Source organism: Scardinius erythrophthalmus, assembly GCF_964197995.2.
Source record: "Scardinius erythrophthalmus genome assembly, chromosome: 22".
In the NCBI taxonomy this organism is placed as follows: domain Eukaryota; kingdom Metazoa; phylum Chordata; class Actinopteri; order Cypriniformes; family Leuciscidae; genus Scardinius; species Scardinius erythrophthalmus.
In genome coordinates, this window is record NC_138242.1 from 26,701,213 (window position 1) to 26,808,735 (window position 107,523).

A 107,523-nucleotide genomic window follows, 5' to 3' on the forward strand; every position below is an offset into this window, starting at 1 on the left:
TTTGAATACTCTTTGCTTAGTTCATTGTGTATGTACCGAATGATTATTTTGGATTAGCCTTAGCAGCATACCGTTAGACCTAGCTTTACTGCTCCACTAACGTTACCAACGTTCTTTCGTGGCTAACGTTACTGTTCTCATCAACGACAACGCATATATTCACGGCGAACTATAGCTTGCAGTCTTAAATACAACTTATATGAAAAGCATTAAGATATAGGGGTGTATAATCATTGTAAAACAAATCTTACCTTGACGTTGTCTTACCGAGACACACCGTTCTCTTCAGGTTGGGTTGTAGACTGTACTAGACTCATGGATTTGGCTTCGAACTGACGCGACGCCGGTTCAACGAATAACGTGATTGGCCAAATCTATTCAACAAGGTAACAACACAAGCGTTGATTGGATCTCACTCCGGCCAATGTTTGTGATCAGCTAGCGAAATGAAATCTATTTTTATACTTTAATGTGCAACAATTGGCGTTTGAAACAATCGTTAATCTTTTTGTGAATTATTCATACAGACAAAAATGAGCCACACAGCTGCTGAGTAACTGTCAAATCAAAAACTAAACGAGATAGACGGACTTGGCCCACCACCTAAGAAGCCATTTTGAGGTCTCAACCAACTGGCAGAACTCCACCCACCTCGCTCTAGCGCTCGCGCCCGCGCCCGCACTTCATGTGATTGGCTTACAAGTAAACAATCCCCAACGTGGGGTGCGTTCTTGTGATTGGCTAAAACAAGGGAGGTATCTGATTGGTCACAGGTCATTCCCTGTTTAAAAAAAGGCATTTGTGTGTCGAGCCAAGTCAGGGGAGTCTCAAAATTCACACACAAATGCAGTGAAGTTCACAGACCGCAAGCAGTTTGTAAATCAAGATATATTTGTGTGTGCATCAGAAATACATTTCTGAATCTTGTCCTGAGCATTTGTGAATCTTGTGTGCATTTGTACATTTTGTTTTCATTTATTCATTTATTTATGAATTTTGTGTGCATTTCTGAATTTTGTATGCATTTGTGAATCTTCTGTGCTTTTTAAATTCTGTGTGTGCATTTGTGAATTTTGTGCACATTTGTGTATCCTGTGTGTGTATTTATGAATCATGTGTGTGCATTTGTGTATCCTGTGTGTGCATATGTGAATGCAGTTTGTGCATTTATCTTTATTGAGACTCTTTTAGCTCCATAGATGTGGGCCCTTAAGAGCAACATACCATAAAAATTTCTTCATCCTCGGTGCCACGGTTCAGGTAGTTATGTAGGAAAAACTGCATTTTTGGGGTTTGGGGGGCCCCAGCTCGGGGGGGGGGGGGGAGTGGCCCCTGGGGACCAAACGAAATTTTTCCGTAAAAGTCTAGTGGGGCTACATGCCCACCAAATTTCATGTTCCCCGGTGCTTCGGTGTCCCTGGTATCGTTGACGGAAAATTCAGTAGGTGACGAAAAAAAAAAAAAAAAAAACTTTGACAATCCCTATATGACCGCTTTCGCTAGCTACGCTAGCGGCGGTCATAATTACCTCAGAGTATTTCATTACTGTAATAGTGTTTGTTAAAGGACTACTTTTAAAGATAATTCAGATAATATTATCCCTCTACTGCACACATTTTGATGGCACATTATAAAAATTATTCCACATCATTTCTTGGCTCATATGTGAAAATTTAATTGATAATTCCCCCCACCCCGAAATATTTTTGCGTTCCCGTTGTGCAACAATGGTGCAGAATCATTGAGAAAATTACCATAATACAATGCTCAGAGAGCAATACAAAAATCATAAAATCTTTTTCAAAAATGTCAAGAAATCATTAGGCTAAGTAAACAGGGAAAAACACTTAAAACTGCTGCGAAACAGAGGTGTACTTACACTTTTTTGCACATCACGTTGGGTGTTCATATGCTCCAGGAAGTAACCCTGCATCTTCATTTCTTATCACACATTATTTGCCAGCGTGAGGTAGGCTACTGTACAAGACATCCTTGAAAAGCTACCCTTAGTTATCACACAATGTTGCCCTGGGGCAACAAAAAGAAAAATTACATTTCTGAACATGCAAAATAAAATAATAACTTCATAAAACCTGCCAAAAGGCTTCTCTACACCTTCATACACACACATATTTTTATATACAGTTCATGTAATTTTTAATAAGATTTCTAAAGCAAAGATTTCTTCTTCATAAAAACATTGAGCTTAGGGCTTTGCCTGAGGGTTAAAAAATAATTTCAACTCAAATCAACATTTCATGTCCACAGGCTTTTACTGTCCTATATGTTGAGCTCTCTTAATATGAAGAAAGTTGTTGTTTAATGTAAGAAGTCATATAAGCACACATATAAGCATTGTGGCATATTGCCCATTAGACTATAAAAAAAATCATGATTTCCCATTAGAAGATATATGGCGCTTGTTTAACCATGGAACATGACATATCAGTCTCAGACAACAGGGAATAACATTTTCATAACAATTAGAGGAAGTCAGACACTTGATGAGGCAACTGTAAGCACGTAATTCCTGAAAGTTTCAACTACTTCCACAATAACTTCAGGAGCTGGTGTGTTTTTGGAACTTTCCCCTTCACTTATACGCATTCTGTCACTCTGTAATGTTCCATGCGTGAATCAATTTCCCAGATGACAGCAAGTTCAGTGTTTTTACAAATGGTCTGACAAACTAAATAACAAGCCCGTGCACAATGAGAATGTATTGCAGTATGTTATATTATTGTGACCCATCACTGATATTCATATCAAAATGATACCTCGATCATAATAATTCTATATATATATCAATAAAAAGCCATAATTAAAATCAGTAAGGCCTTATATTTTTAGTTTCCCCTTTATTAACAATAAAATATTACAAATTCCATAGTTTAAAGTTATAAAGTTTTGAAGTGAAATAAGCTATTTCAATTATGCTCTTCCATCAAAAACAGAACTCTTATTGATATTTGCAGTGAAAAAACTAAGATTTTCGCATTTCTACGTGTGCACTGAAAACTTGTGTGTGCGAACGTGTCACATTTATGGCTGTCTAGTTTGCATGTGCAAACACACAAATTTTCCGGTGGGTGCTTGAACTATTTACTAACATATACATTTTTTCTCACTTTGAAGCTTATGATACACAATGATTTTAATGTAAATGCATTCAAATAATAACTAATAAACAGTAATAAAAATAGCTAGCGTTAATCCTAGGTCACAAATATTGCTATTTCCTGATCAATCTGCCCATTCATATAATTAAGAGATTATGAAGAGAGCAAGATATGAATCTTCTCAGTAGTTGTATAACATCCAGGCAGTGAGCCATGAGACACATGGGAAGGCGTCTTCCTCCAATTAGAAAATAAGAGACTCAGAGGGCCACTTAAGCCAGAGGTTTGTACTCCAGGCCTGATCTTACTCTGCATGCTTGGGGTTTCGGGAGTTACGACATATTTACACATCTCTAAGAGGTGAACATGATACATCCTGAAACCTTTTAGAGGTCAGCGCTGTTGAGTCAGAGAGTTGATTTGTCACCTCGTAAATTCTCAATAAAGTCTCTGGTTCAAAAACACGGGCGCTAACATCAAGGTAGCAACTTTGAACCCAACAAGACCTGCGATTTATCACTATTACAGCCAGCTAACAGGGAACGTTCTCAGAACTTTAGCTAGCGTTGTGGCAAGGTTCTCTCAAAGTTATGAAAAAGCATTCTGTCAGTAATGTAAATAAAACATTCATTCAAATTAATCTGGTCTTCAAATTTTTTTTCAAAAAGTCATTCATGGAATATGTGTTTACACTGTAAAAAATTATTCTGTGGCTTAGTAAATATTACAGAAATTTTTAACTTTATTAACTTAAAATCTCTGTATATCGTTTACTTGATTGTTTGAGTTAAACATACCAAAATAATTGAGTAAAAATCCAACAGTTAATTTTAGCTAAAATTTACAGATATATTTAAGTTTTTTTCAATAAAATAATTTAGTATTTGACTAACCAATTATTTCTTTATAATATACTTAATATATTATGTGAAATTTCTATCAAAATATTTGAGAATGTTTAATTAAACTGATCTGTTTCAAGAAACAAAAAAATTGCTTAATTCAAATCAATATTATTAATATATTTAACACGCTCTTAAAATTGAGTAAGTTTACTCAATTAAAACAATGCCCCCCCCCCTCCACCACCCTCTGACGTGACGAAAACTCGACGGTTGGAGTGAGCGTGGCGGTTTGAACTCTCCAGTCTCCAGAACAACAGCTCTCTTCTCAGCGTCGCAGATTTGGTGCATTTTCACTGTGAAATTCAGGTTGGTGTATGTTTTATTTTATCTATAAAATCATTACTGTGCTTTAAATCATATTTAATGCAAAACAACATAGCCTACAGAGGCGTAATTCGACACCTAAACGAGAGCCGCGTTTGTCTTTTTGCGTGATTGAAACGCTTTGCATAAACACATCACATGACTGACTTTCATAATGATAATGAATATAATTATTATCATTTGGATGATAAAATGTCCTCAGAACTATCACTTTTTGTTTATTGGCAGGTTATGTCAGTCGCTCGCAGTATCTTTCGGCTGTGCCTCAGACAGTGACTGTGAGTGAAACGCAGGACGGCGGTATGAAGTTCAAAGTTCACCCGCAGAGCGCGAGTCTGTCTCCGGCACGAGGACCAGCGCAGATTCGGTGGATATTGGATAACAGAGTGGTTGATTACACTTGAATTAGGCTACCTGAATGTTTAAATATTTCATTTTTACTTGTTAAATCAGTTTAAATGCAGGCAATATTGTATACATGAAAAAACAGTCTAAAATGTGCTGTATTGCTGTACTCATTGAAAATAAAGGCCAATGTAATGTATAATGGTGGTTGTCTGGAGTACTATTTTACAAAGGTTTAGAGAAAATAAAAAAGTTAATATTACTCATTAATAAAAACAGTTAATATTACTCATAAATATTGTTTTTTTAATGTTTAAATGTTAAATTATTTCTACTCAATTTTATTTGTTAATGTACTAGATGCAGTTACTCAGATTTACTTATTTTTTTTACTTGCATTTACTCAATTCATACAGTATATTTCATTGATTTCACAGCTTTAAAATTTACTCAATTTTTTTGAGTGTAAAAATGTTTCACCAATAAAATTGAGTAAATAATAGTTAAACTTTTTACAGTGTACTTGAAATGTTTAGTTGGATGTTCGTATAATGTTATTTAAATGTTACTGTTCAGAGAACACTCAAAAGTAACAATTCCATTATGTTTCCAAAATGACAAAATGGAATGTTCCCTAAACATCAAGGTCGGTCAGAAATCTTGGAGTAATATTGGATGCAGCTGACCTTCACAGACCACATTTCAAAGACAGCTCGATCATGCAGGTTTGCACTGCACAACATCAGGAACTGAGCATGTAACACAACTTCACGTCCAGGCCCTGGTCATCTCTAGGCTTGACAACTGCAATGCTCTTCTGGCTGGACTTCCATCGTGTGCAACTAAACCTCTACAAATGATTCAGAACGCTGCAGCTTGTCTTGTCTCCAACGAGCCCACGTCACTTCTCTGTTCATCTCTTTGAACTGGCTACCACTCCCTGCTCGCATCAAGTTCAAGGCATTGACGCTTGCTTACAGATCTATCACAGGCTCAGCTCCCTCCTACTTTCACTCCCTACCAGAAGCCTACGATCGGTCAATGAGCGACGGCTCGTGGTTCCATCACAGAGAGCCACAATATCACTTTCCAGAACATTCTCATTCACGGATCCATGCTGGTGGAATGCTCTCCCCACCCTCATCCGGAATGCAGAATCCCTGACAACTTTCAAAAGCTGAAAACCCATCTCTTCCGTGAGCACTTAACCTAAAAAAAAAAAAAAATTCCTTTTTCTTTAATCCTCCCTTATCGGGCTTATGCTACTCTGAACAATGCCTGAACTTCGTATTTTGAGCACTTCTTGCGTTGTTTTTGCCTCTTCACGATGACTCGCTTAATTAAGTCCTAATTTGTAAGTCGCTTTGGCCAAAAGCGTCTGCTAAATGACTAAATGTAAATGTAAACTTTTACATAAACAAGAAAGAAAAAAACTAGGCAGAGGAAATTAAAAACAATTTTTTTTTAACTTAATGGGAATGTTAGCAAAACATATTTTTGCTATATTTTGCATGTTCTCAGTCTGATCAGACAGAGCAGATAAATGTCTGTGCAACAAGGCCGTCTGTTCCCACACACATAATGCAATCGCATTATATTTCAACATTTAGCTGTAATGCATTGTCATTTAGCAAGAAAGTTCAGGGGAAGGCCCACATTATAGCTGCATGTTGAATCTCGTCTGTTTTTGTATAGTGAATCAGATTAACCTCCGCAAGGAACAATCATACCTGCATATTTTCCTGATGTCTGCAATAAGTAAATGAGTGCATTCCTTATCAAGTGTGTCCTGCATGCTTCAGCGTGTTCTGAGAGAACAGATTGTGACATTAAAGCCGTTCTGATCTACTGTATCATGCAGAGTACATGACTGTATCAGTCATTGTAAAAGAATGTGTTTTTTTAATTTGCTTTAGGCTTCCCACGGTTATGTTCATAGTTCATATCTTTAAAGAAACAGTTCATCCAAAAATGAAATGTAAAAAAAAATCACCCCCCTCATGGGGACTTCTGACTTAGCTCTCAACATGAGAGAATTGCTGATGTCCGACTTGTGAAGCAGTCGATTCTTGTCAGTGAATTGGTTGATCCAGTTCACAAAACTGAATGATTTGTGAACAGATTGAACCAGTCAATCTGATTCTCACCTAGTGGTTTTATAACTTCAGAAGGTACTGAATTGTGCATGTGTGTGTGTGTGTGTGTATTGCGCGGCTTCATTACTTGATTCTGGTCAATCGTGCCATCCAGATGTTATTCCCCGAAAAACTGATAACACATGCTCATCTGGGTAACTGAAGCCGGCACTACATGCTTGCTAGGAACGTTTCTTCGTGGAGGTTTTGCGTTTGGCGAGCTAATAAAATATTAAAACTTTAATCAATATTTTGTGTACAATTATTTAATTTTGCCATCCGGATATCGCGGATTCGCTCTCGTTTCATACAAACACCATTTTTTTTCACACCATAATAAACAAAGGAAGTCAAATACAGTTGTTTATACCCTACATCTCACTAAGTAGGCTATTTTAGGTAGGTTACTTTCCACTCATATAGAATTCAAGCATTTGCATATTGTGGCATTACTTTAAAAGAAAGCAAAATAAGATTATTTTTAAAATAGGCAAATAGCAATATCAATATCCAAAACAATAGCTCAACTATCCCTTTAATTTTAATGCATATTAGTGCATGGGAACAAACAAAAGTCATCAGATTTCAGTAAAACTTGAGTCACATCTTATGGGTGTGAATTAGCATAATTCTAATTTGTTCATGATAATGACTCCTCATCTTCTATTTCATGTTTTTTTATTTTCCAAGCAGCTGCACTATATGGTTATCTTTATATGTTTGGTGGAGGAAGCTTTGCCATTTGATCATTTGTTGTGATATAGTCTTGCACAGTCAGCCTTTTTGGATAACATCTGGTTTAGTTTGCAGCTTATCAATAACCAATGTGTGATATACAGTATGGAAAATACTCAATTGCACAGCAGCGTCGATCACTCACTAGACACAATTAACCGTAAACCACTATACACTCTCAGAAAAAAAGGTACAAAAGGTGTCACTGGGACAGTACCCTTCAAAAGGGTTCTAATATGTACCATTTAGGTACTAATATGCACACGTTTGGTACCAATATGTACCTTTGAGGGACTTATACGCACTCTTTAGGTACAAAGGCATACCTTTTGTAAAGGTACCGCCACAATGACAGCTTTTGTACCTTTTTTTCTGAGAGTGTAGTGTGAACACCCACAACATCTACATTGCTCATATAGTCTATCTGTAAATGTTCATTTAGCTGTGTTTTTTCTTTCGCTCTCTATAAACCTTTCTTTGTAATTGGCACCCTAGAGGGAACACGCTAAGGTCTGAAATCTGGAGTTTTAACTTCTCTCCAGGATGCCTGTTTGATAAGGAAAGAAAGGTAAACAAATAACAGTGGATTTATCTCGCTCATTGGCTCAAGTTCAGTCACATGGCCTGGAAATGTGGACGTACCGGTAATTCGGAGCGCTTTGCATTCTGCTCAGCTAACAGATGTTCCTCATGTTGTTTTGTCTTTGTTGCATTTGGTCAGTACAGAATCCTTTCTGATTGAGGATATTCACTAGCTGTAGAAAAAGTCCTGCAGGGGATCAGACAAATATAGTATAGCATTTACTTTTAAAATTCGAAGGATTCTCTCCAAGTCCTTCGATTTGAAATATGTGTATGATTTCAGCTAAGAAAAAGCTATGTAAAAGGTTTTCCTTCATTTTTTTTTAATTCTATGAACACTGTTTTTTGCAGTGTTTACCACCATCTTTAATGGCAGCAATGTAATTGCTCTTGCTCATAAACCAAAGTCCTCTAAAGTGTACAAATCAGTCTGCCACAAGTCTAGCCACATGTAAAAGCATGTGGTTGGTACAGATGTTAGTTTTCTGGAGGGACCCTTGAAGGGGGGCCTGTTTTGTTTCTGATCAGCCACTTACAGAGAAGGGAGTACAGAAAAACAGCCTGGCTTTTATACCAACAAACAAAAGAGTTAATGTAGTGTGGGGAAAATGCGTCTGGACCTTCTGATATTAACAAAAGCAGCTCTTTACATTTAAATACATGTTTCAGACGTGCAAAACTCACCGCTACAATGCTATACTGTGTTGTGTGTGTTTGCCAGGGTGTTGCAGTTGATAGAACTTTCCTATGCCACATCTTTGCTTCATTATTAAATAAATTATATTATTGAAATTATGTCATTTAATCAGTTTAACATATTTGACCTTTATTGTTTTTACCTAAAATTTAGCTTGAACTATAATTCGGTCATATGCATCCAAACATAAGATATATTGATGTCAATGAACATATCATGAAGTAAGAACAATTAAACACAATCTTTTTTTAAATCCCAGAATAGGAAACATTTATCCTCCCAAAAAAATGGGTTATTCTCTCCATCATTTGATCATGTTTAAATCCATTCCACAAAAAAAAATGGCTGACTTTTGCATGGATAGTTTAGATATTCCTGGGCCTTGCAATAACAAAGCAATGTTGCATGCAATGCCATGAACTAATAAATCAACATCTAAGGCATTTCAGTTACTCATCAACTACAGTGAGAACAGGGCACAGATTCAAACGAAACTAAATATCTTTCTTGCTAATGTTGTTTTTGTTCTGATTTCAAGAGCATGCCAGTAAGATTATGCCAGTCTGCCAAGAATGATAATGGCAGGACCACATTCTTGCTTTTATGTTTAGTTCTCTTATACGCCTTAAGTTTAATAAGTTTCGTCCACTAACTTGAAAGAGTTAATATGCTGTTTAAAACGTTTGAATGCCAGTTTGTTTATTCATTTTAAACCAAGCATTTCTGAATAAATAAACTGTATTCTCTGTTTATGCAAACTATTGGGCGCTGAAAGACACTTTCTGAGAGTTATACATGAAGCTGAACATTGTTTTTGTTTTTTTTTATGCGGTATGCAGTAAAAACAGTAATTATGGTGAAATCTTATAACTAATCTTAAATAACTGTTTTCTATTTTAATATACTTCAAATTGTATTTTATTCCTGTGATGCAAAGCTGAATTTTCAGCATCATTACTCCAGTCTCTTTAGAGTCACACGATGCTTCAGAAATCTGATCAAGAAACATTTTATCATTAATATCATCAATGTTGAAAACAGTTTTTGCTGCTTAATATATGAGTGATAACCTTAATACCCTAAACTTTGGGGTTAGTAAGATTAAAATAATAATAAAAAGAAAGAAAGAAATATTTTATTCAGCGAGGATGCATTAAATTGATCAAAAGTGTCTGTAAAACATTTATAAGTTTACAATTTTTTTTACCATTTTCATACAAAACATTTTTTTTTTTTTTTGCAGATTATACCGTAACTTTAGTGCATTTGGAACACCTTCATCTGATAGTAGAAAGAATGTAAATCAACTGTTCACTTGTTATCTGACATCTGTCTTAAGTCTGAAGATAAGAACAGAGCTGCTGTTCGCTGTTTGACTCTGACTGCAGTTTGAAAGGAGTGAGTAATGTCTGTTCACATGTGCACCGATCCCGATAATTAACATAATTGTGAAAAAAAATGCAGCTCTTGCTTTTTGTCACAGGAACTCCAGCCTCTATTTGGACTAACAGCATAAAGTTGATAGATGAGACCCAGAGTTAAACAGGAAGTTGCTTCCAGACCTGCTATAATGGTGCGAGTGATTATACAAGAGTCAAGACATGCCGTGTGAACCTGATGTGGAATTTCTGGAAGTGCGTATATGGTTGGCGTATATGACTCCATTCGTACCGTCAATATGGAATTATATATTCATTGGCTGCGTATGCGTCTGGTGTTTCAGGTTATCAGGTGTTTTTACTACTTGTTACTGTAAAAGCCTGTCAGAAGTCAATAATAAAGTTTCAGGTTGTCTTCATCATGTCCTTATCAGAACGGCACGGAAGTCTGATTCAGGATGACACACATAAATAAAGTGTACCAACGTTTGGAGTAAATCAAGTGCAGCCTGGAGACCGTCTGTAAAAACATAGGGGTTAAACTCACGGATATGTGCTTGTCTTCACTTTCTCAGTCAAGAAAACACAAAACAGATTTAATGAGTAAAATGACCTCATGTGCCCACAAGAGTCTGTTTAGCTGTCATGAAAAAAAAGATGTTAATGTTGTGTTCTAAGATACTGCGAAGTTTTGCTTCACTCCTAAAATGTATAAAACACTAAATTCTTTGAATAGGTTTGAATAGGAACCTGAGAAAAGGATGAGGGTGCAAGCCAACATGCACAAAAACTTTGTCCTGGAATTTTGAAAGTATAATAACAAATCTGTCATCGGCCCAAGAGACTTTCCATTGATGCAGAATTTATTGATCCTTAAATTAGGATGTTGTTTCCAATTCAGAGAGCAATAATGCCATGGAAATACAGGAACATGCAGGAACAATTTGGTTAAGCATGCAGTAAGTTGGCCTAATTTTCCAGCATGACTTTTGTTAAAGGAATACTTTACTCAAAAATCAAAATACGCAGTCATCATTTACTCATGTTGTATCATCGTTCACAAAATCATGTTGTTCCAAACCTGTATGCTGTTATTTTTTAAAATTTTCCATGTTACTTTTCTTTTTCATACGAAGATGTTTCTCCAAGTCCTTCAAGATCTGAGGAGACAATTATGCATATAAAGTCATTATACAAATATCACCCTTCCCTAATATTTTATATATTTAACTGGTGGTCATTCTCCCTATTTTCATATAAAGACAGTCAAATAAAATTAAACGTTTAGCAAAGTATTCATTTAATACAAATTGATCATCTTCAAAACATATGTATTTTTCATTGCATTTCCATTGTTTTGATGCCACTTTTTAGTATTTTATCATAGAAACTAATAATTGAGGTTTTTAATATTAATAATTATTCATTTGTAGTCCTTTTTCCAGTAGTCCACTGCAGCCTAAAAGGAAACACTTGCAGAAAGGTTAATATGTCACTTCCTGAATCTCTAACTCTTGAAAGGTCAAACAAACTAAAGCAGTTTTTGTGTTAATGTTTCTTGATAGATGTTTTCCTAAACCAATCATTTTTACAGTATAGGCTCAAATGTTTTCTTAAGTTTTTTTTTTTACAGAGTGTAAATGAGTTCAGCCAAACACACTCTGCCTATTGTTTCAGACCTCATATCCTCTCACAGGTTTCTCCAGGAGCATTTGTGATTATCTGGGTAATCTGAGAGGTCAGGAAAACCCCCAGAGGAGTAACGCTCACTGCAGAGGATCCTTTCTATTGTAGAACAAAAATGGATGATGACTTCATTCACATGAGGACTACATGTGTGATAATCACATTTCTGTTTTCTGTTTATCCAAAGCGACTTACATTGCATTCAATGTATTAATAATAATTCTATCAGTACATGCATGCCTGGGAGTTGAACCCATGACCTTGCCATTGTTAGAGTCATGCTCAACTAGTTGATGATGCAAGTGCATTATTCATGACTCATTATCTCTGGATATTTGGAGAAGTCTTGCATTCAAGTATGTTTCATTTACCATTAGAGTAATAATCTAAAGACTTTAAAAAAGGTATTATTATTCTGCATACTATGAACAAACCCATAACCTTAAAGTCCCCATGAAATCAACATTTTTTGGTTCTTTGAATATGTTAGCCTTACTGTTATCTATAAGCTAGCTTCAAAACAATGACAAAATTCACATTTAGAAGATATAAGCATTCAAACCTTACAGTCTCTCACTTCTGTTCAATATGAATCAGTGATTTTGATGACGTCACGGTGCACTTCGGCTTTTCTGTCCAATCAAATGCTCAAATGCCCCCTACATTAAAGACGCAGAAGCTGCAGCGTCTCAAAATGTGCAGAAATGTGTTTTTCTGACACTAAGAAAAGATTTTTTTTAATCTTGATTGATCATTTTAAAATTGTAGTCAATTGAATGGGGGGGGGGGGGGTGTATTTCAATGGTCCACTTAGACACTACTAATTATAAGTAACTTTGCAACCATGTCAATTAACTCTCATTAGAGTAGTAGTATACTGTCTGCTTAATATCTGCTAACACTTTATTTTGATGATCCATCAACAAACATTCTACTGACTATAAGTTGAAACTACGTCAACTTGTCTACTAACCCGAACCCTAACACCGACCTAACCCTAACCTAACAGTCTATACTCTAATGAGAGTTAGTTTACATGTAGTTGCAAAGTTATAGTTAATAGAATGTCTAAAGTGGACCATTGAAATAAAGTGTCATATAGCCTAATTATATTGAAGGAGGACCTGAGACTTGCAAAACATCCGCCACTCAGCTCAAAGATGTTAATTTATGACTTTATTGTTTAAATTAATTCATTAAATTCATGTTTAGGCATTGAAATTCCCTGCACACTTGAAAAGGGTGACAGACAACTGCCTAAAAAAGATTCTCAAACAGTAAGGTATGATGAGACTTACAAGAAAACCTGCATTTTCCAGTCTGATCTTGTCTCTTTGTGGTTTTGTGTGAGTTTCTCTGGAAGCGCTGAGTCCAGTGAGTGTTTTAACATGCAAAGCCATGCGAGAGTGAGGTACCAGCGGCTCATTAGCATAAGGATCTGAATGGGCAAAAGATCCCTGCTGGCATTCAGCGCTTTAGGTGCCAGCGTCACACACCGCTTGAAACTGGGACAGAAATGAAGTCATACTTCCCGAAATACCAAGTCATTAGCATGTCATGAGCAGAGCCGGATTAACCCAAAGGCAAACTAGGCACGTGCCTAGGGCCCGATTGGCGGGATGGGGCCCAGACAGAGGGACAAAAAAAAATTGTACATATGTCCTATCTACAATTTATTTCAATATTTATTAATTAACTAAAAATAGTGACGATGTTTATCTTAACCATAGACTGTTACATTACTGCAGTTAAACCAATTAATGTGTCCGTTACAAAGCGGGTGCCGGCTTCTGAAAGTATAACGAACGCATCCATCAGGTGCTGCGAGGCAAAAGCCTAATAAGCACACAAAGAAGCACAGCTCATAATGCAGGTGTGTGAGTTGTCGTCATCTATTTTGGAGTGATTATGTATTCTAAATATAAACTTGTAGCCTACTGTAGATCAGCGTCATTTCTGGAAAAATCATTCACCGCTTTATTACGAGTTTAAAAGAGCGCGAGCGTCATTAACGTGCCCAGACGCGACGCTTTGAATTTGCGCGTACAATGAATAACATCGTGTCGGGAGCTGACTAGTAAAAAAGCTACAAAATTAAAAGACAAGACGTGTGTATTCTAAGTTAAAAAGCCAACACAGTACAACATTTTTAAATGTTTCTAATAGGCTAAAGGATCTCATATCTATGGGCTTCTAAATTCTGCTGATGATTAGACATCTCCTGACATTACGCCAATAATATCAGTTTATATATTTTTTTTCTGCTCAGTAGCGATCGTGTCTTTCTCTTCCACTTGATTTGTGTAAAGCATATTTAAGGTAGCAATGCAATATAAAAGCACTTAGTGGGATTCTGGAACTGTGAATAAATTGAATAAAACAGCAAAATAACAACAACAACAACAACAATAACAATAACATCTTCATTAAACAAAAAAGACATTACCTTAGATAAAGTTTGATTAATATGTACATACAGTACCGGTAAAAGTCTGGACCCATTACTATTTTTAATGTTTTTGAAAGAAGTTTATTATTATGCTCTACAAGCCTGCATTTATTTGATCAAAAATACAGGAAAAAACAGGAATATACTGTACTTTTTTAAAAACAACTTTTTAATAATCAAAAATCCTGAAAAAAAGTATCAGGTTATAAAATAAATATTAAGCACCATTTCTAACATTTGATAATAAATCAGAATATTATAAAGTTTTCTGAAGGATCACGTGACACTAAATTCAGCTTTGCATCACATAAATATAAAGTATAGTAAAATAGAAAACCATTATTTAAAATTTTAATAATATTTCACTATATTATTTTTCTTTATTTTTGATCAAATAAATCCAGGCTTGATGAGCATAAGAGACTTCTTTCAAAAACATTACAAATAGTAATGTGTCCAAACTTATGTACTGTGTAAGTAAAAATATACTGCTTTTAAAATTAAATGTTGTATAAATAAAAAGGTTAGGAATCATATTTGTTTTCAAGTGTTTTTTTATGGGGGGTGGCGGGTGGGGGGCCTCCAACATGAATTTTGCCTAGGGCCTCCTAATGTCTAGAACCGGCCCTGGTCATGAGTAATTTTCTTGTGTTGTCATGGTGGTCAGCGGAGGGGCATATGCCCATAATGAGTTGAGAGCCTTTTTACGTGACACAATGCATGATTACATCATGGTGTCTTGTTTGTGTCTCATCACTTCATGACTTTTGTCATTCAGAAGTGTTTTTTTTGCTGAACTAATTTATTAATTAAATCAGATTTCTTTTTAATGAGATATGAGGTTGTGTTGCTCTCAGATGTAACATTTGAAATGGTTTGCCTATGATTGTTGTTTTTACATAACCTGCAGAAAAGCTGATGCTGTAATCGAGGGGTTGCTTTGATATAAGGAAAGGAAATTAATTTAAAAATTCTTCATAAAATCTTGTGAATTCATCCATTTCTAAATATTCTGTTATTGATGAAACTTGTTCATTTTGTGGTTTTGTTGAAGAAACAACTGTCCATTTATTTTGTGATTTTAGTATAACCAATACATTTAGGGTTGTTCTTATGTTGTTAGCCCTACAAATGTGACCACACTTCATCCTCACAGAGGTTATCTTAAATTATGAATATTTTTTCATTCACAAGCAAAAAAGTCTCCTTTATGTTTTCCATGATATTTATGCTTTCTTTTTTTGTTGTTATGATTGTTCATTGTATGTATAAGTTATGCAATAATAATAATCCTAATATACATGGGAGATATAATAAGTTGACTTTTTGTTTTTGAGAAATCTATTTTGGTGACTAAACACATCAAATGATGTACTGATCAAATTGAGTTTACATGTGTTGGAAATGTTCAATATTTATTTATTTCCAGCAATTTGATATAAGTGTCTATATAGAAATGGACTTTAAAAAAGAAACCAAACTAAATAAATATTTTTTTCTCTTGGGGTCAATTTCAAAACTGCATAGGTAATTAATAAACTAAACTAAAAATAGTTAAAAACAAATAAATACATATTATTTTATAATTACGAAATATATGCATTTCCTTTTAAACGTGCGTTATTTAAACGCTAATGCTCTTTGGTCATTTTGTGTCAATACGGAAATCCATAAATGGTCAAATGCATAAGCGGACAGACTTCTTCTGGGCGGGGCTTAATTAGTCTCACTCGAATCCCAACTGGTCTGACTGACTGGGTTTGTTGCGCTCACACACTAATCAGGAGGACTTTATAAACCACTTGGGAGCTGGATACACTATCATATTTTTATCCTACCTGGTTAAAGGAGTTTTATTTTGTCATCGTACTGTAGTTGGATTAGTACTGTCACCTTGGGACAACATGGAAAGCAACAGGCAAATGAAATTTCGCATTTTTGTATTGGTCCTGGTTTCATTTTTCACGAAGGTTTGCGCCTCAGGTGAGTCTCTTACCTATGACGATGATTGTATGCGTGTTATTCATTTTTTTAACCAGCTATTTAAAACAATTTATATCGTTTTATTTTAGTTAATGTGTTATTTAAAACAATCTAATTGATTAATTTGCTTTGCTCTTTTTATAGACATCTTTCCAAAAGCACAGAACGTAACCTGGTCCTCTTTCAATTTTAAATCCATGTTAACATGGAGTCCAAAACCAACGAATTATTCCTACACTGTTGAATTTTCAGAGTAAGTTATGTTTTTATTACAATGGTAGTTTGATATACATTCATTGTTCTGAATGCAGTATAGCTATCCAGAAATGTGCAGGAATTAGGCCTAGCTAAACATCAAAAGATATAGTCAGAAAACAATAGTGAAAATGGTCTAAATCTTTTACACCCTCACCAAGTTTAATATAAAAGTGAAATGCACACATATAGAGCTTTATATGTAGCATATGTATGTATTATTACAACTGGTATTGCAGTTATCTAATATTACTTTGATCATATTGATTTTGACCAATCAAGTCATAATTCATTGATTATCTCAAAAGGTTTCTCACTGTGTAATCTCAACATGGTCATAAACCAATAAAAGCATATGGTGTATAGGCAATAAAAGTGTATATTATGGATTTTCTAATTTGTTACCATCTATTTAACATGAGTATAGCCATTTATACTAAATTTTCTACTAGTGCTCACCACTAATTTAATCAAAAGTGGACAAAAAAGTGCATTGGATTTAACTCTCCAGGTTGTAACTTTGGAACCACTTTTTAAGGCAGCGATTAAACTTACAATTTAAATTTTAGACGCCTTTTTATTAATGTGTAACCCATAAAAACCTTTATGAACAAAAAAATGCTCTCACATGTGTAAATTTGGCAACTCTAGCATAGTTCCACACCCATGGCTTGTTACAGCAGGCACCAACCTGTCACTGATTCTCATGTAATGTAATTTATTATTTCCAAAAGTTGTCTTTACATTCTAAATGTCTGTGTAAATGTTTGTAGACTGGGCAGGGACAGAGAACGAACGCCACACTGCATCAGGACCATGGAAACTGAATGCGACCTGACTGCGGCGTTAAAAAACCTGAAGGCCAGTTACAACGCCGACGTCCTGTCTGAACCCAAGCTGGGCGTCTCCTCGGATTTGGTTGAGTTTCCTCATGTCACTTCTGAGAGATTCTCCCCTTATTATGACAGTCAGTATTCTCAACAACCAACTTTACACTCCATTTAATGACATGAAGATTTTGAAGCATTATTAAGATCTTCTGCTTTGATTGTCTTTCAGCTGTCATTGGCAGACCAGAGTTTAAAATAGAAGTAAACAAAGACGAGAGGAAGACGACGCTGCTTGTAACGGATGTCCCCACTGCTCTCTTTAATAATCATAATGAGAGACTGAACATTCGGGATGTTTTTGGGGATGACCTGTTTTATAAGGTTATCTACAAGAAAGCCAAGAGCACAGGAAAGGTTAGTGTTGTCTGTAAAATGTATTATTTCTTTTCTGAGCGCTTTTGCCACTTTGTAAATTTCAATCCGGATTTATACCATGTTACACCAAGTAATTTAACCGTTTTAGCACCTTGCATTTATTAAATGATTAGATATTAAATGAAAATGAACCATCCACATTTTCTTCAGTTAGAGACTAAAAGCTTCCTCCACAAAAAAAAGAAAAAAGAAAAGCACAACTGTTTTCAACTTGATGATAATAATAAATGTTTCTTGAGCTGTAAATCATCATATTAGAATGATTTCTGAAGGATCATGTGACACTGAAGAACATGTGCTGGAAATTTAGCTTTGCATCACAGGAATAAATTACATTTTAAATTGTTATTTTAAAATAAAAATAATATTTCACAGTATTATTGTACTGTGATTATATATATATGATTATATATATATATATATATATTATACTCTATCTTGTATATCAAATGAATGCAGCCTTATTTCAAACACTTTTTAATTTGTTAACATTAGTTCTACATGAGTTAACTTGACGTTACAATGATCTTATGAACTAACGTTAACAAAGGTTAGTAAATACTGTAACAAATGTATTGCTAAAGTTAAAACCTTAAGTAATGGGACCTTATTACACTTTATTTTAAGGTGTCCACTGTAAAGTAAAGTGTTACCTATATGATACATTAAACGTATTATACATAATTTTATGTGTTTGCCTCTTCAGAAAGAGAAGACTAGTAAAAGCAGCATCATTGAGCTGACGGATTTGGACCAAGGAGAGAGTTACTGTTTCAACATTCAGGTCTACATCCCCTCCCGCGTGCCGGAGAAACAATACGGGGAGCTCAGCCACATCCAGTGCTCTCCGGAAGATGGCACATCTATCTTTGAAGGTAACGCTTTCACTTTAAATAACAAGACTTTAACTTGGTCTGTCAGGGATTTTCAGCACAACGATCCCAGGAAAAGCAAACGTTGCGAATTTTGTCTGATAGGGAATGAATCATTTTCCCAAAATAGACTCACTCCCCTGATCTGGACTCTCGCTGGAACTCATCCATTTATGAAGTGTCGGATAGCTGATATAGTATCATATGAGAGGATTATATATATGACTCTATGATTGTGTGATTCACAGCGCTCAGACATTTAATGCAACTAATAATTGATAAGAAATGTGTCTGTTGTGCGGTTTATGATAGCAACTCGTCAATGAATCATATCAGCGTCTAGGGACCAATAGAACTGCAAAATTCCTGTGGTGTCCAATCAAACTCATCATTTAATCAAGTGTTTGTGTGACCATAATGACGATTATGTAATGTTTTTGCAGAGTACGGCGTGGGTGTCATCGCCGGAGCCTTTTTTATTATCATTCTGGCAATAACAGCAATCATCATTGTCATCGTGATGTGCTGCAGGCGAATAAAGACAAAGAAAGACGCAGGAAAAGAGGGATTACCATTGAACGGTGTATGAGGAATGCAGATGCTCTTTTTGGTACGTTTAAATTAGACTCTCCCTTATGAAGGGAGGATGGGGTGCCGTTTTTCTACAAAAAAAAATAGTGTTTCTGTGAAACCTCAAAATGTAGATATGTTAGACATATAATTTAGCAAGACAAGACCTTTATACTGTCAGGTGGTGGGTTCTTTAGTCTGGCACTGAAGTGTACTGTATAATAATTTTTATAAGCACTGCCTAATTTTATCTACTTGCTAACAAATGGAAATACTGTATGATTTAAGAGAGGTTTTTTGTACGCACTTGGGAGAATCAAAATCAGATCATATTTTATGAAACGAAAGAACTAATTTATTTTTTAGCTAATATTGTAAACTGTATTCGTTTTTTTTTAAATATTTTTTGTTGTAATAGTGAAACGCTCTTTTAATTTCAGTTTTATCACATTGCAACTGTACATGGCTAACCATTAATCAAAAAATAATGTTATATCTGGTGTATTGTTGACATTTTGGTGCAGAAACTTTATCATTACACTTCAGACCTGTGAATCCAGTGAGAATGGTACTGATGTGGATTTAAAACACACACACACACACACACACACACACACACACACACACACACACACACACACACACACACACACACACACACACACACACACACACACACACACACACACACACACAAATAAATAAATATACAAAAATACACATGTGGACTAATCAGCATTCAGATCTTTGCCTTTATATTTTCTAACTTCAAAGAACATGTTATATATTGCCTTATTATATGCCTTATTATTCAGTTAGAAAGATCAAACTCAGATATAAAGATGTTAAATAGCTCAATGGCGCCACCAATTGTAAGTTAGTAGAGTTACATTAAATGTGAATCAACTATGAAATATTTAGAGGTCCAAGTTATATATACCTATATATAAATGTTCTTTAAATGTAATATATACATTTAAAGAATATATGTGTGTGTGTGCGTGTGTATATATATATATATATATATATATATATGTTTTATTTATTTTTAAGTTGTATTATTTAAAATAATAAAAAAATATGTTACATTTCAATAAGTGAGTCAGGAGTTCATTCAGTCACAGCTCTGATAGATTTTTTTTACTAAAAAGAACCAGTTCATAAGAGTCATTAATCAGACTACACTGGTTGTGCTGCATGTTCTTGAAACCGAATTGGCTCATAAGAGTTATTTGCTAGTGAATCAGGCAACATTGGTCGCATTGTATGCACAACCTGATAGGACAACTCGTTAAAAAGTTTCTTGCTAAGAAACTGGTCTTTTGCATAACATCCAATACAGACTGCAAACTCACATTCGCAACTCTGATAAAATACGATTTTATACACATAAAAAGAAAAAAAAAAGTATTTTTGCAATAATCTCAGCAAACCACTTTTTATGAAATATAAATGTTTTATTTTGTTCACCGCAAACTGAACAGGAATTTAACTAAAAACAACAATAAAATATACAACAGAATTATTAGTGCAATTAAAAAAGGACTTTCGCCAAAGTGACTGTTGTGTTTCTTATAGCCCTAATGATGTCAAAGTTGGACTTTGCGTTTAGGGACGGACGCCTGGTACACACACTTCCCGTCCGGCTGGATGTAACTTATCAGCATCTCATTCATGTCGACCTCAAAGTACACAAACGCTCCTGTCGTCTGATTCACAATGTTGGAGAATAGTTGCCAAGAGGATGGGAAGCTGTTATTGTGGCCAGTGTAAATATCCTCTTCAACTCCAGTTCCGCTGACAACATACGAACTTCCATCGTCTTCTCTGATAAACTGATGAAACAGAAATGCTGATTGGTCAATACAGTAACAGCCATAATGTAAAACACTTAGAAGTCACGTTAATACATTTGCTTAATTAAAAAGCTGCTTGATTTCCCGTTCAAGATACCGACCTGTAGACTGTGGTCATGACCACACAGATATAAAGAGACTCTGTACTTCTTCAAAAGGGGTCTGAGTTTCGATACCAGGCACTTAGTCGGCCCATGATGGCCAATGGACCAGACCGGATAATGACCGGCCACAATGACAAAATCTGACCTGAGGATTAGAAACCAAAAGATGCGTTTATTATAAAAGCATTTGATGAATGTCAACTTTGTTTGACTTTCTGATGTGGAAAACAGCTGTGAGTGTTATTCTCGGGGGGGATTTTGACTGTATTTTCCCCTTGACTTTAGTTTTATCTGGCTGCTAACAGTTTCTATATTAAACACAATCCTCTCAGGCACTTAACCTTTCGTCCCTTTTCAAGATCAGTTTACAAGTATTCACTCGTAAGAATTGTGTTTTCAATTCATAAAACTGGGCAATTAAAAAAGGTTTGATGTACGTTTATTAGTACTATAAACTGTCCTTGTATGGAAAAGAGTCAGAGCTGTAAGATTATTTAACCATGTAAAGCCTGAAATATGAAATAATCGTCAGAAAAAACCTTCAGACAAAATATAAGAGAAAAAAAAAAAAAAAAATTTGCATATCATATTTGATACATCAGGCTTTTATGGCCCATAGGCCTATAGTATGACAGTGAGAGTATCAATATTATTCAATTTTATTCAGAGGCCTAAATTTTATACCTAGCAAAAATATGTAGTATAGATGTTATTTATATGGCCAAAAAGTAAGAAATTCTGATAGCTTGAAATAAAAATCAGTAAGATTATCAGAACATTATAAATACAGAGCATCTAAAGGGACATGGTGGAGGAATAAAGAAGAGATGGAGGAAAAATTTTGCGTTCCCCATAGAAACTTTAAAAAAAAAAAATTGCAAGAGAATGCAAAAAATATTGGCGTATAATTTTCCCTCAGAACTATTTTTTCCCCCTTCATTATTATTTCTCTTTAGGGGCTCCATAGTATAACCGACTACTTACATAAAATGCATATTACTATCAGTTGTCACTCTATATCTGTTTTAATAAGATGATATTTAACTGCTTATATTTATGATCAAAGCTCTGTAGTTTTAATTGTGGGGGCAAAATATAAAATGCAATGCAATGAAGATTGAGAGATGTACAAATGAATATTCATCAAAAACCTATATTTGATACATTTTAGTATGATCTTTCTCAGAAAACATATGTAAGTTGTTTCTGTTCAGTAAATATTCATTAATAACAATATGAAAGTTATTCTTACCTTTACTTATAAAAATCATATATTTCTCAGCAAAAAGTCACGTACCACAATGTTTTACTAAAGTACTAAAAGGCCTTTTGCTTGCAAAAAAGTATAAACTACCAAACACAGATGACAGAACACATACAGAATATTATATTTTTCAGTTTTGATCGTATTAATGATAATTAAGAGGCCTCAGAAATTCATGTATGAAATATAATACAGTAGGAATTTATAGGGTTAAACGTTTCTTCTTACAGAAGCAATTGCAGCAATTGTTGGGTGAACTTTGTCTTAAAGACTTGGTCATATTTTTAGAAATGAATGCCAGGAATGTTTTCCAGGTCCTATCTGGGATTTAAGAGAACGTGAGGGTGGATCTGAGGAGGTGAAAGAGTGAGAGAGAATAAGTGAAGGAATGTGACAATGGAGGAGTGAAAGGAGTGTGACAGGCCAGGGGCTTTAAAACATGCCCTAAAATTCCTGTTACAGGACTAATGTTTGCTCAGTAAAAAACAAAACACTGGATTTCAGTGTTGTTTGTTCACCTATATATTAGATATTGGGCCGCTTGTGCAAGTGTTTGCATTTGGCTGTTAATTAACTACTGTTGTTGTACTAATATCTCACCTGGTATTTTGAAGTTTCTGCTCGATCCACTTTAGCTGTTGGTTAGCAGCAACGTAGTCCTCGGGACCCACCGGGTCAGCGCCGTCGTACGTGTTGCCGCACAAAACCACTGTGTCGATCATCAGGACTGTGATGGACGTGTTGCTGTGAGGAACCTTGAAGTTCAGCTCATAATAGAGGTCGGGGTAGATCCTGCCAGACATTAACAGCAGCTCACTGTGGTCACCAATGCTCATGTTTACATTCTTTAATGCACAGATGTTGACCTTTGACCTCGGACTCACCATCTTTCAGATCTGTTTGAGTAGGCGATCTGGGCTGACACGTTTCCACGGTGATCGTGATTTCCTGCTACCAGGTACCATGGCACGTTCATCAGCGCGGGATGAGAGAACACACTCTCATAGGTAGACTGAAGAATTTATTAGAGCCTCGTTAGAACATCATTTAAAAAAATTATATATTATACATTATAAATATTAAATTATTTATATATATATATATATATATATATATATACATATATTTAAATGTCTGTGTGTATGTATACATACACACACACACACACACACACATTTTATATATAATTTATATAGAATTGCATATACAAATATAAAGTATTATATATTATATTGTATTATATATATATATATATATACATATATATATATATATATATATATATATATATATATATATATATACACACACACACACCTATATATTAGTTAAATAAAATTACATTTATATATACATATATATATTGAAATAATTTTAAACATTTTAAAATATTCAATATTGTAAATAAATACAAGTAATCATTATTAATAAAAATTATTGTTTATTTATAAAAGTACATTATGCTATTTACGTAAATGTTAGTCATTTTTCATTTTTGTAAGAGATGTAAATGGTTTGTGCAGATGGTATCATTCAGTACCATGGTAGAGAATATATGAAAGCACTATGGTATTACCATCTGGAACCTCACTGTACCATGGTACTTTATTTTATTATTGTATTTTATTTTATAGTTTTTAAATTTGTTTAGGCTTCAGTTAACAATTACTTTATTTACACTGATGTAAATATGGCCAACCAGTTTTAATTATGCTTACTTTGATCCTAATACAAATGCAACTAGTAAACCAAAAGAAATACCATATGGTATCATTCAGAACTTTATCACAGAATATATCAAAGGACAATGGCATTACCATCTGAAACCTCACTGTACCAAGGCACTTTTTGGTAATATTTTTATTTTATAGTTTCTACATGTGTTTAGGTTACTAATAACAATTACCGTAGTTGCATCTATCTAAATATGGTGACAAGGAGCCATCCAGTTTTATTTGTGGTAAAACTATTATTACTATGCACAAACTACGGTAAAGAAGCTTCTGTTCCTCTACCACTAGAGGGACCTATTTGTCTTTCACACACACTATATCACATGTCCTGTGTAAAGACAGTTCACTGAGCTAAAGTACCCTGGACCATAGATATCATATAATAAAGGCTAGATGTCTTATGGCGGAGTGACTTCCGGCATCACCGGCGGCCATCTTGCCACAGGGAAGCTGTGAATTAAGATGAGTGATCAGCACGCACACAAATCGTTTTATCTCGCTGAAATCTTGACGGATTTACAAACGGTTTGGTTTCTTACAAACGTTATTAACGTGGCTATAATTCTGAATGCTTAAACATGTTGAACATAATTATTCATATGTATGCGGTGTCATAGCTACATCTCTGACGTTTATAACAAACCAAACCATTTGAAAATCGGTAGAAAATTGAGCAAGTTATGGTTATTTAAAAGTACATGCACCATGTTACGAGTGAGCGAGCACCTTGGTAAGATGGCCGCCGTGTGTGAACGTCAACCTCCATTGGCCAGCAGCGCGGACGAGACATCTAGCCTTTATTATATGATATCTATGCCCTGGACAAGGTCCCACTGTCTGTTCTCCAACCTGTCTCATCCTAGTTACATCATCAACACCAGACATCAAACCTTAGCATGAGGGCGGGGCAACCTGTCACTCACATGAGATCGACCAATAGCAAACCACAACCATCCAATCAATTCCCAATAGACAAAATTAAGTCCAGCCCTACATTTTCACTAAGATTTGCGTCACAATAGGAACGAAAAGACTATCACCGTTCCCTTTCATGGCGACTTTAATAAATAAATGCAGGAGAAGAAACTTGATCACCTTAAAGCGGGTGTCATCTACATCCCTGACCCCACTGAAGTAGAAATGGTCTCCAAGACTGAGGACAAAATCCAGACCTGAGCTCTCAGCAATTCTGCCCAGCTCGTTCGCTGTGTCAAACTCATGTGGCGTGTAGTAGGGGTATGAAGGACGTCCACCCCAATCTCCAATCCCAACAAACCTTAGAAAAGCTGGAGAGACAGCAAAGCACATTCAACAGACCCATGCTAGATCACATGGAAAATTCTTACTGAACCGGTTTGTCTGCACATCATGTGGCCAGGTATATGATTACACCTCCTCAGGTTTTCAAATTTGTATCATACAGATCATGAAGAAAATACATCAGAAATACTCTACCTTGTTCATTCGCTTGACATGGGCTGAATATCTGAAGGCAGGAGATAAGAAGGAAGGCCAACCACGCCATTTCATGCCTTCAGATGGCTGATCTGATCCTGGAAACGGTCACAGTGTAAAGAGTCACACAGACACTGACAAGCCACAAACAGCTTAAGACTCTATTCTCTGCAGCTAAAGGGAAACTAGATGTGGTTTATGACAAGCTTCCTGTATTGAGCTCCGCATGAAAGAGTGAAGCACATGATGCAGAGGACAATGTTCACCAGTTTACACTGTAAACAAATGCATTTTATTATCAGCTATCAGAAAAAAAAGTGCTTAGAAATACAATAGCAATATTAGTAAAACTACTTATAATATATTAATTGTTGCTGGTAATAAGAATAATTTTATACGAGTTATTTTTAATTGTAATATCATTTATAATTATTACATTTTTTAATAACAAGATCAGCTGCCAAAAGTGTATACTAATAATTAAAAATAAAAATTATTATTATTTGTAACTGTAAAAATAATAACTGTATAGTATTTTTATATTTTATTTTTATCATCATTTAAAATTATATTTAATATAATGATCTTTTTATTTACAACAAGAGTGCTTAATCATAACTACTATTAGTATTATTATATATTAAATTAGTAATCATATCAAATATATTTTTAATTCTAATTTAAAATAAATAAGAATATTAAACATTTTACTGCACTTACAACAGTGTCATATATATATGTATATGTATATATATATGTATAAATATGTATATGTATATATATGTGTGTGTGTAAAATAATATTTTCTTATTAATAATTGTATATTTTAATTAGTTAAATTATATTTATAATAATCGTATTAACAATTACAAACAAGAGTGCTTAATAATAATACAATAAATCATTAAATTATTATATATTATAAAATGAATAATATCTACTTTTCTATATTATTTTAATTGTAATTTTAAATACATCAGAAATAATAATAATCACAATATTTTTACAAATTCTTTTTAAAAGTTCTCTATGAAATAAATTGTTCAGTGTGTTACTATGACAACCACAGTTATTCTAAAATTCTGTTTAGTGATCCATTTGTAATATACCAACCTTTCATATCATATCAAGCAGATTTGTGTTTTGCAAGGTACTGGTTAGAGTTTACAGTAGAAGCTATCCAGCAGATCTCATAAATCATTAACATACACTGAATAGCAAGTCATGCACAGGCTACATTACAAAACCATTGCAGTCTTCCATGCGGTACCATGGTAAAGTGCTTGTACCAAATGGTAATGCCACGGTACTAAAAAGCATAATAATGCAAAAACTTTAAAACCAATAAAATAAGATAGATTGTGGTTTCAAATATCAAACAGCACAATTCCTTAGTATCACTTTTGCCCAATAAGATGTCTGAGTTTGTGTTTTACCACCTTTGGCCAAGAACAGGCGACTATATGTAAAAATACATTGTCATGTGGAGGGTGAAAGGTCAAAGGAGCGTCTAATCTAAATGACCTTTCACTTACATTTGATGCATGTTAAAGGTCAACATTCGTCTTTTCAAAGATTTCCTAAAGTAACCAGCCTCATAATGTGCAATAAACCAGATCAACGGAATTGACACACTCTTGAAATCAGCAACACAATCTACAACCGTTTCTTCAAGACAAAAATAAATTGCAGACTTCATAGTATCAATCTTTTTTAATGAAAACATACAGCAAAGTGGTTCATTTGCTTAATGCGTGAAGTGCTACGACAATGACGTTTCTTACAGTTCTTACGTACAACAACCGTTCTGCAGAGAATGATTCCTTTCACATCAAGAAATGCCAACAAAGCTGGAGTAAACAAGTGCATATGCGAACAGTTGTTCTTCACACGGATTCCTGGTTTTTCAAATCACCATGCCAGGTAAAGTGCACCAAAAAGCAACTCGCACACATCCAAAACGCCCAACCATGCTGCAGTGAACACTAAGGCCACTTAGTAGCTAAAAGAATTCATAATGAAAGTTTAGCTAATGAGAAAAAGGCAATAATAGTTCATTATCCTGCTTCTAACATACAGTATTAAACGTTCGGTACAGTCCGCTGGCATTGATTTGTTTGACCCTATACAGACACATTTCATTTATTAAACAATTTAGTGCACAGACACAAGACGTATTTCCATGGCATACGTTCCCATGCGTACTTAACGGATGTCCTTTAAATTGGACTACTTAAATTACAAAATTATGTACAATCGTTGAGGACAAAAGTAGTGTTAATACATTTCTAAACACATTTTCATCCCATTAAGGTTATTGATGATTAAAAACAAACTCCTAGATTAGGTTGGCATGTGACTCCGTCAGAAGTAAATAGCTAGGGCCCCTAACTAGGGCCGCTGATAGTATAGTGCTGTCGCTCCTCTTTAAGAGCCGAACTCCACAGTTTCAGGGGTGATGAGTTTGAATTCATAGTTTCCTCTGCCGTCCATATGGAGGTAGTGCTGTATAGAAAAAGGACAATTTGTGCTTAAAGTGTAAGTTTGGTAATCTTCAACTCGCTTTGTATCGTTACAATGTTGGTAGTATATGATAATAAACAATGTTTATGAGAAATTCATGTTTATTTGTCAGCAAAAGTCAGCCGGATGATGTAAAACGCACTTCAGGGTTATTTCGAACAATACAAGTCGACAGCATTGTGACTAAAAGTTTGCTAAGAAGTATTTCCTACTCAAACAAGGCACTATTTGAGTGGCCTTGGATGGCAACATGCCCAGTGCATAATGGGTGTTGAAGTTTTCCTAACTATTTTAGCATAAAAGGGAGAACAACATCCCTTTTATCGTTTTTTTTCTAGTAAAGTAGCACCAACTTAAAATATTTTCACCTATCTACTTAATTGACAGCCAAGTTGTGTTGAAAGCTCATTTTGTCAGCTGTGAAGCATATGGTGAACGTCAATAAATATTGCTCATGGAGCAGCACCACTGATCTTACCTCATGATGCTTCCATAGGGACTTTCTGTGTGAGACTGTGAAAAGGGTGATGCCAACCTGCCAATTAAAAAGAATAAAGCACACAAGCAGGGACATTTCAGCAAAATGTACTGAAATATGAAGAGGAAATTTCTTTAGGATAGAGAAATCGGGAGCATGTCTATGTTCCCACAGCCCTAACCCTAACCCTAACATACCTAAACCTACCCCTCACAGGAGGGAGACTTGTCTGGGATGTTATTGGGCTATCCCTGTACCAGTACAAGCACTAAAACCTACCCTTCGTGGGGGAATTAGGCTTGATTGTTTGACATACCTAAAACCTACCCCTCACAGGAGGGAGACTTGTCTGGGATGTAATTGGGCTATCCCTGTACCAGCACAAGCACTAAAACCTACCCTTCATAGGGGACATAGTTAAGTGAGAGAACATAGGACTGTGGGAACATAGGGCTGTGGGAACATATGGTTGTGGGAACATAGGGCCTAATTTTCAAAATTTTCAGTAAAAAAAAATTCTTAGAAATGTAGGAGCATAGGGCCGTGGGAACATAGGGCTGTGGGAACATAGGGCTGACCCCGAGAAATCTCTTCAATGCAGATGTGATGCGATGTCCGGTACCTTTCTGCAGTGACTGTAGATGTAATCCTCCACGTCTACGCTCACGGCACTGGTGCACTCATCCAGGATGGCAAACTGGGGCTTATGGTAGAAGAGCCTGGCCATCTATGGAAAAAACGTAATTTTATAAACCTTAAAACATCTCTAAATTCTCATTTATAAACATACAAATCTAATTTACTAACCGCAAAAAAAACGGTACTACCGTTTTTAAACTTCAGACAAACTAGATTTCAGTGTGGGCGGGGCAAGTTGAGAACTCTTTAAGAAAGATGTTATAAAAACTCACTTGGCTGCCATTATAACATATTTAAATTAATGTGAAATGAAATAAATAGAAGCTTCCTGAGTCATTGGAGGAGTACAGCTTAGTGTAAAATCTCTAATTCATTACCTCAAGGTAATTCTGACAGGATGTGCTCAGTCTAAGGGTGGTAGTGTAATAGTATTAAAACATCTGGGCTTTAACGCAAATTCTTGTGCAGTGGTTCAAAAACAGGATGTTAATGAGGTGAAAAAGTCAGTATACAATATCAGTATTGTTCCTTTGACTTCTGTCCCTGCAGCTGCTCTAAGTCACTTTGTTGAAAAAGTTTGTTTACCGCCATTCTCTGCTTCTCTCCTCCACTGAGCACATCCATCCAGTCCTGAACCATGTCCCATGATCCCTCTCTCTCCAAAATGTGTCCTAACTGGACATTATCCAGGTACTCCTTCAGCACCTGCCACAAAAAAACAGGACGATTGAATGAAAATGTTAAAAACTAGACATGGATCATTCTAAACTTTTAGATCGTAAAAACTCGTTTACAGTACCTGGTCAGAGATGCCTTTTCTCTTTTGGTCCTCATGGGTGTCTGGGTAGATCACCTGATCCCTAAGTGAGCCAAGGGTCATGTAAGGCCTCTGAAAGCAGACAAAAAAGGGAAGTTATTCAGCTGTTGTGGTCCATTCAGATGTTCTGCTGTGAGAAAGGAGGGTTTTCTTTCACCTGAGGGACGTAGAAGAGCTTCCCCCTCTCTGGTTTCGTCAAACTCCCACCGAACAGTGGCCACAACTAGAGAGAGACAGACAACCCAACATTTAGAAGACAAAATGGAAGAGTTTTCACAGAGAGCCAAGAACAAGGGCAGAATTCCAGTCTGAGTACCACAGAAGTGCTCACCTCTCCAAGAACCCGGAAAAGTGAACTCTTTCCACACCCATTGGGACCACACACCAAAACGTTGGCTCCGGATTTCACCTTTTAAGAGCAATACAAAATGAGATGAGCACGAGCACACACATGCACTGTACCACTGTACAAACATCACTCTGACAGAGATGGAAGCCAGTTTGCAACCAGACTAAAAACTAAACTAAAAGGTAATTGTTTAATTAAGTCTACAAATAAAGTCACAATTATGAAAAAAGTTGCAAATGCAAGAAACTGTTGCAATTCCAAAAAAGTCACACTTGTGAGACATGGTTATAATTAAAGTTGCAATTACAAAAAAGTTGCAAATGTAAGATATGAAATCATCTTGTGAAAATAATGAAAAACAGTCGCAATTACAAGAAAAAGTCGCAGTTACGGGAAAAGATGCAAATGTGAGATGAAATCACACTCTGAGAAACAAAGTTGCAATAGGGGAAACAGTCACAATTGCAAAAATCTAAGTAGCAATTACAAGAAACAGTCACAATTGTGAGACAGTGATAATTAAAATTGCAATTATGAGAAAAGTTGCAAATGTGAGATGAAATCACATTGCGAGAAACAAAGTTACACTCGCAATTACAAGAAAATATATATTACATGAAATACAGTGATAATTTAAGGTGCAATTACGAAAAAACGTTACAAATGCGAGATCATTAATCATCGCGTGAAAGTCACAACTGCGAAAATCTAAGTAGCAGTTATGAAAAACAGTCACAATTACAAGAAACAGGTCACAATTGTGAAATGTAAAGAAATGTAAAACTGATATCAAGATATCAAGGTCAAAATTGTGAGAGAAAAGTCATGAGCTGACAAAAATCAGCTAAACTATAAAATCAAACGCACCTCAAAGTTCAGATCTCGGATCAGAATGTCTCCATTAGGAGTCGCCAGGGGTGTGTGTTCGAACCTGATGAGAGATCGCATATTAAATTTATCATAGCTGGTTCTCCTGATGATTGAGAGGACTGAGGGAAGCTGCTCTTACTTGATGATATGGTCTACGTTGATGATTCTTCCACTTCCAGGGATCAGTGTGAGCTTTTCTGAAGTGTCTGTTCATGAAAATCATGAACAAACAGTTAAAGATCAACTCTGTATCTCTCTAAAAAGAGTGTTTTGGAGCTTGAGAGTTTCAGAAGCTTACCTTTCTCTGAATGAGACACCATGGTGCGTTCGTATTTCCCAGAATTCAACTCTTTCAGGACCCTCATGAGCTCAGTGATGCGAGCTGTGAAGCTGAAGGGAAAGACAAACTCGTTTTATAGCATCAAATGTGTTGTTAAAAGTTTTTAATTAAATGGCAAGCGATCAAATAACTTGATTAAACATGCTGATGCACTGTGATGAGGATGTGTGAACTTTTACCCTGACAGACGTGTCATTTCTCTGCCTGCAAGGACGATTCTGCCCAACGCCTGCGACATACGCAGCAGCATACGGCCACTCTGGTAGTAGTCCTGCAAGAGAACATGGATAATCAAGCCCCGTACATCATTATTTCGGAAATAGCGTGCATTGTGAATGCAATCAAGGGCTACAAACTACTGTAGGAATAATCACAATGTCAGGAGTGAAGTTTTACCTCCAGCAGTTCAGCATGGGTGCTGGTCAGGTGTCGAGGGTGAGACAAATCAAGGAATGGACGACTCACCACTAAATACCCAACAACTGTAGCAAAATCTGGAACAAGAGAGAACAACATTCATCTTTTACAGTCCATGTTCATGTGTATATATGTTATCTTTGCAAGATAATGAAACTTCCTCTTACACTTGGCGATAATGCTGTCCACCATACCCATGGAGAAACGGAAGAAGATGAAATTGTGCAGATGATCGACCTGCAAACAAACTCAGTTCAGCCAATAAACTCAGATATCAAGATGAACCATGCCATGCAAACGGTAACATACAGATTATAGGCCGATATTAGAGTATTATATATATATTTAATTGTGGATGCTCATTTCATCGATTTTTACATTCAGATTACCTTTTTATGATCACAAAGGTAAATGCTAAAAAAACACTTATAATGTAATAACACTGTTAAATGTAAACAAAAAGAATTTAATAAAAGATTTTTCATAATGTACATTAGAATGTCGTGAATCCTAAATTCACTTGCATCATTTAAAACATCTGATTTTAGTTATAAGTAGTGCTGTCAAATCGATTAATCATGATTAATCGCACCTAACATAAAAGTTTGTAAATACTGTATATAATATGTATACACACACACAAATCGATTAACATAAATGCATGTACTGTTAACATAAATGCATATCATGAAAATATGGACATTAGTAATGTTGTACAATCTGTAAAACAGTGTTTCTCATCTGATTTTGTTTCAGGAAATAATCCTAAAGAGTTTGATTGGAAACAAAGCCGCAATAGCCGTAATATTTTAATTAAATAATAATAAAATTCTAATAAAACCAATTAATAAATAAAATATAAATAAACAAATAAAACATGCATATGTAGTCCTATCAAATCGATTAATCGTGATTATTACAACTCAGATTCATATGGTCACATACTCACCAGTTTCTTGAAGGTTGAATGAATGGTCTGTTTCTCCCTGACATTTCCATTGTAGAAGGCAATCTCCTCACTGTAATTCAAGTGTGCATCACAATTTGAGAAAAAAAAAAAAACATTTATTGTAGACAAAACTATACAGTTAGATAGACACAGCTAGGAAAGCTCACCTGTTTGTGATGAGACGAGAGTTGACGTATCGGTATTCTCCTTCGTACTTCTGTTCGGTCACTGTCATCTTACCGATCGGCCTGCGCAGACGGGTCAGGAAGAGGCCGGAGATGAGTAGGTAAGCCATCATAGACGCGGGACCCTGTGCGAAGAGACCAACAGATCTTCCAAATATCCTGTGGCATTTATCCAAAGAAGAATTTCACATCGTCTTTCCAAAACTCACCTGAGCTCCGATTGCTGTTGTCAATTTGAATATGTACAAGCCGATATCCAACAGTGGCTGGAGAGGGGTGGGGGAAGTAAAAATAAATCGTTGCAAACACAGTTCATCTAAATAAAAGAAACTGCTCTTAATGGGAAAGTAAAACTGGTATTTTAGACAAAAGCGTGTTGAACCTTGCTGAGGTTGGAGTAAAGCTCCACAACACTGTTACAGAACCTTTCCACATCCTGCGTCAGCAGCTGATCAGCATTAGCAATGCGGTTATCCAGGTTTCCCATTTTGTAGTACGTATATCCCCTAAGAACCCAAAGATAGTGACATTAGTAATTAGATTCTTAATTTCTTCAGAGAATCATCAGTCCTATCACTCACTGAGATAAAAGCTGACTCTCCTCAACAATCTGGTGTCCTTATATTTCCACCATATCGGTTATTGGCTGATATTAAGTTTAGTTACTTTTAAGTATTTTTCATGCATGTTTACATTTACATTACCTTTGTACATAGTGGTCAGTTAATATTTTTAAGAATTAAAAATTAAAGCATTATATACTAAATATTTTTTCACAAAAATTTATATTTACACAAAATAATTCAGAATTTTTGTCAATGCATCCATTTTAATAAATCATAATTTAGTACATTACAACAAACTCATAATCCAGTATGAGCAAATATAATAAAAATGCATTGCTTGCGAAAATAGCATTATGCAGTTTTTCATTTTTGTAAAGAATATTTAAGTTGGAACATTAGCGCCTTTCACACATACAATCTTAATTGGTAAATTACTGTAAAGAGATAATATGTGAACAACTGGACCTTTTCAAAAATGCCGGTAAATCAGTTCTGGCAATTTCCTGGTATGAGAAGTTGTAACATTACCGGTATGATGCTGTGTGTGAACAAAGAATGAAGATTATAAGGTCTGAACATGCTGACGTAAGAAGTTTGCTTTGAGGAAATCATAAAGCTCTGTCTGAGCTATTTACGGTATGTTCCACTGCTTTTATATGTTTTTCTATAAACATGTGCTAGACGAACATGGTATCTTACCGGTGAAAAGACAAACTGCCATTGCATGTGTGTACAGCAAGTTTGTGTGTTTACCGAAAAAGTCGTTCTGGAAATTGTATGGTAATTTACCGGCATTTCTGTGTGAAAGGGGCAAATGTCACGGCAGTGATGGGTCTTACTTCAGGTACTCATCGTAGAGATGTTTGGTAAGCCTCACACGAAAGCACAGCTTCAGTTCATTCAAGCCCAACTTCAGGAAGTTGTTCACCAAGGCAATCTGAAAGATTGAAATGCAACCATTTACACCATGTTTCTATACCAACAAACTCATACAATTCTTGCATGCAGCTCTCTTACTGATATTAAACAAATGCATTCTAGCCTCAAAGATGTCATAAAAGTGCTGATGTCAACAGGAAGTACATATTAATGTTATTATTGGGAAGCAGTTTTAGTGTGGAATTCATAGATTAGACTGTTAATATTCTCAGAACTCCTCTGACTATTAACAATTACTACCGACTCTGATAAAAAGCAGAAACTTACAATTGGCATGGCCGTGATAAAGTTGAATAAGTACTTCTTGAAACCTTCAGTGGATCGACCAATGATCGCACTGCAAACCACAATGTGCACACAAACACATGCAGACATGGTCAGAGTTAATGCAGAAGGAAATAAACACACATCCTTCCATTCTTTCCTTCATGTGCATGAAAAACAAAATTAATGCAAATTCTCTTTAAGGAGGCACACATTCATGACTGCATTTGTAGACCAGAGGAGATCTGAAAAGTGAGCATGTGAGGAAACACAATGGACAGGTTCAGTGATGTAAATTACATGATGCCACCACAACTGTAACAATACATTAGTTTTCACAGCACATGAAGGTACAGTAAATTACCCCAGGAATGACAGTCAGGTAGGAATAAAAGTGCCTCTTGAACAATTTGATATCTCTGCTAATGATTCCACTGTCAAAGATTTAAAAAATAAAATAAAATACAATCAAATCGCATTAAAGCAATATTTAGCTGGGTGCCTGGTGTCTTCACAAAGTGAAATAGTGATATATTTGACAGCACTAACAAATTTGAAGTCTAGATCCACGTAGTACCTTTCAATCATAGTGCCGTTCTGAATCATCCAGACGTCGCAATAGGTCCGAGTCACAAGCATCACAGCGATCAGGAACAGGTACCATGTCTGTGACAAACACACACACACACACACACACACACACACACACACACACACACACACACACACACACACACACACACACACACACACACACACACACACACACACACACACACACACACACACACACACACACACACACACAAATAAATAAGTAAATAAAGTGAAAAACAATAATGAACTGAAATCATTTACTTATATTTAGCAGATTTACACAATATTATTTAAAAGTTTGGAGTTGGTCAATTTTTCTGGGAAAGAAGTCTCTTCTGCTCACCAAGGCTATATTTATTTGATAAAAAAATACAGTAAGAACAGTAATATTATTAAATATTATTAATATTTAATACATTTATTCCTGTGATGAAAAGCTGAATTTTCAGCATCATTGCTCTAGTCTTCAGTGTCACATGATCCTTCAAATCCGATATGCTGATTTGCTGCTCAAGAAACAGCAAACCCAACTTCCAGTTTCAGTAACAACTGTCGTAGGTTACAACTCTCACCTCTTTACACAACAATCTCGGCACCATAATCCTGAGGATCCGTGCAATCCGGATGAAAAAAAGCCTGTCCACAGCGGCTCTCTCTTTCTTGCCATCTTTCTGTAGGTTTAAAACACAACAAGTGTTGATAGTCAAAGGAAACTCATGGAATATAGTCTCACACAGCCAGACCTTGAACTAAAGATCATGATTGCCACTTATTAAGTAATAATATGGATAGTGAAAATGTGTAGAAACTGCAGAAAAAAAGTACAGACTATCAGACAGTTCTGTTCAAGGACATTCAGTACCTTGATTAAAACTCTGAATAACAGATTACTAAAGCAGCAAACCCAGTAAAAGACTTATATTATATATACTATACACATAGTTCTCTCACCTCACTGTTCAGATCATTGGGAGAACTCTTCTTCCTGTTGAGAATGATGAAATAGATCAAAAAATAATAATAGCACCACCAGTAAACAATAGTAGTTGATTAGGTCTAATCATATTGAATATAAAGCGCTATATAAATATAGTGCATTTATTTTTTGGGTGCAAAGTATGCTTAATCCTCAGAAATCAAGTGAGTTCAAGGTGCAAGCATGAATCATTTTTGACTATTTCAACCACTAAAAACTACTGTAGATATTTTTTATTATTATGAAAACTGTGGCAACATTTGTCCAACGAACACTGTCCTTTATGAAAGAGTCCTTTGTTGGACAGTGAGACTGCAACAATTAATACTCATGTTCAATAAACTTCATCTGGATTTAAATGATTGTATTTCAAAGGTCATGGTATAGGCTGCGTCTTAAAACCTAGAGAGCTGCCTACCTAGACAGCACATTTGGAGCATCGCAGGATATTAGGTTTTTTGACACATGGCCATCAAACTAGACTAAATTTGCTGGGGTCACTCTGACACTGAACTTCAGTCCTTATCTGAATTCATGCATTAGACACTTAATGTGCGTTTTTACATACCTGTTAAGTCCAGCGGATCTTCGTCTCTGCTTTAGGAAGTATAAAACGAGTAGGACACCGCCGGCTACAGCGGAGTTCTTCGCTGTCAAGTACTTACTGACGGCCGCCATGTTTCCTACTGAGACGGTCAGGAGAACAGCGACACACACAAGCCCGGAAGAGAGAGAGAGAGCGAGAGAGAGCGAGAGAGGCTACCGTACTCATGATGACCTCATCATCACACCATCATCATGAACCTGCTCCGTGTTTAACCCTTTTACAGTCTATGGTTTAACCCTATAGAAAACCGGACTCACCATGTTGAAGTAACACAGGTCTTACTCGGAAATTACAGATTCTTATTCACTTTAGTAGATTATAACTTTTATTAGCATGTTTTCCATTTCAAGAGTTTCAATTACTATGGAAATATTTTCTTATGCTTTAACAACATAGCAACACAGCCAGGGGGTTAAAAGAACGGGCTTATTTTATATGTAATAATTGAAATATATAGATAAGTCGATCCACAAATGAACACTAGGCCTACCTTAGTATTAAACAAAACACATTAAAAAGACAGCGATCTTGATAGCTTTCCTAGTGCTAAACTGAATAACATAGTTTTCTATTTCTGATAGCTATACAAAGCAAATTGTTGTATGTTGTTGGAAAAATGTAAACATTTTAATTTTTTTAACGGGCCTGCCGTTATCAGGCTTTAAATAACCAAAGTTGACATTTTCAAAAAACAAAAACTTATGAAGATAATCAAATGCACAGTTGTCGTTTTTGCAATAATATATATATATATATATATATATATATATATATATATATATATATATATATATATATTATTGCAAAAACGACAACTGTGCATTTGATTATAAGGACAAGGGGGGGGGGGGATATCTTACATATATTACAAAACATGCATATATATATATATATAACACAAGGTAAAACTGGAGTAAAATTGACCCACAACGTAAACACATGATTACACATTTTAAACATATAGTGCCTATTTCATAGCATGCGATTTTATTTAATAATACCAACCATTCAGAACAAATCTAGACATAAAAATTTGGTAATTACATATTTTAAAAAAAAAAAACTCGACTTGTATTCCCGATTGGATTTGAATACGTTCTTCCGCTTTGTACCAGATGCGGAAGTGACGCATCGTGCTGCCAGGGCTCCGTTGCTGTGCGTAGCGTTCGCATCCGACGTAAGAGCGCGAGACAGACAACATCATCAGACGCAAGCGAAATACTGGATTAATTCGCAAGCTACAAAAACAACCAGCGACCGTACGTACCCACAGTCACTATCCGATTAATATACATGGCTTTAGCTGCCCACTTGTGCGGGATTTTTTGGGGGAAAAATAAGCGGATGGATTGAGGACTGGGACATGTAACGTTAGTGAATTGGGATAAAGTGGGATGCGAGATGCTGCTGTTGGCCTGTAACACCGAGCCGCTGCGCTGCATCCTGCGTGCACAATGTCACGTCTATTATCATGATGTGTTTGCGCATAAAAGCACGGTCGTCATATGCATTGATGCTAAAAGCTATCCTTTTATCCTTGCATGTAAAATATTAATTGGCCGACCGGTAGAGTCATTTTACAATCGGGACTTCAGGCTAATTGAAAACCACACTTGTGTTTCAGAAGAGGCACTGAGGCAGATGCATCGAATCCGATGCGTTATGCACATTGGCTTTGGATCAGATATATATGTATATTTTTCAATTACATTTTGGTGTATGTTTTGAATCTCATATCTCGGATGCACTCAACCAACTCACTCGACGTTGACACCAGCACGCGGTTAACACGCTCCTTTTCATAATCTCGACAATTTCTTGATAGATCATTGAGTAACACAGGATCTGTCTTTTTACACGAGCATTTACATTTACTGAACTCATGCAATGCATTAAAAATCTGCCAAAATATATGTGGCTTTTTGTTTCCAGGCATCAAATTTGATTGACAGGTCTAGAGAGGATGACTTGTGGTTATAGAGAAACTGAATTCATTAAAATACCCGTTACACATGATAATGGCAAAGCTTTTTTTTCTTTTCTTTGTCCTTACCAATATTGATATGTATTATTTTGTGTCCTATAGCCAGTATGGAGAACCATTTTAATCATTTCTTAAACAGCCATGTATGAGACACATCATGGCCATATTCCAGGATGACAATGTCAAGATTTGTCAGGCTCAAATTGTGAAAGAATGGTTAGGAGAGAGCATGAAGAATCATTTTCACACAGTTCACTCTGAGTCCAGACTTTAAATGCATTGAAAGTCTTTGGGATGTGCTGGAGGAGACTTTACAGAGTGCTGGACTCTTGCATTGTCAATACAAGATATTGACCAAAAAATGTATGCACCGCATGATGGAAATAACATCACAACATTTATTTCCATCAAGAGGTGCATACATTTTTGGCCTGTCATTTTTCCAAAGAAAAGTGATGCACAATACAACTGTCTAGTAATAGTTCATTGTTTGGTTGTATGTAATGTCTTGTGCTGCCTTCCTCTTTAAAGGTGCAGAAAGATAAACATCATGAACCCTGTTTATAACCCTGCGTCATCAGGGGTTCCTTATGCCAACCCTAAAGGAATAGGATACCCAGGTAACCAGAGATGAGCTCTGTCTCACTTGCGCATGCAATCGATATGAAGTGTTTGGAGTTTTCACACTATACAATTAAGTTCCAGCATATTGTCTTTGTTGTTAATGTTTATTGCTGTGATTTTATTTACTTATTTATTTCTCCTGGACTTCTTGCAGCGGGATTTCCTGTGGGATATGCAGCGGCAGCTCCAGCGTACTCCCCCAGCATCTACCCTGGTGCTAATCCAGCCTTTCCTACAGGTTAGAGACGTCCAAACTCGCTCAGCTTTTTCAGCCAAAACACAGCTTTTAATAATGCAATGAGTTATTACAGGGCTCTCCTTTGCTCAGCCGAGTAATATTTCCATAGGTTTTGATTTTTGCTATGTTTTAAGAAGCTAGAAAGTGGAGTTCTTGGTGCTTACTTTGTTTTTAATTTTCAGTATTTTTCTTTAATGTTTCGTGTTATACATCAACAGTACAGCTTAAAGACAGTCAACTTGAAATGACATTCACTGCCCATTTTGCTTTCATAATCTTTAGTGATGCACCAAAATTATTATTTTTCTTTTACAGAAACAATGAAGCCGAAGTTAAAGTTTTCATTTTGAGAAATTGAAAATCTAATGTATTTAATAATCAGTTTACTAATCAAATGTATTTAATAATAAATAGTTAAATAAAAACTATATACACATTTAAGTTGCATGGAAGGCAGTTTTATATCAATTTTCTAATGATAGGCCTATAATTATGTTTCTACTCCAGTTTATTGTTGAAATATAAACATTTAAATGGTGGCTGTAATAAATTCTTGCTTTCATGACAAATTTATTCAAACATACATTAAATATTAAAGACAACAGGTTAAGTAAAAATATAATGAATATGTAAAATAGTGCAGTCGGCCTTAAAAACAACATTTTATTTGAATTTCCTTTTAAAATTGATAGAATCAGGCCTCAATCTACAATCTTCAGGCTACAAATCATGTTAAGTTTTGTTCACGCATCATCTGAAAACAGCATATACTATAAGATCCCAGCTCATCAAAATGAAGATTGATTAAAAACGACAAATCGCTAACGAAATAGACACTGAAACAGTCAATACACACCATCAGAGAAGCGCTAAATCATGTCACAGTTTCGGTCGCTGATTCTGAACCGGACTAATATTTTTGTTTGCCAAGATATCAGTGCATCACTACAAAATTGCATATTTCCAGTGTAAAATATGTTTGAGAAAAATACAGGGTGGTACTTCATTTTAACTAGGGCTGCACGTTTTCAAGTTTTTCATTAACCGTTAACCGAGGCCCTTAGCGGTTAATACTCGGTTAACCATAGTGTGCGCGCCGCAACCCCGAGATAGGCAAAATTTGCGGGTGGGACATGTCCCCACCACTATTTTCTAAGGTCGATATTGTCACCACTTTTGAAACATCTCGCGGCATGAATACCAATACAAATAAACAAAACATCTTCAGTTAACTAGCAGAGCATTCATTTCGTTCGTTTTTTTTTTTTTTAGGCGATCTAGCGCTGAAATGTTTTGTTTTTTAAATCAAGTGATCAAAGTGCTCGTTGCCGCTGCGATCGAGAAGGGGCTTGTAAAACGTGCTGAGGTATTATTAAAGGTCCCGTTGCATGCGATTCCATGTTTCAAACTTTAGTTAGTGTGTAATGTTGCTGTTAGAGCATAAATAATATCTGTAAAATTCTAAAGCTCAAAGTTCAATGCCAAGCGAGATATTTTATTTAACAGAAGTTGACTACAAAAAAACGTCTCGATTGGACTACACCCCTCTACATCCTGCATTAGTGACATCACCAGAACCGTTTCTTGACTAACCTCCGCCCACAGGAATGCTCCCTCAACTCTACTGGCTACTTGCGCACTTCTTATAACTTAGGCTACTGTGTTTACTCAGCTCTTACGGTGATTTTCTGAAGTAAAACTGACGCTTCATCTTTTGTGTGATGTACAATAAACTTTATTAAACTCATCAGTACATGTTTGATCATCATTCAGACAGCAGACTTGTAGGCTATTAATAAATAATGGATACATAGACTACAAGCAGATGACAAATACGTTATAATAACCGTAATTAAACTACTAAACCATACCTGTTTCATCTCTATACAGCAATCTGACTCTGTAGGCATTATTGTCCGACTCGAAATGAACGCCGTTACTGAGAGTTTCTGATATTATCATCATTCCGTGAGATGAATTTTTCCTGACAGACTGAGCACGAGCTCATGAAGCTCCGCCCCCTGTGTCGTCCAGCAGCACCTCATTTGCATTTAAAGGGGACACACTGAAACGGCTCGTTTTTCTGAGCCCCAAAAAATGTCAATTTAAACATGCTGTAAAAAATGATCTGTTGGGTATTTTGAGCTCAAACTTCACATACACACTCTGGGGACATCAGAGACTTATTTTACATCTTGTGAAAAGGGGCATAGAACGGGACCTTTAATTCGTGGCCACAACAATTCACCTGATACTGATAAATATTCACCAATTCACAAAAAAAAAGGAATAAAAAGCTGTAGTCGGCCTTCACTGAAGAGCTATCTTCACAGGGACGAAAAACAGTTTAATAATTATTATTAATTCGTGGCCACGAAATAATTCACCTGAATATTCACCAATTCACAAAATATAGGTCTTTAGCATTCACTAATTAATAGTATCAAACTGTTTTTGGCCACGTTAAATCAAAATGAGGGAGGGAAATAGTTCAACGTGTCCACGATTTATTAAAACGAGGGAACAAATAAGTCGTCGTAACAACTAATTATTTAGATCAGTGGACAGGGCGCATAAGAACAAACAGTGAGAGAGCCCCGGCCGCGCGCGCGCGCACTCTCACCGCCTTCAAACAACACGAGCGCTGTATTGCTCTCTCTCCCTCGCGCATATCAACACAGTAAAAGGTCGGAAGACCGATTGTGTTTTATAGATTAGTAGTTTGTTCATATAAAGTGTTTGATTAGCAAGTACATGTTTAGGAAATGCATAATACAAATTGTATGGGTTAATGTAACGGTAAACGGACTCTGCGGGTAAAACTGTTGTGATGAAACTGCGCATGCGCGGGGTAAAACTGCTGGTGTAAAGCTGTGGCTCTGCGGCTCTGCAGACAGATATTATTGTGCTGCGATCAGTGGCGCGGATACTGACTGACTATATTTGTTTCTGGCTCGCGCACAGCCTTCATTCTCGGACGCGCGCTTTCTTTGCCCGCTTCATATTAGAAAACTGGTCTAGCGGTCTCTGGCGGTGCAAAAATGTATTACAACTAAATTCAATGCACACCATTGACGCCACTTAACCGAGCAAAATGTTTCACTCGGTTACGCAATTTTTAACGGTTAATCGGTTAATCGGTTAACCATGGACACCCCTAATTTTAACCAACTACTTTTATTCATAGGGTCATGTGGGATGCTCACTTTTTAAAAGCAATGTTGCAAATTACTTTATTTTCTTTACCTCTTTAAATGCATTGTCATCCCTACAGGTTATGCTCCCGGGACCCCTTTCAAAATGTCCTGCTCCCCAACAACAGGTGCTGTACCCCCCTATTCCTCATCACCCAACCCCTACCCTGCTGCCGTCTACCCTGTGAGAAGTCCCTACCCCCAGCAGAACCCCTACGCACAGGTAAGGCGATGTCACCATGAAATCAAAATGCACAATTCTTATTTTTTATGGAATTTTGCAGTATTTATTATGAATGATTTATCAGTATAAAAAAAAAATCGAAATAACTTCCCCTCCCTCTTGCAAACGACTTGAGGCATGAGGGCGGGACAACCTGTCACTCACATGACATCACTGCAATAGCAAATGACAACCATCCAATCAACTTCCAAAGGACAAAATCAAGTCCCACCCTAAATTTCTTTCTTGTTTGAGAAGCCGTTTCACTCAGATTTACGTCTCAATATAGGAAAGAAAATACTATCGCAACTTCTGTTTCATGCCGTCTTTAAGCATAAGTAATGTCAACCCTGGCCTGTATTTTAAGAGATTAGATGTTTTTTCCACAGCAGCAAGGCACTTACTACACACAGCCCCTTTACGCAGCGCCGCCCCATGTCATTCATCATACAACGGTGGTCCAGCCCAACGGCATGCCGGCGGCCATGTATGCCCCTCAAATTCCCCCACCCCGTCCTAATGGAGTCGCCATGGGAATGGTTGGAGGCACCACCATGGCGATGTCAGCTGGTGAGTCTCATGGAAGTAATCAATGGAAATTCATGTAGTTGGACAAAAAAGGGTAAAATACTTTTTTTCTTCGCAGGGACGTTATTAACTACTCACTCTCCAACCCCGGTCGCGCCCCACCCCTCAATGCCCACGTACCGCCAGCCCGCCACTCCTACCTACAGTTACGTGCCCCCGCAGTGGTGAACACGACACTGTGAGTGCAAATCCAATGTTTACCAGCTCTTAAGGTGCGCTCACATGTACCGAAATTTCACTGGTGAAATCCAGGATTCTACACTATTGGGTATTTCATGTTAGGACGAAAGATTTTCTCATGCAGATTTCGAATTGGGTTCACGTGAATTCATCAAGTTGACTGACAGACAGCTGCTTAGTTTAGAAGTGATTCCTGTGTGAGCTGTTCTTCATACATTGCAACACTATTTAAAATAGAGAAATTTTGCCTGTAAAATTTCACCAAATTTTGCTAATGTGATCGCACCTTCTCTGAGTTAATCAGGGGTTCTCAACTCTGGCCCTTGAGATCCATTTTCCTCCAGAGTTTACTTCCGACCTTGATTAAACCTGGTATTAAGATATGTTTTGTTCAATCAGATCACGAGTAGATGAGGGAGACGAATTCCTGTTTACACCTGGTATTTTAATCCTTCTCTTTTGTCCACTTTCAACCACTTCTGTCCTGATTTCTTCGTTAATGCATGGGCTTTTTCAGATCTTTTGATCTAACGGACGAAGTAAGCTCACGCAATTTACATATATATGCACCCGGAGACGACGGAAAAACACCTGGAAAGCAGAAGCTTTTTGTTTTCGTAATATTTGCGCATTAAGTCAGTAGGCAGTGAGAAAGGGGGTCTTTTGTGGCTGTTCGAACACATTCGACCACGTGTTTACACTACGAAAGCAATCCGGGCGAATGCGTTTTTGACTACCTCTGGAAGTGGTTGAAAGCGGACAAGCTCAAAGTGTTTTAGACCCTGTTCACACCTGTATTTAGCGTTGTCCACTTGTGATCCGATCGACCAAACACATCTTAATACCTTTGAATAGGGTTGGAGATGAACTGCACGTGCAATTGGATCTTGAGGGCCAGAGTTGAGAATCCCTGGTGTATACACTAACAAAATACCATGATTTTGTTGTCCCTATTTGAAATAATTGTCTTTTTGCCATCTTTAGGTCAAAAGATGGTAGATATGCATTCTCACTGTCCAGTATTTTACAATTGGAGCTGACACTACAAGTGCTATCAGCAAGTTGCTCTTCCTTCCAAACATAATGTGAATCCGACTCCAGTTGGCAGATGAAAGGAAAAGAGTATCTTCCCAGTCCGGCTCTACAACTTCCCATCCTTCACTCATTCTACGACATATCTCACGGCCGAAGAACAGACAAGCTCTTCATGCTGAATTGTGTTGTGTGGACTGTCTTGCAGTTTTTAGCTAACTCTTTAATTGGTGAAACCGGAAAGGGAGTTGGAATTAGTTTTATTGGAATACCTATTGAATGCATGTATATATTTAAAAAAAGTGACAAAAAAAAAATCCCATCAGCACTAGCTCATTCTCCCACCTATGACAGATGCAAAACCATCAGCAGTTATCTCAAGCAAAAATCCAAAGGGATTGGGAGAAAAACAAGTGTACATTAAATGCAATGTCTTAATTGTTATTTCATACAAGACATTAATAACGTTAGCATTTAAAATAACTTTTTTTGTTTGTTATTTTTCCTGGTTTTAATTTGGGTATTTGTAACTGCAGGCATGGTTCGTCTTCTCTGGGTGACGGTGTGTTTGTTGCTGCTTTGCCCCGCTTGAAGACGAACCCTTAGGGTTTGTGCCTCCGCTTCATATGCCTGTTTTTAGTTGATAAGTTTTATCACTCTACACGCTCTCGCTGCAGTTAATTGTTGCACTAATTGCCTGTGTGTGTACATAAATTGGTTGATTGAGCTGTATTGGTGCTGAGAGCATGCTTACTCATTTGTGTACCTCTGGCTTGGTTTTCTTAACTTTTAAAGTCTCACTGAAAAATTAACATTGGAATCGCACTGAGTTTGCGAAATTTTAAATGGTAAATTGTTTATGTGCTTAATTCAAGAAAAAAGAAAACTCAATTAAGTTGATTTGATAACACTACTGGTGGTTTACCTTTGAGGAGGTGAATTTGAGTTTAGTTATTATTGACCCAAAACTCTAAATTGCTTGTTTCCTCAAGATTACACAGTAACTGAATTTCATTGTCTTTTTACTTTAAACATTGCCTATGTCACTTCGGTTAAAGAGTGTTTTGTAATGTTTAATGTGTTTTTGTTTTGTATTTTCAAAAAAGACCAACAAATAAATACAATAATAAATTAGGAGTTTTCTAGTTTTAATTGTGATGTGTTAGCAATTAAGGACACTGTCTTAAAGGTTCTAGTCATGGAAAACCCCTATCAAATGGCTTTTTTTTAATGACGATTTATCAAATCTGTCTGAAATTTATTTAAACATAATTATCTAGTAATCAAAAATGACTGGAGAGGACATGGAACGTAAGATACGTGAACATGATTCTATTCCAAGTTCAATCACTGGATGTCGCCATTAGTCCATGTCAATTTAATTAACTTTATTATTATTATTATAGAAAACGTTCAAGACAATGTATTAAATTGCCCAGCTCTCCAGTGGTTTATTCTGTTAGTTTTGGCATCCCAAATTTGGACTTACATGCTTCAATTCTTAAAAATCGTAGTACAGGTAATACAGTTTTACTGCGCGCGAGTCAATTTACTTTGAACATAAGAGCTCGCGCTTATTATGAAATTGACCGTTACAAACCAAACGAACCGCTCGCCTCACTGTGTAACGTTACTCGACGACTGTAAGTTACTCGTTCGCTTTACAATACAAACGACTTTCTCATAAAAAAAGAAGGTAAGAAATTGTTTTAAACTACAATATTAGATGGCATTCGACGAATACATTAACTTTTCTGTCCCTTGACACTTTTTTAAAGCATTTAACGTTAAAGGACGTCTCAAATTTGTTGTGAGAAGAACTTGTATATTTCTGAAAAACATAAGTTATCTTCTAACACAAAAACTAGCCAGTTTAAACATTCATTATCGATAGGCCTACTCGAGTAGTGTGAGGATCCTCACACCCTGAACATATTTATATGTTAACTTACATTCTAATTTAGGCTAAATCTCTTTTCAAACCACTCCGAGTGTGATTTGTATTTTATTACTATTATTATTTACTTATTTATATTTTATCTGAGACTCAGAAATGCTATTTTTGTTATCTCTGTATGCAGTATGGATGCAGGAGATGCAAGACAAACAATCACTTGGTCTGCAGAAGATGCACAGGTAAAGTTAACTGAATGCTCACGTTACAACTTAAAAGTCACTGTCTTTACTGCCACAATTTAGGGGATTTCAGTTTAAATTAAAGGGTAATTCTGTGTAATAAATTTAGGGTTTGTCCTAATTGACGCACTTATTCACTATGTAACTTAGATGTGTAACCGGGTAACTGTTAACGTTAGTGTATGAATGTGGCTGTGTCATTCCGGAAGTAACGTTAAGTTATATTTTCTATTCTTTTTTTCCCATTGGGATTTTTAAAAAGTCTTAGTTAAAGAGTAATGAACCAAGCCAATCAGCTACAAGGTGAATCACAATATGACAAACTTTGATTTGAAGCAAAAACCTTGTGAAAAAGGTTCCGTTACAAGACTGTGTACTTAATAGCTTTACTGAGGAAAGGAACTAACGTTACAATCCCATGTAGCATTGCGAACAGCATAATCGAATAATTTTTGAAGAGATTTAAAACAAATGTTGATAATATATATAAAAATATATATATTAAGTTTTTTTGTGTATATATATAGCCTATATGTATTAGAGAGGGAGAGAGAGAGAGAGATTCTATTACATAATATTACATACAGACTCACTAGTTTGGTCTAATTTTCTGTACAGCATCATGGGTAATGTAGTTTTTCACCATGAGTTCTGCTGTTAGGTACAATTATTTAAAAAGAACAAGCTGAAATAACGCAGGCTGATTTGCTTAAATCAAATCCGAAATCAAGTCTCTTGAGTAGGTACTTATTTTGAATAAGTAATAACTTCATGGCCGCTAAAAAGTATGTTCTATATAATGTTAATGTGTGCAGTATGAATATAATCTGGACGCACTTAAGAATCTAGCCAAAAGTAGGTCATCCCGGGGACTTTTTGCCTTCTTTTTAATGAGTACTCTGAATTCGGACATACTTTTGTCACATACTGTTTTTCGCCTGCTACATACTAGGGAAGTATGCGATTTCGGATGCAGCCCAAGTCTATCCACCTTATTCCTACGCCCCATGACGCTTTGCGCGAATTATGGGTGTAACTTCCGTTAAGATGTAAACAATCAGTGAAAAGGCTCGCTCTATGAACGCAATACTTTAAAAAAGTGTCACAATGAGACGACATTAATCTACTCATCCTTCAACCATCGAACATTAAAAGGAAATTTAAAAGTGTAAAAGCATCAACAACTTTTAACAGACCAAATAACCCCAAAAGCGCGAGTTTTTCCACAGCAATAACGGACGGGTTAAATATCACTGTAACGTTAGTAATATAATATACGTATTATGTAACTAATGTTGCCTTAATCAAAAATGTTCATTAACTTCAGCATTACGTGATATTATTTCAAAGTGATTTCCGTTTTGACAGATTATTACCTGTAAAAACAAACCTGGAAAGAGACGTGTTGATTTGAGGAGAATAACGAGAGATTCTAATCTATCGTAAATTAAATTCGGGAGAACAGACCACAAATGTGCAGCATATGTTGTCCTTTTTCATACTTTTACAGCGGATATAAGAGAAAAAAGAAATCAATCACGAGGAAAAGAAAGCAGCGACTGAAAAGAGCTCTTGCCATAGATATTCTTGTTATAACATGTCACGTTAAAAATACCAAATATAACGTTATTCTCATGATGTCTGAAAATAAATCATGAAGGAAAATTGACATCTTATCCAGTCAAACTGACAGATCAGCTTTATTTGTAGGGCAACTTTATGATTTGAAATGATTCGTTTCAGCCTTTTTGAATGGAAGTTCCCCTAACCGGAAGTGCCACCCATAATTCAAAACGCAGTGAGGTCGCCAGGAATAAGGTGCAGTACACTTCAGGCAGACCCATAGACCACAATGCAACATGATTGTGACATCACAGCAGATCACGCTTAATTTACCCCCACCCCCCACAACTCTATTATTTTGACATACATTCAACTGTGTAATACTTATAGCTACCTTAAGCTGACTGTTTTTTACAGCTATAGTTTATTGTATTGTCTAGGGGCAGGGTTTCTCAAACTCGGTCCTGGAGGGCCACTGTCCTGCACAGTTTAGCTCCAACCCTGATCAAACACACCTAGCTGTGAGTTTCTAGTGATCCTGAAGACATTGATTAGCTTGCTCAGGTGTTTTGATCAGGGTTGGAGCTAAACTGTGCAGGACAGTGGCCCTCTAGGACCGAGTTTGAGAAACCCTGGTTTAGGGCATTCCGTTTAAACACATTGCAAGGGTTCCGCCAGTAGAGGGCACTCGTGCAACTTAAACAATGATGTACATCCGAGTGAACGAGTTGGAGGGAACAGGGAAGTTAGCGCGGAAAGGGCATAATAAATGGACTTAAATGCAGTGTAAACACTACTCGCACTATTTATACTGCAAAACTGCACAGAATAGTGCATAAGTACTCAAATTGGGATGCACCTACCACCTCTGGTCACAGGGGTTCCCTTTAAAACTCAATTTATCATTTTTAATAGTGCACAGTCTCCTCTGAACAGCTTCAGTGTTATGTGGTGTCTCTGCGTGATTGAGTAAGACTGTGGGTTCAGACATGTGTGACTGTGATCCGGTCGCACATGTAGGTGTCAGGTGGAAAGAAGCGTAGGAATGACCTTTTGTGCTTTGGAAAATCATATGTGTGTGATCTAAACCTCACAGATTACTGTAGGTATTCATCACAAGATCACCATAAGGTCCTTCTTGTAGCCTATATGTAACCCTATGTATATGGCAGGTAGAAATCAGGGATTCAGAAAAGAAGTTTTTAAGGAATAGTTCATAAAAAAAAAAATTCTGATGATTTTTTTATTTATTTTTTAAATCTTAATAACCTATTTCTACTCAGGCATCATCAGTAATTTGTAAAGATGAAAACGCTAGAGGGGATCTCCCAGACTCTTCTACCAGTACACATCTGGGTGACTATCTAAAAGATGAAGATGAAGAAAAGAAGTTTGACGCTGAGGCATCCTCAAGAAATAATTTCAACAACACCAATGCAGGCCCTTTCAGTGAGGCATTTCAAAGACATATTTCCCATGTACAGTGGCTCCAAAATCTATTTAAGCACTTTTGGACACACTCTTAAGTTACACTTTAAAATGAATAAATGCCATTGCATTATATAATAAAATATCAAACCAAATGGCTATTCCCAAACAACTAACTTTACTTTTTTGAGCCATTTTCTCGTTACGTTTAACATTCAGTAAAAGTATTCAAATACTTTGCGCAATTTAAATCTATTTTATTATTTAAAACTCAGCAAACCTTTTTTGTGAAATGTATTAAAAATGTGCTTGTGCTGTCTTTCTTTAAAAAAGAATAAAAAAAACTTTTTGAGGCCACTGTAGGTGATTGTTTAAACATCGTTGTAAAATCAAAAGTATGCAAATGCACAGGCTTGTCCTCATGTGACTTTTGTTTTATTATCCTGAAGTCTCCGTCAACCAGAGCGGCAGTGTCCAATTTCTCCCCTGCCAGCAGAGATATGAAACCTTCACTTCATGGCCTAGGTCTCCCATAATGCAGTTTGCTGTCCACTCCAGGAATGGCACCTACATTGTGTCTGACAATACTGGCCAAGGTAATGATGTTGTCATTTATTACATTCATTTGGATTATACTTTCATTTTGTTATAATACCATATAGACAAAACCAAGCTTAATAATGGGAGTGAATGGTACCTTAGATTTTGAAGTCTAAAAAAGTGCATCCATCCGTCCATCATTAAAGTAATCCATACAGCTCCAATGGATTAATAAAGGGTCAGACACACTCGGTCCAGAGGTCACTCTTCTACCCGAACTGGACTCGCGTACGACCGTTACTTGAAGCCAGTGATTATAGTTTATAAAGTTCTAAATATGGATATTTTTCTTACAAAAACGCATCCCTTCGCTTCAGATTCACTCCCATTATAAAGCTTGGGTAATTCTTATGAGAACATGCTCTGGTCACTTTTGGCCCCAAAATAAATTATATTTTGCATAGTGACAATGATACCTTTTTTTTTTTTTTGGACCATTAAGATTATTTTTGTTTGCCTTTGACATTAATTCCATGACAATTAAGTAACGAGAACGGTTTTCCAAAAAAAAATCTTAGTTTTCCTTAGATAGGTTTAATTAAATAGGTTTAATTATTTTTTATATATAGTTCAGAAGTTTGGAGTTAGTCATATTTTTTTGTTTTAGAAAGAAGCCTCTTGCTTCTCAAGAAAGATTTTCTTGAAATAAAATAATGTTTTCTATTGTAATATATTTTAAAAAGTAATTTATTTCTGTGATGGCAAAGCTGGTATTTCAGCAGCCATTCCTCCTGTCTTCAGTGTCACATGATCCTTCAAAAATCATTCTAATATGCTGATTTTTTGTAACAATGTAAAAGTCTTCAGTGTCGCCTTTGATTAATTTAATGCGTCGTTGCTGAATTTCTTTCACAACATCTTAATGCAAATAAACAAAGTAAAGATCCGCACACCGGAGAGCTCCCATTTACATGATTAATTAAATAATTGTTTGACGTTTCGCACACCTTTGGTCCTTAAATTCATGTCAGCACTGCTTGCTTGAAATGAAAAGCAGGCTTTCCAAAACAATATCACATGACATTGTACATAATACATCTTATTTCACTTGAAACCATAATAGAAAACAAAATCTAGAGACAGTATTATACATAAAAAAAACTGCCTTTGCTTCCATAGTCTGCTTTGGTCCGACAGAGGGGGGTGGGGGAAGGAAGGGCTGGCTCCGCTAGCCACTGCGTTACTGACATCAGGAGGCCAATGATGTCATAGTGATGTCAATGGCCCTGACAGTGACTGCACACTTAGCTTGTGGTTTGGGCATCATTGCATGCTGACAGCAGAGAGAGACAGACTAGCTTTCAGCTCACTATATATGGCTGTGACTGGAGATGAGACAGAATCAGGTACGTTGGCTGTTTCTTGTGGTTATTATGCGCTTTTCACCACATTTAACAATACATTTAAATCATTTAAAGATTGCATTTAAAATGCCTCCGTTTATTTTGGTTGTTTTTCCTCTGGATTTGGTTGGGTAATTTTAAATTTGATTTGACAGTGTTCAGATAATATGAACAGACAATCAATATTTCAAATGCCCAAACAAAACTTTGAAGTTTTGGTAGAGAAACTCAGAGATAGTACTAAGAAAATGATGTACGGTTTTCTTAGGTGTCGAATCTGTTTTCTTATTATATTCTTGCTATGGGTCATCTCTACAGCGTGCAACAGGCTAAAAAATTGAATTATTACATAAGTGATTTTATTGCTCTCTGTTACCCTCACTTGTTTCTTTCAGCACCTTTTTCGTTCTCTCTCTCTCTCTGAAACGCATGAATGCACTGCCCACTCACAGTGCAGCTGACGTCATCTTGTTTCCTGGAATTGAACACCAGCAGGGAAATGTAAATGCTGAACAGAAAATAAGATGTACATTGACGTCAGTTCAGAGTCATGCTGTGAATACAAGCAGCTCCTTTTGCGAGAGCAAGACTTCTAAATTAATCATCTTTTAGACTGTGCCACAGTCTCCAAGGAGACAACGAGAATCAGAGACGTAAAGATTTGTTGCTTTTTTTGCTGTGTGTGATTTTTTAATTGTTCATAAGCTTTGTACATTTATTTCATTAGTTTCAGTGAAGAGAGATCAAAAAGTAAGAACTTTCAATCATGCAAGTCTCCCATGTGACCTGCTGTTTGGTGTAATATGTGACTTGTGACCACATAGTTTGCGGCTTCTGGTGGAAATTGATTCACTCTGCTTTCAAAAGAGCAGGATGGTTGCATGTTGCACGCTGCACAAATATGTTGGAGTCTTCATTGGCTTGAAATCCAGTTTATAACCTCACCACGAGTAGATCTGTGTACAGTCTAACACTGTGACATACTCAGTGGCAACACAATGTGTTTGCTGATCTCAAGTGGGTATTAATTCAATGCCTGTGGACCTTGCAGACATTTGATTCTGTTGATCCTCAGGCCTGTTTAGCAGCATGGTGATATTCATGGACTCATGATATCAGACTTCAGAATGAACTCTGTCGTGGAAATTCTCAATACGAATACAACCTAAATCTGACTTATTCACCACGGACAATTTAAACAACTTTCAGTTGTTACTAATAATAACTACAGTATCTCAGGGTAATTCCCTGAATACTTACAATCCAATCCAATACCTCCCTGAAGAATTGTGACGACGTCCCGTCAAGAAGGTACAATAACTACCTCAATTACACATGAGATCACAGGTCTTTAGTATCTATACACTCTCACCGTCCTTCTCAGGTATACGCTGGTCCGACACAGGATCATTAATACTAAGAGTATTATAGCCTTTGCAGGAATGAAGTTTTATTCACAGTCAGATCACTGGTCACAACAACCAAGTGAGTCTCCTGAATAGAAAGATACATGTACATTGAAGTCATACAGTTGAGTAAAAATCAATGTCACTCAAGTCTTTTTTTACTGTGATTTGTTACGGTGATTGGATTGTAATGATCTAAGATAATCATATGACTCTTACAAAACCTCTCCCTTGCCCTCATTCGTAGATGTTGTAAGTACAAGTCCTACACATTTTATTCCAAGAAACTAAACGAGTATGTTTGAGAAGTATTAACCACTGATTAACAACTCTCAACCACAATGACGTCTAAATGTCACCACTGGTATGCTTGTAGAGTTTTTCTCGATAATATCCACCTTCTAGCTGTCATAGGCATAAAGTCATCAATTTCTGCTCGACCTAATTGACATGTTTGTTGCAAACTGTCACTCATTCTGGAAAACCTTTAATTTTATAATTCATGTAAGAGGAAACTTGCTTGAAAGTAATCCTGGAAAGTAATTAGTTGTTTTTGTTGTAATGTTAACTCTACTTAACCATTTATTTTCAGATTTATTTATTTTTCTATTGCATACACAGTGCTTTTGTATAAAAACAATAACTCACTCATTATCTTGGTTATGAAGTGGGCCCAAAAAAGCTTTAGAACACTTATTTTTGTGAAATGATTTGTTTGAAATCTTGCATTAAAATGGTTTACAGTTGTTTAATATTTTGCGTTATATGCATAAGTGTTCATAGCATGCCATTAGTGTACAAATACTCTCTGAGACCTCTGTATATAACCGGAATAGCAGTAATGCCCAGCACAGCCATAACAATAACCACAACAATGTACTGTTATTGCTTAAATATTGCTGGTGCAGGGCTAAACAATAAAGATGACCTGGGACCAATGTGAGAGAGATTTGGGTAATTTGTTGTAAATAGTTTTATTCATTTGTAAAGAAAACATGCAGTTTATTGATAATTATAAATATAAAAATGAAATATTATTTTGGTCAATAAAAATATTAGTAGGATAAAAAACTCAACTACTTGCCAGCAAATAAAAATATTCTTGTTTGTAACAACATTAATAATAAAAGTCTTTGAAAAGAACTGTTCCTCTGTAAACGGATGTGTTTGTGTGTTTTTGCAGCCACTCCTGGAGGTATGTCTGCATATCAGATTTCCTCTCCCGCATCTGGACATTCCCAGGTAAACGACAGCTCATCCGGGTCTCTTCCCAGCCCTCAGCAGCTGGATGATGACGTGTCACGCAAGAGGGAACACCGACTGATGAAAAACAGGTAATGCCCAGACATCCTTCCCCATTCCAGGATCACCACTGTATTCTGTAGCCTAAGAGCATGAAATCATTATATCAGCCTATTCTTTTTGCATGATATTACAAGCAGCTTGTCTGTCTTGGTGTGTTTGTTGGTCTGTCCATCAGCTCTTTCCGGATCTGAGGCCTCACAAGTTCTTCTGTTGCATCCATTGGCCTGCTTTCAGCTTTCATACTTGTTTTATCTTGGGTTTGAAAATTATGTCTCAGTGTGTGGAGCATGTGCTAAAAGCTTTCTTTGTTTCATGGCAATGCTTAGAATAGAAAAACTTGGCTTGTGGAATCATTTACATTGCACATCTACAAGTACTCACAACTCAAGCTTTCCCGGTTTGGACTTAATTTGCCTTTCCATGCTTGCCACGATGATATTCTGCATTTCTGACTTGCATGAAGTGGGACCTGAAAACAATATGTAAGATTTACAGGATTCATGCTCACAGAGCCTCTCTGTTGTTGCTTCCAGGGAAGCTGCCCGGGAATGCCGGCGGAAGAAGAAAGAATATGTCAAATGTCTCGAGAACCGAGTTGCCGTGCTTGAAAAACAGAACAAGATGCTCATTGAAGAACTCAAGGCTCTTAAAGACCTATACTGTCACAAAACCGAATAACAGTCCATTGCAAGCCGAACACTTAAGACTATATCGTTTACAGAGCTGCCACAAATTGGCAAACGTGCTTTTCACGCAATGTCTAGCCACCGCTCGTCGTAACATTCGATAAGATGACAGCTGCATGGTTGTGTTGTCCCGCGTGCGAAAGATGGGGACGGGTGCAGGTGTGTTTGCTGGAGGCCAGAGGCTCCAGAGCCAGTCAATGTGGTGTGTTGCCCGTGTTGCCCGTGTTGCTTGTGCTTTTTGCAGGGCGGCGGCCAAAGACTACAGACGCAGACAGAAGGACTATGTGCGGAGCTTAGAGATGCGCATCGCCATGATGGAGAACCAGAACCAGGAAATAACAGAAGAGCTGAACCGTCTAAAGGAATTGTACTCTGGGAAGTCCCATTTATTTTAGTGGCACACTAGACTGCTGCTATCTGTTTGATTCGGTTCCTGTTTTACTGTATAATATTGATGTCATATGTGTGTTTTATATCTTTTGTGAAAACTGAACAGTAGACCAGCATTGCCTAGGCTCATTAGGCTTTTTAAAAAAAAAATGTAAAAAAAATTTATATTGACAATTGGATTATATATTTTAAATGTTTCAAGGTTGACAACTATCTACTTTAAGATACATTTTTTAAATTTTAAAGGACCGCTTATATGAGTCATTCACAAATACACCAGCTCCAAAATGAATATAGCTTATGTATAATCTATAAATGTAGGCTGAACAGATATCTGTTGCTTAGATCAACTGATGAATTTTTGTGTTTATTGCTGTTTATGGCATTTTAATAAAGTTTAGTCACTTTTAAAACATTGTAACTAAATAAACTAAATACTTAAATTGATGAATGATTATTTGTAACAAATATTCTCTTGAATACTTTTGATAAGTGGCACAGTCCTTCAGAGTTTCCATAGAGACTATCAGCACAGTTTTATCTGTTACTCTGTCTGAAATTATTATAGTACATAGCTTTTTGTTTAAATAAATATATCGACTTCTCAATTTGATTAATTTTGCTGTTTTTTTTTATGTTGAGAGATAGTTTTGTGTTTGGAAATGTTTCACAGTAGCCTACTACCATGACTTATCCCTGTAACAATCTCCCCCCTCCCCCCCCAATACTGAATTACTTTTAAATCCTCTGTGTATTTCCTGCTTACTTCCAAGATATTTAGACTGTAATAATGCCAATTAGTTTTTACTGCCTGAAGTTACATAACCTACCTACTGCTCACGGTCTAATTTGAATTGGAGAAGTACGACTGATTACTTCTTGGTTAAACTGCTATTGGCCAAAATTGCTGAATTCAAAACCGCATTCTAACACTACTTTTACTATTTGTGCCATAGAAAAAAAATAGGGGAAAATAGGAAGAGTAGTATGCTAGTATGCGGTTCTGAATTCAGTATGCAACTTGCCCTTTGTGGGGAGACACTCCCACTGACTGGCTGTCACAGTCGTTTCCTACTCTACCGCGCATGCGCAGTATTGCCAGCGGGGCGGCTCAGGCTCAACGGTCCCACTCCCTCAAGTACAGATCAAAACAGTCGCTTTACATTAGGGTCTGGGGACTCGGCTGTTTTAACTATAGCTGCTACATTTATAACAGCCAGCCTCACATCATCGAGACACAAGGAAAGAGAAACCAGACTAAACCAAAAACTATTAACTTTCCTTGTCAGACACCAACTACTAACTACCCGAGGTAAGCTATTCAGACTATTTTCATGGCTTGAAATCGAGATCCTCACTGTACAGAATTGTAGTGAAAGCAATTATTTCCGTAGCAACATGAGTATTGCACAATGTAAGATGATGACGTCATTGTAAACATAAATGTGTCTCTAGCTGATCCATATCTATACCGTATGTGTCAAATGCAAAATCAGAACGGCTTTAATAGTATGTAGCCCAACGTTACATGAATTTAGTTTAATATTGATAGATCAGTAACTTAGTAACTTTTTATATTTGTTTTATTATCTGGCACCTTTTTATTTATTCATGCTCTTTGTATTGTGAATTTGTTTCTGCATAACTGTTTAACTTTATTTAAAAAATATATTTTATTTTATTTTTAGTTAAGCTATAGTTAATTTAGTAGGCATACACTTAATTAAAATCAGCAAATAGCTGAAATAAAATACATTTGTATATTTTATTTCAGTTAACGTTTATTTTATTTCAAGTAACAATTCTTTTAATGTTTTTGGTTTCAGTTTTAGTTTCAGTTAACTATAATAACCCTGATCACGTACCAGTTATTTTTTACATGCCCAAAGCTATTTGTGAGAAGTACCTTGGAGTTCATTTAGGCTACATACCATTAACATTAACAATTTAGTATAAGAAAACATGTTATATTGCCATCTGGTACCCTAGTTTACTATAAGGATAAATAACTTTTATCACTTACTGAGCATCTATTAAAACAAGTGTTCGAAATCTATGATCTGTTGTGAGATCTGACATGAGATGACTGTGATATTAAGTCAAATTTTCCATTCAAGAGCCTCCATTGTTCCTCTCATGCTTAAGGTTTCTGTTCAAATTACTGTAGTAGCCTACAGATCACTCTGCTCAACTCCACACACCCACACACACACCTGTCAATCACTGCAGAGGTCTAAATTACTCACGCTACTATTCACACTTAAATAAGATTATACACTAAATATAACTATACACAATACAAAGTAAACAGCTTAAACACATACATAAACTTCGGCTTTATTATTATATGTTATAATTACATGTATTTGCTTAAATTCATGTGTGATGGGTCAGTTTTCCTTGTCCGGACATCACTTTTGGGTTTTGGCGTATATACTGTAAATGTGCTAATTTAAATAAGATACATTGTGGTTATGTGGTTACCACAATAAGTATGGTTATGTCATGTGTGACTAGTAATGTTAGAGTACAAATGAGATGTTATGACCTGAATCAAAGTACGCTATGACTTTAATTGAGCAGAGAGAATGCAAACCACCATTATCAGTTCAAATGAAACATTTATTTACATCGAAACAAAACTAGAAACACTGAATAAATCCTTTATTGATTCTAAACTATATTCACATTGTCGTTCTTTAGCTGCAGAACCAGTTGGATTCAAACAGAATGTGTTCTGACAAGTCAGACCATTCGAACAAATAAGTAGCGTGGGAAACTAAAACCTTGCTTACAACTCAAGCTATTATAGTGTTTATATAGTGTTTCAGTTCATTATCCAACCCCTGTACATGTCTAGGTGCTAAAAACTAGCCTTAAAAAATTAAGTAGGCCTAAATGATATATGACCTTATCATACACATTGCTGCTTGGCCTATTTAAGTAGTGGTTATATAGGCCACATCATGTTATTGAGCACGAAGGGAAATACAGAAACCACTGGATTGTTCCTATTCCTAATTATGACTATTTGCCAGTTTTGTGGCTTAAAAATCCTCTTTTATCACAAATGATTTCAGTTCCCATGGCAAGTTCAGCAAGTCCAATGGCAACTCAGTGTGTGTCCAAGGTGGAGCTGACGATCTCCTGTGAAAACCTGCTGGACATGGATGTGGGGTCCAAATCCGACCCGCTGTGTGTCCTGCTCAATGCATCTGGAAACCAGTGGTTTGAAGTCAGTCGACTTGTTGTGCAAATCGTTCAAATGTCTGTCTATGTGAAAATGAATATTTAAAAACAGAACGTGTTTTTGTTTCGTAGGTCGATAGAACTGAGAGGGTTAAGAACTGCCTCTGCCCAAAATTTGCCAAGAAGTTTGTCGTTGATTACTACTTTGAGATCGTTCAGAAACTCAGATTTGCAGTTTATGATATTGACAATAAAACCATCGATTTAAGTGATGACGACTTCCTGGGCGAGTTTGAGTGCTCGTTGGGTCAGGTAAGACAGTTGAGTATATAACAAAGCATCCATGTTTTAATTATTTTTTTAAATATTATCTAATATGTTTTTTCCCCCTTTTTTCAATTTCTGTACAGATTGTTTCCAGTAGCAAGCTGACGAGACCTTTGGTGCTGAAGAACAAAAAACCTGCAGGAAAGGGAACAATTACGGTGAATATTCATGATATTTAACACCATATTCATATCTACTAGCCTGGGAAAACCCGTTTTTTTGCTCTGCATGTAGTCAAAGAGCCCATTCAAGCTCATTTCTAATCCGTCCAAATCGCGGCACCAATCAGAAACGTTGGGGCGGGCTTTACACGATGACGATCGCTCTGATTGGTTTTAGGTCTATCCAATTGCGCCCAGAGAGCGACGTCCGTTGGTGAAGCGCACCAACTTTTAAATGCATTATTATATTCAAATTGCAAACACATGAGGACAGTCTCCATGAAAGACCCACTGGCAGATGAACGTATTACTACATTTCTCTCCGAAACGGTAGGAAATTAAATTAGATTTAATAGAGGATTTTAACTGTGACAAGATGATTGACAGGGCAGTTTACGTGACAGGATGCACGCAACAGATCTGTCCGATAAAGATGACGAAGTAGTATGTCCCAAAGCTTGCCTACTTTTTTGCTACACATTCAAAAGTAAAAACCTTTTCTTCACAAAAAGAGTACATACTTTTATGGCATAGTGTAACTTAGGCGAATTGGGACGCAGCATCTGGCTTTACACGATGACGATCGCTCTGATTGGTTTTAGGTCTATCCAATTGCGCTAAGAGGCATTTGAGCGACGTCCGTTGGTGACGCCCCTTTGGAAATGAGTTATTAATGAAGCTTTGCCAGACCATAACTCAGTTACTACTGAGAATGGTCTGGTTTTAACAAGTTCACATGAATATGTAAGGAATAATTGGTGATAGATAAAAAAGTATGGGGTTGGTAAGATTGGTTGGTAAGTCTCTTCTGCTCACCAAGGCTGCATTTCAATTTTTTTTTAGTAAAAACAGTAATATTGTGAAATATTATTACAATAACTATGTTTTCTATTTTAATATATTTTAAAAATGTAGTTTATTCCTGTGATGCAAAGCTGAATTTTCAGCATCATTACTCCAGTCTCACACGATCCTTCACAAATCATTCTAATATGCTGATTTTTCTGCTCAAGAAACATTTTAAATGTTAATGTTAAATCCATGATACAGTTTTTCAGGATTCTTTGATGAATTGAAAGTTCAAAAGAAATCAAGCTTAGCGTTAGTTCTGGCACAGAACCAAACTAAGAACCGAACCAGACCGCCAGTCCAAACTGTATGCCTCTTTCGATTAATTTAATGCTTCCTTGATGAACAAAAGTTGTGCTGACCTTTTGAATGGTACTGTATATATTTGTCCATATGATCACCATTGCCGTGTTGTAACAGCAAATATTTAATCACATTAGATCAGTGCAGAGGAAATCAAGGACAACAGAGTTGTGAATTTTGAGGTGGAGGCCAGAAAATTGGACAAAAAGGTAAGACGTGAGTTTGTGAATTCTCTTTACTTTTAAATGGTAAAATGCATTCGATGTTTAAATGTGGAATTTGCTGCAGGATTTCCTTGGAAAATCAGACCCGTACCTGGAATTTTACAGGCAGACGGAAACAGGCTGGCAGCTTGCTCACAGAACTGAGGTGCATTGTGTGTTGTGTGTTTGTATGTAGATGTACACAAACTTACAGGGGTCCTATTATGCTTTTTTACATGTTCAACTTTCTTTAGTGTGTAATGTTGCTCGCGAAAGAAAAGGGACGAGGCCTGGTCGGGTTATTAGTCTGTTGAAACTCGCAATTATGGTTAGAGCGTGACATTTCCAAAACACACACGCTAAAAGAGGTTAACCAATCACAACACACTGGTCCAGTCGACTAATCAGAGCACATTGTGGTTTTCGGACGGAGGCTTTATAGAGACAGGAACTAAAGAGGGTTGCGTTTCCCATACAACAGCGTAACTCGCTGCTTAACTACCATAGTACGATGCATCATTGAAGAAATCAGCTAGCTAGTCTTGACTGTTTCCTGAAACCGCATTGTCGCAAATTTGCCGTTCAACCACGTTGGATAATGATGTCATGCACGTGGTGGAGTAATAACTTCTTTTAATAAATCAGTTTGAGATCATTTGTTTTTTGCTAAATTACGGTGATTTAAGGACTAATTCCTAAATTTTGGTTTATTTCCAGATTCTTACATACTAGAACATGTACGCACATGCACACGCTTAAAAAAACGGTGCTTTAAATCTCTTGACAAACTAAAAGACGTAAATAAAATTTGTATGTATTCGAAATGAAATGTATAGATTGCACTGAATGTTAGCTTGCTTATTTTGTTCAAGATAAGGATTTAAGTCCACATGCAACCAAGAAACAATGCTTCTAACCACAGGTCGAGAGCTGTCGTTACAACCACACAAATTTTGTGATGCTGCTTGCAAATGTTCATTGGACTCGTTGAACTATGCTGATTGTGACAGAATTTGCGACCATAGTTGGCTAACGATGCTTTGGGGAAACCCCAGAGCGTTACTGACAGACTGGGAAGAGAGGTGCTGCAACAATGTCAAATATCTGAAAAAGAATGTGTTTTTGAACATTCAAGCATGAAAACCTATTCTAGTAGACCACAAAAACAAATAACAAGACTTTGAAAGAGGCATAATAGGTCCACTTTAAAGTTTCTGAATGGTTGTTGTTAATGTTTATTGTAAATGTTAATGGTTATCTTTTATACCAGGTGGTGAAGTATAACTTGAATCCTTGCTGGAGGCCTTTTAAAGTCCCTCTACGGTCTCTTTGTGCAGGGGACATGGAGAAACCAATCAAGGTAGAGTCTGTGTTTATTGGTCCTTGTGAAAATGTATTATAATGTTAAAAAGCCCCCCTGTGCTAACACAAGTGTCATATGAAATGCTTGCCTCTTAGATTAACATTTTGTAATTGTTCTGGCTTAATTGTACAGGCTATGCAACTCTGGCTTTGCTTTGGCTTGTCAGACAGAGGGTTTTTGGTGGCTTACAATCAGTGACTTTTTTATTTTTCTTGCAAAAGCATCTTAATGGGAAACTCACTCTCAGCATACAAGAAGGTATTTTTCATCAGAATGTCTGGTCATAAATGTGTGTGTCGCTGAATAGCTGCTAGTGTGTCTTTCATAGATCAGTAGAAGGGAGCTATTCTGTCAAACTGTTGTTTCCTGAATGAGGTCATTTCATGTGTGAACTCTTTAACTACTAAGGTCATTCTCAGGAAACAATGGCATTTGTATCGGAAAATTTTGAAATCCTAAAATCCTTCAATTTTCATTTGAAAGGTTAATGCTAAACTTAAAGTAACAAAACCAATGAAAGCTATGTTTCTGCCATGGAATAAAAAAGGTAATTGCAACTTTTTTTATAGTCAAAATCGTGAGATATGAAGTCACAATTACGAGTTATAAAGTCAGAATTGCAAGATGTAAACTCACAATTATGTTTTATCTCGCAATTTTGAGTTTTATATCTCAGAACGGAGGGAAAAAAAAGTCAGAATTACGAAAAACAACTTGCAGTTATGAGAAAAAGTCAGAATTACCTTTTTTTATTTTTTTATTCCCTGGTGGAAACAAGCCGTCCATAATACCCAAATGGTTCAAATAAGATGAAATATGAATAAAGGTGAATTAATAGGACTGAAGTGAAGTGAAGTGAAGGCCAAGTATTGCAAGTTGCAACCCATTCTCGGAATTTGTCCTCTGCGTTTAACCCATCCAAGTTAGTGCACACACATTAGGAGCAGTGAGTATTGAACACACACACACACTGCAAACCATGGACACACAGTATTTAGAATCGAACCCGCAACCTTCGAGTTACAAGTCCGACTCTCTAACCATTAGGCCACAACTGCCCCAAAGGTAAAATAATGGACAGAAAGTGGAGGGACAAAAACAATTTTTATGGATATGTATAAGGCATTTAAAAAAAGTACATAAACAAAGAATATGCTGACTAAAAAAAAACTACTTTACCAGATAAACATGTTGTTCCCATTAACATACTGTAGGAATGTATATACTATTCCGGTGGAAACTATACACTGCAAATACTTTCAGTCTCTAACTCTCCCCACACACACTCAAAGTCACCCATAGTCTCTCTCCCCCACATATATATTGAAGAACATTATGATTCACAAAATACAATGATTACAAATGATTATGAATGTATATAAAAAGTAATAATACAGATACATAATACCAATGATTATGAATATTAACAAAAAGTAATAATAATACTAAAAATAATTATTAGTCTTTTAATGTTATATTTGCATTACACATTAACAGTTACTGTAAATTCAAATTCAAATGATATAACTGTTCACAATACTGTTAATTACTGTATATCAGTAGTAAGTCATGGAGTACAAATGATGCAATTTCCTCAGAAAGACTCGCTGTTCTAGAAAAGGTTTCAGAGAATGTTCTTTTTTCTAATCTTATGTGGACAACAGTGGAGATGGCAGGTTGCCCATGTTGAACATCTTTCATACATTTCCTCACTTAGGCCCTGTTTACACCTGGTATTAGTTTTGGTCGATCAGATCACAAGTGGACGAGGGCGAGATATCGACTTCAAACCAAATTTGGGTCTTCGGCCGACAAAGTTTAAATCCTGTCTGGCTATGGCGTTACCCATAATGTTTCCGCGTCAGGTCACTAGGCGGAGAGAAAACGATCTTTTGTGGCTGTTTGACCACATGACCGTTTTCACTACAAAAGCAATCCGGTTGAATGCATTTTCGCATACAGTGGTCGAAAGTGGACAAGCTCAAAACGTTTTAAACCCCATCTACACCTGTAATTGTGACCCTGTATCACAAAACCAGTCACAAGTAGCATGGGTATTTTTGTGGCAAAAGCCAACAATACATTGTATGGGTCAAAATTATCGATTTTTCTTTTATGCCAAAAATCATTAGGATATCTTCATGTTCCATGAAGATATTTTGTACATTTTCTACCGTAAATATATAAAACATTTATTTTCGTGAGTGAATGCAGCACAATCGCGAACATAAATGGACAAGTTTAAAGGCGATTTTCTCAATGTTTCGATTTTTTTTCACCCTCAGATTCCAGATTTTCAGATAGTTTTATCTCGGCCAAGTATTGTCCTATCCTAACAGACCATACATCAATGGAAAGCTTATTTATTGCGCTTTCAGATTATGTATAAATCTCAATTTCAGAAAACTGACCCATGTGACTGGTTTTGTGGTCCAGGGTCACATTTAGCGTCGTCTTAATACCAGGTTTAAACAGGGTCTTCAAACTAACCTGTTTGGTGTGCTGTTTTCCTGGTGTCTAACTAGTTTTTGAATGAAGAGAAGAGAGTGACCCATAGATCTGTGCTTATCTATGGTTCTTCATTTAGTGGGCTTTTTTTGCATGACCTCTTTCAATTCCATTCTCTTTTATTCTCCAATATCATTCACCTAAGATCACTTCATGCTGTATTTTTCAACCCCCTTGTTTAGGTTGAATGTTACGATTACGACAACGATGGATCTCATGATTTGATTGGGATTTTTGAGACCACTATGAAGCGTCTTCAAACGGCCTCCCGCAGCGCTCCGGTAGAATTATCCTGAACACACTTTTGAGTTCCGTACCTGATGAATGTGTGAAGGTTTCTGAACTAAAGCAGCTGATTTGTCTCCTGCAGGCCGAGTTTGACTGTATAAACAGTAAGAAGAAACAGAAGAAGAAGAATTATAAGAATTCTGGAGTTGTGAGCGTGAAAGTTTGTCAGGTACAGTGACATTTAAGCATACTCGTCTGATTTCATTTTAAACATTCCTCACATTACATTATGGAAAACGCTTCTGGACATGGTTGTTTGCTGTCTCAGATTACCAGGGAATACACCTTTCTAGACTACATCATGGGAGGCTGCCAGATAAATTTCACTGTAAGTTCTACATTCAACTTCAATTATACAGAAAGTCTAACTTTTCAATTAACATCTGTGTGTTGCTTTATTTTCACATAAAATGTGATAAATTTATTTTCCAATTAAAATTGTATTATAATTTTTATTTTTATATATATATATATATATATATATATATATATATATATATATATATATATATTATATATATTATATATATATATATATATATATTATATATATATATACACAAACACACACACACACACACACACACACACACACATATATATATATATATACATATACACACATTTATGAACAGACAGCATGTATTTCATCGGAGCAATGTTTTATAATACACATAAAAAGTATTTAAAATTTATTATCAAAACAGTAATAGTACTAATTAATAAATAAAATAAAAGTTATATTTAGAATATGAGTAATATATAATTATTTATGTATTATTTCATTACTTCATTTATTTTACATGCATACATATTTGCATTTAATTGTATTTGTTGACAAAGCATATATTTCGTATATCATAAAATATCGTATATCGTATTGAATAAATTAAATAAATATAAATATTATAAAAAACAATATAAATTATAAAAACAGTACTAATATTAAATAAATTAAATAAAAGAAACATTATATATTTAAATATAAATACTTTTTTATTTGTTATTTATTTTATTTGTGATGTATAAAAAGACGTTTTTGCAAAGACTTATCTTTGTTTGTACTAGATCTTTATGAATTCTGTTCCTTCATGTTGGAGCGAGGTTACTCATGTCATACCCATGTGGTTCACATCTTCCATCTCCTCCAGGTGGGCGTGGACTTCACAGGGTCAAATGGTGACCCCAGGTTACCTGAATCTTTACATTTCATCAGTCCTCAGGGTGTGAATGAATATCTCTCAGCCATCTGGTCAGTTGGCCTTGTGGTCCAGGACTATGACAGGTACAAGGGCGCCTGTTACATTTTTTAATTCATCATACATTAAAATAATATAAAAAAAACAACAACATATGCCTCATGCTTTTTTTCATATCCTATAGTGACAAAATGTTTCCTGCTTTTGGATTTGGCGCCCAGATTCCTCCTACATGGCAGGTAAATGAAAGTACATCTGCTGTTATTACTGTGACAAACTCCCAGAAGCCTCAGTTTAGTATTGTTTTTTCCCTAGGTGTCGCATGAGTTTCCTCTCAACTTCAATCCTGCAAATCCATTCTGTGCAGGTATGTTACAGTGACAATATCAGTTTTCCACCCTATGGAGCACCAAGAAAGTGATTCACATAAGAAGAAATGGTGTGTGTAATCTGTTCCCGTAGGTGTGGAGGGAGTGGTGGAGGCCTACAGGATGTGCCTTCCTCAGGTCAAACTTTACGGACCTACTAACTTTGCTCCTATTATCAACCACGTGGCTCGTTTCGCACAGCAGGCTTTACAGCAGAAGACTGCGTCGGTGAGGTTCAATCCAAACTCAAACATGTGATCCACTGTTTTTTTATGTCTCTCTGATTCCGCCCCCTTTCTGTTTCAGCAATACTACGTCCTGCTGATCATCACGGATGGAGTGATCACAGACATGGATCAGACGCGCGGGGCCATAGTCGCCGCCTCACGCCTGCCCATGTCGATCATCATCGTGGGCGTAGGCAAAGCCGACTTCGGAGACATGGAGATTCTGGACGGAGATGACGGACGTCTGAGGTCTATCACGGGAGAACCGGCTGTGCGTGACATCGTGCAGTTTGTGCCCTTCAGAAAGTTCCAGAACGTGAGTGGAAAACTGGTTTGAGGAGTTTTGTACACAAACTATTTTGGGCTAGCATTTGCTTTCGCTTTTTTTCTTTTGGGGTCAAACTCATGCAGCTTTTGGTGTTTTCAATTATTTTTCAGATCTACACTACCATTCAGAGGTTTGGGGGCAGTAAGATGCTCTTATGCTCACCAAGCCTGCATTTATTTGATCAAAATTCAGTGAAACAGTATTATTGCGAAAGATGATTGCAGTATAAAATAACTGTTTTCTATTTGATTATATTTAAAAATGTAATCGATTCCTGTGATGCAAAGCTGAATTTTTAGCATCATTACTTTTAGTCTTCAGGGTCACATGATCCTTCAGAAATCATTCTAATTTGCTGATTTTTCTGCTCAAGAAACATTTATTATTTAGAATTTCTGAAACAGTTTTTTTTGTAACATTAAATGTCTTTTGGCTGCTTTTGATTAATTTTATGCATCCGTGCGAAATTAAATTTTGTTTATTTATTTTAAATCTTACTGGTTCCAAACATTTTTGTATGTTAAACGGAAGTGTACATTATTGTGTTTTGGCTGCATAGGATTTTTTTTTTAATTTTTGAAGAAAAAAATTAAGAACTAATTGGAGTATTATTTCATCTTTCGCAGTGAATTTTCATATGATATAAACATGGGGATATATGTTTATTTCCAACATTTTATTTGCATATTCATGGTGGCCATAATTAGGCAAGAAATATATCAATTCAGGTTCTAGATTAAATCCTTGATTCAACAATTATGGGTTCTTAATGATTCATGTTTGGGAAAAAATTGCCAAGTGATTCGATAATTTCAACTAAATAAATATGAAATAGTTCTTGTAAAAGGTATGTATTTTAAAAGTAGCATAAATGCATTGTATATTTAATAACAGCAGAAACACACAAAAGATGTGGTAACATTTCATTTATTAATTATTTTTATAAAATACTACTGTATCATTTATTTAAAAGATATGAACAAGCAAAAATGTTGCACTGTATCCCTTTAATTGATTGGCTTATAAAAGTCATTAGTTTAGGAATTAGACTGCATTTATTGGTGTTCTGTCCAAATCGGTGGATAATGTGTGTGTGCGAAGACCATTAATGGAACCAACCGTCTTTCATAAATCTTTATGCCAGTTGACACTGAGCAGAGCAGAACAACACAAACTTTATTCATAATGTTTTAGTCCCATAATATAGCATGCAAGTCCCTATAGCATGTAATGGCTTGTAGCGTCTCACCTGTGCCTTTGTGTCCATTTCATTTCAGGCCTCAAGGGAAATGCTTGCCCAATGTGTACTTGCAGAATTACCACAACAAGTCACATCCTACTTCAGCTATATAAACCTGCCTCCTCCACACGAGCCAAAAAACTCATAGACATGTAGGGCTCTCTTCTTTATTTGCACCTGACCTCTGCCATGCACCTGTCTGTCTGAATGTTTTTAATGCACACTAGCGCTCCTCAAAGCATTCGGCTGTCAGACAGGATGTTGTTTTTTCTCAAACTCATCTGTGTTATTGAAAGTAGCCATCGTTGTTGCAGGATTAGTGGTCAAGGATGCCATATTTGCCCTAAAACGGCATCACAAACTGAGGCAAAGGAAGGGCGTTGAATGATAATGAAATGCAAGGCATGATGAATTTATGCTGCATTCATGTCGTATCACAATTCTGAAACTGTTTGTACTCGTGTAAACTCGTTGTACTCGCCAGCTAGCCAACCACCCGACAGCTCACGTCTGTCGGGTGGTTGGCTAGCTGGCTAGCTTTCATTTTGTTAGCAATGTTAACATTAAACTATACTTTGGTTTTGGTACCTAAATCTATAACTATTAAAAAGCATTTTTGTTAATCGAAGTAAAGTAACATCCATTACCATGCCAAACCGGTTAATTTCAACATGACATGACTGCAGCATAAGGTTTATGTTGTCTCCCCTGTCTTGACCATACTCTGCCGGTGTGCGAAGACCATTAACGGAACCAAGCGCCTTTCCGCAGCATAAAGTCTATGTTTTCTGTCCCTGTCTTATAACCATCTCAAACCATACTCTGCTGCTCATAGAGGAAATACGATGACTAATGTTTTCTCCTCTCTCTCTCTCTCTCTCTCTCTCTCTCTCTCTCTCTCTCTCTCTCTCTCTCTCTCTCTCTCTCTCTCTGTAGTCTCCTAAAGAGGAGCTCGCTAAGTGTGTTCTGGCAGAGGTTCCTGGTCAGGTCGTCACCTTTTTTAACATGATGAAGCTAATACCTCCGAACTCAAACACTCCAGTGGACGCTCCAAATGAGCCGACACAGAACTGAAGGTCCCGTTGCCTACAACTAAACATCATCATCACCATAATGTCAATCTAACTTTAGGCTTTCTTGAAGAGATTTACCACTTGGTTTGAAAATCAGTTTTAAATTAGTTTACTTTTTTTTTACAAAATCATTGTATATTTATTTACATGTTTTCATGTGCCAAATGATCTTGAAATGGCCTATTATTTTTGTTTTGTGTTTTATTTCCAGTAATTCCTGCTAACTTCTTACAAAATTACAGTCAGCATTATTACATCTTTAAATTTTCATGTCATTATCATATACTTGTCATCATATTTTTTTATATCTGTGTATGATTTCTTAATCAGTGCCTTGCAAAACTATTTTTTTATATATTATGCATAATATCATATTGATCATGTAATGTGCCTGATCATTTAAGTTGCAGTGCCTATACAAAAAAACAAAAACAAAATGATTTTGTTTAATGGAGATCATATGGCAGCTTACATGCCATGTTTGACTGTTGACCAGAATGCGCTTAAAACTAAAGACACTGAGTAATGGTGCTCAAATCTCAATCTGCATGTACAGACAAAAGTCATAGAAATACTGACAAATACTGATTGTCATATGCCTAAGTATAACACAAATAAATAGGCCTATAGCTGCGGGATCTAGGCCAACCAGAAATGTAGAGCTGACAGCCTGATGCCATAAAATATCCATGATGGAGAATATGTCATAACGTATACAAAAAACAATGAAAGGCTTGAACAGTAATACTTGATACTCTCTAAGCATGCTTGGACACACACGTGCACACACAAATAGTTGTACATATAGATATTTGAAATAAATGATAGGTAACTAAATGCGTATTGCAAATCTCCTTTGTATAACAGCATTTTCAGGTTTCACATTAATCATTGTGGCAGAATTGTCAAAACTGAGCTTAGTACAAATTAAGTGATAAACTCTGACAAAATATGATTGTTATAATAGTAATTGTTATACAAGTGATTTTATAATGTCTAAATATGAATGCAAAAGCACCTGTGAAAAAACTATTAATATGTAGAATTACCAGCAGATGGCAGCAATCATTGGCTCACTTTCATTTTAAAAGTGTTGGTTTCCACCGGTAATCAAACACACACACACACACACACACACACACACACACACACACACACACACACACACACAAATGTTTTTTCAATTGGGATATGTCATTGTGGAAATATCTTTTAATAGTCTATAAGCATTTCACATGTCTTTATAAACTATTATTCAGATTTTATTCAGAAACCTAGGACTACACACACACACATTATGTTGTAGATACAGACATTTGAAATATATGATGGGTAACAAAATGTTTACTGCAAGTCTCCTTCAGGATTCACATTACTCAATATGGCACAATTGTCAATACTAATACTTTAGTAGTAAACCTTGACAAAATGAGACTTGTAATGTTATTATAATGATTTAATAAAGTTTAAATATAATTTCAAATGAAAAGGCCCTTGAAATAAACTATTTTAGTGAGCAAAATGAGCCAATTGCCATCTGGTGGTTTAATGGCAATTTAAGGGAGTATGCCAATATAATCATATAGGAACATTGTAATGTTCACGTTTTAAACTGTTATAGAGGCACATTTAGCCCGATCTGCCTGAAATTTTGCATGCTTGTTTAGAGTCATATGTCACATGTAATTACTTATTTTCAAGAAGATCTGAGCATTCCCTGAAGATATATAGGCTTTCAGGGACATTTTGTCAAAGACACATTTTAAAATGACCCTGTTATAGCCATCCAAATGCAAAAGTTCTTGATCTAGATCAGGGGTACCCAACCCTGCTCCTGCCGATCGACTGTCCTGCACAGTTTATCTCCAACCCTAATCAAACGCACCTGAAGCAACTAATTAATGTCTTTGGGATTGCTTGAAAATTAAAGGCAGGTGTGTTTGATTAGGGTTGGAGATAAACTGTGCAGTACAGTCGATCGGCAGGAGCAGGGTTGGGCACCCCTGATCTAGAGAGTCCAGAGAATTGTACTGCATTGGTTTTATTCAGATTGAGCAAAAAACCTAGGACTAGTTCGTAAAAGTAGGTTTTTAACATAATCACGAATATTTAATGAACGATTTGATTGACAGCAGTGGTTCTTGAAATTGTTCAGTATGAGGAGATTTATCAGATGATATGTATATTGTGTGGACGTGTGAAACACCACGTGATTACAGAGGTATAAAACTCTTTACCGCCAACTAGTGGCCGATTTCTTTTAAAATTCTAATAGACCTCTAGGACCATGAGTCGAACATGTCCATCGAGTTTCATTCCGATTATGAATTATGCCTCTGTTAACCTGTGCTGCGTTCCAGTCCACTTTTAGACACGCACTTGCGAACTTCCCTAAGCACTTCCCCTCGGGGGAATCCCTGCCGCCATTTTGAAGTGCGTTCCACTTCGTGAAGTGGACGAGGGAAGTTTATATGGACAAACCCTCGTTCCCTCGATTTTGACCGAGGGAGCGAGTCTGCTTCAAATGTACACTTCAGGCACCTATATGTCCCACAATGCAGTACGATTGTGACGTCACCATATATCTCGTCTAATCACCACCACACAGACAACTTTATGATATATTAATTATAATTTTTTTTAATTTAAAACAACCCAAACACACCTATAAACATTTGGATGCTGCATTAAACAAATTCTTAAAGGGAAAAAAAAATGTAAATAATGAATCAACTCCACAGCTGATTCCAAGTGATCAAGGGCTTAGGACGTTCCAATTCAGCCCATTGCAGTTTCCGCCAGTAGTGGGCACTCACAATGACGTACATCCGAGTGAACGAGACGAAGGGAAGTTAGCGAGTGAAGGGCATGACAATTTTGGACTGGAACGCAGCACTTGTCTAATAGGTGCTCAAACTTCATTGGCCGATGGCGGCCATGTTTTTTGAGATATGCCAATGTCCTCATAGACTATCATGGCACCTTGGACAAAGACACAGCATGCTAATTTTCATCAGACTTACGATTGCGTGGTTATAGCCATTTTATTATTAGTAGTTTTTTTTCACGTGACCAAAGACGGAGCGTGTACAAATATGTAATGAGTTTGGTGAAAATATCTAATTTCATTCTTGAGTTATAGCCATTTTAGTTAAAGCGGCTCCACCATAACTAATATGTGTACGCCCCTGAGCGACCGTGAATCAAAATTTCGATAATCTTTCTGCGTTGGTTTGATTCCGATTGGTCGAAAAACTAGTTCGCAAAAGTAGGTGTTTGATAAAATTCTAAATGGTTGAAATAAAATCAGAGATGTACGTTTTGTTATATCCAATGATATAATACACTTTAAGTCTACAACAAATGGTCTTGGAGTTTTAAGCGATTTTAAACTTTTGATCGCTATAGTGCCCCCTATTGGCCAATCAGGGTCATATCCTGTCAGCCTCTCCCCAAATTGAGGCCTATCATCTGGCCAAGTTTCAAGTCTCTAGGCCTTACGGTTTGGTCTGCACGATCAGTTTTACGGCAAAAGATTAATAATAAAAATCCTTACAGTTACATAGGGTTTCAGCACTACTTGCTTGAACCCCTAATAACAAAAACAATATGAAAAGATAATCAGCTTTTCGGATCAGTATTAACTGTTTTTTCATTTTACATTTAATCACAATGTTTGTACCAGTCCATTGTGCCCAATTAGTGCTGAGAGGAATATATTTTAGATAATCTTAAATGTATTTTAATTAAAGCAATTTTTCATCAGATATTTTTGTGTTGGCATTGTATAGTCCATCTTTATAGTGTACATGTGAAGTGTCATCTCAGCGCTGTAGAAGTGTCATGTGTTTTGCTGATGTATGTGTCTTGCATCTGTGGGCCTGTAGCATGCATTGTTCCACATACAGTAAAACTAAATAAATAACTAAATAAAACTCTGAAAAGTACCATTGTTTTACTTTTCCCAATATTACTGAGATGAAAAGGATAAAGATAACAATAAAAGATAATAATATATATTAATTTTTTTATTGTTTTATGCAAAACATTGACCTATTTACAGTATATGAAGGCTCATCCACCATGACTCTGCTTAAAGTGTTGAACTGGTTGAGTAATATGTCCAAAATTATAGTTGAAAAGAGTCTAAAACTTTAAACCGAAAACACAAAGTAATTATTTACAATTTTATCATATTTATGTAGATCTGAATCCAATCACTACCAGCAGAAAAACAACAGAGGAGATGGATGAATGAGAGATGGATGGATGAATGATGAAATGGATGGATGATGAAATGGTGGATGGATTGATAGATGTTATAAATTGATGATGTATTGGATGGATAGATGGATGAATGATGAAATTAAAGGACGGATGGATGTAACTTGACATGGATGGATAGATATATGGAGAAATGATGTACGGATAGATAGATAGATAGATGCAATTCATGGACGGATGGGTGGATTTCTCAATCCTTTTTTTCTGCTGCTGCTTGTGCCTGCTGTAAAGAGAAATTAATTATTCGTATGAAATCTAAGAATTTGTTGCTGTTTTATCTTTCAAATCTCATGTGCTAAATCCAAACCTTTAGCAAATCCACAGTCAGACACATACTGCCTTAACTATGTGTTTGTACTATTATAACTCTGATCAGATCATCACAAACCTTGAGTTTATCCAGAAAACCTCCTTTCCCGAAGCCTCCAAAAGCACGTAACATTTTGGGAGTGGGAGGTTTTTGTCCGAACATAGCCAGTCCTTTCTTCTTTTCTCCTTCGTCTTTGACAGGAGCAGTTTTACCTTTGGCCTTCATCAGTTTCCTGAACAGAGAATGAATCATCCCTTATTGTAGCCATTGCATTTAAAATCTGTTCTTGAAGAAAAGGTGCATATTGCATGACTTTTGGCTCACCGTCCCTTCTTGGCCAGCACTTTCTGAGACTCGGGATAGTGGACCAGGATGTCATTGAGATCTTTCTTATCCAATACGAAGAGGTTAGCGAATCCATGAGCCGCTACATTTGCTGTCCTTCTGTTGCCTCCATCTTTTGCTGACTGTAAGAGACTGAAAAAAACGAATTTCTGTTTCAGAGATTTGGTTTTAGACAGTCTTGCCTTTTCACTTAATCATTGTCCACTAGCGTATATAGATGTCGTCTGTCCAGTACCTGATCTCCCCGAACACACAGCCTGCTTTCAATGTCACGAACACAATCGTATTGTCCGGCCCACCGATGACCTGCACCTCTCCGGCCTTAATAATGTACATTTCTCTCCCAATGTCACCCTGCGTAAAGCAATAGAGGACATTTGTCCATGAAGTAAGGAATAATTGACGACGGACCGTTGAATTATTCGAAAAATAATGTACACCCGAGGTGGTAATGCGGTCACAACGCATTATTTTTCCAATAATTTGTCAATTATTCCGCTTATACTACGGTTACCACACCTCGAAACATTGTTCAGATGATGTATTTCAAAACGTTTGTCAAGTTTTAGTCATTAAAACGCTCTTGTGTGTAGGACTAATTTCTTACGCATTGAATCCCAAACCTCCATTGCTAATTCCAAAACGTCATTTTAGAGCTAGTAACGGAGGATTGAGCCATTGATAGCAGACTAATGCAGTTATCAAAGACAGAGAGAGAGATTGCAATAATGAGACAGAAAAGCATGCGCGTCAATGTTATTTGATTTATTTAATTATTAATTCATTCGTTTTAATTAATTGATTAGTTAATTTTTTTTTTCTATTATTGACAGTAGGCTAGCCTAATAAATGAAACACAAAGCCGTTTTAATATAAGTAGGCCTTTCAATATTTATTTATTTGTTATATTATCTGCAATAATAATGAAAACCGGTGAAAACTTGACACTGAATACTCCGCACCGGATGCGTTTGGGACAGTGGCGTAGAAAGCCCACAGCTGGGTATTTAAAGCGTCTGTCCCCCCTCTCTCTACTTTGTCCACAGACATATTGTTGGCCTTAAGCCAGTCATTAAACACACTGACAGCCCAAACTTTGTTTTTTTGTTGGTGTTTTCTTCATGTTTTTCGCCCTCGAGTCTGTCTAGCTGTTCTTCGCTGATTGTTTTATGTCTTTTGTTGTTCCCGGCTGCCTCTGATGTCCGCTTCCGTTTATTTATTTTTTATCTGGGCTATCCAATACTGCTGTCGCCCAGTTGTTAAAATGTTCATGTTCACCATAAATATAAAAAATTTCCTTTCGGAAAATCAAAATTGTCTGTGAAATTGTCGTCCTATTTTCCGTTATTACAGTTAAATACGCAAAGTGATATGGAACTGTAATGCTGACCGCATTACAGTTCCATATCACTTTGCGTATTTAACTGCCTGGAACTACTTTAGCCGTGCGTTTCCCTGAAAATAATTGCACACCTTAGAACGTTTGTCAACCAATCAGATTCAAGCATTCAACAGCCCCGTAGTATAAAACATAATATCAGATAGAAAAACGATTATATCTGATGTTCTCACCTTCTTGCAAACAAAGTCTCCTGGCAGGTACACAATGGATTTCAGACGTAATAACATGTCCACCAGCATCTGGTTGTCACAGCCCTTGAAAGAAAATGTTTAAAGCAGCAAAAACTAATATGGATTCTTCTTCTAATATGGATTTACTTCACCAGAATAGATGAAACTGTTGGCAGCAGTAGGACGCAATAGTTTTTTTCCTTTTACAAATCTTCAGTATAGAACCTCAACATATGAATGCAGTCATTACTGACAATAATCAGTCTCACCTTGAAGAGGTCGATCTTCTGGAAAGTGGCGAGGTTGATATCCACAGCGATGGCTGTTCTCATCACCAGAGGCATCTGTTCCAGTAGCTCAGACTCATCTGAGGAAACATTTGAGATTTTTGCAGCTGATCCAGAAAAAGTAGCATCTATTTAGATTAATGGTAATTGTATGAACTATCAGTCCAAAACTACCTCTATTAATTGAGCTCTTCTATTAAGATGTACACTAAGCACTTACCCAGCATGCCCTGGGAATCCCAGGTGTAGTTGTACCAGGTGCGCACTCTGTTCTGCACCAGCTTTGGAATGGTGTAGGTGTTCATATACGCCACACAGCAGTCCATGGAAGCGCGGAAGTAGGTCTGACCCGCTGTAGCTGCTCCAATGACATCTCTCATCTGAGTTTAAACAATGTAAACAACTTTCTTGTATTGTGAATTTATTCATCTGGGTCATCCCCGCTAATAAAAGTTAGACAACCATCTAACTAAACCGTTCCAGAAAAGAAAAAAAAGGTCCATGAATGTCAATGTTTTGAGGACATTATTAAAGACCAGGTAACTTTGAATGAATGTTCAATTAACATTAACAATTTGAGAGAGAACCGTGCCAAAACATTAGGGAAGTTCTAAGTTCTCACCTGTCCAATCAAGCTAGAGAAGACAAAGACTCCTGTGAAGAAGTTCACCAGCTGGAAGACGATCTCGAAGAGTGTATGGGGCTCAGGAAGACCTCCGATTGTGATCAGCGTACGGGTAGCAAAATAATAACAGCGGAGATACCTTGGCATAGAAAAATGACAAAATGATCAGTACAATGTTTTTTTTAAATATATTTATTAATATTTATTTTGAATTTATTTAATTGTATTTAATTAATTTTAATTGTAAATAATTATATATTGTAATTAGGGCTGTCAAAAGATTAATCGCGATTAATCGCATCCAAAATAAAAGTTTGTGTTTAAATAATATATGTGTGCGTACTGTGTATAATTAAATTTGTATATATAAATACACACACATGCTTGTATATATTTAAGAAAAATGTGTAATTTTTATATAAAAAATTATATTTATATATGATATAAATTATATATAATTTTATACAGTATATGTATGCAAATATTTCTTAAATATATACATGCATGTGTGTGTATTTATATATACAAAATAATTATACACTGTACACACACATATATTATGTAAACACAAACTTTTATTTTGGATGCGATTAATCGCGATTAATCTTTTGACAGCCCTAATTGTAATAATATTAAATAATAATTAATATATCATTATTAAATAATATATATTTAATCTATTAATTGTAAATTATATATATATATATATATATATATATATAAAACAATTGAACTGAATTTGTAATTTTATTTCTTTTAATTTAGAAATACTTATTTAGAAATAATGACAGGTAAAAAAAGAGGTCATACGCATTTCCTTTTCCATCATATGTCCATTTAGTGCTGCCCAGCCCCTCGTACTCTGAGGCTACATAGTAAAGACAGGAGTTGATATGGAGACAGAAGAGCAGATATCCAGTAGTGCGTCCAACTCTGAAAAAAAGCCAGTGTCACTATTATTATTGTTGTTCATACATACAGATATGGGTTTGAACACATTAACCCTTGCCATTTGTTCAATACTGTTTTGGTCACTAATGATACTGGTTGTTGAGAGGTTGGCTGTTACTTTTCTTGGTCAGACTTCACCTGGTGGGTGATAAAACAGGCGATTTGTCCTGACCCGTATCTAGATTACTGAATATCAAGGAGACTTGGGACAGGATAGCAACAACAACATCACAACACCCTAAAAAAACATTCAATATGGCATATACTGTTAAATCACATATTTTCAGACATACCTCCAGATATATGCCTTAGTCATGATACTTTCCAGACGATCGCTGAACTCAAAAAAGGATTGATACTGAAAAGAGGGAATATGCACATTACACAAAGCTCATTACACACCACCCAGGGAGCCAGTTTCCCTGAAGAGATTCTTACTAATGGGAAATCTCTGTCATTATTAAGTTGTTTGGCAACATTAGCTTCAGAATTTGATATGGTAATGCAATGAGGGGGAGGTTGACTACGCAATTGCAATCAGTTGGAATCAGAAACAGTTCATCCCATAGTTTTGGATTCAAAACATCCAGTTACCAAGCTGCTTATTCGACAATAGGACAGTAACTTAAAACAAATCCAAGTGCAGAATGTTGAGGGGGAAAAACTGAATTCTCAGAGCTGGGAGAAAGGAACAATGTAGCTGTGCAGTGTCAGAAATGAGCTCAACCAATATCTCCAAGAATGGGAGATTTAGCTCCAGCACGTTTATATCAGCCACCCTTCTTCTCTACAGGGATGGATTGTTTCGAGCCACTTATTAATTGGGCCGAAGAAATGAGAAAAGATTGGGAATACTATTCAAGACAAGTTTCTAAACACAAGAGCTGCACATATTGAAGTTCAGACCAGCCTTGATAGTGATTTTTTATTGATGTCTTTAAGACATTTTATCTCTCAAAGGGGAAGGTCTGCAGTGTTATCTGATCAAAGAACGAATAATGGTGGACATTGAGAACTTACAGATGCATTCAATGCTCTTCACCCAGACATGAAAGCCCAATTACCTGAGTATCAGATCAAATTTTCCTTTAATCGACCTCATGCGCAACACTTTGGAGGCTCTTGAGAGAGGGAGATTCGGTCCATTAAAACTACCCGAAATGTTAAACTGAATTCAAACTGTAACAGTCTTGACCACAGTCCATGGTTTGTGTCCACTGATGTGGCTGACCCTGTCACCTCATCTAATGGGTGGCGAGACCCTTCCGTTGGGCTGAACGATACATCGAATTTTCATCGTCATCGCGATATGAACTTGCGCGATGAACACATCGCAACAGACAGCCTGACACGATGAATAATGCCTGGTTCAGATTATTTTTATTATTAGGGGCCAAGCACCGAAGGTGCGTAGGCACCTATTGTATCTGTTCCCGTTCTTATTATTATTATTCTTCCGTTTCTTCCGACTGGGTGTCTATGGCAGCCCATAGAACCGATTGCGGGAAAGTTGTTTTGGATTGACATTCTGATAGAGGACTCTCCCAACATTAAATACACCAATTTTGTTGTTTCTAAGTCATTCCCTCTAGCGCCACCACCTGTCCAAAGTTTCACTTTTATTTTGCTAATAACTTTTGAACCGTGAGGTCAATCAACAAAATTCTTTTTTCCTCTGATTCCTGAGCTCATGCCGATTCGATTGCACCCTATGACTTCATTTTCCGTCATAACAATATGGCCGCCATTTTTAATTTTTCGTAAAACCTACTTTTTCGAACTCGTCCTAGACGGTTTGTCCGATTCGCACGAAAATTGAACCAGATCATCTTCAGGCAGTGCTGACAAAAAGTTATGGAATTCAAATTGATTCGTTAAACCGTTTTCGAAAAACGCTCGAACTAATTTTACGTAGCGCCTGCAAAAACAGTCGTAGGGCTCTATCTCCGCAACGGTTTATCGTATTCAGACCAAACTTGGTACATGTCATCACAGGTATGACCTGAGGCTACATGCTGTGTTTCGGCGCAGCGCCACCTACTGGTCCGGAGATATGGAAAATGGCTATTTTTGCTTATAGGTTTTGAACAGTTTGTCCAAAAATCATAAAATTGGTCTCGTTAGATTCAGGGCAACATGCCGATTCGACTGATATCCAATTTGACCATATCGGCCATTGTGACTGTCAGCCATTTTGAATTTTGTGCTAAAATGCTGTATTTTATGAACGCATGAACGAATTGTTACGAAACTTGGTATTGGTCATCATCACGATGTCCTGAAGGAACCTGAGAACTTTCGAAACAGCGCCACCTAGTGGTGAATTTTTTTTCCCAAATGCTTATAACTTTGGGTGTGGTCGACTTATTTTCACGAGACTCATCTCATTACAGTCCTGAATCGTTGCCGAGTCCCACGATACCAAACATGCTAGGTTTCGCCTTACGGTTTGTGTAGCGTTGTGATTTAGCGCTTAAAAAACATTTGGCTATATCTTCGAAACCGATAGTCCGATCAAGACGAAACCACCGTCAGAAGTTTGGAAACATAGGTCGATAGCTATACGCCAATGCCCAAATGCAAAAATATTGATGTTTAGGGGTAGTAAATTCCAATCAAAGTCATGTGTCAGTCATTTTTTACGTGTTTTTTCATATAAATGTCTATAACTCCGAAGCGAATTGAGATATCTTCACCAAAATTGACACACATATGTATGGGCTCACTCTGAGGACACATAAAAAAAAATGGTGTGACTGAGCCTCTTGGTGGCGCTATAACAGAACAAAACATGAAATTCCCATTGACTTCAATACAGTTTTGTGAAATAAAATGCTATACTAAACAAATGCATTGGTGTAATATTACGAAACTCAGAATGTGCCATCAGCTCCATCCCTTGAAGGTACCCAAAAGATTTCGAGACAGCGCCACCTAGTGGTCAAAAGTTATAACAAAATTTCCAAAAAGGCTAATAACTTTTGAATAAATCTGGCTATTGAAATGCCACTGGTCTTAATAGATTCCCTGGGTCAAGCCGAGAACATAGATACCAAGTTTTCCTTATTTGGCCAAACTTCCTGTCCGCCATCTTGATTTTCATTCAAAACCTACTTTTTCGAACTCCTCCTAGACCGTTTGTCCGATTTTCACCAAAATCGAATCGTATCATCTCCAGACTGTGCCGACTAAACGTTATGGATTTCGTGTCGATAGACGAAACTGTTTTCGTATAGCGCAGCAGCAAAGTTGAGGCATGATGCCAAAAGCACTATTCAGGCTTTATCTCTGAAATCCCTTGAAATATTGACACCAAACTTTGTATATGTCATTGTCACTTCACTCTGACCACATCACATCAGTTTTGTAACTGCTCCACCTATTGGTCGAAAGTGATAATCCATTAAATCATATTTTAAATGACTTTTTATATGATTTTTCAGCCATTTCGCCTAAAATCCTCTTTAAATGTATTTAATTGCTCATTGTTCCAGTTGGTCTGACACCTTCAGCCATGTTGGCATATCCTGTCATCTGCTTGCGCTTGGCCCCGATAATTGCTGCTTGCAGCTATATTTATTTTTGTGTCTGTTACGATAGTCACGGTGTCAGATTACACGATTTTGACTCCTAAAATCTTGTCTTGTCGTGGACAAGAAACATGTCAGACAACACGTTGGTGATGTTGCTTTGCTTTCCGACCAGTCATCGCGTGCCGTCACACGCACACATTCACTCGCACACACACACACACACACACACACACACACACACACACACACACACACACACACACACACACACACACACACACACACACACACACACACACACTTGCTGTCCCTCGCTCACTCACTCGCACACACACTCACTGTCCCTCGCTCTCACTCACTCACACACACACACTCCCGCACTGGCGCACTCACTCGCTCACATACTCAACCCGTCGTTGAGGACCATTAAAAAATTTAACATGCTAGTCTTTCTGTCTGATGTTGTGAAGCATCGCAGATGCGACGTAGGTTGTCGCCCTCGACACACTATACGAGATGAAACGATCGAATCTTGCGTCCCGACGCCCGTTGTCGTTTACGAATCCCCACGACACCCTACGTCAAACGGATCGTGCCAAAATCGCACTAAAATCGTGTAATCTGAACCAGGCAATAATAAACGTTTGACCTATCACGCAAAGAACCTATTAAAGCACTAAGATGGGAACAGTATAGCTAACATTCACATTTAAATATTTATCGCAAGTCATATCGTCATCGCAATATTAAACAATGTTATCGCACATCGCAGCTTTTCCTCATATCGTGCAGCCCTACCTTCCCGCATGCCATGTATCATAAGCGTGAACTACTCAGCTGACGATGATGGAGGACATGCCAAATACTTGCTAATAGGTTTTGGTCACTATTCATGAGAAATGACCAATCGACTTTACAAACCAGGGCAAAATGGCCAACAGACATGATGGATTCCAGTTAGATGCCGTGGTTTTAGTGGTGGACTGGACCCCCAGCTACCAAGAGCAGGTCATGGGTCATATCATTATGAGCAGTGCTGGCCTTGACTGAGGTATTTTGATATGTGAAATGTGTGCATGCATCAAGTTAACCACACCGTGGCTTGATCCACATGTTGAGCCATCTCAAATAAAGGCAACTAATAGAACTTAGTGCATTATATAGACATAATATACACGCATACACACACACATACACCTACATATATATATATAAATGAAGTTGAGTAACTGACCCGAACAAACCGGTTCACCCTAAAGACTGATGTAAACCCAAAGTGGAAACACAGCAAGTCAAATGGTATGATGCTTATCAGGTCTGTCTGTTGAGAGAAAATAAAATCATTTTATATAATTATATAATAATTATTTTTATAGATATTATTTTTTACACACCTGAAATCTGGCAGAATCTCTGTAATTCTGTTTTGTCATTATTCTGTCTTTCTGAGGAAATAAATGTGTAGGTTTTTGAGTTGAAATCCTAATGTCACAATTTGAAAGGTGCAAGCGTCGATAGAAAGACTTACTATGATGTCTCCTGCTTTCACGAACTGTAAGCGTGTCTGAAACATGGTGATGTCTATGACGTTCACCAGGTCTGCCAGGACATCGAAAAAGATCCAGAAGGGGATCGCCGCAGGCGTGTGGTACGGGAAACACAAACGTGCCGTGGCGAGCCAAACATTATAGTTATAAGCGATTGTGACGACACTTAGCCATTTAATATACCGCCGATCTGATGAGAGAAAATGAGGCAGAACAAACATCTTTAGGCCAATTTTTTATACTTTAAAAGCCATCTCCAGTTTTCATAGTGTCCTACCTGTGAAAGGGTCGATGGTTGTCCCCAAATATGAGTCCATCTTGTCTTCTAAAGGTTTGAGAAGTGTGTCTATGCATGTGCATTTGATTTTAGGGCAGATAGCTTCGGCCGCCTCCTTATCAGCCTTCTCCTTCTCGGCTTTCAGCTTTTCCTCTTTCTCCAGCTTTTCTTTCTCCTCTTTTTCTTTCTTTGCAGCTGCTCTCTTAGCATCATCCTCTTTTTTCTTCTGCTCAGCCTCTTCTCGTTTAATTCTCTCCGCTTCCTGCTTTCTGTTCCAGTCTTCCTTTCGATAAACCGGAGCTGGAAATCAACAGCAGAACAGAGTTAGGAAACAGATGGATTCCCTGCTGGAAAATTCATCTAAAACCAGATAGGAGCTAGTTTTTCATGTTTTTGGCTGGACAAAACTGGCATTAGATGGTCCAAGCTGGTCTAGATGGTTGATCAGAAGGACTAGCAGCTGGTTTTGACTTGGTAGACAATTCTGTTTGTCCACTTTAAGCTGGAATGACCAGGTTTTTCCAGCAGGCAGAATGAGTCGAACTAAAGTCACCATGAAATCAAAATCAAAAAAATATTTTTATAAATAATTTATCCATGCATATGATTATTTTATTTTTTTATTCATGTGCCTCGTAATCTTTAATCAAAATAACATCCCTTCCCTCTTGCAGCGACATCACTTCTCCGATGATGCGTTTACTGGCCCGAGGGTGGGGCAACCTGTCACTCACATGAGATCAACCAATAGCAAACCACAAACAACAATCCAATCAATTCCAAAAGGACAAAATCAAGTCCCGCTTTCTCATTCGAGAAGCCATTTTACTTGGATATAAGTCACAATTGAGAAGAAAAGACTATTCCAACTTCATGCTGACTTTACGAAACTTTAAGAATACAAGCCCTTGAGAAACAGATCAATGAGAAACCCCTGCTAGATCATTCATTTATCTTGCATTATTAACTTGTCTGTCAGACAGCAGGATTCAGAGAGACTCTACTCACTGACGGGTGGGCTGCGCTCTGGGGACGAGGCATAGGGGTCAACAACTTTCTCCTTATAAAGCTCTGTTCTCTCCCGAAGTTTCTTCACAATTTCTCGCAGCTGGTCGTCAGAGTATCTGTTGATGACGATGGGTGGAGAAGGTGGTGGTGGTGCTCCTTCCTCACTACATGAAAAAAGAGACAGGAATTTAGGCTTAAATAAAAAAAATCCCTAGCTGTAGTTGTGGTAATGGTGGTGGTAGTTTTAGTAGTAGTAGACTACACAAAGTCCTGAGGATATAGAAGGATCTGAAGAGGAAATTAAAGTTTAATTAGTCAAGAATATTCTAGTCAAGTCAAATTTACTTGTATAGGGCAATACACAGTTTCAAAGCAGCTTCACAGAAAATCACGATTAACGACTGAACTTAGACGACACCTCATACATTCATTATATACTCAGGAATAGACAGTGTATGCCTGTACGTCGTCTATGTATTTTCATTTTAATCAGTGCAACTCTTCTGCATTTGTATCAAATCATGGGCTTAAACGGCTTCATGACTATTGAGTTAGGATGAGGACTGTCCTGAAACACTCAAAATTGAACATCTTTAATTCTGAAGACATGCCAGTTCTGGGTGTACTTGATGAGCTGATGCTGTCCTGTTTATTAAAGTCAGCTAAAATGAGCCCATGTGGTAAATTTAGTACTAAATTTAGTCTCACTCCAGACATTAGTATCATCACATATAGCACTGAAACTGGAAAATGGTGACTGCTTAGTATTGTTTGCTGAAATCAATACACTGTCAGTACACTATGTACAAAGAACAATAAACTGTATAAAACAGAGACTCCTGTTTGCACGTGAGGCCGTTCCCATGATCTTCTTAAGTCACAAATACAGCAGATCCCCTAATCTTCTTTCAGCTACTTTTGGAGTCACACTGCACATCTTTGAGATCCCACACATCCATACAAGCCACCGATGACATGATAAAGGGGCAAAAGTCACATATTTTAATTGACCCATTCAAACACTTTCCTAAAATATAAAACAAAGCTATATATTTATACATTGCCTGGCCAAAAAGAAAAGTTTCTGTATGGATTTAAATTGTAAAATGCTTAAAGGAATAGTTCACATAGAAATGAAAATTCTGTTATAATTTACGCATCGTTGTTTCAAACCTGTATGAATTTCTTTCTTCTGCTGAACACAAAAGAAGATATTTTGAAGAATGTCGGTAACCAGACAGTTGATGGACCCCATTGACTTCCATAGTAGGAAAGAAAATACTATGGAAGTCAATGGGGTCCATCAACAGTTTGGTTACTGACATTCTTCAAAATATCGTCTTTTCATTATTGCAGTTATTCTTATGTTTCTGCATGTTATCTGTTTGGCAACTGCTTTTATAGTCCTAATTGATGGTTGTTTAAGAAATGAAACGCTACACACCCCATGTAGGAAGACACATCATGGCCATATTCCAGGATGTCAAGATTCATCAGGCTCAAATTGTGAAAGAATGGTTAGGAGGGAGCATGAAGAATCATTTTCACACATGAATTGAACCTCTGAGTCCAGACCTTAAAATCAGTGAAAGTTTTTGGGATGTGCTGGAGGAGACTTTACAGAGTGCTGGACTCTTGCATTATCAATACAAGATAGTATTGACCAAAACTGTATGCACCGCATAATGGAAATAACATCACAACATTTATTTCCATCAAGAGGTGCATCAATTTTTGGTCAAGATCGTGCACGAGTCCTTTCCCAATCATTCTTTCACAATTTGAGCCTGATGAATCTTGACATTGTCATCCTGCAATATGGCCATGATCTCATACATGGCTGTTTAAGAAATTAAAAGCTACACACCATCAATTAGGGTTAGAAGAACTGTTGCCAAACATATAACATGCTAGAAGCATATTAATCACTGGAATAATCATAGACTTAGATTTAAAACGAAACAGTGACTTTTTTTTGGCCAGGCTGTATATAAAATCAATTATTGTTAGTGTTGCTCTACAAGTCTCACAGTCATACACTACATATAATGAGATTATTTACAGGTAGTCTAAACTCTTACCCCTCTGCAGCTTCTGCTCCAGGATTGGCTGGATCTGCTGATTTGGCCTCTGGTTTAGGGGGCTCTGTAGCAGGAGCTGGAGCAGGAGCAGGAGCCGGAGTCGGAGCCGGAGTCGGAGCCGGAGCCGGAGCCGGAGCCGGAGCCGGTTCTTAAAAAGTACAGAGATGAATTAGTTTTGAGATACTGTTTATTTGATATTCCTGATGTCGAATTTCTGCTAATTTCTGGATTTGCACATAAAGATAACAAATCTGTGATTATTAACAGTATATGTGCATGTGTTTGCTCATTCATTGCCACTGAAAATGTCAAGACTCATTAATAGTGTCTTTTTGTTTTCAGGGGTTAAGCCTTAGCTTTTCCTGACATGCTAGTTAATTAAGTATACTAATACTATTTTTATGATGATACATTTTCATTTAAACCTCGGCGGTTCATTTTGGTCCTATAAAACAGTCACTCTTAAACAAAAATGTACACAGTGAATTGTAGTTTCCCGTAATGAAACATTATGAAGACTCACCAGCAGGCTTTTCCTCCTTTTTCTCATCTTTGTTTTCTTCATCTTTCTTTGCATCTGACTTTTCCTCCTGAGAACACCAGAGAAAGATTTCTTTCTTTTTTTTTTTCCTTACAACACATTTCCAGTTTATAGCAGTGACATTTGAACTAACGGCATCAGAGGTACGAACCTTTAGTAGCCTGATGTTGACATAGAGAAGCAGTTTTATTTATTAATATATGACAATAGCTGACAAATAATAAATATTAGTAAATATCCATTGTTTTTTCCCCACAAGATTTTAGATTAAAAAAAAATCCACCATTTTTTTATTATAGTTTAGCTTTTCTGTCTTAGTCTTCTGGTATGGCAAATAATTAATAATTGTTTACAAATATTCTACAAATCAATGTGAGGTCACAAACACTAGATGCATAATAATTAGAGATCTGAGTCCACTATATAATTTACCTCGTAATCTCCATCAAATGGCATCCTAAATAAATAAATATATTTTAGTATATGGCAGTCAAATAATGAACCCGAGACTTGTGTTATACATGCATTTATGCTCTAAATATTTTTGATTTGTCTTTCAACTTGATCCCTACAAAGTTTCCCCAGGTTGTGGAAAAATGAAACACAGAACTGTCCAGACAACATCACTAATTCACAAAAAAGCACCTGCAACGATTTCCTTTTTAGAGTGTAATTATGTCACAATCTCCACAAGATGGCTTGCTCTTTTACATGCAATAGATTAACGGCTTGGGATCCTACCATTCACATAAAAGTCAAAAATATCATTAATAAGTAAATATTAGCTATTTAAACCCACATAGCTTATTCAAATCACATATCCAGTAAACCAAGATGAGATATATATTTTTTAGCAAAATTTAGATTTCTTTATTTTATTTAAAGAAATGAGAATTGAGTTGAGTTGTGCGTGAAGGATAATGTTGGTGTTGTGCTAAAGCCAGCTGGTCATACCTTTGTCGGAGCGGCAGATGCTGGGGTCGGAGCCGGAGCAGGTGCAGGTGTCGGTGGTCCTGGGATCTGAGCTACTGCGGCCACAGTACTGGGCCAAAAAATCTTTTTCAACGTGTTAAACATGGCTGCACTGCACGCAATCCCATTCACATTTATCCCTCGACTCCTTATCCAACTGTCGCTGATATGTGAACTCCGACCTGCTTCGATCAATTCTTAGAGCTCTATTAATTCCTTCTTAGGAACAGCCCATTTCCCATGGTTCACCACAGTTTGACTGACCTATCACAGGCCTTCTCACTTGCAGTCAACAAGTCACAATCCTTCTCTTAAACCTACGCCGTAGAGGGTGTTGCAAAGGGCCACCTCTTTTTGTAAAGCCAAGAAAATATGCAATGATTTTTGATTGATGTGTAAGATGTTTGCTGTTTTCAAAGTGTGCTAGACAGGACTTTAATAGTGAGGTCGGGCAGGCTATTCTGGAGCTGTGAGCTATTCCTGCTTTGTTTGTACTGTATATTTGCTCTGGGTCCACATTTAGAATGTCCATTTAGTTAATTAAAACTCTCAATGTCCCTGCCAGACTAAAGAGATTAACTGTGAGATCTCACGGCAGACTGACTCAACTACCAATCCTTGGCTAAATAAGAGCATATGTGAGCTATGTGAACTCTCAAGTATAAATACTTGATATATTATATATTATACATTATTATAGATTATAAATCTGTTCGATATATGGTGTGGAACATGATATCAAATATAACGCCAATAAGAGTGTCGTCATGATCAGTAGAACTAAAGATGATAAATGTTTGAACTACCCTGATTTTAAATTGGCTAATAATAAGCTTAGTGTCTGTAATAAGGTGAAATACCTTGGTAATTTTATCACTGATAAAATGACAGATGATGAAGATATTTACAGGCAATGTCGCATGATGTATGCACAAGCCAATATTCTTTTACGTAAATTTAGGGCATGTACGGTTGGTGTGAAGATATCTCTGTTTAAAGCATATTGCACACCGTTCTATACTGCACACTTGTGGTCAAATTATAGAAAGGCAAGTCTTTTAAAATTGAAAGTGGCGTATAACGACGCAATGAGAATGTTACTCACAAGACCAAGATGGTGTAGTGCAAGTGAGATGTTTGTGGTTGCAAGAGTAAGGACCTTTCATGCTGTTTTAAGAAACCTAATGTTTAAATTCATGTGCCGGCTTAATGGGTCACAAAATGAAATAATAATGGGCTTAACTAACATACGGCTAAGTACTATACGCTACCAATCCCGTATGTGGAAACACTGGTATAATTGTGTCCTGGTAGAACAATGATCTTCTTTTTAAATTGTTTTATTTATTTTGTTATTTATATGTATATATATATATATATATATATATTTATTATTATTTTTTTATTTTTATTTTTTTTGTGTGTGTATGTAGGTATGTGTGTATGCATGTGTGTTTATGAGTTTGTACTTATGTATTGTTATGGTGAGATGTGGACCTTGAGTCTGTAATAAAGTTTTTGATTTGATTTGATATACGTAGTGTTATTACATTTTTGTGCATTGACAAACTCAATATGCTTCAGAAATGAGGTCCAATGTACTATGGAATTACAAAATCATTTTTATTTAGGTTTCAGTACAAAATAGATCTACAAACATACTGTTTTGGAAGATTGGTTGCAATCTCAATGCATGTATCGCTATTATTACAACTCACTGATTGGCAAGTACTGCAGTTGGCAGGGAAAGGAGCTCATTTTCAAAACTTTTAGATACATATAAAGATATTTATTTTGTAAATACATGACAGTAGATGATTTCAAAATGAACTAAATCCTCAAAGATAAATATTTAATGAATTTCATGTGATTATTAATGTTCTGATGCAGCTGCAGCCTAGAAAAATAAATGAATAAATAAACCAAAATGTACTCTTGTTGAACTGTCTTTTTGTATTATATTGTATTATACATCCAAAAGTTCAGAGTTTTATTCAGGATACACTACCACTCAAAAGTTTGGGGTCAGTAAGATGTTTTTGAAAAAAATAAAAAAATTATATATATATATATATATATATATATATATATATATATATATATATATATATATATATATATATATATATATATATATATATATATATCTCCAGTCTTCAGTGTCACATTATCCTTCAGAAATCTTTCTAATATACTGATTTGCTGCTCAAGAAACATTTATTATTATTATCAGTGTTGAAATAAGTTGTGCAGCTTAATATTTTTGTGAAAAACATTTTTCTAATAATTATTTTGATGAATAGAAAGTTCAAAAGAACAGCATTTATTTGAAATATTGATATTTTGTAACATTATAAATGTCTTTCCTATACTTTTTTCCCCACAATTTTTGTACATATTACACGCAACAACATCACACAAAACAGTAGGGACAATACAGCTAAATATATCGACAGGACAGTAAAGAAAAAGAGAAGAAACTAAAAACATTTCCTATAAGTTTAATGAAAAATCTTACTGACCCCAAACTTTATACTTAATATATATCTGAGAATTTCTTACCTTAAGTCTGTCCAAAAAGCCTTTTTTGGTGAACGCTCCTCCTGCAAAGGCACGCAAAAGTTTTGGAGTGGGAGGTTTTGGTCCGAACTGATACGTTTCTTTTTTCTTTTCCTCGCCGGCTTTAGCAGCTGGAGGTGGACCCTTGGCTTTCAGCAGTTTCCTGTGAACAGTGTTAACTGGTATTTAAGATTTGGTAGTACATTTTAGTCTTTGTAGGCTAGCAATGAGTCGGAGTCAAGACCAGACCCTTCTCTAGATTCTAACACCAACACATCTACTCCAGCCGGAATGGCATTTAACTCAAACAGAGAAATTTCAACCAGGCTGAGAGATATTTGAGATCGGGATTCTTGAGATTGAGACTGGGTGTTCTTTTAAATGAATCAATCAAACCATTTCAGTTCTCATTTACTGGTGGTCTGACCAACAGAAAGCTGCTGGGTTTGAAAGAAACTTCTGTCTGAGCTGTGCTTCATACTGTACATCTGTATGTTATTGACAATGGACCAATTCTGCACGCAAAATTTCACTCATTTTTCGCTGCTGTGACCGCATCTTAAAACTGAGGTGGGTGACGTTGTATTAATCGACAAAGTGATAAACCCAGTATTTAATTACATATCTATCCTGTTAGAAGACATAAAATCTGCACATGGGGCTTTTAAGTGATGATTAATATAATTCAGTGAATTTGTTCATTAAAGGAATACTCCACCGTCTTTTCATATTAAACTATGTTATTCCCTTAACTAAGACGAGTTGATACATACCTCTCTCGTCTCAGTGCGTGCACTAAATTGCTCTGGCGCGCGGCGAAACTTTGTTCACTCAGTTCATTCAATACGGGCCAAGCAGAGAAGCTACCAAACACCTCCACGGTTTCCCTATTTAAACACAGTTACTCGCGTAGTGTAACTCGACCTAGGACGGTGACACAAAACAAAACGTTGCGCTTTTCTAAGCGTGTAAAATGGATAACTATATTGTATGGCGGAATACCATAGCAAGTGCTTATGAGCACTTCGACTTGGCGGAGTAATATCTTCACTCGTGAAAAATCCTCTCACCGGCCCCCGCTCCCTCTGGTGAAGATATTACTCCGCCAAGACGAAGTGCTTACAAGCACTTGCTATGGTATTCCGCCATACAATATAGTTATCCATTTTACACGCTTAGAAAAGCGCAACGTTTTGTTTTGTGTCACCGTCCTAGGTCGAGTTACACTACGCGAGTAACTGTGTTTAAATAGGGAAACCGTGGAGGTGTTTGGTAGCTTCTCTGCTTGGCCCGTATTGAATGAACTGAGTGAACAAAGTTTTGCCGCGCGCCAGAGCGATTGAGTGCACGCACTGAGACGAGAGAGGTATGTATCAACTCGTCTTAGTTAAGGGAATAACATAGTTTAATATGAAAAGACGGTGGAGTATTCCTTTAAAAACAATCCATCTGAGCAAATCAATTCGCTAAAATTAGTCAGTATTCTTAATCAGTATTTTGTTATCCAGTCTTGTTATCCACAAAAAAAAAAGCTAAATTTATGAAATATTAGGACTTAAGCTCATTTTTCTTACCTTATTGGCAAGTAGATTTTTCTTGTTTTAAGCAAAAATATAACACAATTAAGTGAGGTCTTAATGTCTTGCAGAACCATATTTACCTTGTATTAAAAATAATATTTTAAACGTATATCTATCTGTTTTTAAGGATATTTAGTAGGGCTGACTTCTAATAGTCGAGGATTCGTCGATTCGGAGAGGTCTGATTCGACTATGAACCTCATAGTCGAATACATGGGCGTCAGTTTGATTTGAAATGTGCTGGGGACAGAGACGCATTCGCATTTTCAGAAGGGCTGGGTACCATTTTTATTTTATTTTTTCAGGTCATGTTTTGAAAGACGATGTCCTGTAGCTTACTAATGTAAATAAATAAAAATGTATTCAAAAATCTGCTTCACATTTTCAGCAGGGCTGCGGAGCGGCTGTGAGTTGACTCCACACGGTTCTCATGTGCGTTAAAAAACTTTACGTGGTTTAATGTACCTAAACAACGATTACCAAATTCCCCTCTCATGTTGCTCCACATAACCACTTAAAATGATAAAAAAAAATCAAACCCAGAGTCCAATTATTATGGACGTTATCTGATATTAAGCGTTTCTGCTTCACATTTTCAGCAGGGCTGCGGAGCGGCTGTGAGTTGACTCCACACGGTTCTCATGTGCGTTAAAAAGCTTTACGTTGTTTAATGTACCTAAACAACGATTACCAAATTTCCCTCTCATATTGCTCCTCATAACCACTGAAAATGGTCAAAAAATCGAACCCAGAGTCCAATTATTATGGACATTATCTGATATTAAGCGTTTCTGCTTCACATTTTCAGCAGGGCAGCGGAGCGGCTGTGAGTTGACTCCACACGGTTCTCATGGGCGTGAAAAAGCTTTACGTGGTTTAATGTACCTAAACAACCATCACCAAATTTCTCTCTCATATTGCTCCTCATGTTTATGAAATGTTATGATATATGTGTGATATATATGTTTTTTAGCTCTTTTGTTTGAAATGGAAAAAATCTAGCTGCTATCTAAAAAAGAAAAAAAGAAAAAAAAAAGGTTCGACTATCAGTCGACTACGGCAAAATCTAACGAATCAGATTCGACTATGAAAATCCTTAGTCGAAAACAGCCCTAATATTTAGACAAAAAGACAAAAAATTCTGATTAAGAAAATGTCTCACTGCTTATTTAGGTGCATCTGCATCGACATGAACTTCTGCTTGAAAAGAATAATGTGACATAACTCACCGTCCTTTCCTGGCCAGCACTTTCTGAGACTCGGGGTAGTGAATCAAGATGTCATTGAGATCTTTCTTGTCCAGTACGAATAGGTTGGCGAATCCATGAGCCGCTACGTTAGCAGTTCTTCTGTTTCCACCATTGGCTGAAGACTGTAGAAGACTGGGGATTATAAATACATGATAGTTCAAATGTCACATTCATGACGTGTAGCTGTAAAAGCAGATTCTCATTTTAATACCTCACCTGATCTCCCCGAACACACAGCCTGCCTTTAGAGTCACGAACACAATCTTATTGTCCGGCCCACCGATGACCTGCACCTCTCCGGCCTTAATAACGTACATTTCCTTTCCAATGTCACCCTGTGGAGAACCAGGCAGGGGCGGAGTGGGACCAAAAAATCTACCGGGAAATTTCGTAGACCACCGGCCCTCGGTGGTAAAAAAAAAACAAAAAAACAAACAAAAAAAAAAAAAACCTTTGCTACAAAATATAGCAGTGAATGAGAGAATATTAAATAGATTTTTTTTGTTCCTCTATAGTTTTTTCACAACTTTCTAAAAGAGTAAAAAAATTGCGAGAGATGGATAACGGCAGTCAGAAGAACTCAGAAGAGAGAAATATAAGTCACTTTGTCATCACTCCCACAGACGCAGCATTAGAAACCCTCACAGCAGCATTAACTCGTTTTTTTTTTGTAATTTTATTAAAGGTAATATAATATAAAATAGTGTTAAATGTAAATACATATTTTTTTCAATTGAAAATATAAAAAAAAAACTTTCCAGGATTTATGCGGATGATGACCGTTAAAACGTGTCATCATCACCCTGTTGAAAAGGGTCTATGGCATTTTCACGGTGACACGACACCTTGCTCGTTAGCTTCTGCTAGTGTTAACATAGCAGCAGCAGCCAAGGGAGGTTACTCGTTTTAAAACTAGGAAATCTGCCACTAGTAGCCTAGATAGTCACTCAATAGTAAACTTTTTATTTGTCTCATATTTACCACTGCTACTTTCAAATTACACAAGCTTTTGGCTGGCTGGCTGCATAGCTGGTGCTAATTCCCATCTGTGCCTAGCTTTGACAACATGTGCTTCAGTTTATTTCATCTGTAGTATCTTTGCTTGTTGATGCCCGGAACATGTCTGTTATTTTGGAGCATTTCACTGCCTCCTCCTCCATCATTTTTGAGTCTGACCTTCTCAGCGCCAGATTTTTTAACGCTTGTGCTGAGGGGTGCTAGATCATTGACGGGGGAGCTGCGCAGTTATACAAATAATAATTGAGCAAAACTTGGCCACTAAATATTTAATATTCAATTATTTTAATGATCACAATTAAAGTTTTAATTTTATTAAATTGAACAAGCGCAACATTCAGCATTCAATCAAATATTCTAAAAGATGTAGGCTATTAGTAGCTTATTAATAAGGTTATTTCAACATAATATTTCGTTATTTCAACATTTATGTGCGTGCAACAAGCAAGATGTGCATTTGTAAATCCAGTAACGCGTGCATTGATTTTTAGTAATAAATTAGTGTTTTCTGACAGTGTCGGGTGTCGGCTGCAAAGATGAAGTTGACGATCGCCATATATAGTGAACGCGCCTAGAGAAATGCATGATTACGTAATCAGAGAGTAGGCAAGCCTTTTTCTTTTCGTTTTGAATTATTTCGTTTAAAGTTATTTCAAGCTTTGTGTATTTGATGTGTTTCGCATGTCTGTGTGAGGCATACACTGAGTTTCGTTAACTTAGTTCGGATGAGATGCGCTCAGTTAACGTGCAATGCAATTGACCGCGCGGGCGCCTCCATGATTAGGCTATATTGTCTGTTTGTTATATTTGCTTATTATTATTTAAAAAATGATTAAAATTAAGATACAATTTATACAAAACGAAATTCACTTTAATGAAAGGTTTTCTACAAAACAAAACTGAATGAAATGGTCAAAATCATGTCTGTCTGACCCTCTGTCTCTTGATAGGCATCATATCTTATTCGTGCTGTTCACTTTTCATAAATAAACATAAATGGAAAAGAAATGACATTATATATTTTAACAAATATGAAACTAAATGCGCTTATTTAATGGCTACAATAGGCCTACAGACTCTCTATTTGTGCAAATTGCTGCACATTCATTTAATTCTGAATTTTGCACAAGTTGAAAGGCGTTTGTTCAAATCAAGTTCACGGATAATTGTGCGTGCATTTATTAATCATTATGATACTAAAAGCATAAAAATGCTATGTAGCCTACTAAAAATCAGATGAGCCCAGAATATGAACGCAACGTTTAATTACACGTTAAGCAATTTCCTCCCATAGAAAACCATTAGGCCTAAGAACGCTTATAGGCTAGCTTAATGCAGATTAGAATGCCCCCTTATTATGTCGAAATAACGACTTATTATGTCGAAATAACGAGATATTATGTTGAAATAACGTCTTAATATCTCGAAATAACAAGATAAGTTTTCTTTTTTGCCTTTCCATCATTTAACTCACTCTTACGGACGTTAGACTTCCAAGACGTGACGAGGAAAAAGAGGTGTTCGGCGGCTTTTTACATCAAAGGCCGACCCGATTTTGGGAGGGGCCGCTCACTGACCCCCCTATGTTTTTGAAAATCCTATAGACATGGTTGGACCTGCCGAACGGGTTGAGCACTTTTATATACTGTGTTGAGCAGAGAGGCTGCACAGTTTGACCAGCGAGAAGCGGCCGCACATCAGGCCGCCAGACGGGTGTTGCTAAAATAACTCGCAATGTATAACTATTATCAGACCGGCCCTCCGCGGCCTCAAAACACTACCGGCCCACCGGGAAAAGTCCCGACTCTCCCGATTGCCACTCCGCCCCTGGAACCAGGTATATGAGGACTTGATGTTTTTGGTGTCTATGCATAAATAAAGGGCAATAAAGCTCACCTTCTTGCACACAAAGTCTCCAGGCAAGTACACAATGGACTTCAGCCTCAATAACATGTCCACCAGCATCTGGTTGTCACAGCCCTGTATGAAAAAACTGCAGAAACGTCAACCAACTGACCATGAGCAGCAGATCACTGTCTGATTCCTTCCTTAAATCAAGCCCACCTTGAAAAGGTCGATCTTTTGGAAGGTGGCGAGGTTGATATCCACAGCGATGGCTATTCTCATCACCAGAGGCATCTGTTCCAGTAGCTCAGACTCATCTGAGGAAAAAAATAACCTTAATCAGAAGGACCCCGCTGTCATTGCTACTCATTTCAGATCATTTTAAATGTAAACTAAGATTTTACCCAGCATGCCCTGGGAGTCCCAGGTGTAGTTGTACCAGGTGCGCACTCTGGTTTGAACCAGCCTGGGGATGCGGTTTGTCACCATGTACGCCACACAAGAATCCATAGATGCACGGAAGTAGGTCTGGCCGGCAGTAGCTGCTCCAATGACATCTCTCATCTGTAACGTCAAAGATTAAAGGGATAGTTCACCCAAAAATTACTCAACCTCAAGTTGTTCCAAACTTGTATGAATTTCTTTCTTCTGCTGAACACAAAAGAAGATATTTTGAAGAATATGGGTAAGCAAACAGTTGATGGACCCCATTGACTTCCATAGTAAGGGGGAAAATACTATGGAAGTCAATGGGGTCCATTAACTGTTTGGTCACCCATATTCTTCAAAATATCTTCTTTTGTGTTCAGCAGAAATTCATACAGGTTTGGAACAACTTAAGGTTGAGGAATTGATGACAGAATTTTCCTTTTTGGGTGAACTATACCTTTAATGTCTATACATCTGATAGGGATGCACCAATATTAACATTTTAACTGATACTGATAAACTGATAATTAAATTTCATGTTATGGTCGATAACTGATGAAAGTCCTATATTCAAAAAAAAACATTTTTTGTTAAATTAAATTCAAAATACAATACTAAAAACTTAAATCAATCGTCTGAAATGCTACAAATGAATTTAGGCATCACAACATCTAATGTACAGCATGAAAAATGGATATTCATTTTGAGATTTAATAAAGACTACATTTAACAATGTTATACAATTAATAGTATAGTTTTTTTTTATTAATAGTAAATATCATTATTTTTGTTTAAATGGGGGCGGGGCAAACTGTCACTCACAGACAACGAACCAATCAGTTCCTGATGTCCAAAATAAAGTCCTGGCCTACATTTTTTCATGTTCGAAAAGCAATTTCACTCGGGTATAGTCATAATAGCAAAGACTATCACAACATACAGTCATTTCATGCCAATAAAAATAGTGTAAATGAGCATACACAACTAAACATCCAATATCGGCTGATATAAATAAATAAAAATATCTCTAATATTGTGTGCATCCCTAACATCTGGTAAAGATGTGGCACTATATACTTAAGCCTATATACTAAGCCAACAGGAACACCATAAAAATAAATCAACATGGTTACTGACGGAAGAACAGGTAGAGCTGAATACTATGATATGATTGGCTGCCTGGGATTAGGGGGAGGAGCTCATTATGTTTACATCATCACATCATGTACCTGTCCAATCAAACTTGAGAAGACAAAGACACCAACGAAAAAGTTTATTAACTGAAAGGAAATCTCAAAGACTGTGTGAGGCTCAGGCAAGCCACCAATGTTGATCAGAGTCCGCACAGCAAAATAATAACTGCGCAAGTACCTGTGAAAGAGAAAAAGAGAGATAAAGTTAGTGGCTTCAAAAATTCAGTCGGCAAAGAATAAAAACATCTTGCGTTCGTATCTGAATCCATATTAGAGATTCAAACGTATTACAACAACGTCAAAACAGCAGACTTCAAACACTGAGCAAAGCCAAGGCCAAGCAAGAAAGCAAAGGAAATCAAAACTGAGCAAAAAAACAAACCAAAAAAAAAAAAAAAACGACGAAGCACTTCATGAGCGTAAGCTTTACAGACAAAAGCTTTGGAGACAAAATGTCTACCTGGCCAAGAATGATGGACAAAAATAGGGCACCAAAAAAATAGTTGGTCATCTGAAAGATCTGACCGAACATGGTCTCAGGGAAAGGAAGTTCTGCGATCATCAGGAGGGATTTCTCCGCATAGAAGAAACAGCTCAGGTAGCTACGAGAATATGAAAAAAAACCAAAACCTTAAGCAATTTATTGCTTAAACTTGAACTGTGAATGGAAGAAAAATAAATAAAGGTAAAAATAACATTAAATTATCATTTCAAGCTCATTTAAAGGTAATGCATGTTTTGTGTTTTGTTTTTTTTCCCTTAAATACTTTCGTCTGTCCCAGTTTAATAAGCTGAGACTATAAATAAGCAATTTGTAGAACACATATTCTTGTACAGCAGCACTGGCTCAGCCAATGGCATGGGTTTAGGGGCGGAGCTTTTGTTTGTTCGATGAATGACAGATGGGGAAACCTCTTTGAATTGATCTTTATTTTTGCCTTTCTGTTTGGAGCTGCCAGTGGTTACACACTTTACCTTTAAAAAAAAATTGACAAATCTGCATATTCTGAGTGAATCAGAAGGGTATATAGAAATACATACGCGCTGCCATTTCCACTGTAGACCCATTTGGTCTTGCCGATCCCCTGGTAGTCAGATGCCACATAGTAAATACAAGCGTTGAGGTGGAGAATAAACATCAGGTATCCAATAGTGCGAATTACTCTTAAAAAAGAGCATAGGATAATTGTGGTTACAATTATTTATTGAATTAAGAATATCTTTTAAATTCCACTTCAGTTCCTGAATTTGAATTGAGAGAGCAAACAGGAGGTAGAATTATAATGGAATCAAGTTAAAACAGAGATGTGTGTTTCATGTTACATTTACAAAATTAATGTTTTTGGACCATGGTTAAATAATATACAATGCTCTAATTTTCCTCAAAATCTTCAAAAAGGTGCAAAACAACATTCCAATTTTTTATGAAATGCAGTCATTTTGTAAATTGTAAAAAAAAAATTCCCATCCCTGCTAGAGCAAGATCAACTCTCAACTAGTACAGACGTGGTTACGCACCTCCAGATGTACGCTTTGGTCATTATACCTTCAAGACGGTCACTGAACTCAAAAAAAGATTCAAACTTAAGGAGAAAATGTAAAACAAGGTTAGTGCATATTCAAAAAATATAACCAGTTCATGAATAATTACGCATCTCATAGCCAATAACGTCTCCTTTCAAAACACAAGCATTTACAAAAACTGCAGTGTTCATTACCTTCATCAAACGATTGATCCTGAAGACAGACTTGTATCCAAAGAGGAAACATGACAGGTCCGAAGGCAGGACGGATATCAGATCATTCTGAAACGACAGGAAATAATAAACAAATACTTCATGGCTTTTTACAGGGAGATAAAATTCTATTTTAAAGTTGAACGTCAACTAAAATATCTGCAATACCTGAAATCTTGACGATTCCCGATATTTCGTTTTAATCACAACTCTGTCATACTGAAAGAAAATTATGAAATATAAAAAAAGTTAGTGCACTTAAGAAGTCTATGGGGCAAGACATATGTAATTATTTTATATAAAGCAAAGTTTAATAAGCATACATAGATATTTTCCAGAAAAGACTGCAAACATAAAATGAGACTATCAATAATGTGTGTTAAAAATAAAAGTTTCTTACAATAATGTCTCCTCCCCTACAAAACTGCAGTCGAGGCTGGAAAACGATCATGTCGATGACATAGATGATGTCAGCAATGATGTCCAAGGTGAACCACAATGGAATGACCTCCGGGTCGTGATATGGGAAGGCCATACGGACTGGTATGAACCACAGGTTATAGTTAAAGGCAATGGTCACCACGCTTAGCCAAGCGATATACCTGCGGTCTAATGGAAATCACAAGAAAAGAGCAGAAGAAAAATGTTTTTAATAGCCTAAATCTGAAGATTTATTCAGATGGCTCTTTTTCTGTACAAGTTGATTTGAAAAATGTAGGCTAAGTTGGACAATTAGAAATAGTCCCAATACTTTGGTCTTAATTGTGGGCAAACATAATTTTGTATTCTTATTCAAAAGTTGGCATATTTGTGAGGAGTAACCTGTGAAAGGGTCGATGGAGTTGCCCAGTCTTTTGTCCACACTTTCCTCGATGGGCTTCAGAAGGAAATCTACAAAGGTGCATTTCATTTTTGGGCAGATGGACTTGTCCTCTTTGGCTGCCTCGTCTTTTTTCTGGTCATCCTTCTTCTCCTCCTTTTTTTCTTCTTTCTTTTCCACAGGCTTCTCTTCTTTCTCTTTTTTCTTCTCCTCTTCCTCTTTCTTCTTCCTTTCCTCCTCCTCTTTCTTCTTCCTTTCCTCCTCTTTCTTTTTTCTCTCCTCCTCCTCTTTTCGTTTCCTCTCCTCCTCTTTCTTCAGGTAGTCGTCTTTTCTCAGGACGGGTGCTAGAACGATCACAAAATAACTGGTGTGTTATGTATTGTTAGTGAATCTCATGTCATGCTATATGGCAATATATAACATTTACGTATCATGCAACTATAGTAGTCATTAATTGCAGAGGCATAGGATTGATTTGTACTCACTGACAGGTGGGCTGCGCTCTGGGGAGGACGCATAGGGGTCAATGACCTTTTCTTTAAACTGTTCAGTCCTTTGGCGGTACCGCTGAACAATCTCGATGAGTTGAGCATCAAAATGCTCACTTATCACAATGGGCCGGGATTCGGGTGGAGGGGCCACCTCACTATAACAATCACACAGAGAATGACAAGAATGTGAAATCAATGTATTAAAATATAATAAGCAACTGCCACTATTACATATCAAAATTACATTTTAAATTGTCACACTGAAGAAAAAAAATATTTAAAAATCTTAATAATTAAAAAGAAAAAGAAAATAATTCAGATTTGTCCCTCAGTGAAAAACAGAATTATGTTTACTGGACTTACAATGGAAGTCTATGGGGCAAGGTATTCTGGGAATTTTAAAAGTAGAAACCTTGTGGGGTTTTTTAATAGTGTTTATATTAATTCCTCAATGCAAAAATAAATGTTATCTATGCTGTGTAGCGAACTTGCCTACCTTTCTAAGCGAATGAACACTCACAGACATTGATTTTGATAATGACGGATTTAAAATTAAAGTGAGTAAAATTATCACTCTAGTTTCATTTTACCACTTATAATGCTCACATATTTGTAAACCGTGTAACGTTATGAATGAATTGTTCATTCCGTGTTGTTTGAGATGTGAAGCCGTCTAAATGCTTTTAATTACGTATCTTTACGTTGACCCATAAGCTTCCATTGGATCCGTGTAAACACGACTTCAGTTTCTTCAAATGAACTAAGCTGAAATGGACTGAGATTACCTGAGGTGAAAGCATAGGGTGAAAGGCAGCGAACAACGTGATGTTTACCAGGAGCTGCAACTGTTGATCCGCATTTTACTTGTATATGCTGTCCTCTACTGGTCATGAAGGAGCATTACAACATGAAGAGCCAGTGCCTCTTATTATGGGTGTCATTATAAATGACACATTATACACTAATGACACACACATATATTTTTATTATTATTATTATTTTTTTAAATTATTATTACTATTTAAAATCAGTCTCATTCAGTTCCAGTGAATGTGAGTATATTTTGAGGATCATATCCATCATAAAACCACTAAGGCATTTTCCTATTTTGGTGTCGGCATTATTTTTGTTCTCTAAACTGAAGTAGCTCGAGAGATCTTCTTATATCAAACACACTGTAAATCTTTTAATCTCCTCTCAGCTCATGGTCTCATAATCTTCCAGGTCTCTGCTGGACAGTCTTGGATCTAATGTACAGTGTTTGCGCAGGCAATTTACTCTCATGGTCCTTATCAAAACAACAAGAGCCTAGTTAATTAGCCTTTATTATTTAAAGCTTATCAACCACGCTCAGGACATCAAGAGCGTCTCTTAGCACTGGCATAGCAAAAACAATGATTTATATTAGTGAATGAAATCAAAATCTACCCTATTTACTCTTTTGCCGTTATATTTAAAACTTTTTGACCAAACTGTTACAGGGTTTATCAGATCAAATGTTTCTAGTATTAGTTTACCCTTCAGCAGGTGGCTGGCCGTTGGCTGGGTCTGCAGGTTTTTCCTCTGGTTTGGGGGCCGGTTCTGGAGCTGCAGTCGGAGCCGTCGGTGCTGGAGCCTGTTCTGGGGCTGGGGATGTCGGTTTTGCTGCTGGTGCTGGAGCTGGGAAGCAAATGAAGCAATTTCTATCTGCATGATTCCCGACTGGAGGAAGACTCGGGGCACGGGTGGAGGAGTGACACCCGAAGCAGCTTACTGACTGTCATATATGCCATTACAAACATTACTGCAAAGCAACCTGTGACAGACTGTAAGAATTATTCCAAATGCCTCTCATCTGGAACACATCTTCTGCAGGTGCTCAAGCAATGACTGATGAGATAATTTAGAGGCTAATTACAATGATTACAGATGACTTACCAGGGCCTTCATCATCTTTCTTGTCTTCATTTGCCTTGTCTGCAGGTTTTTCTTCCTGTTGGGTGCAGAGATTGATCATTATCCCAGAGCGGTTTTGCAGTTATGAAAACATTCTCATTAATGACATATGATGGCTTCCATTATTTTAAATTACTCAAGCACCTTAAGCTATAACTTTTACATTTTTAAATGTTGTTAGAACACTGATGGTCATTTACATGGTGTCCTTTACATAGCAAAGTACCACCAAACATGTTTATAAAGTTAAGCAAAGTATATAAAATTGTAATATTGTACAATTGTTACATAATCATATTTCATGATAAAATGATTTTAAAACAACACATCTGTGTACGTATATATATATATATATATATATATATATATATATATGACAAACAATTTTTAAAATGTTATATATTGTACATTTATACATTACACATTATACAATAATGTTTATAATCTATCTATCTATCTATCTATCTATCTATCTATCTATCTATCTATCTATCTATCTATCTATCTATCTATCTATCTATCTATCTATCTATCTATCTATCTATCTATATAATACTTATATTAAATGCTTCAGAAAACATATGCTTTACACAGTAATGTGCTATATACACATGCATTTAAAAATGTAATAAATAAGCAGCATAAGAAGCATTTATCATTATTTGTGAGCAAAACTTTCCAAAAACATTTTAATTAATACAGTAGCTAGAAAGTTTACTACATTTTTGTGATGTTAGCAAGTTGATTATTACATATGCTTGAGATAAAAAGTACCAAAATGTTCATAAAGTCAATTACGGGCCACTTGTACTTACCTTGGCAGGGGCCGTGGCAGGAGCCGGTGCAGGGGCCGACCCAGAGGCTGAGGCCGGGGTGGGACCCACAGTTGGACCTCCGATGATCTTCTTCAGCTTGCTGAACATGGCAGGCAGCGTCTGATGAGATCGCTGTTGTGTTGGTCCTTCTTATCTGACTGCGACTCCTCCTAATGTTGTTGATGCAATTAGCACTTTTAGACCACTAATACCCATCTGCAAACAGACCTCAGAAGTGAACCAAGGCCACAAATCATCACAGTGTCTGTCATCTGCTGACCACATTCCAAACCATGCCTACAGCCACAAATTTGATACATGTTTTATATTTCATTGTTGTACAACTAGCTATTATACTATTTTATAAAGTTATAAAACATGTCAAATATAGAAAAAGTCATACAAAAAGGTAAAAGTAAAAGTGCTTGTTTCTGGTCAATATAAACCATAGTATGATTCACAATATGTTTCTATAGTGTTTGCAGCCTTTTTACGTCTCAATACAGTACCGAGTAGGCCTATATCAGCAAATTGTCATAGCTTTGAGCAGATTTCACTGGTGGACCTGCGAGCTGTTCTGCTGGATTAGGTCGACTCATATGGGGCGGTGGACCACTTACTTAATTAAACCTTAAAGCTTTCAGTTCAGCTGAGGGGATTTACTGTTGTGGTTTCACAGGGAACAGACAAGGCTAACAAGAAGAAGAAAAGACGTCTTTGATCTTACTGGCCTTCCATCTCTTTATTCTTTCCACTTTTAAAATTTCTCTCTAAAATAGAGACATGTTCATTTTATATTTCTGTTTCAACTGGCTTAAAAGGAATAGAACAGTTACTCACCTTCTGTTATTTAAGGATGGCCTATGTTCAAGTTGTTGGTCATCTTTATTCGCTATTAACCAAATATGATTAAAACGTTTTTAAAGTCTAGCCGCACATTATCCTCAAAACATTTAGATTCATCCGCGCTGTGCCAGATTTCGAACATATATGGCGACAAAGAGGAAAAACTGCGGACTGCAGCTTTAAATATTACAATTTGGGGGTTAGGCTATTTATCTTTTTTCTACTTAAACTCAAATGTCACATTTTTCCTTAGTTTCATCTAATATTTATATATATATATTTTATTTCAGCTTTCTTTCAATTAACAAAAATGTTTTTTAATATTTTTAGTTAATAATAATAATAACTCGTTTATTTATTTATTTATTTATTTATTTATTTATTTATTTATTTATTTATTTATTTATTTATTTATTTATTTATTTATTTATGTGTTTGATTTTGATTTATTCGGTGACTGTTTCGCACGTTACTTTGTGCCAGTGGGTGGCGACAAACTACCGTCTTGATGAGCGAGTCATTAAATCATTCATTCAACAGAATTGTTCACAAACACTGATTCATTTTGGAACTCGATGAGTCATTCATTCAACCGATTCGTTCAAAAACACTTGATTCGTCGACACGCAACGGCTCTGTTCCTGTTTGGCTGGCTTCTTTTGGAAGTAGTTTTGTTGGCGAAGCAAATATAGACAAACTAACTTGAACTATTTGTGTCTAAAATGTAAGTTACTCAATATGAACTTCTTGTTTACTGAGTTGTTAGCCTGTTGGCCCACTTGTACCCAGGGCCGGTTCTAGACATTAGGAGGCCCTAGGCAAAATTCATGTTGGAGGCCCCCCACCCGCCACCCCCCATAAAAAAACACTTGAAAACAAATATGATTCCTAACCTTTTTATTTATACAACATTTAATTTTAAAAGCAGTATATTTTTACTTACACAGTACATAAGTTTGGACACATTACTATTTGTAATGTTTTTGAAAGAAGTCTCTTATGCTCATCAAGCCTGGATTTATTTGATCAAAAATAAAGAAAAATAATATAGTGAAATATTATTAAAATTTTAAATAATGGTTTTCTATTTTACTATACTTTATATTTATGTGATGCAAAGCTGAATTTAGTGTCACGTGATCCTTCAGAAAACTTTATAATATTCTGATTTATTATCAAATGTTAGAAATGGTGCTTAATATTTATTTTATAACCTGATACTTTTTTTCAGGATTTTTGATTATTAAAAAGTTGTTTTTAAAAAAGTACAGTATATTCCTGTTTTTTCCTGTATTTTTGATCAAATAAATGCAGGCTTGTAGAGCATAATAATAAACTTCTTTCAAAAACATTAAAAATAGTAATGGGTCCAGACTTTTACCGGTACTGTATGTACATATTAATCAAACTTTATCTAAGGTAATGTCTTTTTTGTTTAATGAAGATGTTATTGTTATTGTTGTTGTTGTTGTTGTTATTTTGCTGTTTTATTCAATTTATTCACAGTTCCAGAATCCCACTAAGTGCTTTTATATTGCATTGCTACCTTAAATATGCTTTACACAAATCAAGTGGAAGAGAAAGACACGATCGCTACTGAGCAGAAAAAAAATATATAAACTGATATTATTGGCGTAATGTCAGGAGATGTCTAATCATCAGCAGAATTTAGAAGCCCATAGATATGAGATCCTTTAGCCTATTAGAAACATTTAAAAATGTTGTACTGTGTTGGCTTTTTAACTTAGAATACACACGTCTTGTCTTTTAATTTTGTAGCTTTTTTACTAGTCAGCTCCCGACACGATGTTATTCATTGTACGCGCAAATTCAAAGCGTCGCGTCTGGGCACGTTAATGACGCTCGCGCTCTTTTAAACTCGTAATAAAGCGGTGAATGATTTTTCCAGAAATGACGCTGATCTACAGTAGGCTACAAGTTTATATTTAGAATACATAATCACTCCAAAATAGATGACGACAACTCACACACCTGCATTATGAGCTGTGCTTCTTTGTGTGCTTATTAGGCTTTTGCCTCGCAGCACCTGATGGATGCGTTCGTTATACTTTCAGAAGCCGGCACCCGCTTTGTAACGGACACATTAATTGGTTTAACTGCAGTAATGTAACAGTCTATGGTTAAGATAAACATCGTCACTATTTTTAGTTAATTAATAAATATTGAAATAAATTGTAGATAGGACATATGTACAATTTTTTTTGTCCCTCTGTCTGGGCCCCATCCCGCCAATCGGGCCCTAGGCACGTGCCTAGTTTGCCTTTGGGTTAATCCGGCTCTGCTTGTACCTCATTAACTTGCTAAATTTGAGGTATCAACAGTTGTGGAAGCGTGCCATCCCAACAAGAGACTAATAATGAACTTGAACGTTTCATTAATGATGTTTTAACACGATAACCTGTCTGTAATTCGAGTAAGTTACATGGCTGTTGCCATGACGCACAGCGACGTTCAGGTACAGAGACATTTCATATCAACATGTTTAATAATGTACGGAGTCAGTTAACTTATTGTACACATCATAGACCGTTTAGTTCATATTATAGGCTGGATTGGGATCACTCCCTTTTGTAAATGACACGGCTATGTTCTGCATAGACCAGATAGAGGAGACGGAGCTTGCTGTCACACAGTCTATTGAATGTTTTAATTCGGTAAAATAAGATTTAGATTTGATTTCTGAAGTCTTACAAACATAATATTAGTGCATTATTTTCCTCATACTGTTGAAGTCAATGGGACCCATCAACTGTTTGGTTACCCATATTCTTCGAAATATTTTCTTTTGTTTTCAGCAGAAGAAATAAATTCATACAGGTTTTGGTCAACTTGAGGTTGAGTAAATGATGACAGAATTTTCATTTTTGGGAGAACTATC

At 36.5% G+C, this 107,523-nt stretch overlaps 8 protein-coding genes across 13 annotated transcripts; 4 read left to right on the plus strand and 4 right to left on the minus strand.

The window, feature by feature from the left end:
* Window positions 1-16,114: 16,114 nt before the first annotated feature.
* On the plus strand, window positions 16,115-20,031 carry f3a (coagulation factor III, tissue factor a). Its single transcript, XM_081352634.1, has 6 exons — window positions 16,115-16,339; window positions 16,484-16,592; window positions 17,368-17,561; window positions 17,654-17,838; window positions 18,566-18,734; window positions 19,175-20,031. Exons 1-6 carry the CDS (start codon window positions 16,261-16,263, stop codon window positions 19,318-19,320), a joined length of 882 nt encoding a protein of 293 aa, XP_081208760.1. The 5' UTR covers window positions 16,115-16,260; the 3' UTR covers window positions 19,321-20,031.
* A 711-nt stretch (window positions 20,032-20,742) lies between these two features.
* acp5b (acid phosphatase 5b, tartrate resistant) lies at window positions 20,743-25,927 on the minus strand. Its single transcript, XM_081353496.1, has 6 exons — window positions 25,714-25,927; window positions 25,354-25,544; window positions 23,410-23,537; window positions 23,126-23,317; window positions 21,259-21,406; window positions 20,743-21,136 (listed from the first exon to the last, which is right to left on the minus strand). Exons 1-6 carry the CDS (start codon window positions 25,781-25,783, stop codon window positions 20,891-20,893), a joined length of 975 nt encoding a protein of 324 aa, XP_081209622.1. The 5' UTR covers window positions 25,784-25,927; the 3' UTR covers window positions 20,743-20,890.
* Window positions 25,928-27,409: 1,482 nt separating this feature from the next.
* On the minus strand, window positions 27,410-37,422 carry abcd3a (ATP-binding cassette, sub-family D (ALD), member 3a). 2 transcript variants are annotated; one of them, XM_081353298.1, is made up of 23 exons: window positions 37,191-37,422; window positions 36,598-36,631; window positions 36,219-36,317; window positions 35,627-35,715; window positions 35,053-35,122; window positions 34,686-34,783; window positions 33,663-33,786; window positions 33,490-33,546; window positions 33,263-33,405; window positions 33,096-33,165; window positions 32,314-32,383; window positions 32,126-32,223; window positions 31,909-32,000; window positions 31,688-31,779; window positions 31,529-31,595; window positions 31,387-31,450; window positions 30,502-30,579; window positions 30,328-30,393; window positions 30,153-30,242; window positions 29,939-30,058; window positions 29,337-29,441; window positions 28,715-28,771; window positions 27,410-28,218 (listed from the first exon to the last, which is right to left on the minus strand). In XM_081353298.1, exons 1-23 carry the CDS (start codon window positions 37,298-37,300, stop codon window positions 28,141-28,143), a joined length of 1,971 nt encoding a protein of 656 aa, XP_081209424.1. In that variant the 5' UTR covers window positions 37,301-37,422; the 3' UTR covers window positions 27,410-28,140. The 2 variants fall into 2 exon arrangements, with proteins under 2 accessions (XP_081209424.1, XP_081209425.1); XM_081353299.1 differs by lacking the exon at window positions 35,053-35,122 and adding an exon at window positions 35,414-35,483 and having other exon boundaries at window positions 37,191-37,336.
* Window positions 37,423-38,342: 920 nt separating this feature from the next.
* Window positions 38,343-46,459, plus strand: fam168b (family with sequence similarity 168 member B). 3 transcript variants are annotated; one of them, XM_081353301.1, is made up of 7 exons: window positions 38,343-38,488; window positions 39,745-39,833; window positions 39,992-40,075; window positions 43,350-43,492; window positions 43,882-44,062; window positions 44,139-44,258; window positions 45,245-46,459. In XM_081353301.1, the coding sequence occupies exons 2-6, from the start codon at window positions 39,764-39,766 to the stop codon at window positions 44,246-44,248; spliced, it is 588 nt and encodes a 195-aa protein (XP_081209427.1). In that variant the 5' UTR covers window positions 38,343-38,488; window positions 39,745-39,763; the 3' UTR covers window positions 44,249-44,258; window positions 45,245-46,459. The 3 variants fall into 3 exon arrangements, with proteins under 3 accessions (XP_081209427.1, XP_081209426.1, XP_081209428.1); XM_081353300.1 differs by having other exon boundaries at window positions 38,344-38,488; window positions 43,867-44,062; window positions 45,245-46,438; XM_081353302.1 differs by having other exon boundaries at window positions 38,344-38,488; window positions 44,139-44,262; window positions 45,362-46,428.
* An 898-nt stretch (window positions 46,460-47,357) lies between these two features.
* cremb (cAMP responsive element modulator b) lies at window positions 47,358-56,755 on the plus strand. 2 transcript variants are annotated; one of them, XM_081352641.1, is made up of 5 exons: window positions 47,358-47,428; window positions 50,275-50,440; window positions 50,869-51,015; window positions 54,952-55,102; window positions 55,607-56,755. In XM_081352641.1, exons 1-5 carry the CDS (start codon window positions 47,375-47,377, stop codon window positions 55,749-55,751), a joined length of 663 nt encoding a protein of 220 aa, XP_081208767.1. In that variant the 5' UTR covers window positions 47,358-47,374; the 3' UTR covers window positions 55,752-56,755. The 2 variants fall into 2 exon arrangements, with proteins under 2 accessions (XP_081208767.1, XP_081208768.1); XM_081352642.1 differs by lacking the exons at window positions 47,358-47,428; window positions 50,275-50,440; window positions 50,869-51,015 and adding an exon at window positions 52,236-52,365.
* Window positions 56,756-57,212: 457 nt separating this feature from the next.
* Window positions 57,213-70,609, plus strand: cpne3 (copine III). 2 transcript variants are annotated; one of them, XM_081352570.1, is made up of 17 exons: window positions 57,213-57,461; window positions 59,230-59,384; window positions 59,471-59,650; window positions 59,749-59,823; window positions 61,116-61,187; window positions 61,267-61,347; window positions 62,452-62,541; window positions 65,235-65,333; window positions 65,423-65,509; window positions 65,609-65,668; window positions 66,492-66,625; window positions 66,724-66,778; window positions 66,855-66,906; window positions 67,002-67,135; window positions 67,214-67,450; window positions 68,740-68,854; window positions 69,639-70,609. In XM_081352570.1, the coding sequence occupies exons 2-16, from the start codon at window positions 59,235-59,237 to the stop codon at window positions 68,848-68,850; spliced, it is 1,617 nt and encodes a 538-aa protein (XP_081208696.1). In that variant the 5' UTR covers window positions 57,213-57,461; window positions 59,230-59,234; the 3' UTR covers window positions 68,851-68,854; window positions 69,639-70,609. The 2 variants fall into 2 exon arrangements, with proteins under 2 accessions (XP_081208696.1, XP_081208697.1); XM_081352571.1 differs by lacking the exon at window positions 68,740-68,854 and having other exon boundaries at window positions 57,261-57,461.
* Window positions 70,610-73,813: 3,204 nt separating this feature from the next.
* cngb3.1 (cyclic nucleotide gated channel subunit beta 3, tandem duplicate 1) lies at window positions 73,814-88,248 on the minus strand. Its single transcript, XM_081352781.1, has 18 exons — window positions 88,091-88,248; window positions 87,119-87,185; window positions 86,596-86,743; window positions 84,515-84,678; window positions 83,507-83,806; window positions 83,211-83,419; window positions 83,077-83,127; window positions 82,917-83,003; window positions 78,443-78,507; window positions 78,009-78,131; window positions 77,196-77,337; window positions 76,794-76,953; window positions 76,556-76,653; window positions 76,287-76,370; window positions 74,950-75,068; window positions 74,694-74,846; window positions 74,448-74,601; window positions 73,814-74,282 (listed from the first exon to the last, which is right to left on the minus strand). The coding sequence occupies exons 1-18, from the start codon at window positions 88,211-88,213 to the stop codon at window positions 74,250-74,252; spliced, it is 2,280 nt and encodes a 759-aa protein (XP_081208907.1). The 5' UTR covers window positions 88,214-88,248; the 3' UTR covers window positions 73,814-74,249.
* Window positions 88,249-89,709: 1,461 nt separating this feature from the next.
* cngb3.2 (cyclic nucleotide gated channel subunit beta 3, tandem duplicate 2) lies at window positions 89,710-103,886 on the minus strand (the record flags this gene model as incomplete). The annotated part of the gene is made up of 18 exons (XM_081352782.1): window positions 89,710-90,005; window positions 90,671-90,830; window positions 93,477-93,629; window positions 93,714-93,832; window positions 96,411-96,494; window positions 96,579-96,676; window positions 96,764-96,923; window positions 98,018-98,159; window positions 99,023-99,145; window positions 99,500-99,564; window positions 99,700-99,786; window positions 99,886-99,936; window positions 100,118-100,326; window positions 100,540-100,881; window positions 101,023-101,183; window positions 102,546-102,687; window positions 102,946-103,000; window positions 103,779-103,886. The coding sequence occupies 18 exons, from the start codon at window positions 103,884-103,886 to the stop codon at window positions 89,982-89,984; spliced, it is 2,283 nt and encodes a 760-aa protein (XP_081208908.1). The 3' UTR covers window positions 89,710-89,981.
* Between the last annotated feature and the right edge of the window lie 3,637 nt (window positions 103,887-107,523).

Bases quoted from the DNA above. Each gene is read 5' to 3' on its own strand.
- f3a (XM_081352634.1), top strand. From the start codon at position 16,261: ATGGAAAGCAACAGGCAAATGAAATTTCGCATTTTTGTATTGGTCCTG. The intron at 16,593-17,367 runs GTAAGTTATGTT...AAATGTTTGTAG, and splicing joins TACACTGTTGAATTTTCAGA to ACTGGGCAGGGACAGAGAAC. The intron at 17,562-17,653 runs GTCAGTATTCTC...ATTGTCTTTCAG, and splicing joins ATTCTCCCCTTATTATGACA to CTGTCATTGGCAGACCAGAG.
- acp5b (XM_081353496.1), bottom strand. From the start codon at position 25,783: ATGGCGTGGTTGGCCTTCCTTCTTATCTCCTGCCTTCAGATATTCAGC. The intron at 25,545-25,713 runs GTAGAGTATTTC...CTGTCTCTCCAG, and splicing joins ATGTCAAGCGAATGAACAAG to CTTTTCTAAGGTTTGTTGGG. The intron at 23,318-23,409 runs GTGAGTCCGAGG...AATGTCTGGCAG, and splicing joins TCAAACAGATCTGAAAGATG to GATCTACCCCGACCTCTATT.
- abcd3a (XM_081353298.1), bottom strand. From the start codon at position 37,300: ATGGCGGCCGTCAGTAAGTACTTGACAGCGAAGAACTCCGCTGTAGCC. The intron at 29,442-29,938 runs GTAAACAAACTT...TTTTTTCCATAG, and splicing joins GAGAGAAGCAGAGAATGGCG to ATGGCCAGGCTCTTCTACCA. The intron at 28,219-28,714 runs GTAAGATCAGTG...TTTTCTATACAG, and splicing joins CCCTATGGAAGCATCATGAG to CACTACCTCCATATGGACGG.
- fam168b (XM_081353300.1), top strand. From the start codon at position 39,764: ATGAACCCTGTTTATAACCCTGCGTCATCAGGGGTTCCTTATGCCAAC. The intron at 39,834-39,991 runs GTAACCAGAGAT...GACTTCTTGCAG, and splicing joins TAAAGGAATAGGATACCCAG to CGGGATTTCCTGTGGGATAT. The intron at 44,063-44,138 runs GTGAGTCTCATG...TTTTCTTCGCAG, and splicing joins CACCATGGCGATGTCAGCTG to GGACGTTATTAACTACTCAC.
- cremb (XM_081352641.1), top strand. From the start codon at position 47,375: ATGGATGCAGGAGATGCAAGACAAACAATCACTTGGTCTGCAGAAGAT. The intron at 47,429-50,274 runs GTAAAGTTAACT...ATTTCTACTCAG, and splicing joins GGTCTGCAGAAGATGCACAG to GCATCATCAGTAATTTGTAA. The intron at 50,441-50,868 runs GTGAGGCATTTC...ATTATCCTGAAG, and splicing joins CACCAATGCAGGCCCTTTCA to TCTCCGTCAACCAGAGCGGC.
- cpne3 (XM_081352571.1), top strand. From the start codon at position 59,235: ATGGCAAGTTCAGCAAGTCCAATGGCAACTCAGTGTGTGTCCAAGGTG. The intron at 62,542-65,234 runs GTAGAGTCTGTG...CCCCTTGTTTAG, and splicing joins ACATGGAGAAACCAATCAAG to GTTGAATGTTACGATTACGA. The intron at 67,136-67,213 runs GTGAGGTTCAAT...TTTCTGTTTCAG, and splicing joins TACAGCAGAAGACTGCGTCG to CAATACTACGTCCTGCTGAT.
- cngb3.1 (XM_081352781.1), bottom strand. From the start codon at position 88,213: ATGTTTAACACGTTGAAAAAGATTTTTTGGCCCAGTACTGTGGCCGCA. The intron at 83,807-84,514 runs GTGAGTAGAGTC...GTTGATTTCCAG, and splicing joins AGAGCGCAGCCCACCCGTCA to CTCCGGTTTATCGAAAGGAA. The intron at 76,371-76,555 runs GTGAGACTGATT...TTTTCTTTCAAG, and splicing joins AGAAGATCGACCTCTTCAAG to GGCTGTGACAACCAGATGCT.